This window comes from Vidua macroura, chromosome 3 (assembly GCF_024509145.1).
Source record: "Vidua macroura isolate BioBank_ID:100142 chromosome 3, ASM2450914v1, whole genome shotgun sequence".
In the NCBI taxonomy this organism is placed as follows: domain Eukaryota; kingdom Metazoa; phylum Chordata; class Aves; order Passeriformes; family Viduidae; genus Vidua; species Vidua macroura.
The window spans coordinates 9,458,930-9,603,108 of NC_071573.1; the positions used below are offsets into that span (position 1 = coordinate 9,458,930).

A 144,179-nucleotide genomic window follows, 5' to 3' on the forward strand; every position below is an offset into this window, starting at 1 on the left:
ACAGACCATGTTGTGAGCACAAGGTGAAAACTTTTCCATTTCAGAGGAAAAAAAAGCTGAAGTAGTTTCTTGCTATGAAAGTACATGTGATACTTTTACAGGGGAACACGGCATATGACCTGATTTTACTACCTTGTATCTATTGTGGTTTCCCCATTGCACAGAGTAATTGAAACAAAACACTTAAAACTGTTAAGAAACTGAAAAACAACTTCCAGAAACCTTATGCTTTGTTTTTAAAGTTAGATACAAGTTAAGCTGATAAGGATCAGCTGCAGTTATTCACACAGCACTATTCAATTATGCTCCAAGTCCATGTTTCCTAAAAGATTTCTTCGAGGACATAAATTTAAATCCTTACAGTAGAGTCAATGTTAAATTACTGTATTTGCAAACATTGGCCTTTTTGGCTATTCAGTTAAATTTCTTTTGGCTCTGCCTTACAAGGAAAACATCAAACCAAAGGGCCTGCCAAAAGACATGCATCTGGCACCACAAAGTTCTACCCATGGATTAACTTTTTCCTGAAGAGGAGGCTGGTCTTTGTTGATAGCATTTCATCAGTGAGAACTATACTTAAATGAAAATGAAGTAGTAAACTCCATCTTTACCAACATCACCTAATCAGGTGTTTCAGTTGTCTCAAGAGCTAGGTGTAGCATCTATATGTTGTCAAAACAGCCTAAAGCTGATAATGATTTTATTATAACTGGGGAAAGCATCACTTACAAGGAAATATTTTATGAGATGTACTGTGGTTTCCCACTTAAATTAAAAAGAGGTGGAATGCAGCAATTTCACTAAAAAAAAAAAAGACAGGTATCATTTTTATAATCCATCCTTATTACAGGAGCCATGTTAATGCTATGAAAATGTCAGCCATAGTCTAGTTTTTACTTCTGAAAAAGCACAGATTGTGTTAAAAAAATTAGAGAGAGCATTTAACAAAATAGAGTATTTCTAACCAGACCTAGTTGATACAGAACTGCACAGAGCAGTCATCAGTGACTGGTTGTCAATTCTAAAATCTGAGGTGGGGTACTCAACTACACTGATCCTTCTGGGAGAAGCCTATGTGAAATACTAAACAACATGGTTTGAAATATACAGTGAAACAAGCATTCAAAAGAGCTTAACTTGTCACTTATGTTTAAATACCTCTAACAATGGTAAATGAGACAAAATTTTGCCAGTCAAGACTGTTGGGTTTCTTTCCTTTGTTGAATCATAAACCATCTGACAACTTGGGCTGATACCACTAATGTAATTCTGTCAAGTCTTAATCAGATTCATTATCAAAAATTGCACGATCTATTGGGCTTAAAAGGATTCTCAGTTGCAGACTGGACTATAAAAAAAGCATTTTTCATAAAAAACCCTCAAATTCCATAGAGCTTCCTTATTTTATCTAAATGTTAAGATTTCTGGTTCAACAAGTCTCAAAACACGATTTAGCCAGCACAATAGCTTTATTTTACAATTTGAATTATTGTACACAATTCAGTAAAAGTTCACAGGAGGAACAGTATGAAGACACACCACTTTTTGGTATTTCCTTCAATTAGAGCCAAAGTGAAAGGTCTCCAATTAACTGCCAAGATAAGAGAACAATACTTGGCTGTTAACACAAGTCATGTTAACACTTAAAACATCAAATTAGTTAATGAAAAGGCCACATCTTCAAATGCAATTATAAGTATTTTAATAAACTTTTAGTTTCTTTTGGTAAGACAAATTGCCCCATATCCTACAGCTAACAGGTAATGGAACATCATGTTTTCCCAAGGCATGTAAGAAAGCCAACAACACCGCCTCTGCATTATTCCATACCTTAAAAATGAATGCCAAAAGCAACTGTTCATGTGAAATTTTATTTCCTTCAGACATGCTGATACTCTTAAGAAAAAAAGAAAGGAAAAAAGAAAGGAAAAAAGAAAGGAAAAAAAGTCCAATCCAAACTTTTCCATATACATTATCTTGAGGCACAGGTTCCCCTACCCTTAAATAAATTTTTTACACAGGCTATATTACAGCATTGTTCCTATCTGAAGTTATGGCACATTGACTTCCTGGGGTGAAAAAAATTCTCCTGTGTGTTCAGCTGCTACAATATGGCACAAAGTTAAAAGTTAACACCATGACTAAATACTCTGATGCTTTTTTGCTGGCTATTTTTGGGGTGCACATAAATAAAAGGCACACTTTTGCTGTCTCCTATCATTTATGTAATGTACAAGCCTAACTTCCCAGCACTGCTCCAGGCCTGCTGGCCCAGTGCAAAAGAACATTTAAGTCAGCTTCTAGTGCTAGTAGCAGCTTTATATACTTAACCAATGGCTTTAGTTTAGCATGCTACTTCCACTGTGGTGACTACTGATGACAGGCCAACAGTGTTCCTGAAAAAGAAAATTACAAATTCTCAAAAAAGAAAATGACATTAAAAATAAAATTATTTATATTCACTTACATGTCTATTTTCCAGATGTGTTCACAATGTTCAGAAAGTGCACATTTTGAAGTCTTGTTTCAGTATTACAAATGTCTATGACCTACACATTATAGCAGTGCCACTTGCAACAGTATCATTCAAGAAGTGTCAACCCTGCCACGACTGACCCTGTTCTGCAAGAGCATCATGAAAATACAAGAATTTGCTCTTAGCTAGAACTTAGTGTCCATAATGTCTTCAGTATGGTATTTTAAAATATTTGCATTGAACTTTGTACAGCAGTCAGAATCTGAAAAGTAGAAGTTTAGTAGTTTCACTTTTTGGCGCTCATTTTTACTTAAAATATTTTCAAGAATGAAAGTAATCTTACAGCACATGAAGAACCCTCAAAAATAAAAGCTCCACTAAATATTACACACTGTTAAAAACTTATCCCATAAGATTTAGTTACTGATTTGTGAATCCTTACAAAATTACTTTTTGTGATTTAACAACAGATAACATTGATGAAATTAGCATATATAAAAACAGCTTAAGTCTTAACATCAATGGTCTGACAAACATATTTAAACAAGAATATTCTGGGTTAAGACTAGTGCTAAATTTAGCTCCTGAATATAGCTAAATTTAGGTTTAAGAGTTTAGATACTCTCAATTTAATATGCCTTTAAAAAAGGTAAAGTCCAACTTTCAGAGGAGTCTGTAAAGAAGCAGTTTCAAGTAAGTCTGGAATAATTAGGTATTGTGGCTAGAGTTACCATAAATATTGACTACATGCTGACTTGACAAGGTTGTGTTAAAAGAAGTGTAAATTGAACCACTACCTTTGAAGGTTCTTGCTTTGGTTATCTTTAAAAAAAATTTGACTGTTAAAATAACAGTGCAAGTTCACTATAAAGCCACATGCCTCTTTCTCGATGTTCTCTTACCAATTGGTTTTTATTATGTCCACTGCCAGCAGTGGACATTCTGCTTGGAAAATCCACGTCCTTCTGTGAAAAGTTTGGCTGAATCAAATGAAGAAAGTAATTCTGATATCAGAGTCAAGTGGGAACACACTATTTCATTGAGTTCTTGTTCAGAGTATTTAAAAACCTTCTTCACCTACAGTATTTTTGAAACACAAGGCACAAATAGGGAGTGGACATTCCAGCAAAAGGTGATTGTCTGAAATTAATAGTCCACAGCAGTCTTCTAATCCAGCACAACGAAACATTTTTGCTGTCCAATTCTATGCCACATCTTCTAGATAATCTGCAACGTCGCTTAACTGAGAAATGGTAAGGTCTTGAGTGATGCTTTCGAGCTAGAAAATAAAAAAAATTGCAAACTCAGAAACCACAAAACCAGTAAGAATTATGTCATGTATTCCTTCATATGCTTTCATATACCTTTTGGCCTCAAGCTCTTTCAGTGAGATTACACAATCCTTTAGGAGGTACTCAGACAGATCTGGAGATACTGGGGTAAACCTTTGTATGTTGGGCACTGAACCAGCTTCCAATACATTTTACTCACCTAGAAAGGCACAGTGAGTTGTGCTAGTGAACAACTGTTGCAGGATTTTTGTTTTGTTGGGATTTTGTTAATCAGTATAGCATCTAACTTAGCAAGGATACTAGGTGTCAAAACCAAAATGTAATGAATAATGGACCTTAACATACAACCTAGGAACTAAAGATAACAGCATGTTACTTCACAGAAGGTTGGAAACAAAGTCAAGACAAGATCAGAAGAATATAAAAAACAACAATTCAAAAATAATCATACTTTATCACTGGCATTTGACTCTTCTGTTCCCACAGAACTTTCGTCTATTTCTTCGCCAATACTGATATCACTTTTTTCTGAACGATGACTCGTACTAAAAAGAAAGCAAACCATAAGCACAGAAATAGTATTTCCTTATCAAACATCCAGGTATGACATTTATTTTATACCTGGCATTTGATTGGAATTGCACCTCCTAGCAAGTCAGATGTGAAGTTCATAACAACTAAAGGTTTTCTACCTAAACAAATCCATAATAAATACTGAGAAATACTTAGGCCTCAATCATGCAATTTACAACACCAATACCTTCACATCATAAGCATGAGGTTATTAAATATTTGTTACCAACTTTATTTACAATTGTATATCTCAGCATACAACATAATTATTGACTAATTGCATTAATTGCTAAAACATTATTAAGTGCATGGTTCAGGAAAAACACCAAACCCTTTCCACAACGAACCCAACACAGAATCATGCTGAAGTTAGCAGTACGTTTTTAAGGAACTCATTATCCCTATATAAAAAGAGATATGTTTTGGTTGGTTTTCTAACTGGTAACTAAATCTATTAAAATAGCAAACTGAAGTTTAAAGGAGTTCAGAAATACTCAGTGATAGTGACTGTCTGTCATATTATGAAGTAATTAAAATATGCTAGTGGATATGCTTATACTGCATAAAGTACTACCCTACTGAGGTACGATCCTTCTCTTACCTGTTGAAGTCATCAGCATATTCATCATCATCTCCATTTCCTAAATAAGATTTAAAAGCTATTAATCAAACAAGTTCTCTTCAGGAAATACAACCCCCCCCCAATCTATTCCTGCACCAAAATACATGGTCTGATGACCAGCAAAAGTGGGAGTAGATTAAATTAGTTACACTGATTAGGAAGATTAGTTATGTTTGCCATTATTTAATCTCAGTATTATTAACATAAACTGTTTCAAAACTGAACATACATTTTCAGGACATTAGCTGCATTGCTGAATACAAAAGTTAAATACTTGACAGTTCTATTTTGAGAGAATTCTTCCATCACACCTTCTTCATATTGCACCAAAAGAAAAGCAACTTTCAAAGGTGTGGAGGGCCTCTAAATATGCACCTGAAAAGCAGTAATATTTACCAGGCTATCTTTTAACAAAAATATAAACCTGCTCCTTTCGTAGAAACCTCAACAACAAAATTCATCACTTGGTATTAGTAAATGCATGCACAGAATGAATCAAATTTTTGCTCCATGTGTAAAATATTAACCCACAAGAGACCAGTTTGCATTTTTTTGGATTTCTTTAGATCACATGTCGCTTTTAACCATATTAAGCTTCACAATCTATGTTAAATAGAATAACATAAGTAGAAACGGGAAGATTTTAGCTCAGTATGTGTATTTGAGTTTCTCAGATTCCTCTAGGAAACTGGGCCAGAATTTATCAGTTATGGCCAACCAAAAATATCAGAGCTTCCTCATGTTTAGCAGTTACTTGCCTAATTCTAGTGATCCCAGCTTTGCATTCACCAACCGCAGGTCTTTTAAAACAGAGTTTCTATCCAAATCTGCAAACAAAAGCATTTATATCAGAAACTGGACTTGTCACTCATTAGTAAGATCCCACTTACACATACAAACTAAGCATTTATAACACCTGTTCTTTTATTTCAACCTTATGCACTTTTATAGTATAGTACAGCAATATCATATATTTTCACAGCTGAACTCTGATAATAGTTAAAAACTCGAGGAGTAAATAGGAATAATTTCCTACTACTCAGGGATTCACAACATGAAAGCAAACACTTCTAAAGAATTGGTACAAATAATTTAAGATAATACAAGGGAATAAGCCAATTTCATTTAAAACTGAGCAGTAGAATTATATAGTCCTTTCTATACAGACAAAAAAAAGGGATGTAGATAAGTATTTCATGCTCCAAAGCATAAAATGCCCCAGTGGTAGCACAATATATCCAAACCAGTATGCCACCACCCTAAAATAGCACTACTGTAAAGCACATTACAACCAGAAGGGGGCCACATAATCATTCTTCCATCTGAACTTGTAGCTCATTCACTGCATTACAGAAATAACCTCTACAATCATCAAAACACAAAAAATTATGAAAACTTACTATCAGACTCCTTTAGTAAAGGTGCACCAGTCAGGGAGCTTAACCCACTTTTTAGAGCCGGTGCATCAGAAAGGGATGCTAGACCTCCTGCTTTATTAGCCTCAGTTTTCCTGTAAAAACCAAATAAATAAATACTCCACTCCCAATAAGAGCTGTAAAATATGCATCATTACCTTCTTTTCTGTTATTACAATGTCATAAAACTAAAACAGCAATACTACAGCAAAAAAGAACAAGGAAAAAGCCCTATTCACTGCAACCTTAAAAGCAGTAGGCAGTTCCCTGGCACAAGTGTCAACCACAACACTGACTGAGAAAGCCACTTTCTCACCCATGCAAAGACTTCCGCCTGTCTTCTCCCACAGACAGAGCACCTTCATCAGCATCACTATTTATGTCTAGGGGCCTTTCATCATCCCCACATGTAAATGCAGCCAAAAGAAAAAAGATTCAGACATAAATCAGTACTTCAGTTTGTTTTATGTCTTAAAGAAATTACTTCTGATGAAGCTATTAATTCTAAGAGCAGTCAGTTTAGAGAACAAAAACCTCTTGGTTATAGGAAGATAGATCTTACCGTATGTTGAAGTTCATTTGGCTACTACCTAGTTCAAATCTTACTTGCAAATAAAGGATAAATAAACACAAATAAAAAGAGACCAAGATTTTCATATTTAGTATTTCCAGAACTTTTTACTCTTTTGATTCCATTCCTATTAATAATGGGCATAATTTGAATAATTCATAATATCTAGATCACCAAAGTATCATGTGTAACATCATATGTTAAAGTGCTTCAAAATTTTGAACAATGGGTCAGAGACATAGAGATAATGATTGCCTGGATCATCCCTCACACTGTCATTAGCAACTGCTTGCTCTGAACCCATCTTAAATGAAAGCCAAGATTTCCATAAGGAAAATACCTTTTTTGCAAAGAAAGCAATGCTGGCAGCTGTCCTACTTATTTACCCCTTGGGACCCCAGCACACCAGCACAAAGTACCATAAAGGGGATTCTACCTCAAGAATATGGGAGGGGTTTTGCCCTCTAGAACAGTTGTCAGGAAGGTAAAAATGAGCAATTCAGCACACACAGCTCAGCTACAAATAGCTTCTAGCTCATTTGTTGGTAAAACATTCAGCACACCTCATTGTGGGATGTTACTAGAATAGCTGCATCACAGTAACATGCTACAAAATACTACTTGTGGACTGTGACTACTACAGACAGACAATCTGGAAACAATTTTTTCTGTATGGAGTTTCTCTACTAGGAAAAAAAGTCCTTACTTTACTAAATAATTAGCCTGTTTTTCGGATTGTCTTTTAGAAGAAATCTAGTTTACCCAGTTTCAAAGAAAATTTCCCTTGCTGTCATATGAAAATGCTCAAAAAATAAGAAATTAGTAAATATTATTATGCAAAAGTTTTTACAGTCTTTTCTAATTTACCCAACTTACCATTTAGACTATCTGCTACAATGGTTACTTTGGTTAAAGGCTAGCTAAACAAGTTCTCGAGTAAGGAGGAGTAAATGCACTCAGATGCAGTTTTAATCTTGATATTAACAATGAGAAAAGAAATACTATAGTAGGGTTGTAACACACAGTATTTTCCAGAGTACAATCACTGCCCTTTGAGGAAAAAAAGTCTACTCCAACAAAAAACATCCAACAAAGGCTGTATTATAAATAATCTTTTACAAAGAGTCCGTTAATTTACTAGAGACAGACTTCATTTACCTGGTATGATGACTTTGTGCTCTACCAAGCACCAAGCACCAAGGATCCTACTCTAAGACTAAGCATCAACTGTAGCACTAATACAAAAAAGCTTGTGCTGCTCTGCCCACTATCAGCATAGTGGGGGAAAAGTCAACTGCCAAACCGACTTACAAATGATCCTGCAACCTCTTCTTAATGTCTGCTAAGCTGAAGCAGTTCTCTGATTACTTGAGCACAGCAAAAGAACACCATGAAATGATCCTGCAGCATTGCTCAATACAGTGGTATCTAAGTTAAGCTTCAAGATAACATAACACAAATGTTTCGGTTTTATAACAAAGCTGCTGCATAGTTCAGTAACTAGTTCTTGTTTCAAATGGCATTTTTCAGTCATCAGACTCTACAGATGAACAATGAAAAAAGTGCTTTGCATGCATCTGCAAAATTGGCACATGCAGCAGTAACAACACTTCACTGAAAACACAAAAAGTGTTGCAATGTGAAGAGAAAATCCTCAGCTGTAAGGAAACTTTCCTTATTATTACAGTCTGTGGAGCCATTTAGAGGAAGACAAAAACCACTGTTTAGAGTGTTTTTTGTATTCCTTACAAAGCTGTACCAATATTTAATGCACTGTCCCTGTCACTGTCCACTTCCTTTAGTACAGATGATCACTGCAGCTCTGTTGCAAGAAGAAACACTCAAGTCTGTGCCTCATACATGTTCATTCCACCAAAGAAACAGGCTGGGAATATTAAATACCCTAACTGATGCATCTTAAAGTGATACAGGTTTTTCCACTCATAGTACATCCAAGAGATCCCAGAGAACACTGTGCATAGAATAGAATACAACAAAATCAGAGACATTAATATTCTGGAAATAAAATGTTCCAGATCTGAACACTTACAAAAGCAAATAATCAAATAACTAATAGCTCTCAAAGGTCTGCAAGCATTCAGAGGACAAAATAAACCATGTATTAAGAACATCCATGTTACCTACCAGCTATAAGTTCTTTCTGGTTTGGGTACAGGATCATCAAAGAAAGAATCTCCCTCTACATCATCTTCATCCACAACTGGATCACTTTTTTCTTTGGTATTCAAGTCTTTGTTTTCTAGTTGAGGATCTAGTTTTGTTTCATTAGGCAGAAAATGAATACTTCTTTTGCTTGCTTCCCCTGATGAGACACTTGTATCACTCTGAGTGTTTTCAGCAGCCTTGAAAGACAAAGACAGGAGTAAGTATTCATGTCATGTAATACTCTAAGTGTATATATAAATGCACAACACATAACATACACCTAGCATCACTTCTTAAAATATTACCTCAAATTCCTGAAAAGGAAGCAAGTTCATTAGTATCGTCAAGAGTCACACCATAAAACGTTGTTTTATCACTTTACAAAGTGTTCTTTATTGCTGCTGCCATTAAAATCTTTTGTTCCAGCCTGTGCATTGCTATGCTATCTACATCATTTCTATTATAAAAGCAAGCAATTTTAAAACATCTTAGTTATCAAATAAAGAAATCTACAAACAGACTGATTCTTACATTTTATTCATGTCTTTTGCAACATCTCTACAAACAAAGGTTCTTAGTTATAGCCACTGTCTTCAAAAGAAATCAATTTAAACCCATGAAAATTACTCTAAATTCCCTACTAAATTGTAATCTCTGCAATATAGTATTAGGTTTTAAAGTAATAAGCATAAGAAAACTAGAGTTAATGACACATTCTCTCAAATACTAAAACCAAAAATGACAAAAGTGAGACTTTTGTACATAATTTTCAATCTTCTTCTCATGCTTATGGCTCAGTCCTAAAGTCTGGAACGTAAGGACAATTCCATATGCAACCTTTCACATCAAGTCACACAACTCAAACTGCAACTTAGCATGGCTGTGTGGCCCAAAAAACAATATTCTAATTTACCTAGATAATCAAGGTGCTGAGAAAGAAAAATGTTTTTATATTATTACCTAGCAAGGAGTACTGCTATTTTTACTTTCTCCTAGACTTATTAACATTAAGCCAGTAAAAGATTTATGACACTAGCTTCCTTTCTACAAACTAATAGCAGCACAATTTGAAACAAAACAAAAAGTATTATTTAATCCAGATAGCCAATATGTATGCAGGTTGTACTGTCTGAAGTATTTTTTATCAGTCATTAACTTTCATTCAGAAGGCTGAAGCCAAATTTTCAAACTAAAGGCCATGAAAGTTAAAATTACCTTAGTAGGTCTTTTTCATAGCAAGGCTATTTTAGCTCAGTCACAGAATCACATTCAATTGCTGGCAGTAGCTCAGTTTTTCTAGGGCAGGAAAAAGTACTTAAACCCACAAGTGGTAGTAATAAAAATATTTTGATTTCCTATCTAGAGTAACAGAATTGTTTTTGAAAATTAAGAGCTTGATGATAGCCTGGCTACAATAAAAGGGAAGCGACAGCTACTTTTCTGTTCTGGGGCCTGTACTATGTCATGCCAGAAAAGTATAAGCACAACAGTTCATCTTTGCTTGGAATCATAGATGAATGTTTTGCTGAGTGGAATAAATATTTTCAAACTGCAGATCATTTAAGTGAATGCTGTCATATCTGCAGTTTCACAAGAGCTCCCTCTTTTACTCATCTCATGTATGTTACAAAGCTTTTCATTATATATAATCTTACCTTATTTGGTATAGAGTGTGCACTTGACCGTCCATCAGATGATTTTGATGTGGGGCACTGGCTGTCACTTAGAACTGGAGCCATCTAAGAAGTTTCAAATAAGCACTTACTAAAACTTATATTTGATTTTGTAATAACTGGCACTGGTGAGGTTGCATCTCGACTACTGCATTCAGTTTTGGGCCCCTCTCATTAGAAAAGATATTGAACATGTCCAGAGAAGTGCAACGAGACTCATGATGGATCTAGAAAACATGTCCTAAGAGGAACAGTTGAGGCAGCTGGTCTAAACAAGAGGAGGCTCAGGGGAGATGTAGTGAGGTGGGGAGCAGACTCTTCTACCGTGCCCACAGTGAGAGGTCCAGAGGAAATGGCTTTAACATGAGACAGGGGGGAATTCAGATTACATAACAGAAAAAAATGTTTCACTGTTACAGTGGTCGGGCATTGGAATAGGTTACCCAGAGGGGTGGTGGAGTCACCATGCTTGGAGGTGTTCAAGAGGCATCTGGATCTGGTGCTGGGTGCTGTGGGTTAGGGGTTACAGTGATGGTGCTACGCTGATGCTTGAACTGGATAATATTTCAATGGTCTCTTTCAATCTCAGTGATTCTCTGATCCTATGATAATTGCATCCAACAAGAAACAAAGCTACCACCCTCACTTGGACAGTATGCAAACCTTGACACTGGGAAGACAACTAACAGTAGAACTAGAGAAAACTGGGAAGTTATAGTCACACACAGTTTGGAAATCACAGAGTGAGGAGATCCAGCAGGGGCTCTCCCTTCTAAATTGCACTATGGGATTTGACTCCAATACACTGCTGGCACGTGTCCCTCAGCAAGTCAGTTAAACACCCTCCAATACAGTGGACTGCTCAGTGGAGTCCCCGTAACAGGACACAGACAGACTGGCAAGCACAAGAGTCTTGGCTTTCCTGGGGCATTCCCAGACAAATACAAGGAAATACAAGGGCTCAAGGAAATCCCGCTTTCATGTGACAGAAAATTATTATGTTAAGAAGTCTATGACAACTACTCCTGAATTTAAGCTTTCTTTGGGACACTGAATACCTCCTGGGTGTAGAGAACTTTCTTTCAAGTCACAATCAAATGCTATTGGTTGGGTTTAATTCACTTAATCAACGTATTTATTATCTATTCCATTCAAAAACTACTGTCACTGTCTTCAAATAGTTAAATACTTTGATATATTTAATTTTAAGTACATATGTTTTCAGTAGAGCTTTAAAGTTTTTGACAAAACTCATTTGAGGCTTTTCAGGTCATATTAAAATTAGAAGTATGCTAAGGAAAACAGGTATAGATAAAAGTGTTACCAAACAACAACAAAAAAGAGAAAATAAGTGACAGTGTTTTGTGTCATTTATCTAGATTCACTCTGTGCTACTATGCTGTAGTAGAATATTAATAAAGAGCCCTAGGGTGGTATTAATAGTCATAAAGTTTATCTCTTATCTCTCTGATTAAGTTGAAGGCATAATATAATAAAGACCTGTAACAGTATAATAGTACAACAATAGCCAAGTGTTCATAATTTCAGTTTATTTTTCATCATTAAAAGAAAGAATAAATAATTATAAAGAAAGAAATTTCAATTTAATATTACTTACTTCTCCACCACCTGAAGTCTTTTTCTGCTGACACTTCCTAACAACCTCCAACAACAGGGGGCCACCCACAGTACCTTCTGCTTCTGTAATTCCCAAATCTCGAGCTAAATTTTCTCGACCATCAAGGCCATTTAGCTGGGGGGATAGAAGAAAAAAGAACAACATCAAAATAACTGTCAGAAAACAAAAGATAAATTTTGTAATACAAAAAAGTCTTATTTAACACAGCTTTACCTGAACTAAACAGTGATTATTTATGTTTTCTTGTTGCTGGTGGACTAAAGTAATAAAATCATAGAATCACTCAGGTTGGAAAAGACCCTTAAGATCATCAAGTCCACCACTACACCATGCCCCTAAGTGCCTCATCTACACCTCTTTTGGATATCGTCTATTGCATAATTTACTTCTGATCTGTCACAGATCATGCAAAGTTATTTTAAATATGCAAGAAGCCATCATTAGCATGCTTTGGAATTTAAGAATTTATATGGCCAAATTACTTTAGCCTATCACATTTAAAAGTGGATCCAAGGACACCTGGCCAGTGGTCCCAGCAAATTCATGGATGATGGGGAGTCACCATTCCTATGCATACAGAGCTATGCTTGCACAGATTAACACTTACTTTCAGTCTCTGTTCCACATTAAAAAATACATAGGTTTGGACAGAAAAAGGGATGAAAGCTACTTGGTATCATCCAAAAAACCCCAAAAAAAACCCCAAAAACACTTTTTCAAACTGAACTTCATACTACAGGAGAAGCAGAATGCTAAAGCAAACCCAGGCTGGTTAGCACAGCCCCAGATAGAAACACTGCAAAGGGCACCAGTTCATCTTGATCTCTTATGACCATATTGTGACACTTCCTATCAGAACACAGGTCTAGCAAATACTGAAGTGAGCTACTACTAGCCAAGCACACTGGATAAAGAGACAGCACAAGAAACTGCTCAGAGGCAGAGGCTAGTAGAGAAAGACAAAATCAAATCTCTCAGCACCCTACCCAGCAGTCTTGGCCAGCTCAATTAACTTTGGCCAAATTTCCTTTATGCTCCTCAATACGTGAAATGGACACATTTATTGGAAAACAGAAGGGAGTGTTTCAAAGAGCATAAGATGCCTTTACAATGCAAATGAAGCACTGCTCCCAAGAGTGAGTGGCAACACAATACAAAGCGTGGCTGTTTTTACTTGTTTCTATTTGGTAGCATGAACATGAATCTTTGTACAGATGTGTTCTAGTAATAACTTAGCAACTAATTTGGCTAAGAATATTTGGCAAAGAACAAAGTTGTATGGGATTGTCTTTGAATAAACCCCTAAAATGAAACATGAATTTCTGAGAAATAGAAGTCAACTAACTGATTGATTTGAAAAAATTGGATTTTAAATACATTAACTATTTAAACCAATGTCAAGAAAAAAAAAGTACTTGGGATATAATGAGAAATTCTGCAGTGAAATGAAACTGCTTCAAACTCAAAATTATTATTAAAACCTTTATATCATAAAAAGAGACAAAGATGATGAAAACCCTCTAATTCAATACCTAAAGCCTTAAAGCAATCAGTTGGGCCACATATTCACTGTAGGTCCCTCCCAACTGAACTATTCTATTCAAACACTTCTTGTCAAGTATATCTGCACAAAATCCTTTTTTGTCACTGAAATTTCTTTCAGAGCAGATGACTGACATTATTTTAGTTTTCATGTAACAACACTAACTTAATATTATGACATAGTAAAGTTAGTGGCAAAAAATGTTGCAGGGGTATGCAGGATTCATATACCATTACATGTTTCCACAAAAATTATCAGCTTGTTAATTCAAAATTAAATTACTATCTAGCATTGATTTTGATAAAGAGAAATATTCATATTAGCCCACTTTCCTGAAAAATGTATCTGCCATAGCTTCTGCATTCATTGCCATGCACTTCAAACAGTGAGCACTGTATACAAATAAAACCAGTCTATCTTACTGTGCTTGATTCAGGCTGAAAAACAGCTAAAGTAAAATCAAGATTGAAAAACCGTAGAAATTCTGCAACAAGACCTGCTACCAAGCGACCTAAAAAGAAAATAGGAAGAGTTAGAATACACCAGACAGAAACAAATCTTATTTCAAAGATTTAACAGTAACACCAGCACACATAGCTTCAGTACAGACATAGTTTAGACATCCAGCAAACTACCACCTCATAGCAAGTTTGTATACTAACTCCCTAATTTTGAACTTGGCCATCAATATCAAAATCAGTTAAGCCAGTAATACTGCAAGAGCATTACAGACTGCTTACAAAATTCACATGCAGCGGTTTCTTTAACTATTCAGCTGTTTTAAAACATCATTTTGACATTTGTCATATATGTGCATTCACTCCTGTACCTCTACTCTTAATTTTCACTGGTTGCTGTTTCTATTGGTCTAGAATGTCTCTGAGTTAGCACAACCATAAGGCATCATGAAATACTAACTTCAATGCCTTAATCACCTTAATTAAAAATATAACTTCAGCAATATTAACTTTAAAAATTATAGATTTCATTCTATTCTGAATGAGTAGTAATTAGGACATTTGAAAGGAACAAAAGCATACTTAATGTGAATGGAGACTGCACTATTAATAAGATTTGAAGACTTAATCCTTTGTCTCCTATTTTTATTATCAGGAGAAGTATATACTAAACAAAGAACTTACCATCCTTTGTACCTAAAAAACTTTTCAAGCTTTCATTTACCAGAGGTGCTTTGTTCTGTCAAAAAGCAAAAAGCAGACAGCAATTAATGTAATCTACATGCTAGCAAGAAACTGCAAACCACAGAAAGCTAGTGTTTTGGTATACTCTGCTGCACAATGATGCCCTGCCCGTGCAATGCACTTCTTTAAAATCTACCTTTGTATGAATTCCATAACTACAAGTAAAAGCTATGTAGCAATAAATTTATTTAGGCAACTTGAATTTGTCTCGTAGCTAAAGTAATTTCACCAAAATTCTTAATAGCATACTGATTTTTATTTATCTAATGACTGAAGAGGTAAGTTAAGCAGGTAACTTCCCATGTTGCTCCTCTAATATAGTGCAAAATTTAAGGCAATTCAGTCCAACCTTTTAAAAATTGGAAATTTACAAATCTTCCAAACGAATTGTGGACGATTATAGTTATTAGAACACAAATCAGTATCTTCTATTAATTAAAACATCTTCAAAGATATTATGAAAAATGCTTTTTTCTCCCTTGTTAGATGTGCCCTCTTCAATTTTTAAACAGTAATAAATCAATATGCTGTGTCTGGGTTTGTCAAAATTGTTCTGGGATTTTTCAAAATAAATTTTAAATGCCATTCCTAAGATAGAATGGGTATACTGGGTAAGAAAAGGATCAGTTAATAGGTATTTATCACTAGAGTTGCAAATGCTAACACACAAGAAAGTGCTACCTGAAAAAAGGAAATCTTGCTTAATATTTTAGAATTCAGAGTCATGGTAAGTATTAACATGTCACCAGTGTCAGTAGTGCAAATTTTAAATATCATGATACGTGTAAGCTTTTTGAGAAATGGTGAGCTGAAATGTACTGTAGCAAATCTCTCTTCTTGTTACTTGAACTATTGCTGTTACTCTCCAGGTAGTGTGGGAGGTTGTTCTCTGGGTGCTCTATAATATCCTGATGCTTCCCATAAAGAGATGGCACTGTATTACTCTATATTACTCTTCCACCACATCTTCTTCAGCCATCTTATGTTAAATTTCTGGAATATGGAATCTCAAATCATAGAATAACTACTTCCCATCCTTACTAACATCCCAATATTGTCTGTTTCGGTTAACCAGTAGAGGAATAGATCAGTTTTCCATTCCTCTCCTTTTGAAGCAGAGAGGCTGGACATACAGCACTCTCTACACCCCAATTGTAGAAAATGGAAAGACAGAGGAAATGAAGTAAAGTCAGCAGCAGAAGAGGTCACAAAACTGGTATCTGTATACCACAGCAGTACTCTTATTCCACCATGTGTCAGTATCTCATTCCCTAAATATTAATATATTGCGGAGGTGTCAGTACACAGTCCATCTCTTTATTAAGAATTCATCCTTAAGTGTTAAAGCAAATGATCCTGAAGCAAACCTACAACATCCTTAAGGGAAATACCATAAGCATTAGCATACTTGGCATTTTACTGGACTAAACTGCTTTTGAAATATACTTGTCAAGACACCCCAGTAAAGCATTTTCAATTTCAAAAGAAATTATTCTGATTTGATAAAATCTTGATCAGTCAAGTAGATATCTTTTTTAAAAGATGTATTTGATGGAGAAAACATTTAGCCATTCTGGTCAACTGGACAGAAGCCATATAAACCCAGCAGAGACAGACACTTAAAATTGTAACTTCAAAAGGCTATTTAACAATTCCTATTTTTAAACATCAGGAAACACCCTGATAGTCCTGTTTTGTGTTCTTTATACATCTTATGCAGAAATACATATTTCTATCTTGTTACATTTCACAAATAGAAAGTATTAAAGCTACTATATTTAATTCTACAGAAAGGATGTTTTTTCTTTCTGATTTGTTTTTTACAGTTCTCTTACCTCTACTTTCTCTTGTTCTTCTAATGCCAAAAACACAGCTGCTCGTAACTCTGCCTGCCAAACAAAAAACAAAACAAACAGCATTTCTACAAGCACTTTTTTTCCTAAGCAAATAGGATGCAAAGAGCTAGCAAGTAGCTTTACAGCTATTTGTTTCTCCTCAAGCAACTTGGCATGGACTGTAATCTATATCAGTGCAATTAAAACACTTAAGATTACAGGCAATGTTACTTGAGGCAGAGAAATAATAGTTTCCACTCTGAGAACAAGGCAGGGGGCAGCATAATTTGATACAAGACTTCCTAAATTATTTCTTTGTACATAAAAAGATTCCAAAGTACCTAAATTATCTCCTATTAGTTTATTCTGACAGTTAAACATCCATCTCTTTCAGGCAGCTCCAAAACACCTACCCTTCATTTACAATTCACTCAGGAAATATGAACAAATAGGCCATAATAAGCCATTAAAAACTAAACATTAAGATATACAAATTGCTATGATTTCTTGTCAGATTACACTCAAACCCCAGAATTTCTCAAGGAAAAGAACATGATCACAGTCATTCAAATACTCCCGGTAGTAATAGTTTACCTACCTGATTCTAAATATATTATTATAAAGAATCAGAATTCTTCTAAGAACTACTTTGAATATTGAAGCTTATGCTTTGCCTACTTTTTAAAAAATTTTGTAAGCATCTCAGTTCTTCTACTTTCACTGAACACGTCAAATGGATAACATACATTTGATGAATTAGTCTGCCACTTTAATCAACCCTTAATCTGACATTTTGAAGTCAGTAGATAACACTGTAGTAATAAACTAGAAAAGACAGCATATTAAAGTTTTCTCAACAGCAAAAAAAATCAGAATTTAAAAGATTTATTTCCATAATTAAGAATAAGCCCAATATAAAGAATGTCTGGACTTTCTCATATATATTACAAGAGGTAACTAAACATGAAGTAACTGGTCCCTCCCACCAAAAAAATAAAACCAAAAGGAAATGCCCACCCATAAAAAACCCAACAAAGCAAAAACCCCAAACCCTACCAAAAAAACCCCAACCCACTCAGAAAACAACCAAACAAAAAAACCCAAACTCAAAAAAACCTTTCATGGGAAAAACAAACACTTCTTTTTTAAGGAAACTTCTCTTTGGACACCTTATTGAAAGACAAAAAATAATGCAAAAAAGCTAAAAGGATTTCCCACCAAAAGAAGAGTAAAATGCTTACAACAATTATACGCAATGGTCATACTAACACTGCAATCACATTTTTTCAGTTGCTGGGATACAGTATTCAATCAGAAAATCTTCTTATAAGCAAATAATTTATTTATTATTCTTACCTTTTTTTTTTTCTGGTGTTGGGGTGCAGTTGTCAATCAGTGAGACTGTTTACACATCCCATTAATGTAAATATTATTCTTACAAAATCAGTTTCCATTTAACTTTGCAACCAGCAGCGAATAACTTATTTATTTAGTCTTACCTCACTAAAATAAACCTGAAAGCAAGGCTTTCTTTTCACTTAGGCCACAGAAACCAAATATATTTACATAATAGGATAATAAAACTAACAAAGCATTTCTGACTGGCTGCTACAACTGTTCAAAATAAAACACACCAGTCAATGCATGTGGGTAGGGTAGGGGTAAACCCGCCTAAGGGTCTGGATCATGGGACCAGTGAATAAAGTTGTCTGAAAGTAGTTGCCAGTACATCAGCTAATCCAGAGTCTGACCTGTTTTGAGATTCTGGAACAATATCAAACACTCATTTTTTTTCACTTAACTGGGATTGTTTACCTGCTCCACTCCTCTAGGTCCAATCCACTGGCTTTTAATTCCTAATGGAGGTGCTTTTCTTCCTCTTATCTATTTAATGACACATGGTCAATTTCTCTCAGATGTTGCCATTCTCCATGAATAGCTGGTTCACCTTTATTTACTTTAGTGCCTAATTAATAAACTTAAGGTAAGGAGTTGACCACCAGAAGATAATGCCACTGGTATTTACATGTCCCTTTAGCTCACCTGCATCATCTAGAATACCACCCTAAAGTCTTTCCAAAGATACACAGCCCTGAATCGACCCTCTAACCCTGTAAGCATCGCAGTGTTTGAAGTAACATGTTCCAGTACTATCCCCACAAGGAAAGTTTACAGTACTACAACAACACACTGACCTTCATCCTTTGTGGTGGGTACTGCTGAGATCATAGCACAATATTCTCAAAATATCATCTCAATAAATTTAGACAAAGAACCACACACTAGAATTTGAGTGAGGTTAAAGCAGTAATTCTCATCTTCATGCAGAAAGTAAAAAGCAACAACAACAAAGCTGAGGCCAAAGGAATAATCACCCTACTACAAGATGAATCATACTACACCAGTAGGATGGACAATGTCATATAGGCTTTTCAGGACCTGAGGCTAGTCACAGAGAATTTAAACACCAGAGACTGAGATCACCATCATCAGGTACGGCCACAGTAATTTGCTCCCACCAGCAGATATGAAGGTTATAACTACACAGATTAATCCACTTACAGTGTTCTTCTCACACTTCTTTTGTTTTTAATGGGTATGAACAGACTACATTTCTCTTTGGCCTAGTACCCTTTGGCACCAGCCCAGTACGTGTTTCATACATTGTTACAATCTATGCTTGTCATTTCAACATTTCGCTATTCCACACTGCCTCATTCTGCTAGCAGTGCTCAACACAATCCAAATACACCGTGTAGAATTTTATTCACCGTCTAGTAAAAAGGCAGACCAAAGCTTGATATTCTAATTCCCCAGCCATATTCTTTCTAAGTCTTCAATAAAACAGGATTATGTCAAGAGACAGATGTTGATGAGTAAGTGTCTATCATTTTTACATTCATCAAACCGACAGACTTCTTTCTCATACTGTGAAAGACACCCATTCTCTTCTATCCCTAAGAAGTTTTATCAGGCAAGAACTCATGTCAATGAAACAGCAATTTGGTTTCACTGAACTTGGCTAAAACAAGGAAGGCTATCATTATATATGACAAATATTGCCTGTGTTAGAGAAATGTATGGGTAAGTGTTTTGAAACAAAATTAAATTTCCCCTTTTCCTCCCAGGCATTTACAGCTCATCAGACAACACTGGTTTTTACTGATTGTTAATGTACTGTAAATCAGAAATTGAAATCCATGAAAAAATGTGTGTTTTCTGCACTGAACTACAGCATCCCTCTTTAGAACCTGGGTAAGTTTACCCTATTGGAAATAGAGACCCTTTTGCATGTACCCTAAGGACTGTCCATGAAAACAGCTCCCTCCGTCTGCAGCTCCCTGAAAAAGAGGATAACAGTTCTTACTATCTCAAGAGCTCCCCAAACACACTTTTTAGGTGGCATCTCAAAAAATGCTTATCTAATTTGGAAATTTGATTTTAATAGGAAGACAACCAGCACCTACATTAGCAAGGTTATTGGTCTGATTTAGCAGTATGCTTGTAAAGCCATAAAGCCATCCACAGCATCTTACATAGCAGATACTGGATGAAAAGTGAAAGGATAAGACAGAGACCATTCAGGACTGAATGATTACCTGTAACCTGTAACTACCTCCCACTTGTAGACTCCAAAATGTATAATATTTAGCAAGTCCATGGAATTTCTGGGTTGTTTTTTGTTTGTTTGTTTGTTTTTGGTAGTATTTGTCTTTGACTGTGCTAGAATAGATTTGTCCAGGACTTAAACAAGAGATCTGATTTTCCTAAGAAAAAAATTGAGACAGTATTTTCCGACAGGAAAATACTTGCAAACTTCAAACACATTTCTACACCTCAAAGCACATAGGCACATCAGTGGCCAAGATGATTTCTCATAACAAGCACAAACTCTGGATATGGCTTGCTCTTTGCATTCTGTCTCCTTTGTACAGCTACACAATTCACCTTCAATCCCCATATCCCAACACCCTCCAAAGAGATCTCATCAAAATATTTTTTTCCTATCAAACTTTATTCATATTTTCTATTGCTGGGGCAATATTTCATATGAATGAGCAATGGTTTCCCAACACTGTGGAATACTAAGTAAAAAAGTGGGAACTTGAGCTTCATAAACTACTTTGTACCTGTAGCACAGCTGAGTATGACGTTGTCTGCTAGCTAACAGAGCCTTGCTGTCTGCTTTGTGCATCTCTCAACATTTCTACGAACCCTTAAGAGTTCTGCAGCTTTTGCAGAGGAAGTCCTGGGCTTCTTTTTTCATCCAAGACTCACTAGCAGAAACCATAATATAAATTTCAGCCTGTCAAACGCATATGCTACCACTCTTCTCAACCCACTTCAGCAAGCTGAACACAGTTTTTGAAGCCATACAGGCAGCATTTTGTATTCCCTAAGAAACAAGGGGTAGGCAAGCTCACCAAGTGCCAATATGGGATACACTTCAGAGATCTGCAATGAGCCAGCTGGAGGTGCAAAATCTCCTGCAAACTTGCACTCACAAGATGTGCATCAGAGGATGCTGTGGTTAAATATGTGGTTTAGGGAAGTGAAATGATTAAAGTAATGCATAAGATTTTTCAGGGACCTGCCAGCTAAATCACAGGCATGTGTAACCACCGTCTGCTCCAGCATTGTGGAACAGGCCCATGCATGCCCAAGCATAAACAATCTCTTGCATTTGTAAAATTTAGTGGCACATGGGCACCCTTCTGCACGACTTTCAGTATCTCCACTTCCTAACTCCAAAACAACTCTCATACCCCTTGGTAGATAGAGAGCAGATGCATTGTGCTGGAAAGAGACATGGCTGAATACTGAGCTGTTTCACTGCTGGTGATCAACCCAGGCTAAACCTCTGTGTGCACCAGGATAAACACCTCTCCCAGTCTACATGCAAATCCAAGGATGGTGTCAAACCATAACCGGGAACATCTCTACCAACATTACTCAGCAATATCCTTCCTGTAATCTCCATCTGCAAAATCTGTAAAGGTTCTCATCCTTGAGCACGTGGTGGGTATGCTCTCCCCCACTGCCTGCTATACTTAGGAATCTTGGCTAAGGGACATAAAGCAGTGATTGTGCACACATAATCTCCTAGACATAAACAAACAAAGTCCTGGACTAGGAGTGGAACCAGTTAGACTCCTCCCTGAGAATATGATGAGGACCATATTAACATTTAAATGTTGAATTTCAGTTAGTTTATTTGAAAAAAATTAAAAATGGTTATATTTTACTTGACTTATAAAACTAAAAAAAAAAAAAAAATAAATATTAAGTTGACTTTCTGGTATGAACTTCTTCAAAACAAACAACATCACAACAGGCAGAAAACAGGAGGTTACACTGCAGCGCACAGCATGCTTATCACGACAGTTAATAATTTTAAGACATTTAAAAGCACTGTTCATTACCATACATGGATCGAAGATGCAAAAGCAAGCAGAACAATTTTAAATGACCTGTGTACATGCTCTCTTTTATCCTCTCTAACATCACACCACTTGCACTGAGCTTGTACCTCAGCCATCCAGGTTTTGAAGCAAATTAGTAAGAAATTAGCAGTACCACCTGGCCAAAAGCTCTCCTAGGCATATGACATTAGTGATGCTAACCCCCCTCACATAACTGCAGCATCAGCAAGTTCCAGAGAAGATGCAAAATTCAGGTAATATAAACTTAAAAGTATTCCGAAGCAAGAGATTAAAAGATATAAACCAAAACAAAGTAAGATAACAAAGAAACACACAAGAAGCATAATGGCTCCTCTTGCTCAGATGACGACAGCTTCCCTAGGAGAAAGATCACATTCTCTTCAAGACAGAACACTCCTATTTGTACACTATCACACAGAAACTGATAATTTTCACTGAAATACAAATATCTACAGTTATATTGTGTGTTTACAGAATTCATTAGAAAGCTGTTTCATTCATCAGACTAATTCCAATGGTCAACAAACTACATATAGTAGAAATCTGTACTATATACATACATTTAAGTGTGTATATATACATATACACACATATTGCATTTTAGAGAATACAGGAAATTCTCAACTGCAAGCAGTAAATACATTTATACAACTTCCAATTTTAACAATATTACTTTATTAATTACCTCAGTGCGCAAACTTTAAGACAAATACAAAAATTATGAACAGATTTTTAAAATGTCATCTAAGTAACATTTTTGAGATAAATAATTTACATCAACAACAATGCAGCCAAGAAATTAATATCAAAATAAGAATAAACTGCAAGCCATTATAAAAATCGTGTCTTAGTAGAGAACTAAATTATGACAGTAAGTTTCTTTCTAAAAATTACTCTCATTATGTTACAAAATGTGACACCCTGATACATTCCATCCACTGAAATAATTCCCCTTGAATTCTAATCCTTCCAGTGCTTCATACCAATGCAGCTATACATTGACCATATATTTTTTCCTTTATTGTAGCTTTCTAGCCTCATCCATCTTGAAAAATGATCAGTTCTCATTCTACAGTGTGAAACTAGCATCAGTTTTGATAACATGTAAATGTTCAGTTCTACCACATAATAAAAAAATATTGACACATAATAGATAAGCACTATTGAACAAAATCAAGTTTAACTAATTTTAATAAAAGAATGACTGCAACTTTTTTTAATGGATGGTGTAATCTAATTTCAATTAAAAGATGACAGCTTAAAAAGCCTTGCTCAATCTTAATTCTTCCAGCAACAGGGTTTTGTCAAGTAATAGCAGAACAAAATCTCTAAGTCATTAACACTGCCAAACAACACTCAACAAACTCACATGCCAATTAAGGTTTACAGCTAAGAAAAAAACCACCATGAGTTCTTCCAGTCAAAAGCCTTAGCCATAAGCATACCAGTTATTAAACAGTAGCACCTTGTATTAAGGAGAGACATCATCTGGCAAGGAGGCTGCATTTTGTACTTTTCTAAGTCATTTGTTAATTTGCCATAACAGCACCTTACACAGTATTGGACACTGCACACTCTAAGCATTATAGAATAGTGAACTACAATAAATTTATTCACATAAAACTCAACAGACTGGCAACCATAGTATGAAATTTTACATACTACACAAAGGTAGGAATTAAGAAATTATGGTTCACGAGCTCCATGTGACCCAACTGCCTTGCCATGCTTTTTCAAATTACAATTTTACTATCACCATACTTTCATTGTTTAATAGGAGGTGAGTGGTTAACAGGTGGCCCAAAAGGCCTATCTGACATGTATTAGAAAAGCCTCACTGCTCAGAACACAGTTACTTCAGCTAGAATGTTCATTCTCTTACAGAACTTAACTAAGGAACATCCAATTTGAAAGTGATGAACAATGTGGTTTTGAATATTATTTTGCTGAAAAGTATGACTAGTTCAAAATACAGTAAACTTGAAAGTACATACACAAAGATGCTCTCACTTCCATAAACCACTTCAGTTGTTGAACTGTTCTTGAAATATCAGCAACAACCATCTACCTCTGGAGACTTAACACTGGAAAAACACCACCATCCCTTATCTGAAAACTACATTTCTCCTCCAACTTTGAAGGAAACTTGGTCTCTATTATACACAATAATTATTCCTACAAGCTTTTAATTTGAACAAGAATCCATGGAACCAATTTTCCTACCCTTTCTGACACAAGCTCATGCTGCACCACAGACTCAGTAGTAGCGTGCACTCCACTATCTTCTGTAAATTTTCTTAACATAGCGCTCGCTATTTGTTCCCTGTAAGCAGGCAGCATCCCCCGAGAGTTTCCAGACTTAGCAAGCCTTCAAGGCACAACTGAAGTAACCCACACTCAAGAAGAACAAGTGCTTAAATAGCGACCCACAACAACTCCCGCTTGAAATTTTCAGTAAGGGCTTTCCGTATCGAAGCAGGGATTAACTTCACCCGCCCCGTCCCGCACCACGCTGCAGCCCACTGCTTCCAGCCAGTCTGGCGGCAGCAAGGGAGCTCTTGCGGCCACACGCTACCCGAGAGCGAACGCGCACAGCCGGGGCCGGGCTCCCCGCGGCGGCCCCGCGCTCCCCTCGCTCTGCCCGCCCGGAGGATCCCGAATGCCCGCGGCCGCGGGGCAGCGCCGTGCGATGGTCAGGCCCCGGGCCCTCGCACCAGCTCCACCACGAGCAGCCGGGGAACACCACGGGGAAAGCAGGCGCCACCACCAGGCCGCGACGCCGAGGGAACGCTCCAGCCGGGAACACCGGCTGCAAGCGGGAGTGAGAGGGGACGAAGCACGGGAAGCCTCGGTCCTCCCACACTCCGCAGGGCCGCGAAGCTCCGCCAGACCCAGCCACCGCTCCCCGCCGGCGGGAGGCCCCTCTTCGCCCACCTTAATCTTATTGAGCACCCCGCTGCTCTCCAGCGTCTGCACCAGCAGGTCCCGCAGCTCCGTGTCCTCCTCCGCCGCCGCGGCCGCCATCTTGCTTCTCCCTGACAACCGCCCAAACCGCGCTAGCGGCGGGACCAGCCCGGCAGATTCGCCGCCGCCGGAGGCGCCAGCCTAGGGCGGACCCAAGGGAACGGAGCGGACCGCGCCGCTGGCCGCCCTCAGCACCGCCCCGAGAGGGGACGCAGAGAGGCCGCGGCCGCCCGGCGCTTTTGCCGCCCGCTGAGCCTGGAAACTGCGGCGGCGAACGGGCAGCGCGGGCGGCGGGCGGGAAGTTCAAAGCGGGGGCGGCGGTAACGGCTGAACTGCGCGGCCGCCCGCGCCCGCAAGCGGCCCCTCAGGCGCGCCCTGCGTCCCTCCCTTTCTCCCGCCACGCTCGAACCCAAGCAACCGTACGAGGAGCGGCTGAGCTCATTTGGTCTGTTCAGCCTGGAGGAGACTGAGGGGAGATCTCAACACAGTCTACATCTTCCTCGCGAGGGGAAGCAGAGGGGCACGCAGCCATCTCTTTGTGGTGATCGGTGACAGGACCTGAAGGAATGGCATGAAGCTGAGTCGGTTTAGGTTAGATACTAGGAAAACGTTTTCCTCCGGAGAGTGGTTGGGCACTGGAGCAGGTCCCCCAGGCCTCCCCAGGGAAGTGGTCACAGCACCGAGCCGGTCAAAGTTCAAGAAGCGCTTGGACAGCTCCGACACCTGGCAGCTGCTCTGTGTTCGGGCTGAGGGTGAACAGCCCCGTTCCAGGGCCACGCTCGCTCCAGCAGCTTCTGACGGCAGCAGTGGGCTCCGGGCAAGGTCTCACCAGCCTGCTCTGCTGCCCACAAGGGCGCCTGGCACTGAACAACACCTAGAGGGGCTTCTAGAGCCCTCGTTTCGTAACAAGCATGTTCCTTGTTGCTCCTTGAAACAAAAAGTATAAAGCTTTGTAAATTGTAATGCTTTCTCTGCAGAACTACATGTGGCATTTTTTCCATGCTGAACTGCTTATAATTTTTTTATTGAAGAGAAGTCCAGTGTACGACAAATAATTTTGTAAGTTAGGAATGCTCCAAGGGAGCAGGTACGGCCCTCGGGCGAAGCAGGGCACTGCGGGAGGCTGGTTTTAAAACACATACACCGACTGTTCAGAGATACTCGAAAGACTTGGCCAAGCCTGTGAGGACAGGTGTCCATCACTCCACCCCATTTCTGCTGGACACATGGGAGGTACTGCTGGAATCCTATGCCCATTCCCACAGCTGCCCAAAGAATATAGTGTTGTATTTTGAAATTGTGAAGTTCAGAAACATTAGCAGTCTTTCACTTCAGTACAAAATTGTGTTAAAGTAAACCCACAACACTGTACTTAAGCACTTAACAATTCTTTCCATTTAATTTTTCAAAACCATGTCAGAAACAAATAGTAGAGGGAGAAAGATAATGTCTGGTGCTACAGTTATTATTTGTTCACTAGATCTCTAAACTTAATGGAAAGAAAAAACCCACTTGATAAAATAATTCATGAAGAAAAGAGAGCAGAGGAAGACAAATCAGTAGATGCAGAAGATAGTTTATAATTTGTAAGATTCATTTAGCATTTCATAAACAGTGCCTTCCAGCTTTCAAATACATGTAGAATATTTTCAATCCATTCTACAGATAATGTTTTTTGAGCTATGCAAACAGCAGACTATTATATAGCTAAATATCCATCAGCTTGAGGGCAGCAAAGCACAGTCCAGTGTCCTATTGCAATGTGCTGCCTCAAATTGTCTCACGTGTGAAGGAAATGTTTCCATTTTGAATTTATGTAATTCCCAAGTCAACTCTGTGGAAATCATAGAAACACATAGCTACAGGCTATTAACACAATTTAAATAAAATTTAAGCTTTCAAAATAATCCATGGACTAAGTCAACTGATTTAAAATTAGGACATGAGAATATACATATATTCCAAAATGTGTACATCTGCTCAGAGTATTGTAAATGTTTCTTTACCACACTTTTAGGAATAAAGTCTAGCTGGATTTGTTTGTTCTATTTGTGCAATGGGAATAATCAAAGCAAAACAACACATTGTGTTATGGAGAAAAAAATTTGAAAGTCTATCTTGATTCTTAAATCCTAATGTAAACAGCTGAAAGCTGGAAAAATGTATTCTTTTGAAGCGTTTCAACTCATTTTGGGTTGAGTTTTTTTCAGGCCATGCATTTCAGCATATAAACATATAGAAATCTAGGGTACTACCACATTTGTTCAGAATTTTTTGAGGAGAACATAATTTTCATGAAATTTAAAAGAAACTTTTCAAATATTCTGACATTTCCTCATTTTTTTCATAGCATCATGAGTGCTAATAGGCAGCAATCAGGAGATAAAAGACAACAGAGAAACAAAAGGTCATAGTAGACAGACAAATATGAAAGTCTCGAGGAGATGGTTATCCAGTGTAGCTGTCCGTTGTCTATCTTTGCATACTTCACAAAAACATACTTTTTAATAAGTGTCCATTAACATGCACTATTTTATGATATTGTAACATAAAATTGTGGCTTCTTTGTCCTATTATATTAAAGGCCTACACTATTTCTGAGTAGCTTTGGATCTCTCTTCGTAGTCACCCTAATGGGAAACTTGTCATTGAGCTTAGTTTTCACAAAGTGCAAAGCGGTAATTTGGCACTCTCAGAGAGCAAATCCCTGTTGCACCTCAAACAAGATTAGCACTGGAGCACAGGACCCTGCGGGCTGGAGAGGATGTGCAGTGCAGCCCAGTGTTTTCACCCCTACTGTGCAAAGATAGAATCAGTCTAAGAGAACAACTCGGTGTGCTTATCTTCTGATTTAATGGGCAGTGACAAACACTTCAGTGCCACATGGAGCCCTGGTGTCCTCAGCGGCAGGAAGAGCCTGCAGGAAGAGGACACTGCTTACAAGGATCTGGAGAGCTTCACTATTTTTCAGTCTTTGAGAAAATTTCTGAAACTTTTGATACCTCTTAGACAACAATAGATGGATCACTCATTCCATCTAGCACATTTTCACGTTTCCACAAAAAGGTAGGCAAAGAGATTAGTTTTGCTTCATCCTTCTTCCTACCACGTAAATATGAAAACATAATTTTTTTTACTAGTTAATAAAACTGAGACGTTGAACAAAGACATTATTACAAAGACTGTAATTAAATCTGTTTAAAACAAATGTTGTTTTGCTTGTGGAAGCAGATCTGCCCACATATTTCTTAAGTGCATTGATGTAGGATGGTTGTAACATACCCCCTGTAGTTCAAAACTTCATAATAATAATTAATAATCACACAATGTATTTATGACTCATGCATCGGCAGAGAAAGAAGGGTCAGAATATGTTTCATAGTTTAACATACCGCTGAGAAAATATTGAACCAAGTTCTGACTCATCCCTTGGGGCTCCTTCCTCGGGAACTTCCTACTGCTTCCAAACACGAGTTGTTACCATTTCAAACTTCTCTATTTGGAGAAGCAAGCCACAGACGCCTGTGTCAGCTCCTGGGCTCGCATTAGTCAGTAGTCGCCTATTTAGAGCCCCCATCGCACTCTCGAAGACCTCTGTGCCGCGCAAATGCTCAGTATGAAACCAACATAAGTGAATCCTTGAATATCCTAAAGAAGAAACAACCAAAACAGCAGGACGAGCCAAACATCCATATAAATTACTTCCTCCGCATCTCGCCACTCCTGTCTTGCCCGCGCTCACAATGCCCTGCTCCCGCGGTACCCGGCTGGCCGCGGGGAGGCTCCGGGACACCGCGGGGCCGCCACCCCGAGCGCGCTCCTCTCCAGCAGCCGCCAGCGGCCGGGAGGCCGCGCAGAGCCGCTGAGGGGAGCGGCGGTGCCGGCCCCCGCCGCCCGCCCTCCGGGGCGGGGCCGAGCGCAGGCCTGGGGAGAGGGGCGGGCGCAGGGCAGCTCCTGCGGGCAGCGCCGGGAGGAAGGTAACGCGGGTCGGGGGGTGCGCGCCGCATGCCGAGCTGCGGTGAGGTCTGAACCCGAGGCAGCTGAGGTCGGATTTGAGAGTGTCCCTGCTCTGGCCTGCCTTGGCTCCCTCTTCCCGCCCCCTGCCCGCCGTGGGGCTGCGCTCCCGCGGTGGCAGCCGGGCAGGAGGGAGCTGCGGCTCGGCCCGCCCGAGGTGTTCTGAGTATGGCACCTGCCATACCCAGGCTTTTCTGCCTGGGAGTGTGGCTCTCTGCCACTGGGGTCCTCAGTTGCGCGAACTGCAAAGGTGGGACTTGCAGGCCTGGGACGGGCTCAGATTGTGTTTGCTTTCACTTCTTATGCTTTAAATTCCATGCGTAGCAAATCGTAAGTCAGTCAAATAAGTGGCAGTATTTCCCAGAGGCGGGAAGACTCCTAATAGTTTTGTTTGTTTGTTTGTTTTTTGTTTTTGTTTTTTTTTTTTCACTTTACATCAGCTTTGGCATCCTCCTGTCGCCTGGAGGCCTCCCGCTTCCGGTGCTGGGGAGATTTGCATTCTTTACGGTTTGTGCAGACGCCTCTGTAGCGAGTGTTTATGTGAGCAAAGGCTTTCCGCTGCCGGAGTGACATCGGTGCTAGAGCAGAGCCGTGTGCTGCTTGCCGTGTGCTGGTTGCCGTGCTCGGCGGGCGCGGTGCCGCCGTGCTCGGCGCTTCCCCAGGAAGCCGGCGGGGCTGAGCGCTGCCCCTGCTCCCTCCGGGCTCAGCCATCGCACTGACCGCTGTGAGAGGGGCACTGCTGAAATCCTGCCGTGGCGGTGCGCGTGAGTATTGCCTCTGAAAAGGCTTCGAAGAGCCTTTTGCAGTTACTCGGACCAGCACTTGGGCTTGGGATGCGTGGTTAGCTGGGAGTGGACAGTGGAGGTAAAAGTTGCCGGAGCTAAGAGCGTTGTTATAAATTAAATTAATGCTCCTGTCATACAGTGTTGTGACATGGCTTGTCTAACTCGTTGTGGCAGATGCCACATGTGGCATGCTGACTTGTTAAGGTTGCTACCAAAGCCTTGGGTGTTCATTTTTGTGGCTTTAGATGCCAGGCTAACTGTCCTAAATCTTATCTCTGAGAGGACATTGTTGCCAGTATTTAGCTGCGTGCATCCTTTGTCATAACCATGGGCATCTCCTGCTAATGCTTGAGTGCTCTTCTGCAGCGTCTTCTCTTCTGATTTTACATGCTGAACTTAACTGTAGAGCAGGAGATTCTATATTAATGAGAGGTTTGCTAGTCAAGCTTATTGTTAAAAGCAAAACAGAAAGAAAATAAGGAAGTAAAATAAGAGGTGACCAATTGCTAGAGTCCAAAAGAAGCATGTGCTATATCAGCACTCCCCTCCAGATGGTATATTAGAATTCAAACTATAGTGAATATGTTAAAGGAGGATTTCCTCAGTGTTTATTACAAGTTCTCTCTAGTGTTTGATAAGCCTGGGCAGATAATTTTGAAAACAGCATGGAACAATGCTAACATAACTGAAAGTGACCTTGCCCTAACTGGGTTACTAAAACACACACAGAAACAGGTGTTTTGCATTCCTTTTCTAGATACAGTAAATCAAGAGTAATCCCAGAGCTATTATTGCACTTTGGAATTTTATCCATAATGAAAATATGGTGATAGCCTAGTGGCAAGTAATAATTTTATGTATGTGTGCAGCTTTTATTTTGAAGTTTTAAGTTTTCTGTTAAGAAATCTTTTGGAACTTTTTGACTTTTTTTGTAACTTTCACAATACGAAATCCCTGTTTCTTATTAGAGAAGAGTTGGTGTAAGATTTGTTAAATCTGTTCTTTCTTGTATTAATGAAATTAGTAATCTAGTGTGTTTTTTAGTAAACAGAAGCAATTTTTATTAAAAATGTATGTGCTCTATCTTAGTTGTTAATACAGTTTTCATATGGATGCGTGTATTTCCTCAAATGTGCATCATACAGATGCCTTTAAGGTGAGATTGATGCACTTTTCACCTGCCACCATCAATGTCACAGACAAATAAAAGGTCAGCTTGAATAAATCAGTCTGTCATGATAGTGTTGTGGTAGCTGCAAGGTTGTCTTCTGAGCTAAATCCTTAGAGAGAGTTTATGTATTGTTTATCAGTGGGAAAAAAAGTGAGAGTTACAGACTGGGGGCTTTCAAACCTGCTTTGTTGCTCTATGTCCAGGTTTCATGGTTTCAGGGTTCAGAACAATATATAGAATAAATCAGCACCTTCTGCTGCCCTGATAGCAGCATTTTTTGAAGCCTCCTCTGTTCCTGGTCGTCACTTGATCAAGCATAAGAGTCCAGTGAGAAAGGAGACAATTGCCTTTATGGTTTTTTTTTTGCAATTTAGTCACTGGAAAAAAAGCTTCTTTCTGCCTACCAATTTACATCAAAAGAAATGCTATAATGCTTGCTGGGTTATTTTTCTTCATAATTGACTTCCTTAAGGTGTTTCTTCCACACCTTTGTAGAGTACAGCTTTTTTTTTGGTGATGTGTGACATTACTGTCTTTTAAGTGGTGCTTCCTGCTTTTTGTAGGTAGGGCAGATATTTACATGAATCTTACACTCCTTACATCTCTCAGTGTTTTGTCTTGATAGTTTTTAATGCAGAAAAGTAGTCTTGCTTGGTTGGTTTTCAGTTCAAAATAATAGAAGACGAAACCATTAAGCAGGTCTGTAAGGCAGAATCTCATATCATCATTAATTCCTGCTGTTCAAATGATGAGACTGGAGATCACTTCAGGTGCAGAACTCTTGGGGAAATTGGCTATCCAGCAGTTAATTACTTATTTGTGACTTTTTTAATACTTTATAAAGTCACAAATTACTTATTTGTGGCTTTATAGTATGACTATATCAATTTCTTTAATACAGCATATATATCTTGCTTTGGCTAGCTTTTGCTAAAGATTTGTTCTACATTATTGTTTGCTTTTCTATACAAGTAGCACTCTCCAAATGATTTTTAAAATTTTTTTTTTTTTCTTATTACCTGGTGAGTGAAATTCCTTCAGGTGTTTTTGAGAAACTAGTTTGGGAAGTTAACAGTTGGCAACTAATATTTATCTTCTTATATCTTCTGTTAGGCCAAGTACCCTGATAATGTGTCCATTACAAGTTAGAGAGGCATTAATGTATGAAACGGGAGAATGTGTTAAAGGTGTTAGCTTCCTCACAATTTAGCAAGACCTTGTGATAAATTTAGCTGGTTAATGGTTACTGTTGTTGCCCAAGCCCCTCACGAGTTTTGAAATCCCCACACATTTTGCAAGCAGGGGGGCTCCCTCCTTTGTACTTCAGCTCTGGCACAGAGTTTGCAGAACTGTGGGGTTCTGCAAGCTGGGTCCAGAGCCACATAACAACTGTGGAAAAATGGGCTCTTCTTTATAATGAGCTGTGAATATGAATTACACTGAGTTTTCTCAGTGGTATGGCAGAATCAGCCATGTCTTCACTGGTGTCAAAATAGGCTTTACTTGACTGTGGTGAGCATGAATTAAAAAAAACCTGCATAGAAAAAAGAATACAGCTTGTGTAGAGAGAGATCTTTGAAAGCTCACCTAGGTTACACGTGGTGTCTTGTGGTGTAGGGTTGTCATTTTGAGAAAGTTGGGAAGTAGGTTTGGTGAGGCTTTCATAACTTGCATGTAAATATGTGCATGTACATCCCTTTCTAGAAGGTAGCATTTGAAATGCTGTGAAATGACTGGTGGATTTGGGAGACAGTTGGGATTTTTGACCCGTGCCAAGTGAAAGTCCTTCTGTTTGTGAAGGTTGATTTGGTTTTTTTTATCCCATGACTTCTAAGGTCCGTGAAGTATTAGGCAAATTGCTCTTGGTTTCATAGAGGCTATCTCAGGTTTATAACAAGAACAGAAATTCATGTGGTTTTAGCAGCATTTAAAAAAAAATATTAGTTTAGTAGTCAACTGGCATTTAGACAGAATTTAATCTTTGGACATCATACTTGGTGAGTTTCTAATATCGGCCTTGGCTAATCCAACACTAATATTCAATATTAAATTCAAAGCTTCTGTAATTAATCACTTTGGGCATTTGAGCTGACTACAAGTAGAGTCTTCAATTCCATAAAGTATAGCTGTGTAGAAGATTTATGTATTTCTCCTGATTGGAAGGCGGCTCTGTTGCAACCGTGTGCAAGTAAAGAAAAAAAGAAACGGTGATCTCATCCTTGATGGCGTTAGTTTATGAAAATTACCATACAAGCTGGGGAATCATTGTATGGCACAGCCCTGAAAGACATCCCCATTTTACCCATGGTTATAAATCTAATCTAGAGTTACCATTACTTGCTATTTCTGACGTAGTAGGGTTTTTTTTTTTTGCATTTTAACATTTAAGTGTGCTGGATTGATAACAGATTTCTTCTTTCAACACCTTTTTACAGCTCTTTGGATAGCAAAATGAAACCTGCAAAGCAGCACTATTGGATTCTGGGTTGGTTTTCCATGGCACTATGTTGTTGGTGTACTTCAGATACTTTTACTCAAAGGTACGTTGTGCTTTAAAATGAAACTGTGACAACTCATTCTTAAGTGCAGATCAGAATAGTTTAATTTCTAATGTAAATCTGTTATTATGTACTATTCTACCCTTATGTGATTTATAGTAAGGCATCTACATTAACTGGAGAAGGATCATGCCTGAGGAAACCTTTACATGTGTCAGTATGAAGAAAGAGGGGAAACTTGAATTCCATTTGATGCACTTAAAACTTCTAATCTTGCTGTAGATTAATCATTTAGAGTTGTGATGTAGTAATGACAAAAACTGAAAATTATTTTGACACTTATAGCAAAAAATCTGGAGTCATCACTGTGGCGTGAATTGCACTGTTACATTATTTAGTTTTTTTATTTATCTTTTTTTTCCTTACTATTTTCTCTGTTCTGACAATATAAAATTATTTTTAATATGACATCCCAGCTGAGGTTGTATCAGATTGCTGCACTACCTTTTAGTGGTTGTTGCCCCTTGGAAAAATCTGAGCTTCAATAGCAATGGGCCATGGGAGAAACCACACCCAAGTCACACACTTCTGTGGTCAAAGCTGAAATTCCTATTGCATTATATGAGGAAATAAACTTTTCTGCTTCCTTTTAGTGCTTTGGCAAGAGGATGGTTAGGGGTGCTCAGTTCAGAGCTGAACTACTTTCAGTGCCTACATTGCAGTTAGTGGGTAGCTTAGACACTGTACTGATGTTTTCTTCAATCCCCAGGATTTAAGCTCTGGCTTGGCCATTTTGGCAAAGAATCAGCTCTAGAGCCACGTTCCTGTGCTGCACAGAGCAGGATAACTCAGGTCCAGAGAAGGGGGGGATATCTCTGAAGCTGCATAGGTATTGAAAGTGGCTTTCCTTGAATGCCAGTTCTGAGCTTAACTTGCTCTGTTTAATAAGTACTATTTTCTGACCTATCCTTAGCCAAAAAGTGTGTTCTAGGACAACTCTTTTTGGCATGACTGTCATTGCAGAAGTTCAGCTGTTATTTCAAATACAGATAAAGGTCTAATGAAAAGTCTAATGAAAGATTGTTTCTAAGCAAGGGCTTTTTAAAACCAAGTAAATTAACTGCTCTGCAATATAGGGCAATTTATCTATTCAGGTTTCTACAGCAACAGTAAAGACCCCTATAAAAGTATTAATAGTTTTCATTGTGGCTATGCCTGGTAAGTTCCAGAGCTATTCTCCTAAATTATACAGAAAACCACAAATATATGTGAATGCTTAAGAGAAAATGTGGCCATTGCAAAGTAGAAAGGAAGAGGAAGAAACTGAGGTGTGATATAACATGGAAGCATCCCTCAGGCTGCCCTCAGGTCGAGAAGAATTAGCTTGGTCTTTTATTCCTTTTTTTTTTTTTCCTTTTTCTTTTAGTAATATATCCTCTAGCAAGAACTAATGACTGACAAGTGGCTGTTAGCTTCCAGAGAATAACAATTTATTTTGACAGTTCTGCACGTAATGTTGTCAGTTTAAATAATTTACAATTCTGTTGATTTTTTCCCATTTGCTGTTATCTTTAATTACTTTGTCTGGTTTCTTAATAACTAAATATATCTGCTGTAGTGTCTGATACAACAGGTTTTTTCTTTACATTTACTTAACCAGAATAGGTCTGCTCCAAACTATTGGAAAAGGCCTCTGTAGAAATGATACAACACTTCTTGAACAAATTTTTGAGGGTTTTTTTTTCCCCTCTGCATACTTAAGAAATGCATACATATGGAAAGCATATGGAGATAGGATGCCAGAAGGAGAATTTGTTTAACAATGGAGATATTAGCATGTTTCCTTATATGTTGTTTCTCTTTGAATCATTAGTTTGGAGTGTGCCTGAAGGTGTTCCTCTTTTTAAAATACTTGAAGAAAAATAAATTTATCTGTCTCTCTCCAGTGGCATCCACCCTCATGCCTGGAAAAAGCTGTATTTTGCTCATCATTGGCCAGTGACTGTATGTAAGGTGAGGTTTTTGTGTTTCTATTTTATCCTAAAAAAGGTAGCATTGGATCATAATGAACAGATTGAATAAAGCCCATTAAGTATTTAATCTTGGTTATGCCTTTATAATGGCTTTTCCTGATCTTGATGCAACTTCTGCTACTTCCCCTGAAATGCAGAGCAGCCATAACTGGAAAGATTGTGGTGTGTTACAGATAGAGTTGTCATTGTAGGGTACACTGTACACTAAGCTTGTTACAGAATTTGTGACATGTTATTTGTTATAAACTTAATCCTAGACTTTCATCAGACTATATAGGAAGACTTGCCTGCCTTGTTTGACTGATGACAGTTCAATATTTTAGCTATCTGCTGCGCAATTAGTTTTCTTAGCTTTGTAATATTGGCTCCAATATTTCTGTGATGTCATCAAATAGTGATTCAGTCAGGAAAGAGAGCTGTAAAGGTGTTGTGGCAGGTGTCTCTGAGTATTTCTGCATTTTTTGCTGTATTTGAGGGGTGTGAACCCAAAATGAACCCAACCTTCCAACATACATCTGTCAAAGCACAGCTAAGAGGTATACTGTTGCTATGAAGTATCTACTACAATCTGATAAGTAGAATACTTTTCCTATACTGGAAGTATTCAAAGGTCTCTTCCCATACAGTTTAGTTAAAAATGTTACCAGATTTACTGACACAAGGTTGAAGAACCTTGTGGGTAATACATTAGCTTCAGGTTCAGACAAATGAATGTGGAAGGTAATATCAATAACAAAGTCAGATGCGTGTGACTGAGACCAAAGACCAAGACCACTGTTCTGTTTTTTGTTTGTTTGCCTGTTTTTGAGTGGAAATAAGGAAAGATTTGATGCAATTTTGTTTGATTTTCTGTTGATTAAGCATCACTGTTAATGACTTGTAGAAGAGATGTTGGTGTTGAAGAGTTTGTAGTGCCTACCACAAGTCAGTGTTCAGAGTCAGTAGCAGTGCAAACCCTTGCTTGTATGGATGAGATGAGAAGAATTGGGAAAAAATTAAAAAAAAAAAATGAAACAACCCAAAATTAAAAAAGCAAACCCCTACCAACCAGTTTCCCCACTGTGTATTTATGCTGGTTACTCCTCTGAATTCCAGGGTAATTGATAAATTGACAAATAATTTTCATAACCTTCTACTGAAGTTGTAGTGAAGTTGTAGATCTTGAACGTCAGAAAATGTAGGCATCCTTGCACTTTGTTGATTTTTTATGATACCTGTAGTAAGAGGTGGACAGATGCATTCAAAGAAGTTCAGAAAAAGTGATATTAAAATCATATTAAGTGACTTTTTTTCCTAGTTTCCCATCATTGAGTCATATGAAGAAACAAGATCTCAGCTATACTCCTATAACAGCTTTCTTGTTTTACAGAAGAGGAGTTCCTAAATTCAGGAATTAATTTAAGTATTTTTAAGTAGGTAGATTCTTCTGTGTGTTTGGTGTATTTATCTATGAGAACTGGTATTTTTCAGGGTGTAAATATTTTTAATGTTATTATTCAGTTTAAACTCCTGACATGATGTTGAAAGGAAAAAGCTGTGAAAGAAGCAGCAGAAGTCATTATATAATTTATGGCAAAAGCTGTGAGATACTTTTTTTCTGAAAGTACCTCTTTGTTTATGCCTCCTGTGTAAAGGAATCTGATTGTAGACTCTTTCATACACAGTGTGTTCTCGAGGTGTGTGGATGAGCTGCATCTTAATTCCTACCTGTTTTGCAAATCTGTGCTTGAAAAGTTTTTTTAGGCTTTTGAAGGCCCAAAAGACCTTCTTTAAAATTTAGAGGGCACAGATCAGCATGCCAGAAATTTGAGAATACATCTCTCCCAGCTCTTCCTGGGCTTTAAAAAGTAAGTATTCAGCTGATGCTTTTTAATACTGAGTGTGATCGGCACAATTAAATTGGGAAGTGTTTTGTAATCATATCTTCCAAACTAACCCATTAAAATAAAGTGATATCATGGAAGCAATGAGAACCCCAGGACCTAATTACTGACTACTACAGTGAAAAGGGTGAAGGAAGAAAAGAGATTTTCTTCCTTGTAAAGTGATTAGAAATTCCAGTACCATATAATTGACCTAAGGTGACTATGTCTTATGCAAAGATAGCTAAACTAGATTCACAGACCTCAAGTGATTGTGAATTTCATGTTCCCTTAAAAATTTGTGCCTGTGGCTAATTCATGCCACAGTTTTCAGTAACAAATGAGTGTGACTTAAGATCAACTCAAGGGCAAGAAGAGGGACTTTCCTACTGCCTTTTTATGGAGTTGTGAAAACCTTTTATTCCAGAACTTAAAACGAGAACTATTATTTCAGCTTTTGCATCCTGGAGATTGCAAAAAGATAAAATTTTCTGTGTTGTTGGGGTTTTTGTGTTTGTGTGAAATGTGGAAAATCCACTACAAGTTTGTAAGTTATTGAGTTCTTTTTCTGTTACTAATGGGAAGGACAATAAAGAAATGGTACCTGCTGTCATCTGCCTTTTACTTCACATATGTGCTCATTAAAGGAAAGAGTCAAAAAAAGGACAATAGAATAGAGTAATGAACAGAACAGCCTGAATTCAAGTTTGAATGTTGTGTTAAGTAACAGATGATTTTTTTTTTCTAATTTGTATTTTTCAGTATGAGATAAAAAATTTCCTAAGTTCAGGCTTTGGCAATAATTTTATAGCAGAGGCTCAAATGAAGAATAGAAATACTTGTTTTCCTTCTTTTTTTCATAAAAATAGAAGTAGTCACGTAATACAGAAAGAATTAAAGTGACTAAAGGAGGAAGGGGAGTAATTGCACAATGTTTGAGGGGAAGAAGTTGAAGAGGTGAACTCTCTGCACAGTTTGAAAAGCAAGAATTTTTCTTTCCAGTTGCCATGTCTCATTACAAAATAACTTGTAATTTATCTTAATTAAAGAGATGGCGTACTGAAGCAAGGTGGTTGGAAGGGAGAACAGGATTAAATATTTCACTTCCCAGAAGCTGATTTTTATTTTGATTTGGTGTATCTGTATGGGATCCAGTAGCACTACTCTTGCCTTTTCCAGCTGCAGTACCAAGGGATTTGTAACTTAGCCAGCTCAACAGGTGACACTTCTGGGACACATCAATGGTATTTCACTTTTTGGTGTTTCAGAGATTATAAAAGCTTCCATGCTTCTGGCAAGTGCTGTTTGTGCAATGACTTGCTGTTGCAAATAGACTAATCCCTCTGCTGTAGCGTTCCCTCTGTGTGGTGGGTGCTCTACAGCCTCACCAGAACTTTGCTCAGTTTTATAGGTCATGTATGGTTCATTTGGATTGGTTTGATTATCAGTTTGCTTTAAAAAAGGATAAAACAGTGCTTCTTTTTTCAAATGAATCTAGGTATATAGGGCTTTCTGGGTACAAATAAGTATTTGTACCTCTGTTTCAAGTCAGTGGTTGCCTGAGATTGAATTAATACTCCAGCAATCAGTCTGTGATAAACAGGAAGGCTGACAAGGAGTGGTTTTGCACCAGCACGCAGGGACACCCCGCTTTGCAGACCATCATTTGCATTTTTTATGATACTGATTTAAAATGAACATTGGAAAGACACTAAGGCTAGAATGAACAAGGAGATTGAATGAAGCTGGCCAAAGCATGCAGAGTGTGAACTCATGTGTTGTAGGTTGCATTGACCTCCCAGTTCCGCCAGCACACAGGGTAACACCAAGAGTCTGACCAAACAGATAGAAGAAACTGCTAGGAAGGTTAGTGCCATGATTTCAAATCTGAAATGCTCTGGCTGTTCCATTAGCATGTCTGAGAACTGCAGTTAAAGACTGAATAAGGAGCACAATTGCACTGTTTTTGTTGCCACCTCAGTTGAGCAAGCTGTTGACTATTAATTCGCTGTACTTTGGGCTAGATAGCCAAACCCCTCCAGATCCACAGAGCTTGTGTCATGACAGAGCAATATTGTTTAGGCATTTGCAGTGTGTGTTTGTTCAAAATACTCCTTTCAGGAAAAAAAGCTGGTGCTGGGTGTAATTGCTTGTATTGTTGGTGGCAAGAGAGGAGAGGAAGGAAATGGACACAGAACAAGAAAGTCTTGCACAATTTACAGATCTGCTGCCACTGGCCTGTGGCATGTGGAAGGCAATTAGTGAGATTACAGGCCTGTCTCTGCTCCTCTCTACACTCTGCTCTTGCTCTGGCATCACATAAAAGGCATTTTGGCATAATTATGACAGACTACAGAGCCAAAAAGGAAAGCTATTATTATGGGAAAAGAATGTCTGGGGAGGTTGTTAGTTAATAGCAAAAATGTTTACTTGAAAGAGCTGTAATTCCTAAGAAGAATAATCAGGGAAAATACAGTAATGGTATTCTGTGATGTGTGACACAGATTTTTTTTTTAGTTTGTTCATCTCAGGCATATGTCTCTGCTCTAAACAGTAATTAAAGTGTAGACTATTTCTCCTGTATTATCAACAGTTTTTATTGGAGGCTCTATTTTTCTGGTTTTTGTAGGAAGGTATTTAGACTTCCTTTTTTTCTCCATTCCCTTGTCCCTCAAATCAAAATCTTTAAAGCATAAATCTGTTTTACTTGGAATAAGCAATATATTTAATATCTTCTTTGTATTTTTCACTTTTAATACAATGATTAAACTAGTCCTGAATGCTTAAAGAGGGTTTTGTGCTTGTCCAATGTTATAGTTTATTTTGCATGTTTTTATTTTAATGGCTCTGCATTCCTTGAAAAGATGTGGTAATGGGAAAAATACAGAGAGCTGCCACCTGGAATACTATAAATGCAGATAAAGCTCTGTTCATTTAGCATGGATCAGGCTACTTTCTGTTACCTCAGCACCTATCCTTTTGTCTTCTCTTTACGCTGTCTGTTCAGATTTCACTGATCTGCTTCAAAACTCTAATGCCAGTGGGTCCCTAAGTGGCATAATCCATGACAGCTTTAAGTAACTGGAGTTCACCAGTTCCTGATTTGGCAAGGAAAAGTTGGCATGCCACAGTAGAACCTTGGGCCATCACTGAATGAGGTTTTACTTTTGCCTTTAAACCTTTACTGCATACATGCAGCAAATACTCTGTGGTTTTGTTTCCTACAGATGAATGCTAATGATTGTCATGACCCACCAAAGTACTGGACAATCCATGGATTGTGGTATGATCATAGAGTGATTTTATTTTAGCCTGGAAAGCAAAAATTAAATTTTGTACTGGGATGTTTAGTGATTTGGTTTTGTTGGGTAGGATTTTGTTTGGTTGGATTTTTTTTTTTTTTTGGCGTGTGTTTTGTTTCTTTTTTGTGGGTAATTTTTTGGGGTGTTTTTTGGTTTTTTTTTGTTTGTTTGTTTGTTTTGTTTTGTTTTTTGGTTGGTTGGTTTCTGTGGGGTTTTTTTTTGAAGATCTTAATCTGTCCTTATGATTGAAACAAAATTAAAACCCTATGGCTTGACATAAAACTGAAATACACTTCTGTATCTCATGACTTGCTGAAATTCTCTGGCCACATAAGCATTTTATTTACAAACCTCCTCATAAGATCAGAAATAGTCTCAACCACAAAGGGAACTATTGTTTCCCTTCTTTTTTTTTTTTTTGGTCTCTCTAAGTAAAAAGAATTTGTTAATATCTCATGACTGCTTGTGGCTTTAAGTATCTTATATATACACAAATATTGCAAAAGTATAGGAAAAAGTAATTTGCTTCAAAGGATTCAACTCACTGGAATTGATGCCAATGGCAGCAATTCAAAAATTTTCTGGCCAAATACAGGTTAGAATCAATACAGGAGTTTAAGCTATGCCTCCTGGAAAAGTGAACAGCATTATGTATTGATTCCCTGAGATGTCTTGGTGATACTTGCAGAAACATCAGATGGGGCAGCAATTTAGGAGATCATTGCCATTAGTGACACCAGTGACATCACGTGCAAGACCCTTCCAAGTCATTGGCACACCCAAATGACTTTTACATAGAATGAAAGGAACCAAAAGGCCAAACAAAGAAATCATGACAAAATCTTTTGGCCATCTTCTGAATCTTTATGAGAAATCTTTTGGTCATAATTAGTGTCTTGAAGGTTTTACTTCTAAACCACTGTAGGTTCTGATGGTTTACTTGCATTTTTAAGTAAAATCTCCAGCTGTAATCATGCATATTCAAAATTCAGGCCAATGATACATTAGTTACCAGTAGTGGGTTAGGAGACCTCTTTCTTCAATTTTATTTTGCTTCCCTAGGCCTGACAGAGCTGAAGACTGTAATAGGACATGGCATTTCAATGTCACCGAGATCAAGGTATTTAAAACAAAAACAGACATACCAGGCAGAGCTTTTGCACATCCTATATGCAAAATCTGCAGTTTGTAATATCACTCTTAATGTTTACTGAAGGGTTTTTCAAGGACTCCAGAAATTCTTTTAGTGCTTCTGGTACTATTTGAAGTTGCCATCCTTGTGATCATTAGCAGCTTTACCTACTTGATTTTGTGAACATGCAGCTTGCCTCATTTAGCCACATCCTCCTTAATAAAATCTAGAGGTCCACCACTACATAGGTGATGGATCTGCAGTGACAAAAAGCACCTGTGAAAAGAAAAAGATTCAGTCAGTCGGTGTTCTCCCTTCACACTTTCTACTGCAAAATCCAAACAAAGAAAGCAAAAGTTCAGAAAACTGTTTTCTGTGTGTTTTCTCCTAGGCCATTAGTCCTTTTTTGTTCTTTTTCTACTTAAAAAAAAAAAAAAACAAAACTACCCAGTGTATTTAATTCAACAAAATTCATTGATGTATTATAGACAGGGATAAGAGACTGGAGCTGACAAGTGTGAAACACTGCATGATTGAACAAATTCTGCAGGGACAATTGAAGGAAAGTCTTGCTTTGAGGCAGTGTTTCAGTATTAGTATGTTCAAATATTTAGGTAGGTGTATTTTCAAAACATGGGGGAAAAAGACCTTTTATTTTTCTTCAACTAAATGTTTCAGTCATGGACACTGAAAGATGAGGCTTTAGTTGTAAAAAATTTATCAATATATGTAGATTGTATAAGAAGCAGCTTTTCAATGCTGTAGTTGCATTTAGTAATTATGGTATTTTTAGGATCTTATGTCAGACATGAGACACTACTGGCCTGATGTGCTTCATTCATCTCTGAATCGTACCCAGTTCTGGTGAGTACAAAAAAGCCATTAAAAGCATTTTGGATATTATTTTATAAAAATTTGTCTGAGTAGTTCTTCAGGTGCATGAGAGGTTGTGTTCAGGAGGCCACTGAAGCAGTGTGTCTTGCTAGTCTCATTTACAGTATAGATCTGTTCTTTTATAAAATGCAGCTGTTGAAGAGAGGGCTATAGCAGAAGTTTTAGAGAAATGAAACTTAGCAAGATAATGTTTTCTTCCTTTGTTCCCAGGGAGGAGAAACAGCTGCTGTTTACACATTAAATCTGATTAGCAGTAGCACTCCTGGGATATCACAGCTAGCTGCAAGAGCAGCTTCCCAGCTCTCTTTCCATAGCTAGTTTCACTGTGTTGCTGGTCTTGAGAGAGCTTTCCTTTGAGGCTTCCTCGTAGAAGAGAAAATAGAAAAACAGAATGTGCTGTGTTATGGTAGCCACTTCTCTGTTCAGTGAGGTTACTGACAGCAGCTCTGTGCTACCACCAAGCTCAGGGGTGCAAGAGGTGCAGAAGGATGGAACACCTGCAGCTGTTTCAGTATTTTTTTTTTTTTCTTTTAACATGGCTGCGCTGCAAAATAAAGTGACACTGTATTATCTTAAAGTCTTGGTAAATATTTTGTGGAGACTAAAGTCTCTGTCCATTCTGGAAGCTCACAGGACTGATTAAAACACTTGGGCCTGGTGCATTCTTGGCTTGCTGCAGATGATGGTGCACAGGCACTGTCAGTGCAGACTGCACCAAACCACTCCAACAGCAGTTCCATGGTAGCAATGATAGGCTTCTTGAATGCCAGCAGATCTTTGGCCCTCTATTTCTGCCTTCTTTTTAGAAAGAGCTTAAATATAAGTACTACTGAAAGCCTTCAAAAGACAGGTACATCACCATTAGTTTTACAGACATGCATGTTTGCATTCTCTGGACTAAAATTGTCATCTTACATGCCAAGCCTTGCTTCCAGCTTGCTGCTGGTTTTTTTAGTAGCCCTTTGGATATGACTATTACCTGCTTCTGATGCAACCTAACTATATCTCTTGCTAAGTTTACCCCCAAAAGACCTTCTGTTTACTTAAAAACACTGGTGTCTTTTTTCAGTAGTAATTTAAAATCCCTTGTGGAGAAATTTGCCCATGGAAACCAGACTCTTCCAGGCAATAAACAATTTATTTGACATGCAGTTGTGTTAAATGTTACAGCCAGGATGAGAACTCTCTACAAGGCTAAATTTGGGAAGATACAGTGAAAATCTTACAGTAAAGCATCTTCTCCCCTGCCTCAAATCTCCTGACACCACAGTTGCTTTATTTATTTTCTCTTCAGAAGTGGTGCACTATTTCTCCAAATCCAAACATAATTTCTTTTAAGGTGTTTAAATTCCTTAAGAAATCTCTGAAGCTTTAATATCAATGGACAATTCTAAGGTAGGCTTTCAAGTGAATAATAGTTGTCCTTCTCTGCTTTTTTATTATGTACTTAAGGCATCGTAAGGTCACAGGACGCTGTGATGATGGCAGGAGTTTGTGATTAGATAATATTTGAGTACATCTGCTGAACTGATACCTATATAGTACAAGTGGATTGTAAAAATTTGAAAAGAATTTTAAAAAAAGACATCCACAGGCCATGTCACAAAAGATTATACTGCTTAGTCTTTCTATGGACTTTAGAACTGATAGAAACATTTTTGTCTTTTCCCCAGTTTTTGTCCTGTTTGAGTTTGTCTGCTGTACACTGCAAGAATTTCTTTTGCTCTCTGTTTCTTGCTCTTAGGAGAATGGATAGTGGACTAGAAGCAAGACTTGAGAGGAGGCCTATGAAAATTCCGCAACAGGCCAGCATAAAAGCTGATGCTAAAATCTTAGCAGCTTGTGCAATTACACTGTTTCACCCAAAATAAGGCTTAATCCTTTGAGTTCAGAAAAAAAAATAGTGCTTTAAAAGTGCATTTAACACAAAAGGTTGTAATAAAACTTACAAGAAGTGTAGAGATAGTAATTTTCTAGGCAATTTTTTTTGCATTCTGACCTCCAAACATCTTTGTGTAAATATACTAAGAGGGCATTGTATTATAAGAGCATGATATATATTTATATATATAATTTACAGATGTTGCTGTAATTGAAATGGTTGGAGTGATCTTGCTTGGGTTTACCTTTTACATGTGTGATAAATTTGAATGCAGTGTCCTACTCCACAATTGTAGCCTTTCAGGTACTTGATTTAAGTACAGTGGCTAGCTTGTACAGCACATGTATCTGCCAGTAATGTGTTCTAAAATTTGCATTTTGCTTTTCTCCTGTAGGAAACATGAGTGGGAAAAACATGGCACTTGTGCAGCCACACTTGAGGTCCTTAATTCTCAGAAAAAATACTTTGGTAAAGCCATAGAACTCTACCAGCATGTTGATCTCAATGGGTACGTAAATGAACTCAATGATCTGGCTTTTATTTCAAACAGTTCCTAAAGGTTTCAGATCTAGCCTCAAATGAAAGTCCAAAAATCTCATGGTAGAGAGGAAATGAAAATTAGCATAAATTATTTTTAGTACTGAAGTTCAGAGGAAGAGTTGTTACCCTGAGAAGCAGTGTCTGGTCACTTCAGTCAGATAAGCCAGCATCATTCTTAGCAGCATCCTTCTAGACAGCGTGAGCCAGTAAATTTTTGAGCAGCTTTACAGGCTGTATCTTGGTACCAAAAGCTATGGTGCCTGTAAAGTTCTAAATCAAGTGACAAAACTCCCCAAACTTCTGAATCATGCTGAGCCCAAACACTTGTTTTTAAGACAGTGCTGTGCTCAGGGGAAAGGACAAGCTGCAGGCAAAATCATGCAGGACATCCTGGGAAAAGGCTGAGAGGCAACAGCAAGAGAGGAGGTTATGAAGGGTTCAGTCGCTGCAGGCAGTCCTCTGCTGTCCTTTGTGACAACCCCAGTGTGACTGGGATTGCTTTGTCCTAGGGGCTGATTTCTCCTTATTGTTCCAAAGCACTGGCCATTCCACATTCAAAGTCTTGAGGAGACTGTTGTGGCTTGTCCAAGTGCTGTATGCATCTGTTCTGGCTGCAGTTGAATGCCAGAAGGTTAGAGTCCTTTCCTGATCAGTGCTTGGTATGGGTGAGAGGATGTTTGACTTAGATTCGTTGACCATGAGAGGACAGTATCCGAGAGAGGAAATAGTTTTGTACAAAGAAACATACCTTTAGAAAATTCAATAAAACAACTCCAGAGAAACCCCAAACCAGCTCATGTTGTTTATGCTCTGCCAGTATCCCGTCCAAGCAGTCTCCTACTTGAAGTCTCATTTATTTTGCATATGCACAAAGAAAATAAGTCTTTCTTCCCTCCCACCTCGATTTTGAAAATGTCTTTTAAAACTGTAGCAGATTTTTCTGAGAGGGTTTTCAGTGTTTGAGCATGTCATATGTAATGGTAAAATTAACGATGTCTAAGTCAATTGCCTAAGTAGCTGTGATGGTGTGACTAAAACATTTACAGATGGCACAGTGATCGAGGATGTGACTCTGTATCAGCATGTGCAACACTGCAAAAGAATAGAGACTGAAGCATGTTGAAATTAATTGCTCAAAGCTTATTATCTATTGTGAAAATTAGTACAATTAATTTTATCTTTACTGAAGAGAAAAAAGACTGAAAATGTTCTCATTGTATATAATTTCTACTTGAAAGACAAAAAATGCCAGTGATTAAAAAAATTATTTCCACAAATCAAATTATTAAAAAGCGGACATCATGCAGCCTTCTGTAAGAATTAACAGAACATCATCTATTTTATCGGCCTCCTTATATCCAGTGTAAAATGACAGTGAAAAACAGCTTGTCATTTAGTCAGCTGGGTAAAATCTTCCTTGTGCCAAAACTGACATTGGAAGGGAAGGGTTGAGCATTATCAGCATTTGTGGATTAAATCCTGCAAGATACTCACCATTCCCACTTCTTACAGAAGAAGCTGGAACTCACAGACTCATCACATGTTAGGTCCTGAATCTTGCCAGCTTGGAAATGTGAACCCTCTCAGGACTGAGCCTAAAGGAAGGGTACACAGGCTACAGGTTCTTGGGCACTACCTCATTTCTCTCATGTGACCAGCTTTTCCTCTTCAAAAACATATTTATTAGGAACAGTTTCTGCTCTGACAGTAACATTGATTCTGACTGACATGCTGTATCCCTCTCCCAGTGTGCTGTGTGTCTCCCACCACAGGAAGCCCATTCTGTGTTTGGATATGAGGGTGCTTGGAATGCCCTCACAAGTCTGCCCCCATGCCCTCCGCAGTGGCAGGAGCACGGTGGAATGACTCAAGGCAGGGGGGAGGGAGCAGTTACACTCTGGCACTGAACAGAGCACTCTGAAACTCCCTTTCCCCTAACTGTATCTGAAGACTGAACTATCCTAGTTCCTCAGATTAAGGTGTGGGAAAGGGTTCTTCCTGACCCTGTCAAGTTAGATGGGAAGTGTCCTTTCAGAAAATGTCCTTTCAGCCTTTCCTTGGCTGGCAAACAATGAAAGACAAGTTGCCCTTGCTCCCGTCACTGTAATGCTTGACAGGTTCTTAAGATCTGTTTTACCTTATGATTATAAAGGTATATTTGCATACATGAAAAATGGCGAAATGTTTTATCTTTGTTTCAGGTGTCTCTTGAAAGCTGGGATAAAGCCGAGCAGTTCATATTACAAGGTAAGAGGCAATCTTTAATAAAACAAAATCATGTGTGTGGACTTTTTTTTCAGTAGGATTCAACTAATTTCTGTAGAACAAATAATATTTTTAAAATTTTATAGTTCTTTAAGGTTGTGCTTTTTATAAAAGTTTTTGAGAGTTTAACCAGTGTGGGAGCTGTTGGAAGATGTCCTTGTGACCTATTAATCTCTATAAGCATTTTAATTTTTCAGATGACTGCTATAAAGGAAGCTCTTACAAGATTTTATGGTGTAACACCAAAGATCCAATGCCTTCCTCCAGAAGAGGTAAAAACTCCCCTAACTTCCCAAAATGAAAAAAAAAAACCAAAACAAACAAACAAACAAAAAACTTACTTTTTTTAAGGAGCACTGTCTATCAAAAATATAGCAAAAACAGAGTGAAAAATGTTCGATATGGAGATACTTAGGTCTAGGTGTTCTTTGTGTATACAGCTGTTTGCATATAGGTATTGTTTGATTCTTGGACTTGGGTTTTAAAGGTCTCTTTGTCTTAAAAGATGTAAACTTGCATCTCTTGCATGAATGCTGTAACCACCCTGCCAGAGGTATTGCTGTAGCTGAGCACTTCCCTCCATGCCTGCTGAAGTTTAATTGCTGCATGGCAGATTACTAAACCAAGAGTGAGCTGAATGGAGGCAGTGAATGTCAGCCTTGGTGAGGGTGCTGCTGTCAGAATCCTTCTGAAATAAAGCACCTCAGAAGCTTGTCTCTGAGATTGTTCCAGAGAGCCCATACCTAAAGAGGTCACTGTAGTCTTTCCTTTTGAACCAGTCATGTCTCAAATTTCCATGTCTTTTTACTTTTCCTGCCAGTAATTGTGCTGTGCATCATGATGCAGTAGAGAAGGTGGTACACAGAGACAGTGTTCTGTAAAGTATAGGTCACCATATCTGAACCAAAAGTGCCTTTGAAAGAACAAATTAGTGTTCTGAACAATTACATGTGTAGGTTGTAGAGCTCTCTCTTTCCTTTTTTTCAGCTAGGTTACCCTGCTCTTATAGAAAAAATAAAGCAAAAAACAAAACCCACAAGGTTAGCTTTCACTCTTATGAGTGGTTCCTTCTTAGCTCAGCTTGTTCAAGGTGATTTACTGTAGAACTCTTGGCAGAGTTACTGCCAAGTTACTGTTACAGGCAACAATTTATGAAAACCTGCTAAGATACCGTTGCTATTGGAGTGTGTTGTCAACTCTTGCTTTAGTAATGCTCTGAGGTTTTTGTACTCATGGTTTTTAACATGAAAAAAAATCTATAGGTTACAATATTTTTAACATGTATTTATAAGTTACTTTAAGGAACAAAGGAATTTTAGTTGAATGTGGGTTGTATACTCACACACCTTTTGACATTGAAGAAATACAGAGCTACCTCAAACCCCAGTTCCTAGCTCTGTTCACTGTCGTTCTGCCATTGCTTTTAGTACACTTGGCATTCTGCTCCAATAGCATGAAAATAATGTACAGCTTGGGTCTCCTGTACTTAACAGCTGAAGGTGTTGGGCAATAGAAATGAAAAATTACATCTCAGTTATTTGAAGATAGGCCTTTTTCAGAGTTCTAGACCTGTCCATGCCTGAAGTGCATGATGGAGGCACTTTGTTTGAAATGGATTAGACACATTCTCTGTTCTTAAATCTCTTTAAAAAAACACAAAATAAACAAACTCCCCTACAACACAAATTCCAAACAAACAAAAAAACCCTCATCTCAGTTGCTTTTATCTTGTACATATCTTTTTGTCCTGCTTAATTGTTTCAAAACCATTTTTTTCCACATTTTGTTAGACCTGAGCACTGGGGGGGATTTTCCTGTAATCTTTTTGCCATATGAAAGGTCCCCATGCCTGCCTGCTTTATTCATGGTCAGTATTCTTCTTCCTAGCCCGTCCTGTAGTTGAAAAATGACACTTCTGCTCCTTCTGTCAGCTTGCTTCTGTATTCTTTTTTGTAAAAGCCATTATAAAATTTAGTTTCTCTTCTCATGTATGGAGAATTTTGTTTGCCTCAATTCCTGTCCTGTTATGAAGAGTTGGTGAAAAGTGTCTTTCTGGTCACATGTGCCCTTCAATATTCACAGAGTTCAGCCAGAGCTCATCATTTTGCAGATGAGTAAAGGCCAGGATAATGTGTCACAGCATTTCATAACGAGGCTTACCAGTTAGACAAGTCCCAGATTGGTACTGAGTAACAGTCTGTGCTATAAGCTGTTCAGAGTGGATGCCTTTTATACTTTTCTTTGCATTTGTGATCTGGTAAGTACACAAATAATCACTACTGTATTCTATAGATAGGGCAATGTAGCTGAAGAATTGATTTATTTTCTCCTTCCCATGAGGCTGATCTTACCCTTCATGTTTCTAGGGTGAAAAAGCACAAACAATTGGCCAGATTGAGTTCTGCTTCACCAAAGAGCTGCAGCTGGTAAACTGCACGGTGCCGGAGGGTGGATCCAACCCAGTGCAGGCTCACTTGAAGCTTGGAACTTCGGAGCTGTCGGTGTGCAATGATACTCTCCCAACCTATTATCCTTCAGAGGTCCAAGATCACAAATTAAGCCATAAGAGTTTGAAAAACTTTTTAAACATCAACAAAGCCTGAACTCGTGTAGTATTACAAGCACCTGTCCATATCACAGGCCTACAGTGAAGATTTCTGCTGGAAAACACAGTTCTTTTGCTATTAAAGGAGAGTGGTCCACATGATAGGATCAGCATCTGATTTACAGTGTGGTCTGGATTTTTTGGCTTGCTTATGGTTTGAATCAATGTTCAAAAGAGAACTGTGACTTCTCAGTTTGACATGCAGTTGTCTGCTACTTTAGCTGCTTTTTGGTTTTTACCAGTGAGTCAGGGAACTTAATTCTTTGTATTGAAAGGATGATTGTCTCTCTGAGATGAGGTGACAAGTTCTTGAGAGGGAAATACTGTAAACAGAAGGAACTCTTGAGATCTGTCTGGAGGTCCATTTCCAGATGTAATAGCCACTGCCTTGCATAATTGTTCTCCAGAAGTGCAGAACAGAGACCATATCCTCTGAGATGTTAAACCTTTCCTCACTGAGGGAGCACAGTGGACCAAAGACAACTTTTGCATAACTTCTTAGTGAAGTAATAACATTCTCCAAGTTTGGGCTTTTCTACCTTAAAGATCTCAGGGAAACTCTATTTGTAGCCTTACCTGTCCTTTGATTATTTTCATGGCAGTAACTCTATACAGTCTTGAGGAACAACCAATGCTAGAACTTAAATGTTAGTACAGGAGAATATTAGGCCCTAGAAATATGTTGTTACTAATTTTTGGTTGTGTTTGATCATTCAGCATTACCACTTGTGAGTGCCTGCACTTGTATATAAAAACAAGATTATCACATAATCACTTCGTTCCAAGAAACATATTATAGATGAAACAATAAATACTACAGGATTTTCTGTAAAAAGTACAGATGTTGGCAATAGTGCATCTCTATCCCATAATGATGAGTAACATGCCACAAAGGTGGATGTTTCTAAAGGGAACCAAATTTTGGTATCTTCCCCAAAGTGCTGTATTGATCTATGTGTCTCAAATTGTGTTTCAAAGAAAGACAATTATGGCTCAAGGAACCATCTGTTTGTTAGAATAATGTTACTGTGAAAACATGAAATGCAGTATTAGAAACAAATTTCTTATTTTGAGGTGGTTAGAAACCATTTACTCTCATTTTTGACTGTCTCTGTTTCTCTACAACCTTTCATTTAATGCTCTGTTATCTTTCCATTCCAAAATGCTGTCAGTTTCTTTGGCCTCTCTTGAAACTCAGATATTTATTTTAACAGCAAAGAAATTATTATGGTCTGTCAAACAAGTGATTGTTGGGTTTGTGTGTTTTTTCTGCAGTTGCTTTAATCCCTCAGTCCCGTTTCTCAGTTAAAGGTAAAGCTGACTCTTGCCAAAAGGAGTCAGCAGATACAGGCATGAGTCACAAATGACCAAACTCTGCAGCAGAGTAGATAGTATGGATTCCATGCATTTTTCAGCCTTATTTTCAAATGCAAGAAATGTGAAGGAGCTGATAAATCTTAAAACTTTGAGGAGAAAATTACATTATTCAAAATGAGTGAGGGAGACAACATGCCAGTAACTGAGTAAAAATTGACTGAGAAAAAGCTTGGCTAAAACAACCTCACATACTCTGAAGTCCCATACCTGAACTACAGTGCTTGCCTTAAAGAACCAACACCCACATACTTTTTATTACAGATTAAATAATTAAATTTTCTCCAGTGAACTTCTGAGTAGTAGCAATAAAACACTATGTATATGATTACTCGTGCTTGGGTTTTGCCAAACCCATCTGCTTAACTTCTGGGAATATACAAATGTCTTTTTAAAGCTACTTACTGATTTTTATACAGAGATGTGCCAAGACATTATGAAGTTTTAAGTGATATATTTAAGGGATGCTCTAAGGTCTGTATCTGGGCAGCCAGAAGAGCAGATGAATCAATGCTATTACCACTTCAGACCAAAGACCATGTCCAGCCCTTCGTGTTCTTTCTAGCAATGGCTCACAGCCAGTTGTGAGCCTTGTCAGTTGCTTTCTGTCAGAATGTGTGTAATTTCAATAGTTGGATTAAGGCAGTTTAAATAAAATAAGTAAACAAAGGTATATTGGGAGCCATAAAATTCACTTCAGTTCTGAAAAGCATCACTCAATTCCTCGTGCAATATAAATTCTGTCAACCTTGAAAATTCAGCACAGCCTGGGGATGATGGGTCCTTTTCTTTTCTGCATCATTGAATAAATTAACTAAATTCCAGCAGAGATGTTGTGTATGCAGTCTCAGTGGTTTAAAATCCTACTCAACTCCACAAAGGGACTTAGCTTGTTTATAACCTCAGTTCCTGTGCTCTCTCATGCAAAATGCTTAAGCATCCCTTGGCATGTAGGTTAGAGCGTGGGTGTGTGTCCCTTTTCCAAGGACAGCTCTTCTTCCTGGGCCATGGGCAGGTTCTTTTCTCTCTGTTGTTTTTTTCTCTCTCTTCATGGCCTGTGCTGAGCTTTTCTCAGCTGCACAGGAGCCCAGCTCGAGCCAAGTTTATGGAGGGGTGGAATAGGAGATTGGGAAATGTAGCTTCTGCTCAGTTCCCTGAGGTATGTATGTGCTTAAGGGCATATCTGTCTCTTTCTACCAGCAGACAGCCGATCTGCCACTACCAACCTGAACAGGAGATGGGAGAAGCAGAGGGGCCTGTCCCCATCACTCTTGTTCTTAGTGGGGTCAGCAGCTGGTTGCAGTTGTCTGAGGGATGGGGAAAGCTACCTCTGCAGGCTGGAATGGAGGTGGCATAAGCCTCTGGCTGAGTCCCTACTCTGCCTCCTCAGTGGCTGGAGAGTGCTGGGCTGTGCTACTGCCCCAGCTGCTGCTGACTGGAGGGAGGAGTGGGGGCAGGACTGCAGTGTCCATGCAGCATGTAAATACACTGCAAATTAAGTCCCACCAAGGGGGACAGGCTAGGTATCTACAGCTGCAAAGCACCAGGTTGGGAGGAGGGATTTTGACCAGAATGGGTCCTTGAATTTGGGCACCTCAGTTCTGGTGTGGTTCTGCTTCTGTCAGCTGGGCTCTGGATCTGGCACTGAGGACTGTTACGCCAAGGCCACAGAAGGTTAATGGTGCTGCTAACAGTGTTATTGATGCCTGACGATGCAAAGAGAAATTGTCAGGACTTTGCAAGTTGCTTTCCCAGGAATGGAGCAATCAATGATGAGGAATGTTGTACTCATTGTAAATTCAGACTCATGCTGATATGGCAGCTTCCTTCACAAGGGTCACTGCATGCCTCCTGTTCCTGTAAATATTCTCTGTTCCACGAAGTTGCCATAGATCACCCAGAGTTGATACAAACAATGAATTTTAGAAAAGATTTAAATTTGTGCTTTGAAGAATAAGAGGTTTTGTATACAGACTAAGTGAGACTTGATGTGGGAGATAGGCAGATTATTTTGTGTTTTGCTGTGATTTTCATTATTCCTTACCCCAAAGCACACTGGAACATCAAAGACTCTTGGAGGAGGATTAAATAGACCTCAGGGGCAGCCAAACCCAACCATGCCCACAGATTGGTGGTGTAAATCAATACATCAATTCATTCAGCATGAAAATCAGAGTGCTGACATTCATTTGCAATGCTTTCTCTAAAGGACTGCTATGTCAGTAATCTTTTATAAAACAAAAGAAGTAAAAATGGCCATATTTGATAAGAACTTTTAAGGTGTTATTAAATTCTTAGGCAAGCTGGAGAATACCATAGTGCTATTTTGCAAGAAATACTTTTCTGAGTACAGCTCATTTACCAGACAAGAGGCTGTTTGCTTAGGTTTTTTTCCATAACTCACACAGTTGTTCGTGTTAGAGACCTGTGCTCTGCATGCAGATCAGGAGAGACGAGCCAAAAGAAAATTAGCAAGAATTAAAAGCACAGCAGCTACCTGGCAACAATTACAATCTCTGTAAGCAAGCATTATGCATCCCAGCAGGTACCTGCTGTTACACCACTTACTTCTGCTTAGTATTGAATAAAACTTGCTGCTGTCAGCCTTGGAGGGACTTCTCTCTATCCAAAGTGCTCAGCTGAGGGTGGAGAAGTTGTGTGTACTTCTGGCAGAGGTTGGAAGAGCTGTCCTGTCACCTGACTGCTGTGATTTTAACCCATCAGCCTTCCACAGATCCATCTCCCTTCCCAAGATTTCATAGGTTAGGTTATGAAGGCTGCACATACCCAGATGGCTTCTGCTAACAATTCCCAGTGCCAGCTGTTGTGGGCTTGTGTTCCAAAGAACATTGTGAAGGGACTGCCCCTCCTCGTAAACCCTAATTTGCAGATATTTGCTAAATGCCTGGGGTTTGCATTTGTCAAGGATTTATTAGCCAGGAGGCTGCCTGACTGATGTGTGAAGTGGGAGCTATTTTCTCCCAGACTCCCAGATGTTTGAGGCTTAGAATACTCATATCCTACTGAGGGAGTTGTTTTATACATAACAGCTGGCCCTGACTTACTTTTTATCCTTCAGCCCCTGGATACCTTGAGAGATTTCAGTCTCACAGTTTCTGTGGGATTTAGTGAGCAGCTTGTCATTTCTGAAGCCTACTGTAGGATAATCACTGTAATAAAATATCTCTGGGACAGAAACTACCCTCTCATTTCCAATGCCTTGTGTTGTTTTCTCTTTGATTTCCTTCATTATCTTCAGTGACTTGAAGGATGAATGGACCATGCTTTTGATCTTGCAGAGTAACTGACAGCACAGATATTGTAAGAGAGAAAAATCTCTTGAATCTCATGGACAAAATATTCTTAAAATAAACACCTATTTTCTCTCTCCATTTCTCCCCCTCTATGACTTTAAAGGATTCTAAATGCAAGGAACCCTGCAGGTCTGAAAGAAGGTAGGTGTATTGATGGATAGCTTTTAATCCTTTATTTGTTGTGTGTTTGGCACCTAATTTTTGGCCAGCCTGGCTGATTAACAGACTTGCTCTCACACAACTGACCAAGAACAATGTCTCGAAAACTGAATTAAAAAAGGTGGGGAAAATGGATATTTATTAAAGTAGTTAACAGTCTGGGGCCTCCACAATCACTTAAACAGAAACATGGCATGCCTGGTCTGTCTGGGCAGATGGGAGAACAGGGAAATTGGGGTATGTTTTCTTACTTAGCTCTGCCACCATCCCCCGTGCAAGTGAAATTCAGCTTGAAATTGGATGACAATTTTAAGTCTCACAAATTAAATAAGACTTCCATGTACTTGCTGTCTGCAGAGGATCATTTCATCCTCCCTAGCTCTGGAGTCTAAATGCTTATCATGGCTCTTAGAGGTAATAGAACGTGTGGTCCCTACAGTGGTCAAAACCCTGCTTTAAGCAGCTGAGTTCCTTTTGCTTACACGGTGTGAAATAAGCAGCACTGCAGAGAGATGCCTCATGCAATAGCTGGACTGAGTCTTAAATCCAGCTTCTTCCCAGGGTGGCAAGGAGGAATGTCCTGCTGCTCTGCTGCAGCCCTTCCTAAGCCTTTTGAGATAAAACGGGTATGGCATTCCTGGCAGGAGTGCAGACAGCACTGGTCAGTGTAAATGAGTACTGCTTAGTCACGTGGCACAGTCACACTCTTCCAGTCACCCCAAAGAGGTTTCTGCTGCTACAAAAGGCCTCTCCAAAAGGAGAAATTGCTGAAGCAGGTTTTGTAGCAGAGATGAGAACCAAGGGCTTCTCCCCACTTCAGGCAATCCAGCCAGTTTTCTTCACAGCTTCACAAGGAGAGACTTGTAGGAGGCCTGTGCAGAAAAAAGCCCTCAGTCTGGTGGTTTGGATGCTCAGAGGGGAGGAAGAAGTCCTTGTCCCCATTTGACCCTGCCAAGGGGAGAGTGCAAGGGACCTCCTCTCCTGTGGCTGAGACCACTGCTTCACTTGCTGACTCCTGCAAACAGCTCCAGCGCTTTCAGCTGTATGTTAAACACAGTGGGTGTTGTCTTTTGCGATGGATTTTATCCTGTTGGGATAAGTGACATGGACTCTTAGAAAGCTGCCCCAAAAACTGATAGGTGAAGGAATAACCTAGCTGGCGAGGAAGGAGTGCATTGGGTGCTGAAACTCCTCCTCCTCACCCAGATGGATGAGCCTCAGCAGTACATATCCAAGTGTCTGGGGAATGTCAGAATAAAAGGAGAGGTAGGACCTTGCAGAACAAGGTGCCAGGTGAAGCAGAGTTTCATAAAATGAGATTTTATGCTTTTCATGCCTGAATCCCCCCAAATGTCACAAGAAGCACACATGCTTTTTCTCATCCATCTCTTAAAATTTGCTCAGCAGTGTTCTGTGCATTTCCCCTTCTCCAGCTGAATTCTGGTGGAAGCCGCTAGTGGTCAGTGGTGGAAATTTTAATTACTGGCAGCTTATTTTATAAGCCACAGGGAGCCAGACAGAGATAATTCCATAACTCTAAATTATAAATAATGTATTATGTAATAGAGATGCTGAAGTCCCTTTAGGCTTGCAAATCAGCCAGTTAATAACTTTTTGGCTTAGACATACTGAACACTGTAATAACCTGATGTCATTTTGAACACAGCAATTAAGTATTCAGTTTACAAGACAAATTGAGACTCATTAGAGTCAATCAGGGAGAATTACACAAACTTAAATTGCAGATATTTCTCACAGTTTCTCAGAAGAAAATTTTATTAGCTATTTTGAAAGAAAAAGCTGCTGCTTTGTTATTCTGTAAAAGTACTGTCTTCTTTATAAAGAGCTTCTAATCACCTCCTGTTCCAATCCTAATGTTTTTTGGTGATCTGACTGCACCATGTCATTACAGGTCATTGTGAAGTTAGAAAGTGAGTGTGACAAGTAGATCACACTGGCAATTTCTTAGAAATTTATTTTAAGATTTTGCAATTGTGATGGCTAGAAGGAGGCAAAACTTTATTTTAGATAATGCACTAGGAATTGATTCAGAAGCCAGCGACTTTGAGTACACTGGACAGAACAAAACCAAATAACCAAATAAACAAAGAAAACAACAACTCAGAAAAAGAAATAGTGAGATTTTATATGCTTAGTTCATCATGTTTGCTTAACTTAGAAAATGTTGGGAATTTTCCAGTACTTTAGAGCTCAGTAACATAAGTAATTCAAAGATCACTTAGTTAAATATACAACACAGATATTCAATTATTTATGATTGCAATTTTTAATGATTTTAATACCACCCATCTTTGTAAGCTTTTTACTATATTTATCTTTTTTACAAGATTGACTAAGCTGTAATGAAGCTGCCAAAAGCCAATTACCAATTAGGGTAATACTAATACTTTGTAGCAGAGGAATTGGAATAAAACTATTTCCATTTAGCCAAGGATTTCACATGAAATATTAAGTAGCATCATGGCTAGATTTACAGAAAGAAACCAGGCTGAGGCTGCTTTTCAGAAACTTGCTTAACATATTTTTCCCCCTCAATTTCTTTACAACACAGGAGCCCAATGCTCTTGGCTCCAGCTAAAGCACTTGAGGGTCCTATTGCAGAAAGGCAAACTTTTATTTGTTGAATAAATCACAGAAAGACTCTGTTAATCTCTAACCTTTGCATCATTACGAATGACTGACAATAAAGCTCCTGTTTCAACTCCCTGCTTTCAGTAACAGCACGTTTCTCTTCCAGCTTATTTGGCATCATTCAAGTTTAGGCTGAGAGGTTGTGTTTTGTAGTCACTCTTTGTGAAGACGTAATTTACATGAGCATTTCTTGAAATATCACAGTCAACTTCAGTTTCAATAAAGGGTATTGGTATTACAAGACAACTGGGATTTGCATTCAAGTAACAGAGCAGAAAGGCTTGCAGAGAAAACAAAAACGAAGTAGTTTTGCCTTAGAAAAGCAGTTACTTTCCATAGGAAGTTTTGTCTTCATCTTCTTTATTCCATACAGAGAATTAGATGTAAAGACTCTGAGATAGAGAACATGCTGTGATGCAGCCTGTCAGTTTATTACCAAATTTTATTCCAGACTTTATATATCTTCTGGAATTGGCTGCCATGTGTCCTGCTCTCAGGGTAGTTTATAAAATAGAAAAAAATTGTACTGTTGGTGTTATTTATATGAGACAATAAGCAATTCCAGATTCTGCTAGTTGTGACTTTTTGGGAAACATTTTACTTTTGAGAAATCTTTTCCAGTTTGTCAGGTGAAAAGTGGAATTTGGTTAGAAGAGAAGACTCTCAATCCAGCTAACACAAGGGATCTGTCCAGGTTGGCCAAATAGCTGATTTGTTCCAGGAGCCATCCAGAATATTTCAGAATCTCAGTTGTCCACACTGTGCTCATTGGCTGCATTTCTGTCCTGGGAGAACAACTTTTCAAGCCAACCACTTTCTACAGGTGTGAATTTTATTTCTCAGTTAGCCTTTTCTAGACTTCAGCAACCACCAGAAAATATCCCTAGTGCAGCCAAGATACTTGCAGTTCCAAGAACATCACAGTGCAGAGCTGTGCATCGTTCTGTTGTAACTGGATCAAAAGATTAGCACTTCAGACAATTCAGTTCCAAAATTCTGAGACTACTTGTACTTCTAATCTGAACTTCTGCCTTGTTTACATTAGCCTTCCTGTTCTGGATTTTACAGAAGAGGGAAAGAAACCAAAGGACCAAGTGACTTGCTGCAGATTACAGAGAAGTAAAATCAGCTATAACCAGAACCTCATTTAGTGCTGCCTGTATTAGCTTAAATTAGATTTGCACCATTATTTGCTCTGTTTCGTTACACAGTATTGTTAGGGATTTGGCAGATGTGACAGAGAGCAGAATTATAAATAGCAATGTTTTGTTCCTACAGGTGCTGTTTCACAAATAAAATGACTGCAGGAGAAACAGAGTCTGAAAATAATGTGCCACGTAACTGCTTTCAAAATGTATTAATTTATAACAACAAGGCAAATCAGCATGCATTTTCAAACACTTCTTATAAGTCTTCCAATTCCCCCAGACAACTTGCATTGCCCATGTGGAGATGAATCATTGCTGTCCTTGAAAACCTTGTACCCTGGAGCTGGTGGAAAGCTGTGCTGCTTTCTTTCTGTGAAGTACCCACCAGCTAAGAACACCAGCCCCTTAGAAAGCTTTCCTATTTCACAAGTTTTCCTACTGAGCAAGCAAAATAAGCTCTTTTATCAAGTTCTCCCAAAGACTGGGATGCTCCCTGCAGCCTCTGTCTGCAAAGCCTGATGCACATGTGGGCCTTTATTCCTAAAGCTTTGTTAGAGGTGTGAGATTTTCTTTGAAAGAAATTCTGCAATTTGAGAGCTACTGTGAGGCTGTCTTGTTTACATTAAAATTTACATTGTTTACATGAAATGACATTTCAATTGCAGAATTGAAATAAATTCTGCAGTTTGAGAGCTACTGTGAGGCTCTCAAAATGACAGGGAGAAACTTGGAGGGACTGGTCTTCTTGATGGATGTTTTGCTCCTGATTCTAGGTCTCTGAGTATTAGAGACTTGAAAACAGGTGGCAGACTCACAGGGATTTATCTAGTCAATTACATCTGGAGAGAAAGAAGTAGAAAGAAGAACTGTAGAAATTTTTAATTGCTATTTGCTTATTTTGTGAAACAGGCATGACTGCAATGAAGAGGCTGAGCCAAATGTAAGGTAGTTAATTGACTCCACTGGTGATCTGTAGTGGCATTTGTACCTATTGATCAAGAACAGAACCAAACAGAACGGGAGACAAAAGAAGAAAATTGTCTCTGTTAAAACTGTTTGGAGAGTGCAGAGAGGTCTAGTAATTAGATATACATCTAAGTGGGGGCAGCTGTTTGCCTGGGATTGTTTTTAGCCTTGTGACTTAGCTACTTGGTCATGTTATATGGCAAAATAATGCACTCACAGAAATGCTTTAAATTGCATTATGTAGGAAACTTCTAGTCAACCATGTCACAGTAATGTCTCAAGGCAAATTGCAGCAAAGCTTTAAATAATGTTTTGCAAATTACTTAGGATGACATAAACAACATTTTTCTGGTTTTAATGAACTGAGAAATCATAATTATTCAAGTAAGCCTTTGCCTCTCCAGTGGTAACAGACAGGTGATTGAGACACTGTTTAAAAATAATACTGTCTCACATACTACTTGACATGGATTTTTTTTTTTCTTTCAGCAGTATATTGAGGAGCTGTATTATTGCTCATAATGGAGTTTGTGATATTAGAGTGGAAATTGTACCAGTAATTACTCAGGTCAGAATATCCTGACATGAGAAAATAACATTTCTCAAACCTCAATTAACTGAACTGAATGATGATTCATAGCTGTGTACAGTATATTATTGGTGACCTATAGAAATGATAAATGTATAATGATTTCTAGAACATTTAATCCATCAAATACTTAAGCAGTAGAAACATATTTATAATTATTTCCAATAGGAGCAGTAAAAGGACGTATTCAAAACAACAGGTTTTAAATATGAGCTAGAACTTAGGGATTTTGAAAACAGCAAAATTCTAAGATAAAACTACTTTTTTGAAATACATTAAAAACTGAGATAATGTAAATTCACTATCAAGGTAGCTACAGCAAATATAATTTTTCCACATTACACACCACACAGATCAGCAATCATTATGACATTAAAATCAAAGAATAAATTAGAGATACTTAATAACTCCACGTGTATCTACTTCATTGAACAAGGTGCCTAAGAACATGTATCCTAATACTAATCATTGTAGAATTTTTGTGGAAACCATTGCAAAATGACATGCACATATAGCTAACTGTTATAAAAAAACCCAAGCAAAAACCCTCAACAAAAGCATTAAGTGGAATACTTTTAAATAAGTTCTGGGGCAATGACATGAACTCAATTTCTGAAAAACTGTTTATGCCCTTATTTGAAAAAGGGCTGGATTTCATTTTTCAGTGTATCAAAGCAATTAACTAAACTAGGCAGAACAAAATGTGTCCAGGAATTTTATAATTGGGTCTATGCCATCTGCAAAGTAGTTGTGGTCCCTGTGAAACTGTCTTCTCCTACAAGTTTATGGGCTAGAAATGGAATGTGTAGCACATATTGGTTGCTAGCATGAAGATTTTATCAATGTAATTCCAGATTTGGTTTCATAGAAATACACAAACTGCTGAAATATTTGAAGGTTGTTTGACCAGTCCTGTTCAGCTGCAAATCTACAAATCTTTATATATAGGACTGGTTTACAAGTGAGCTTTGACTTCTATTTTTCCACTCCTAAATGTGAGGAGTGAAACCAGCTCAGGTTGTAGAGACGACTCCTTAGGTCACTTCATGAGTCCATTATATGCAGGAGGTTACCACAAGGGCTAGTGATTATCTCAGCATAATTCTTGAAGCATCTCACCAGGAACAAAGGTTTCCTGTTTTTAAAATGGTTGGCACAGGATATCAGATACAATAGGAAGGGAGTAGAACATGAGCTTCTCATTGCATTAGTAGAACTTCTTTTTCAAGAAAGATCATTAAGACATTATGAACCTGTACAGAAATGGATTTCTAGAAGCAGTGATTCATACATCAGAACAGTCCCTCCAGCACATTCATGAGTCTCTATTCCTAATTTGAAAACTTCTCTGAAGTGTAAAAAGATTTTTTAACAAATCTGATTTATGCTAATATATTGCAGCATTTGAGGAAATCTGTGCAAGATGTAGACTCATCTACTTAGGAAAAAAAATGTTTCTGATTGCAGCATGTTAGGGTCTGTATGAAGTGAAGCAAATCATTAAAACATAATGCATTTTCCTTGCTGTATTTCTGTCTGACACTGAAAATGTAGGTCATGTGACAAAGGTACTTCTGACCTGCATTTTCAAGTCCTATTTGTAGAATCCTCAGGTAATAATTAAATTTAAAAACTTTTGAGGATTCCTAAATATAATTTTCCTTTGTTTTATCTTTACGATATGAAGAAAGGTCTAGGAAAGTTTGAGCATGTGTAAAACCAGTCCCAATCCTAACTGGACACTGATTTCAGACTTGATTGGAAATGAACAGTGGATTGAAGAGTCCTTCTTTACTTGACAGAAATTTCTGCTTACTTCTGGTGGTTAACCTCATTTTACAACCTTCTAGTTGTAATATACTCTGATCCTAATGGTCTTACTTGGACTTAAAGCTCATTTTCAAAGCCAAGACAGATGGAACCTAAACTGGCTTTTACTGTTATATAATACTGTGTGACACTGTTCTGTGAGATTACTTAGGGATGTTAAAATTACATTTAAATTGTGACAACTTTGGTAAGAAGTCTGAATATGTGAGACAGAGTAACACCTTTGATGCAGACAAGTGGAAAAATACTCCAGCTAATGTTGAGTGAAAGCATAGGACCCCAAGGGCTTCAAAAAGTACAAATACCCTTAGAAATTTGGATATAAGGAAATTGTGCAAAAAAGCAACACAAATACTAAAACAATCCCCTAAGAGGTGACACTTTGTGTTTTAATTAAGGGGTTAAACTCTCCTGGAATGTAGGGATCCTTTATTTAGCTCCATTTTTTGCCTAAGAGGATTCAAATTTTCCACCACTCATGAAAGTCCCTCACCTGACAGAACAGTCTGGTTTGGATTGCATCAACTGTTTGTATTGCTCTTTCCCTTTGCACAAACCAGCACTCTGCTGATAGGACTGGGTCTCGAGACTCCTATCCATCTGCTGAACTTTTGAGACACTACACACAGTCATGAATTGCCCCTTCTTTTCATCTTGGTGAAATTTCAGATGTTTTATGAAAAGCTAGGCAGCTTTTCAGCTGATTCTCCATCCAGAAAATAACAATTAAGGACACGTGGTGTGGAGAGTGGGAAATATGGGTTAAAGTGTCTCCAGGGCTAAAAGGTGGCAGCGAATCTTCATCACTGAAAAGGAAATGCAAATTCTGCAATGCACTTCTGTCTGTTTGCTTCCTAGAAAACATTTTAATATAAAGAATGCAGTATGGGGTAGAAAAGTACTGGGGGTAAGCTCTGTAGATACAGTAAGAAGTACATGCCAATTAATCTGGATGCCCGTTATTTTGTAAGTATTTTGTTATAAGTGAACAATATTTTTCTGCCTTTCTGTGTGCTTGTTGGTTTGTTTGTTTGTTTGTTTGAATCTTACAAGGGATGTCGTTCTGCAATGCAAATAATTTAGAATCCAGTTCCTCTTCACTGACCTTGATAACTGCCTCCAGAAAAAAAAATTAAATGCTTTCTAGTTGAGAGGTTGGAAAGAAATTCAATGCATTTACTGAAAATTTCCACAGCAATGGGCTGCATGGCCTGGGCACTGTGCACTTGTCACACCAGGTATCAGACAGCCCACACCTGGCAGCCACCTGGGATGCACGAGGGTGACAGCAGGTTGGTGTGGTGTCCTTTGAGGTGCCAGTTCCATGTGCACAGCCCACAGAGGTGGAAAGTTGGAGCTCACTCCAGTCAAAGGCTGTATCCCAAAGAGATCAGCTCAGCCTGCTGTAGGAGAAGGCAAGGGGATATGCCCTGTGGGGAAGAGTTGGTTGAATATGGAGTTCCAGCAAGGAGGTGCACAGGACTTTTGTCAGCATTATAAGGCCCTAAAAGTCCTTACCAGTGGCACTCATGGGATGGTCCAGGTTAGCTGAAGAGATGAACATGCAGGGTTAATTCCCAACTTCAGCCTCCAAAAATCAGCTGAAGGCTGATTATCTGTGTAGGAGTTAATTGAACCCTGAAGACCCAGATAGGCATTACTAAGCTAGAGACTGGGGAAATACTAGACCTCTGAGAGAATGAACATGAGTATGGATATGTTAAGTGAAGCTGGGAAATGAGGGAGGAATTATCCCTTCCATTTTGTTTTATTGCTTATTGAGTATAGATGAAAATGCTGTGAGGGACTTTTACCACCCTGTTCCAGATTTGAATTGACGTGAGAGACTGCAATCCAGCTAAACTCGAACATGTTGCTATTATTCTTTCTGCTGCTACCTCAGTCTTATACAAATCTGCTAAAGTTTGAAAAGCAAATTGCAGGTCTAGTGGGTAACAGCAGCCAAGAGCCCCATGTGTCTGTTTGAAAGGCTCTTATGAGGCCAAGGGAACTTTGTTTTGAAATCTAGCAGCACGACTGCTCTTGCAGAGTTCTCTTTCCAAGGAGAAATGTGCCTCATTTGCAGAGTCCAAGACCAGTTTGCCTCTGGTTACCATTGCTCTGCACTCTCTGGTTGAGTACTGCTGTGGAACTACTGCAACACTGGCTTGATTTTTGTCTCTTTAAGTCTTTGGCCAGCTGGTGGTCAGGCTCATTTGGCCACCTGTGTGTGAGGCCTTGAAAATTCTTTGGAAGCTGCTTTACAAGTAACTCATGATAATAAATTCTGCTCTTCTTGCAGAACAACTGCAATTCTTTTTCTAATACCAATAAGCTTTTATTGATTAGTACTCATACACCAAGTTTGGCAAGCTTTTGCTTTTCATGCCTTGCTTCATAAATTGGGCATTAAATATTTTTGAGAAACACAAAATTAAGTTAGGGACATATAATGGTTCTTGAAGCAGAAGACAGGTATCATAATATATAAGGGAACATCAAATATAAGTGAAATGTAAAATTCTACTGCAGGCTTAATTTTATTTACAGACGAGAAAAACATTAATTTTGGAACAAATAATATAATCTACTTGATCCAGAACTTTTTGAACTCTCTTGATGGAAAGATAGCAAATGGATGATAAAAGAAGACCCAGGAATTCCATATCTTAAAACATCAGGATTTTTTACCAACTGAGATTTATTCTGTTGTGCCCTCTTTCTCTCAATCATTCTTGCTAGCAACAAAAACCCCACTACAATTTCATATGCATCTGAATCAAAATATCAGTCAGCCAGAGCTGATCTGACTGACAGCCCCGTGGGGCAGATGTGAGACCACAGGGCTCTCTGCATTTCCTCCACTGCCTCTGCTCAGGGCAGGATGTGTATCTGACCTTCAACTAGAGGTCAAGAGCAGCAACTGTTTCCTTCTTGCCAGAAAGCTGTTCCTGGAAGGTCCTCCCAGCACTAACAGGAGTGCTGTTCTTTCCCTCTGGAGCCTAGCAGCAGGTGGCTCTCCTCCAGGTGGCCCTCACCCAGGTGATCCTTGTTACATGAAGGAGAGGCTTTAAATTAGGGCAGGCTGGGTATGCAGAAGCCCTCTCTGCTTTTGTGGCTGTGGGGTTTTCTGCAGTTGGTGCTGGTATTGGTGTATTTTGGGAAAGCAGCGTGATCTGGATGGTGAATATGGAAGTGCACCATCACCATGGGCTCCTGGGGCTACGGTACTGCTGCACCTTGACCTGTGAAGGAAGGAAAATGGCTTTGGGTAGCACCATTTCCTTACTGCTTCTCAGGAGGGGGAAGAAGGGCACCCAGAGATGGGCTGCTAGCACATACCTTCCTGACTTACTGGCCTTGAAAACTGGTAAAAGGTATGGAAAGTGTATATTGAGTGGTGGGGGCCTGGCTGTGTGGCAGAACAGGCTCACCTCTGGACACCCCATCCCAGCCTTGTGTGTTTCTGCCTCACCACTAGGTAGGAATTCTGGTTTGTGTGTGTAACTCATCTCCGTGATATTGCTGTGGAAAGCCCTTGCTTGACCTCTAATGTCTATTTTGGAAAGACTTGCTATGTTACAGCTGGTGTCTCTCTGTTAGTGCGCACTGGAAGTGTTAAATGGTTTGGTCCCTTGTGCAGCTTGATTTTAGCTTGCCCATCAAACTGCTTTTTTTTGGCCTTTTAAAAATCTTCCTGGAAGGGATATGAAATGTGAGTTATGTGGGGGTGGTATACAGCTGTGCTGTGTAGCCTGGCTCGCTGTTCAGCCTCACAGCATTAGAGGATTTTGGCTCTGCTCTATCACTTGCTGTCCCCAGTTCTCCCCTCTGCCCTTGCCTTTGCTAATGGCAGCTGCCACGATGAGGGGGAATTCTTTCTGGAATTGCACAGTTTATAGATGCTGGCTGGGCTACAACCAAAAAACCTTTAATCATCACCCATAATATACTTCATTTCTTGAGCTCAGATATTCAAATCTGAATCTCAGTTATCTCATACTTTTCTATAAAAATAAGCAGCTATTTGGTATTCATTTGGAAAAAGTAATGAAAATACAGCATGTCATATGCTTAAAATAGCAAACTAAAAAACTGTTACTTCTGTCTGCTTAAAATTCAAAACACTGGAGAAATTAACTCAGTTTGGAATATAATTTGTTTTTTACCAGAATTGGATATAAAGCACCTGCAGAGTCCATCTCACATTCAAGCTAAAGTCATCTTTGAAAAGACAAATGTGAACTGATTGAAGGGGAAGACATCACAGTGACTACTTGGTTTTGGATTAGAAATTCTTGATTTCTGATTTAATTTGTGTTTATGCTTTCTGAGGTCTTTATTGATGTGAATGTTCTGTTTGAAAGGTAATAATTCCTTTTGATACTAAAGACACTTGATGTTGCAAAACTCCTGTAATAATGGAAGATTTGTGCTGGTTATGTTGAATAGCTTTATTCATTTCCAGACTGTATGTTAGATCCCTTAAAGGAGAATTTATGAAGCTGAACTACATCAACTTCAGTTGGGGCTGCATTCACTCCTGTTCTTAGTGTGTGAGATCATGGTTTACTGAGTGAAAACCTAGCAGCATGCACAAGATTTCAAAATTAATTGTCAATATTCTGATCCTTTTCTTTGGTCAAGGTTGTGGCTTCCTTAGGCTCTGTGTGAATCTTATTAATGAATATGTTTTGTTTCTCCATTGAATACGCTTTGTTTCTCTATTGTTTCTGCAAATATCTTTGCAGTTGCTGAAAATCTCACGTCTATGTACATGTTTGATGAGAGTCTTGTCTGAGTAGACATACTGAAATAATAAAGTCCATTTTCTTGACACAGCTTTTTTTCCCTGACATTGAATGAAAAATGGGTCTTCTTTTAGGAAGGCTATAATTCAGTTATTCCATGTGTTTTAGCAGGATCTAAACTGAAAGTCTGCCCACAAATGAACTAGTAGCTTTGTTTTCAATCACCTGAAGTGTCTGTGGCACAGCTATTGGGTAGCTTACTGTGAGATTTCCTATGACATGTAATCTTGCATCACACTAATGTTACTTTTACTGAATTATGCTTGAAATATTGCTTAGAGTCCTCTCTCTGTATTTTTAGGCTATCTTAAGGTCTCTCCTATCACAAGGTTTCCTCATCTGTTACAGGAAGAAAATGATTGAAGTAAGCTTTTTAGTTCTAAATTTTTTTTAATTTAGAAAGTTCTGCACAAAAAAAAAATAGTTCCTGAGTATTCTGTCACCAGAATGCTTTTCTAGATCTAAAATAATAACTTCATTATGTACTTAAGTTTGCTTGGACTTCTAAATATAACTATTGACAGAAACGGTGACCTGTACGAAAGTAGTCTGTCTGGTCAATGGAAGATAAGACCTAAGTTTATTTCTTGAGGACAATTCCTCTGTGTAGGCTGGAGTAGGACAGGTGCCCTGACCCTGTTCAGTGCAGTCCCATCCACCCTAGTAAGATTCTAGTAGCAGTGCAGCCCTGTTACCTCTTCCTGTTGTTTCTGCTGCTTCTGCATGGTCCAATTGAGGTACCAAAGCTGTTCTTGCTTCTTTTAGTGAGGAAGTGTTTAAGCAGTTGGAGAGACTGGGTTGCAGCTACCATCTCTTTGCTGTGTGTCCCACTCCTATAGCACTGAGGTGACAGGGAAGAGTTTTTCCTTGGTTTTTTGGGGATGGCAGAAGGGTACGTTGGTGTGGGGATTGAGAGACACGGACCATGCTATGCAAGTAAAGCCAGTTATTACACTAGTCACCAGTATTTATAGTTCTCTAACTTCCACACAATTTTTTCCACTGAGACCCCTTTGCCCTGTTCCCTTAGTAACACAATCTTTTTGGTTATAAAGTCCCTGTTACATTCTTTTGTGCCAGCAATGTCCTTGTTCCATCTTGTCTCGTCAGAGTGACCAGACATGATTTCTTCACTTCTGTTTTTGGCTTGAGTTTCTCTCTCCCATGGCTTCCACTGTACCAGGGCCGAGAGGTGGGTGGTGCTACCCAGCTCAGCTTCTGTAGCTGTCTGATCTTCCACATGTTGGGGTGGTATTATCTCTGGATGCAGTGAGTACGGTAGGTAGAGCAAGTGAAGTGTCAAACATTGTCCCCCATCATCCTGAATTGCTGCATTGCCTCCAAATCAGTTTTCCTGGCCCTGAGTTGACGGCAATGTGACTGTCCTTTTCCCTTCCCATCCCCTCATTTTGGCTGTGGTGAGTGTTCAAGCTGTGTTGCAGCTGCTGAGAAGCCTTGATCCAGCCTGACTGGAGCTGTTTGTGTTCAGCTCTCCAACCTCTGACAGAAGTGGCTGTGTACAGCAGGCAAGTGGAAGCCTCTTTGTTCAGTCAAGGTACTGCTGCTGAAAAGGGAATGTGTCCTTGGAACTGGCAGAAAAGGGAATGTGTCCTTGGAAATATCTGCTCTAGGGCATGTGAGCTTCTCCTTGAAGAGCTATATACAGTGCATTTTGGGGAAAACAGTCTCTTCTGTGCTTGTAAGATGAAAATACGAAGTCACAAAACTCAGTGTAATCTTGTGTAGCAGGAAAGCTTTTGCTGTAGCTTATCTTTGTTGAACATCTTTAACTGGTGTTTGCCAGTGTGTTATAGGGAATTACAGCTTTAATGAAGAATATCCCAGAAGTTTGCACGGGGAATTGCTGTGTAGAACATTACTTGAGTAAATATTTGAGGCTCAGCATCTTTGCCACAGAAATCCTTTCGATTTTCTTTTTTTTTTTTTAATTAGGTACAGGATGTAGCAGGTAAGGCTACCCTGTGTTTGGTGGCTCAGCTCTGAGAGTAGTTAATACCTTGCACAGTAAGGAGATTAACAGGCTTTGGATTTTGGGCAAACTGTCAGCAAATCAGAGCAGGCTTTCTAGCTGTGTAGGCTTGCAGTGCAAACACGATGCAGGTACCCAAATGGCTGGTGGAAAAACCAGTCATCACCTGGTTTAGTGTAGGTGGCACTCAAGTGGATTGTGGAGCTTGGCTGATGCCATGTGATGCCACTTGGCGCTGGTTCCAGTATTCTGCACTGGCTCACCAGCCCCAAGGTATTCAGGTTATTGAAGCCAGACCCAATATTATACCTCAGCTAAACTAATGGGTCAGTGCAGGAACAGAGTGGGGTCTCTGCTGTTCTAGCCAATTATCCTTACTGGGGACATCAGCTAAGCCACGTCTGCACTGAAGGAGGCTGCTCTGCTGCAGATATCTGAAGTTAATTCTTCCAGTATTTAACTATTTGATAATATTAAGAACTGATTAATGTAGGATGTGCTAAGTAGCTGCAGCCTTAATGCAGATAAGTAACAAATGTGAAAAGTGTTTTTCTACAGCTCCTAATAGCCCTCATCCCTGTTTGGCAGAGGCACCAGGCTGGCTTGTAATAGCTGTCTGTTGCCCCCTTTAAGCTGAAGGAGTCTTAATTACTCTTGCTGCTCTCTAAGCATATTGATTTTCATGTTCAGTCTAGACCTTCTCATTAAATACAAATGGTGAAGCCAGACCATTGCAAAGGTTAGGAATTAAGCTTTCTCTCCAGTTTTGAGCATTTCTTATTTCAGGGGACTCAACAGACATGCTTTTAATTGGAAAATGTTAAGTTATGAGCTTTGCAGGGGGCAGATGCACACTGCTTTGATACTGAGTGCCTTATCTGCCACTGTTTCCTCTTGTGCTTCTCAGGCATGTACTTCACAACCAAACAGTAAATTGTTTTAGCAGCACTAGGGATGCCTCTTCTATTGTAGTAAACACTATTTTCCCTGTGTGTGGCACAATTAGCAGTGTGTAGATACTGTTTTGTGTTTCTCTCAGGTTCTGCACAAATGATGGTAGGTTATCCAAATGCTAAACTTCAAGTACTTAATGCTGAGACACTGAACAAATAAGCTGAGGAGGAATGTATTCATCTTGTTTAGGAATGAGCTTAAATCATTTCAACACCTGCTCTCACAGAGAAAAAGTAGTGTGAAGGATTTTATTTGCTTTCAACCAGAAAGAGTAACTTTTGGTAACTTTAGTATAAAACCAAAAATATATAGGCAAGTTAGACTTCCCTCCATCAAAGAATGATGTATATCCTGTTTAAAACCTGCCCTACCTTTACTAGTTCCTTCTAGTATTTGACACCCATTTGCCACAGATTTCATCAGTCTAACACAAGCTTAACTATACAGATTACAGGAAACTAGTCATGCCCAACATGTTTCTTTCACATTTGGGATGGTGCAGTGGAAGTCCCATAGGAGCCTCAAAGACCATGCTTTCTACTTCCTGCCATAAGGCTGCATGTTATGGTAAACTAGAGCAGCAGCTGATGGATATATCATCCATTGTGATGGATACACATGATGACAGTGGTCTGTGTGGATCTAATGCCATCACTGGGATGTGCTCAGGCCTCTCCTCTTGTGCATGGTCTGTGTATGTCACCTTCTGACACTGTGTGTGGCCAGCAGTGTTTTCTTCATCGTGGGATGCCAAATCCTTTAGCTGAAGGGTGTCTCTCAGCAGGACTTCTAGAGAGATTTCCTCCAGTTTATGCCAACCATTTACTGTCAAGTGAGGTATTTTGAAGTATTCTTTCAATGTGCCTTTCTGTTTAGGACATAAGGAGGAATTTTTTCCCAGACAGGGCAATTAAGCATCCTTCCCCATGTGCTTATTCCATAGGTACAAATATGCAACAGAATAAAGAGGCTACAAAATGACTACTTGCTTGAAATGTGTTTATGTGCTGCATGACAGAGTTCTTTCTGCCCCAGGTCCATCGTTTTTTGGCTGCAGTACGTAGCAGCAGCCATTGGAAAGGACCAAAGAAATTCCTTTTTTGTGCCTTGGAAACTGGATTAATCTGCAGGAAATGTTGCTAGTGCTCTACTCTGATTTTGTTCTTAAGTGACCTTTGGGGGGTCTTCAGCACACATTGTACAGTCTGATTTCTTTGGAGGTTAGGGGATGATTAGTGGCTGGGTCTCTTGCTATTGAGCATTCAAGGCTTTCCAGGAGTCCTTTAGCAGCCAAAAATGGCATCAGGCAAGTAATGCACTCTATGTATGCTCTCTAGTGCAGCATGTGAAAGGGACAGTGGACTGTTACTACTTTGCTCTTGGTAATTTTTTCCTCCCACTTTTACTCTGACACTTCAGAGACCAGATCTCTTTTCAGCACTGACATTTGGGGAATTCCATCCTTTAAGAAAATGTTCCATGTAGCTCTTACTGAAAATTAAGCTTAAATTTTGCTTGTGTAATGCTGCAGATGAGCAGACAGGCAAGTGGTCAGTCTTGCCCCAAAAAGTTATGTGCAGGAAAGGAGTTTTCAATTGAGTGAAAACTTGGTTGGAATTTAGAGGGGGGAAAAAACTCAAAAAGTTGGGCAGGTGATGCTGGTTTGGCAGTGCAGCCAGCCTAATGTTTGTACTGTGGCAACCAGGAAGAGGCTTTAAATGCAGAAGGGGATGGTGGGAATGCCTTTGAAGGAGAGGGGATTTTTTGCTGACTTCTACATCGGGTGGTATCTTTTGGTTGTTGCACAGGCAGAAAGATATCCAGCTCAAGCTTTGAGTGAGCTTTGGGCTCAAGCTACATGCAGATGAATGCATGTGTTTTGGCATGAGGTGATTCCATTCAACTGAACACTGAAGTCATGAGTGACTTCCATGACGTGACGTCCATGAACTTGGATGGGTGTTGAGCTAGTGGCAGAGAATAATATTTCTCTGTGCTTCTTCCCTTTTGTGCATCAAATGGAGAAATAGTCCTTTCCTTTTCCACAAAGCAGATGACATGTAAGTTATTAAAGTATGTTAATGTGATTTGTACACAATGCTCTTAAGAAACTTTCTTCTGTACTAGTGTATCTTCTGGTAGTATAGGAATTACTGTAACCCAGCAGGATATTGATGTGTCTAATCTCCTGCTCTGTATCTGGCAGCAATCATTAGCTACTAACTCAGGAGACAGGTAAAAATAGATGAAAAATCACCATGCAAGTAATCCAATGCTTCCTTACGTAGGAAATAAAAATGCTTTTATTCTCTTGATGCAAGTTGAACTAATCTCCTTGCAATTATCAGCCTAGCTAGCATATCCACAAATATTACTTCTGCTAAATTTTCAGTGTGCTTAATTAGCATTTTTTCTTAGGAAAAAAATCTGTAACCACTTCTTGCTCTGACCAGACTTCGTGTGTGTCCTTGGACACCAATTGCTTTGAATTTGTCTGCTTTTTTTTGTGGTTTTTTTTTTTTTGGTGGTTTTTGTTTTTTGTTTTTTTTGGTTTTTTTTTTTTTTTGGTGTTTTTTTTTTTGTGGTTTTATTTTTTTTTTTTTATTTTTTTTTTGGAAGTGGACTACTCCTGGAAACTTACTACTGCTGCAAAATAAAGGGCAGGGGAAAATTACGCAAACCCACATTTTCATTGAGGCTGAAGTTAAAAACTTCTGCACTTTGTTAGGTAGGGATAAGAAATGGAGTATGGAATGCATGCTTTGGCTGGTCCAATTATTTTTGAATATATAATTTGGGTCCAAGTCACCTTGGTGCTGGAAGAGTGTAGGCAGTCTACTGCACAGTACATGTATCGTGTTTATAACAGAAATATGTATGTCAAAGCAATAACAAGTTCTTATCACTTGTTTTTCCCTGCTATTATCTTAGGCATGTTTAGACTGACCAAACTGGTCTGGAAATAAACTTGTGAGTTTTGATGTCCCAACTTGATAACAGATTAATACTTAAGGAAGAATTTAACTGTATGTCTCAAGAATTAAGTGAAGTTCATGGAAAAGTTGTAAAACCATTAGCTCTGCATGCACATGTTTTTTACTTGATTACAGTGCAATGACCCCAAACCTCAGATTTGCCTCCCTTGGGATAATCTGGACCTCCCCAGTTCCCTGTTGTTACAGACACTTTGCTCTTGCTCTCAGCCCATAGCATCCAAGATTTCTATCTCAAAAGTTAAAATACAGTCCTGTAAATTGGAGTTAAACATTTTTTAAATATCAAGATGGAATGTGATATAATTATGTACAATCTTCTTGGGGTTGATATGTCTGTTTGATAAAGGTCCTTGGGTTTTGTAAAACAAGTGGGATTTGTGCTCTGAATTTATGTGCCTGGTCCTGACCTCACAGTCGTTGGTGCCACGAGGCTGTTTGGGAGTGCCTGTATGTCAAGTTAAAGGTAGGAACTCCTTCTCTCATGCGCTGCTGGGGAAGAAACAGGGACAGGGCACAAGAGCCAGGGAGTGTGTTACAGCCAGGTACAGCAGCTCCTGACCTGTGTCTGTTATGTGATTAACATCACTCCCACTACACTTTTTTGGTGAGCAGTAAGCAAAGGCAGTAATCTAGATATTTAATTGCTCAAACTGTAAAGCAGATGAAACTGCATAATTGGTGTTACAAGTTGTTACTGAAGTGTTGTCACGGATGTCAAGAAAAGTGTTCGTATTCTAACACAATTAAAAAAGACTGAGTTCTCACAGCAGTATCTGAATGCATGGCTCTGTTTGTAGCTCTGGTTGAGGACTAATTTTTTTTTTTTTTTTTGCTTTATTGTGGTTGGTGAATTTGATTTTCCTAACCATGCTTAGCATTTGGACTCATGGAAAGCTTATTCATGTTAAATAGAGTTTGGGGAAGTTGAGATGGGACTGGAGGAGGAGTACTTCTCAAATGTTCCTTTGTAGACTGGTAGAAGAATTTTTGTTGTTAATGAAAGCTTGTGTTGAATTTGTACAGCACTGCTTATATGGAAGCAAACTATGGCATTTTGAGCATGGAACAGAAGAAAAATGTATTCAGCATATTGATCCTTCATTCCAAAATGGTTCTTTGAAGAGCAATGATTTATTTAGCACTAAAACCTTTTGGTTCTTGATTAAGTTGCCCAAACAAATTAAAATCCGTGTTTTGTCCTAATTTTTTAGGAGAATTGAAGTCAATATCTGCATAAACCACGGTCTCTGGCAGGTGGGCATGTGGTGTGTTGTCATGCTTAGTAAGGTTGTAATAGCTTATGAGATTTGAAGGAAAAGGAAAGGGCACGTGAATAAACAGACTTTACTACAGGCTTTGTAGTACAGAGGTAAAATAGTAAAGGAAGTGATAGTCAGTTCTTTTTAAGACTGGACTAATACTGGGCTTTGTAAACCTTAGCTATCCTTCTGTTAGCTGCACACTCTTTCACGATTCCAGCATTCCACATAGTGGTTATAAACTAATTTTCCTGTTGCCTCTCCAGCCCCAGTTCGGTTCCTCGGGCGGGGCCGGGCCGGCGGGGGGGCCGCGCTGCCGTTGCCATGGCAGCGCCCGCCGCCGCCGCAGCATCCTCCGCAGCAACTTTCCCCCCAGCTTAAAAGCGAGCCAAGGCGGTCGCGGCGGCCGAGAGGGACGGGACGGGGCGGCGAGGGTCCGTCGGCGGCTGCGGAGCGGCGGCCGCTGCCTTGTCCTGCCTCCCGCGCCTGCGGAGCGCCCGCGCCCCGCCTGCGGCTCCCCTGGGGCAGCGCGGAGCCATTTTGCCGAGCGGGTGGGTGGAGGGTCCCGGTCCCCTTCGGCGCCGTGTCCCGACCCCGCCGACTCCTTCCCTTCTCCGCTCCCGCCGGCGGCCGACGCGCGCTCCTTGTGCTTGATCCCGTCCTCAGGCAGGAATCGCCCAGCATGCCGATCGCCCACTTGCTGGAGCTATGGAAAGGGATAGAGGTGGAGCCCATGGAGACGGAGGTGAGCGGCAGCGGGGGCGTGCGGCAGCGGCCGTGCTGCCGGTCCCCCTTTCCCGCCGGGGGAAGCGCCTCGGTGCCCAAACCTCACGAAATGGGGTGTGATGAGCATCCCTCGCCCGCTCTGCTCGCTGCCGAGGGCGGGGAGCCAGGCGAGGCTCGGGAACCTGTTGCCTCACAGGCGGAGCGGTTTGGAGCGGCAGCCGCGGAGCCCGGGCAGTGCGGGATGTTCCGTCCTGTCCTGCCCGCCCGGCACCGGGCTCGGGTCGGAACAGTGCCCCGGAGGACTGGGGTAGCTGGAAAGGAAAGAGCGTACACAACAGATGGACAAAAAAGTGGGCTCAGTCGTACTCGGGCTCACATTTAAGCATGAAGTATGTGATCTGTAATTTGAGGCTCGAATAGGTCCATAGACCTCACTTGGGTTCTGATTACCCATTTGCCCACTACCTCTTAGCCTAAGACTGCTTTCCGTGTCATACTGGAAACCTGATGCTGTGATAATTAGCTGGCTGCTGTGTTACGTGTGCTCACAATTTGTCTTGCAGTGTTTTCATTACCTGCAATCTGGGGTTATCTTGTGTCAAGAAAGGCAACATTCAAGTTCAAGAAGTGTTTGGACAGTGCTCTCAGTCACATGGTGTGATTCGTGGGGATGTCCTGTGCAGGAGCTGAGCTCTGTAATCCTTGTGGGTTTCCAACCTTCCAGCTTGGGTTATTCTATGACTTTATGGTTTTTGTACTGTAACAGGGCAAGGTAGGTTCCTGAGTATTTCTGGGGCTGTTGAGCAGTGCAAAAACCCCAGAGTATTTCAGGTCAATTGTTTGTAGCACAGGATGCACATTTGTAACAGACAGGTGGTAGAAATAGATGAATTAAACTTGTGAGGTGGGGGATGTTGGTGTTTATCTTTTAACCGCCCATCCCCTTGTTTGATTGAAATACTGTAGAAGGGTTGTGGTAAGAGGGAAAGATGGGAGTGTAACTGAGACAGACAGGTTATGAAGAACACAAAACACTTGACTCAAAAGGAGCTGCTGAACTGCAGGAAAGGTTTCATGCTAGGTGTTAGTTTGCGCATGTAAATAATACAGCAGAATAATAATTATGCCAGCATAGATAATTCTGGAGTCCCTAGGTTAAAAACAAGTTGTGGGGCACTTGCAAAGATTTTAATAATGTAATTCACTTCTGAATACTGTCACTTATTCCACTTTGTGGGATGCAAGGAATCTGAGGGTTAATAAACAGGTTATAGCTGGGACACTGTATCATTCCTGTTTTTGCTTTAGAAGTCAGCTGACACCTTGTTAAATCACTTTCACAATGAGAAGACTTGTATAGCTGTATTTATGATGAACAGATTTCTGCTGATCATCATAGAAATGGTGCTCCCCTCCCAAGTCTACCTTTCTGTTGACTGGTATTCAAAGTGCATATGCATGCCTGTGTTGGTTTTTTTTTTTTCCTTCTTCCTTCCCTCCTTTCTAAAATCAGTTCGTTTTTTGTGTGCCCAATGTTTTTTTCTTTCCTGCCCAGACAGAAAGCACTTCAGTCATTGCTTTTTCTGTTGTCAGTTTCTGGGGAAAACTCCCTTAGAGCGCAGGGTAAATCCTGCACTAAAGCCCAATGTACATTGCCTGGGGCAATATCTTTGTATTGTTATCTCTTTTGCTGGTAGAGAACTACTTAGACCTTTCTTTCAGACGAAACTGTGTGGATTTCCTTAGGAGGGATAATTGACCCATTGCAATGATAGTTAATCATTGCACTTCTAGGTTTAGGTGGTGTTTGTGGGTTTTTTTTTTTTTTTGTTTTTTTTTTTTTTCCTTTCCCGCTTGAAAGAACAGCATAGCTGAGCTACACTGTTCCATCACTTCCTGAGATTTCACTTACAAAAAGTTGAGGATTAAAGAATTGCAGGTGTAAACTCCTGCAGTTTAGATAGGAACAACATATAAAACACCATTTATTGGCTCTATTTATTGCTTTCTCTAAACACGACAAAGATATGCTATAACTTCAGACCATTTTAGATCATGCTGTAGATAGGATTGCTGAAGCACTGTTTACTCGAATCTAGTAAAAGCACATAGAAATTAATTTCATCTCTTGTGGGCTCTTGTCCATGAAGACATTTTCAAACAGCAGAAACATTTATTCTTTAATGAACTGAATGCAGCTTAAACACTAGTGGTTGTACTGATTCAAGAGAACTGTCATGGTCTCTCAATCTGTGTGGGATAAAATGTTTTCATGATTGTCTGCAAGTTGTTCTTTTTCATGGAAGCTTTTCACAGTTGGTAGACAAGGAGGGAGACAGTTTAATTCTTTGATGCATATGGACCTCTTTCTCCTTCCCTTCCTTAATGCCAAAAACCCTTTTAAAACAGAGACATTTATGAGTGCCTGTGCATGACTCAGGTGAATGACTTGCAGATATTAAAGACAGCTTTTATAGTAAATCAATCACTTGCTAAGGAAGAGTGCATCAAGGGCATGTTCTATATTATGTTTGTGTAAAGGAAGATTAGAGTGGAATACTGCTGTTTTCACCTGTTGACTCAGGAGGTCATTAATTGTGTTTGACAAGTAAGCAAGAAAATTGGGATATTTGCTGTTCTAAATTTCTTTGAGAGTAGGCAAAGCTATTGATCCCACTCAAGCTGCATGGCTAGGATACTAAATTACAGCCTTGGGAATATTTTTCCTGAGAAAGCATTGTGTGATCAAACTCTATGTAACCTTTCTACCTGTTTTCCAAAGCGTTCATCACTTAATGATTTTAAGTAAGCACAGCATTTAAATGGAAGTTGTTTAGAAAATTTGCTCCTATATATACACACATAGTCTCTTTTCCCAGTAGGAAATTATGTTCCATTTCTCTAGTTTTTTTTTTTTTGTTCTTTATTGATTCTATGACAAATTTGGCTTCAACTATTCATCAGCAGTTTTAATAATTCTTTTATTGTGCTTTCTTCTCTTAACATTTTATAGATCTTGGAGAAAACAGGTCTTTATGGATTCAAAGGTTAATTTACCTGTGCAAAGTGTGAAGAATTGAACAAGCTTACTATAGTAGGATAAATTGAAAGCAACTTAACTGCCTCAAACTAAATTGACTAGATCTTGGCTTAAAATTGTCTTTCTTGGTAGCATATATTTACAGGATTTTTCTTCTCTTTTCTCCTCTCTGTTTACTAGACTGTAGTGGAAGATGCTGCCCTGGATGAAGAACCTGTAAAAGAGGTAAATCAGCTGATTCATGGATTACAAAAATGTTAACAAATTATTGTAATATCACCTTCTGTCTTCATGAAACAAAATGTCTCTGGTACATGTTCTCCACATGCTTGTAGCTGTCAAGATACAAAGCCAACCCATTTTTGGTCTCTTATTACAAGGTCAAGTGAGGAATAAAAAGATGCGTTCAACTAGAGGTTAGGGAACTTTATTTACAGATATTGGCTGTGCATTTTTACCGAGAAAGAGCACACAACTTCTTGAGGTATATAGTTTTACTGCAGAGACCATTTTGTAATGACCTTAAAAAGAGTAGCTGTCATATTAACAAGGTTTGTGTATTGTAAATTGTGCATAAGTTAATTCCATGGACTCTTAAATTGAAGTCATTACTGCTTGTTCCCTTGGCTGGATCTTCACCACAATAAGACTGAGCTAACCTTTTGCTTTAAGTTAATCTGTTGTTTATATTATTGTGGCACTGTACTGTTGTGCTAATTAAGACAGACAAACAAATCCAAACCTACGGGGAAAGGTAAGTCTTGCCTCGGAGTGTTTAAATGCCATATAAGTCATATGAAGATATAAAGCAGGCAAGGTCAAATCATCATTCAGTATTATGATGAGCTGAGGGCAAAGCTTGATACTGGTCCTATATGTCAGTGCAAGGTGCTGCTGGTTTCTGTAGAGTGACCCAAGGGTTGCTTGATGGATCATCAGCCATTTGCTGATGTCCAAAAGCAAAGCAGACTGAATCCCTTGAGGACTGAAGGGAGGCTGCAGAGATGCATGTCTAAGTAACCACCTTTTGAAGATCAACTTCCTGGTATCTCTTACTCCTTGAAATATAAAACTTACCTTTGATGTCTGGGTTTCTGTGCAAGGATGTGGTTTTGGTAATTTTTACTATGTTAAAGGCATAGTTTAACCCCCTACTGATAGGAAGAAGGAAGAAATCTTAGCTTTGATCTCTGAAATGAGTGCAACTTCCAAATGGATTTTTTCCCCCTTCCATTACCATTTCTTAAAAAGAGCAGTAAATTACCCTTTAAAAAGCTTGGGGAAGAAATTAAGTGCAGATAGCTTGGTTCATCACTTTCTTTGAGGCTATGGCTGAAGATAAAATTTCTGATTGGTGGGTTTTAGGAGGACTCTTTTGTTAATATAGCCTTCATTTCCCAAATTAATTTAAATCTAGTTAATTTCCATTAGGGATGCTTCTTATAATTTTTAAGTCTGAAATTTGGCAGAAAAAAAGGCATGTAAAGCAATGTAATAACTGCTTTAAAGAAACCTTAATCCTGTGTTCTCATTTTCTGATGTAAACATTGCAGTGTGCAACTTAATATCTGTAATGGTGTTTCTTTCTGATTTTTTTTTCTCCCTTTCTCTGCTGCTGCCATGCTATTTCAGCCCTTTGCTGGCTCAGTCTGTAAGCCTCTTCCATTTTCATGGAACTTGTGTCCTGCTGTAGTGGTATTGTAAGAAAGAGCAGTCTACTCCTCAGGTGACTGATAGCTGTACTGTGCCCAACCCCAAAGAACATTTTTTTTGTTGAGAGATGGAAGAGTGACTTAAGGAGTGAATTTAAATCATGTAATACAGTTGTTCGTGCCTGCTTAAAGGATGTTTTTGTAAATTTCCTGCCTTAGGCTATGTTGGCCTCCTGCTGTTTATCCCATGCTGCGTGTAGTGTGGACAAATGAGATGGTGGTAAAATGCATTGTAAAAACTGCACTTCTCATTGTTTTTTCTGAGGTCTGATTTTCCTGTTGATGGATAATTTCTTTAAATGTCTTGGGGGCATAAATTAATGGGGTTGTTGGATAGAGCAAGTGTTCCTGAGACACATCTTGGCCCTAGAGCATTGTGTCAGCTCTGCTCTAGAATTGTCACCCAGATTACTGAGGGTTTCAATCAGGGCTTGTTCCTAGGGTGAGGAACATCCCACAGACCCTGTTTGTCCTGTTACAAAAGCAAGCAGATTAGTGGATGGAAATCCTTAAGAGGATTTTATACTCCTGCAGCATTTTATACTCCTCCCATCTTGTGGGATGCAGTTTTTCCTTAGGAGGTTCTTTTTGACAAAATGGTCTTTTCTTGATAGAGGAGGAGAAGTCTGACCATCTGTGTTGGTTAGAGGCCCCAGCATACTTAAGGGTGATGTGTCCTGTACTCTAGTCTAGGTCAAAGTGTTGGCATTCTAGCTAAACTTCCTTGAAGGTGCAGCTGGCACCAAAATTCTTTGTCACATTTTTCTAAAATAATGAGAATGTTTACAAAACAGCTCGCAGTCCTTTGAAATTACAACATTCAGAAGCTATCTTGTAACACTTCTTTGAGCTGTTTTACCCTTTCAAGAGGATTTGTATCCTCTAGTTTAAATGTTGCATGGGGCTGTTGGGGAAAGTAGAGCAGGTATGCAGTGGAAATGCTGATACACAAACAGAACTGCCCAGCAAAACTGAAAGTGTCAGTACCTAGGCTTACTTTTAACTCCTGTGTAGTTTCCAAAGACATGTAACTTCTGCTGATAGTGTGTGCACTGGTGAAAATGTGAGTAATAAAATTGGAGGGAGCAAAGGTGGATGCTCTGTGTGTAGCTTATGAAGCTATAGTTGCAGGCTCTGCCACTGTCTATAGTGAGGATATCAATTTATTGGATTGTCATTGAAAGATGGAGTTTCTATAACTAATGGCAGTAACAGCCTGTGTGATACTTTTTAGGAACTGAAGGAAAACTGCACTGAATGATCACAATGAGGAAAACGTGAAACCTGCACATCAGTGGAAATAGTATATTTGTTGCTCTAGTGCTACTGTTATCAAGGCAAAAAATGTTCATAGCAACATAAAAAAATGGATGTTTTCTAGGAAAAACATAGAAAAATAGATGTTGGAAGGTGCTTCTGGAGGTCATCTAGCCCAACCTTCCCTGCCTTGATGAAAGTAGTGTCAGTGGTGCAAAAGTGCTTGGCACTGCACCACTGCATCCAGTTGTGCCTTGAGTGGACTCTAGATCTCTGGGACCCATTTCTAGCATTTGATCACCTTAAGAGGAGAAAAAAAAAACACATTAATGTCTAAAGTTTTCTGTGTTTTGGTTGTGTTCACTGCCTCCTGTCACTTCACTGGAGATACCATTGCAAAGAGTCTTGTTCTGTCATTTTTTTCTCTCTTTGGGTATTTATATATGCAAATAAGACACGTTCTCCATTCTTTCCTTGTCTCCTGCATTGTCTTCTTCAGGGGTTACAATTCCAGCTTTCTCAGAATCTTTTCTGTAGGTCAGAACTGCTCTTCCATTGTTTATTTTTTTTGGTGATTCACCTTCACTTGTTCCAGTATGTTCATGTCTTTTTTTTTTTTTTTTTTGAACAGTGTAAACCCAGAACAGGGCATCACTCCAGATGTCTTAGCAGTGCTGAATGGAAGAGAGGGATCATTGCACTAGACCTGCTGGCATCACCTTCTCTAATACAGCCCAGAGTGCTGTCAACTCTTTGCCAGCTGGCTCAATTGAACTTCTCCACCAGGATGCCCAGGTCCTGCTCTGAAAAGATGAATTCTGGCTGTGTAGCCCCTAGCCTGTAGCATAGGGTTATTTTTCTTGATATACAGAACCTTGCATGTTCCTTTGCCAGACTTCAGGATAATACTGTTGGCCAGTTTCTTCAGTCAGCAGAAGTCCCTCTGGACACAGCTCAACTGTCTGGTGTTACTAGCTGTTACTGCATTTTGTAACATCTGCAAACTTGTGTGTACTCTGCCCACTCATCCAAATCATTAATGAAGATGTTAAATAATCCAGGGCCCAGTGTTGATCCCTGGGGTACACCAGTGACTGACTCCAACAGAACTTTGTGCTGATCACAACCCTCTGGGTATTGTAGTTCAGTTTTTCATCCATCTCACTGTTCGCTTATCTGATTCAATCAATCCTTCTACTGTTTGAGAAGATGTAGGAGACAGTGGCAAAAGTCTTACTTGAAGCCTGCACCTTCATTCTTCAAAATAGTGAAGGCTGTCAGGATGTTTAAGCACAATTTTCCTCTTCACAAATCTATGGTGACTACAGCAAATAATTTTCTTGCCATTCATGTGCTTGTGAATTCTTTCTAGAGCAGTTTGATTCATCACCCTTTCAGGTACTGAGGTGAAGCTGACTGGCTTGCAATTTGCTGGATCTTCCTTCTTGAAGAGAAGAACTACATCCTTTCTCACACCTCTCAAGAAGCTTTTCAAATTTCCATGTGTCTTTGGAGTACTAAGAGTGGCCACACAATTATATTGGTCAGTTCCCTCAGCATTAATGGATGTATCTCATCAAGTACCACATTCTTTTTGCAGGGCATGTTGTGTTTGCTTAAATGCCCCCTAAGCTGACCCTCCTCCACTAAAGCCAAATCCTTCTTTCCCACCTTTTTTCAGGTGCTTGGGAGTCCTAAAGGCTCAGAATTACCAGTAAAGACCATAGCAAAGAAAGTACTGGGTAGCTTGGCTTTCTTGTATCTTTTGTCACCATATCTCCTTTCCTGCTCAGTAGCAGGACCAAAGATATTCCTTTTGTTGCTGCTGGAACTACAGTAGTCCTTGTTACTCTCTACCTCTGTTGCCAGATGGAATTGCACATGGGCTTTGGCTTTCCTGACACCACAACTACGTGCCTAATAGTCTTCATGCTGCTCCTGGACACATCTTTCCTCCATTGAGATATACTTCTCTTGCATGTCTGAGGTTTTTCAAATGCCCCTTGTTCATTCATGCAGGCCTTTGACTGCCTTTGCATGATTTTTTTGTTGGTCAGGGTGGCCAAACCTGAACTAGGAGGAGAGGTGATCCTTGAAAATTATCCAGCTGTCCTGTACCCCTCGTCTGCCATGGGATTCAGCCAAGCAGGTGCTTGAAGGGAACAAAATCTGTTCTGATGAAGTCTGCAATTATGACCTTGACTTTTGCTTTGCTCTTTTGTCTTGGGATCTTGAGTTTCCTCTCATGATAACTGCAAGGAAAACTGCTCTGGAACTTCAGTCTTGACCAGTTCTTTCTTGTTTGTAGGGATCAGGTCCAGCAGAGCAACTTCCCTCATTGGCTTGTTAATGACCTGTATCAAGAATTTGTCAATGCAGCAGTCTCTTGGATTGCTCTTGATTTTCAAAAGATACGAGAGTGGATAAAGTGGATTCTTTGAGGATTAGGATCTGTGCATATGAGGCTTCTTCCTGTTTTCTGAAGAAGACCTCTGCTTCTTCCTGGACAGGTTGTTTGCAGCAGGTACCTGCCATAGTGCTGAGGCACATCTGTGCCAGTGTAATGTTGAGCCACCAGCAGCAGCCTCTGTTTCAAAGAGACTGGAATAATTTTCAGCTACAGAGACAATAGGGAGTGCTTCTAGGCTGTTTGTTGTGATTTTCACTGGGATTATGTCAAAACAGCTTAACCAGTGCACACCAGTACTAGAGTTGCTGGTGTATCTGTCTCATGAAAAAAACATCAGTGAAGTTAAAGCAGGTCAGAACATTCTGGTTTGCCATTAAAAGAGTTGCTTTTCTTGAAGAGCTGGAGAGGTGGTTGTTGTTTGGTGTTTTTTTTTTTTTTTTCCAGTAATATCTGGTGAACTTTCACTTGTCTCCCACCTCAATTAATTAAAGGTCTCAATATACCTCATATGCAGTGTTCAATCCATTATAAAACATACATCTGTATGTTGATGATTTTTAACAGTAATTATAGATGACTGCAGAGCAAAGGAAAAAATCTACATCTCCATGGTTGAGCTTGTAGGTCACAGATTAGCATGTGTATTGAGGTTTTTCAAACAGGATGACTTTATTTTTCTGCTGGTTTGTGAGTTGTGTTTTAGTTGTCAGGAATGATCACAGAACACGAGACATTTCTTGGTATATATGTTTATACATACACTCACAAGAAGTCTGTACCTTATTAAAAAACTTGGCTTGCAAGAAGAGCTTTTCATTTCAGGGAAAAACAAATAGGAAGCTTATTGTCAAATGAGTGGTATGGCAAAAAGTGTAGAGAAGTACAATTTTGTAATATGGTGAAAAAAACTTTTGAGGAGAGAAGCCTGGTTTGGGTTGCTAGATGACAGCAACATGTTTACTGAACATACTGGGCTTTTTGTTTCCTCCAAAAAACCAAGCAACCAAATCCAACAACAACCAAACACTCAGAATTAAGGAACCTTGTTTAAGAAAAAGTTGAAAGTAATGTGGTGGGGTTTTTTTGGTGGTGGTTTTTTTTTTTTTTTTGTTTTGTTTTTTTTCGTTTTTTTTTTTTCGTTTTTTTTTTTGTTTTTTTTTTTTTTGTTTTTTTTTTTTGGTATCAAATAATGCTTTATAATCACAGTATGTAATTGTAAGCTCAGATATCATGCTACACACCTTTCTAAAAGAAATATCCAGGATGACTTTTTTCTCTCGATACAAATAGATGTTCAGTGAACTCAAATATAAGCCCTGACTGGAAAATTATGACCTTGCATAGATTCTTACAAAATTGCACTGATGATGTATTTAAGAAACAAATTATTTCTCCTTTCTATGTTCTTTGAGCATGTGGTGTTGGCAGTGTAAGCTGTTTTACTTAAAATTTTTCATTTAAAAAAAATTATCCCTAGTATTTAGCTCTTACGGAGGCTTTGGTAGGTAATAACTTGTCAATTGATTTTTAGAAACTGTTTTCATTACCAAAATGTATTAATCTACAGTGCCTATCATCTAACACTTTTAAAAAGAGTAAATAACTGCAATTTGTTTTGGAATGAAGCTGATCAGGCAACCAACAGAATATTGGTTTCTATTTAACTCCATGAAAAATAGTGTATAAAAACATGTATCCTTGATAAAGATTAAAGGTTTTGTCATTGACTTTGTGTGGCTAAAATGTGAGAGGGGACACATGAGCTGGGGTCATGGAATGAATGAAATGTCTCCTCCTTCTCTTGCACCCAGAGCCTGTGTTCAGAATCCCAGCAACGAAAGGGAAGCTGACAGGGCAACAGCTGAGCTACTCGTATTGAAATAGAATTTTGTTACTTCTGTTTCCTTGTAAATTGGTTTCTTGTTGTCACTGTCTCAACTGAATTAAGGCAGATATAGGGGAGATATCAATATAAAAGGAAAGCTTATTATTTTTCCACTTTTTTCTTTCTCTGTCCCCTTGTATGTTTCATAAAGCAACTAGAGACACAGAAAACTTTCAATTTTGGCAGTAACCAGTGTGTAGAAAAACTTATTACATTATCTGAAAGACTTGTGACATTTGAACTTAAACATAAGTTTAGCAACATATTTATATATGATATCCTATTCATATTACTCTTTTTGGTTCTAGCTGTTATTGCACCATCACTGTTGCTGGTTTGAATTACTGCTTTCAGACAGTGTGCTGTTGTGGCTCTGATGCACTAGAGAGAAGTTAACAGCGCTTTAAAAGAACTTCTTCAAAACCCTTTTCAGGAGTTTTCAACCCCTCTGGCTCTCTGCAGCCTTTGCTAAATGCTGCTGTCTGTGGTGAATGGCAACCTTCATTGAAACTATTCTCTCTGTGGCCAAAGGGTGACAGATTCTGTTTCTCACAAACCTTCGTCTTTCAGAAGCAAAAATGAACTCTGTCTCTGTATCTATTGAGACCCTGAAGGGTGGGTTTTTAGCTGGTAGAGAAAGTCACTGATACTTATAGTTGGCAGCAGAGATTCCCTTGAGATAACAGCTGATGCACCCTCCTATTGAAGTGTAACTTCTACATGTGTTTGCCTTGATCTTCTTGAACCTTTATTGAATCAGGACCTTGATGTGATGGTGATTTCATCTCTGTTCCTGATACTCCAGGAAGTGCTGATGCATTGGGGTGGTGCAACCTGCAGAGTTCAGGGACAATGTGTGGGGGGTGTGGGTTTTGTTGGTGTGTTTTGTTGTGTGTTGGATTTTTAAGCTTGCAGTGTTTAGCGATGGAACAAACAGCTAAGCAAGCAAATATTTTTTGCTAAGTGGACACTAGAATGACCAATTCTGATTTAATCAATTAGGCATGCACATGGATGCACAGCAAATATACTGTATTTGGAAGCTTTTAACATAAATGTTGCAGACTGCAGTGCAGTGGTCACAACTGAGCAAATGTCCTGCTGAATGGGGAAAAGAGGTTCTGACAGTATTTGCAAGATGTAAAACGCTTCATGGAATTAGGCTGCTTGCTTTTGAACAAGGGTTATTACTTAAGACAAATGGAAGTTCATCTGGGGAAAACCATTCCCTCATGAAATAATCTTATTCCGTAATGGCTGTTGGTGCCCAAGAGCATGCTGGCTGTGAGTGAATTGTGTCATCAGGAGAGATGAGTCACTTGGCAGTCCCTAGAGTCAAGGATAAATTGTTTCTCCGATGAGTATGGTGCCTCCTAGAGAGATGTGTTATTTAAAATAGAAACAAACTATGATTTACATGCAGATGGTTACAACTTTAGGGTGAAAAAAAATCAATTTTTCTTCATTGCAATGAATTTGTAATTAATTTTACGATTGTTTTGCTTTTTTTTTTTTTCCCCTACTAGCTTGCTCTAATTTTCTTGCTCACTCTGTGTTTTGTTCTCTCCTTAGAACATAGTGTTTTGTATTGAAATGACACTTATTTCTTTGAATCTTCTACTCTTCTTTCCTGCTACTTCCAAGGTTAATAAATAACTTTTACCATAAGGAAAAGTAATGTGACAAAGAAGCAAGATGGGCACTGTTATTTTGGAAGAAAGTCTTCCTCTGGATGCTTTCTTCCAAAGATTTGATAGGAAAAATCAGAAGGTAGCTCTAAATCGGAAAAAAAAAAAAAAATTAAAAATATATTGTTAAATGGGCATGGTTAGACACAGAAGAATTATGTTGTTATTGGAGATGTCAAGTATTAAGCTTCTGTTTCTAGGCAGTTACGTGCTTCATGGTGCAGTTCATTTTTTTCAAGACTTGACTACTTTTCCCTGCTGACTAGAAATGGAGCTTTTGGTAATAGTCTGGCTGCATTTTGAATGACAAGTGAATTATGCTTGCACTGTTTTGTGTTTCTAGAATGTGTGATCAGTACTCAGGCATGCTTATTGCACTCAGGGTTTCACAAAGATTATATTGACATTTACAAGTGGCATGTGAAGTATTCAGAGAAGCAACAAAACCAACACTGCATTAGTTTTGGAAGTCAAGAAGGGAAGGCAAATTACCTCTTCTCAAGCACTTGGATGCTTAAAACTACCTGATGCTTTGTCTCATTCAGCCAGTTATCTCTGAGAGGTGGCCACAAAAATCATGTTGTGTATCACCTCTGTGGAAGAGGGTTGCTTCCACACCAGGAAAGTGTGGGGCTGAATGTAAAGACCTGATGTCTAGGGTTGCAGGTGGGTGTTCTCACAATATTGTCTCTGAAGCTAACTGCAAGTTCCCAGCTGTTCAAAACTTTGATCCAGCATCTATGTAGAATTCCTGGTACATCTAAGTTTCTTGAAGTGTAGGTATCATGATCAAATGACCTCTTTATAATTACATGAGGTAGAAACCTGAATCATCAAAAGTGGATGTGGATTTCTTGATTGCCATTTTCTTTTCAGTCCAATTCTCAATTTAACTGAGGTGAAAAGGTAATATGAATATTTAACAATACCTCTTATGGAAGCAAACATTGCAAACAGAACAGTGAGCAGTATGGTACTGTTAAAGAAGATATACTCTTGTACATGAGACCTGTTATTTGAGTGGATTGCTTCCTGGTTTGTGCTATTAATCATGCATGTTTAGTTGGTATAATCTCCTGCATTTTCCTATAAAAAGTCTTCTATTATGATGAACAGTCTTGAGAGACTTTTTGCACAGTATATATTACAGCAGCTTTTAATGTGTTTTGCTTTATTTCTTTTTTAAGAAAGCTAAGGATTGTGAGTCACCCTTCCTATAAAGGAAGAGGTTACAACAGAATTAAACTGCATAAGTAATGTTTTGGTTATATCAGAGAGCCACCTCTGAGTGTCTGTCATCTGAAAACTGTTTCTGAAATCCTGCTTGAAATGCTGCAGCAGTGGTCTTGAAGGCTACTCTGAGCACTCTGCACAGCTGAATAGGGAGGGCATGGTGAGGGAGGTGTTATTTATTTATGATTTCAGTTGAAGTGTTTGAAATGCTTGGTCTCTTCATCTCTTTCAACTCAGTTTGGGAAGCTCCTTAGAAAGGGCAGTGTAGCAGTAGAAGGAGGGCTGACTTCTTTTCCCAAAATGAAAGCTAGAGCAAGGGGATGCTTATTGAATCCCAGCTTCCTAACTGCAGTATTCCTGACTGCACTTGACACAACAGGGCTCTGAGGTGAGGTCTGCTTGGAGCCTGTCCTGCAGCAGCACTGCAGAAAAGCTGTTTACAGAGGTGGAGATGATGGGTTTTTCCAGAGGAAGTTTTCCTAGGGCAGCATCTTTTGGGCTGTCCTGCTTGTCAGAAGGAGCCTTGGTCCCTTGGCTCTGTGGTTGCCAAGCAAGGGCAGGGCCCTATCCCAGCAGGGCTGCATGCTAGGTAGCTTGATACACACAGGTGTTCTTGGGAGCTCCTTCTCAAACAACCGAGTTCTCCACAGATGCCTAAAGTGGTCTCTTGTACTGTTAGTAGCCAAATACTTGAAGTGACAAACCTGAATGCCTAAGCCAGGTATGTATAATGCTGTTAACTTTTAGGAGAGAACTGAAGAATCCTTCATTCTCACTTCAAACTCATTTCTTTGAAATTTGTTTGGCTGTAGATTAGATGCATAGGGCACATTAGATGCATGCACCTGACCCAAAGAATAGTCAGAAGATCTGTCAAGGTAGGAGTTTTGTGGTGTGTGTCTGCATTTATTTCTATATTTGATTGGTTTATTCTCTTGAATTTCCTGCTGTTGGTTTTTCCTAGCCTGGCATAAGGTTTTATCACACTTCAGGAAGAGGAAGGTAGCCCTGAAGCTGCAGAGTATGCATCTGGTTTCACAGAGATATTTCCTTTGGAAATGGTGTATGAGAAGCAATCTTACTGCAGATATTAATATGTTTCTGTGGGTGACAGTCTTGTTGAGTGAAAGGAAGAGTAACGTAGCTCAGAGATCTGAATGGTATTTGTCAGTTTGCAGTCTGTAGTTTTGGATGGTATTTGTCAGTTTGCAGTCTGTAGTTTGTTTACTTCTGTAGACAGATGACATAAGTGATCAAATCCTACAAACATCTGATTCCAGTATCCAACAAATATACAAGCAGTGAAGCACAATACTAAATCATTATGACTTGATATCCAGGCTTGATGCATGTCTTGTACAACATTGTTGTGGAGGTAAAGGTGAATGAAAAGGTATAAGAAGGTTCCCCACTTACTTACTGGTTTGAATCAGGCTTGATTTAGGGTGCATGAAGAGTTTTGCTATCTGATAGTTCAGTGTTGGTAGCCATGGTGAGGAGTTCAGCAATATTCAGATTAATAGTGTGGGAATGGTTGAAGAATTAATCTTTCCTTCTACAGGGTAGGCATTGCCACCTGAAGCCTCAAGTGCATTAGTGGGACAGGTCTTGAAAGTCAGTATAACCTCTGCCACAAGTATCTCTCCTCTGAGCTACATGTTTAACACCAGTGCCCTTTGACTAGGGGAGGGCAGTAACTGCATCTGGCAGGATGTTTCTTAATGGAAGCAAATCTGTGAAAGACCTAATCTACTGCTGTACTGGGGAACTCTGATCTTCTTGCACCTCTGTTCTGCAGAATGTATGCCCTCAGCTGTACAGCTTTCTGCTGCCTGAAATAACAACAGTGAGATTTTGTCTGTGTGAAGAGTGTTTGTGTCCCCTTGTCTAACTTGGTGAGCTAGTCATTCTGCAGGTCAGGATGCTGAGGATGGAGAGGCATGCACTAATAGCACTGCAGGTGTGTGAGAATTTAATTATAAACTGCTGTACATACTTCATATTGTAAGAGTGCAAAGGACAATGACTGTGTTTTACTTGGGTTTCCTTGCAGCCAACTAGTGGTGTGTATGGTTTTTTCCCATGTGCTACTGCTCTACTTTTTTATAAGGACATGTTGGAGGCTGATTTATAGCACATCCAACGGATGTTCTGTGGATCCTTCCAAACTAAATGTCTATTGTACATTTTTCTGTGGTCTTGTGGGACTTCAGAGCTCTCATCTGTGTTCTTATTTACTTTAGCTCATTGCTGTCAGCAGTGGGAGTAGGCAACCTGTGGACAACAGGGTAACACATATATGTGCATAATGGTTTTTATTTTAGCATCAGGACTATTTTGTGCAAGTTTGATCTCTTTTACTAGTAGTCTATCTCAATAAAGGAGCTCAAGATACTGCAGTGAATAATGGGTAACAGCATGGTAACCGCTGAGTACATGCAGTGATGTGCACAAAAGTTGTGCTAATGACACCATTACCACTGCCTCTTTGCCTTCTTCCAACAAAGGATGGAACGTCGAGGACATCTTTCTTTGTGGAAGACACAGAAGTGGGGAGCAGTAGATCAGTGTTGCAGGGTCAGCTGGCAGCACAGAGAGGATTAGCAGAGGGCTTGATGTCAGTGCCTCAGCAGTGACTGGCTGGTGCAGCCTCTGGGCTTCGAGTCAAGGCAGTTCTCTTCTGCCTCCCCCTGGCTTCCTATCTGTGCTATGCTGGCCTATGAAGTGAGGAGTATCCTCCTGGATCTCTGCTTCAGCAAGTCATTGTTCAGCTCCAGAAGTAAGCAGTTAAGTTCTTGTGTTGCCTTGAGTTTGCTCCTGGGATCCAGCTTCCATGATTCATACTCCTGCTTGCCAACTGGAGTTAGCGTAAGGCTTAATTAAATGTGTAAAACATTTTGAACTTAGTGAGTCATTTTCCTGAAATATGCTGCATGTGGTTGGCAGACTTGCCCACCTTTTTGGCTCTCAGAGCCAGCTTTGAATAAAGAATTGACTTTGAGCAGGTGAAGTGTTTGGTGTTCATACTGTCAGCCTTGAAGCATCTGTGTAAAAAGAATAGTAATTTAAAAATGCTCAAGATGACCAGATGTATACTTAGTGTGCAAATGAAGAACATGGATTTTTCTGTTTGCTTTATGTTATAAAATTTGAAAACCCCAGAGGCTTTGATGTCTGGGTAAGGCTTATACAATCCTTTTGATGAAGAAGCTAGGCTGAATCCAGTTCTTGTCCCTGGAGTCCTCCAGGTTTCTGGAATTGAAACAGGAATTGAAAAACTGATCTTCCTTCCAGACAGGTAAGCAGGAGTTCTCATGCACATTAGAAGATCAGCCAGGAGTCTCTGGCATTGTTATACCTGGATCCTCATTTTGACTTCTCTCTTTGGCTTTACAGTAAGCTCATTTGTAAATGTAGCTTTGTGAATATTTTCAGATGTAACTGGCAAGTAATAAAAAACCTTCTGGAATGTCTGAATTGGGAGAAAAGAGATTTTAAGTTCAGCTTCTTCATGGAATAACTGTTTATCTCTTTACATGATGAGTCACTGTTGTGACTGATAAGATCAGTACAAAATTATCCTTCTTTAGTCTTATTCTTACAGATTTTGCCCAGTTCTACTTTTTTTTTTTTTTTTTTTTTTTTTTTTTTTAAACTATTCTCCTAAGTTGCTCTATCAGCTTTGGGGGGAAAATTTAACCAAGCTTCTTTGAAAAGCCTGTAATATGCATTAGTTCCAAATCCTATAGACTGGAACATACTGGGGGAACCCGAGTTTTTCATATTTAACTTTTCTAATAGACTGCAGGTACAGAGTGGTTGGTATGGCAACTCATTGCTTCTCTTGCCCATGAAATGCCTTATCTTTAAACCAGGGTTCACTTCCTGGAATATCCAGAGCTATGGGAAGTTCTTGCTGCAGGTTTGAAGCGATGACTCCATCAGTTTGCCAGGTTTGGTTCTGTGACTGTGGTGATTCTGGGCAGGTGGTGTAAGGGCATCAGCACAGCACAGTTTGACTTTTTAACTGACTCTTGTCAGTTTAAAATGTGCTGATGCCCTTACATCACCTTCCCAGAACCACCACAGTCACAGCACCCACTGTGCCTGGAGTTGAAGATCTCCTGGCTATTGCAGAGTGGGTTGAAGCAGGGTTAAAAACCAGAAATGCCTTCCATGTTGCTTTTATGCTGTTTTGTGTGGGTTTTATGATTGTGTGGGGTTTTTGTTATTTTTGGGGCATATGTAGTTTTGTTTTTTTGGAGGGGGATGGGTTTGGTGTTTTGTGGGTTTTTTTTTAAGCAGTCTGTATCTGGTACCTGTTCTCTAAATGCTACTACCAATCTTTGCCTTCAAGGCATTACAACTCTTTCATTGTATTTCTAAGTATCTTAGTGGCCTTTAAAAGCACATTGCAAGCATAGTTACAGGCAGCAAGTGGCAAAACAACTGTTACCATCTGGTTGGTGGCTTAAACAACTGTAACTATCAGGGAACACTTTGTTAGCCTTCTTTTCCACTGGCTTTTCTTATGACTCAGTTATAAATGTTGGGTACAGGTGCTTTTGGAAACTTCTTCTTTGCTGTAGATATTAAAGGAGAAAGCTTATCAATCTACAGGGCCTCCTCTTAAATTTGATACTTTGTGCCTGGCATAGCATTCCTTACACTTGCTGAAAGTCTTGGATTTCAGTTAGACTGCTAAAAAGCCAGCTATACACTTATGTGTCACTGACCAGCAAGAAAAGCATGTGTGTAGATCAAATGCTTCTAATGTACTTGTGAGGCTGATTTTAGCAGAGAATTTTCCCCTTGAGAAGACATCCGGATTCTCAGCTGTACAGCTTGAATGAGGTGAGGCCCTGGGAGATAAATAGATCATTAAAATACTCTTTTGCCTAGCTTGTTCCTTCTGCCTGTTTTTTATTCTTTAACTAATGTGGATGGACCCTGCATGAAGAGTTGGAAGAGCTGCTTTTTATGAGATGAAACAGCTCTGGGTTCCTGGCTGACAGCTGGGGGAAGCATTTAATGGCACAATAAGTGCTGTATGAGGCAGATGCTGACAGCATGAGAAGCAGAATAAGTCTCTAGCTGTCTGGAAATAATGGCTTGTGCAATTCTGAGCAGGAAATCTACTTGGATTAGGGTGTTTCTTTCATAATAATAAAAAACCCTGGAGGATGGGGGAGCACCTGAAAATCCTCTTCAGCAAAGAATACAAGTGCTGAATGCCTTCCCTGTGGTATCTGCAGGGTGATTACAGTCTGAACCTCTATCTGCAGCTGACAGGGAAATTGGGTTTTTATCACAGGGAATGGAGAAACCCTCTGAGATTTGTGATTTTGACTTATTTTTTGCCAGAGTATCTGGAGATGTGTTGGAAAAAAATGGGGGAACTCTTCCTGCACTGTTTCTTTTAGCTGTAATTTCTTTGGTAGTTATACTTAGGCATCATGCAATGTCCAGATATACTGTTGATCACTTGAATTTAGGGTCACTAACTTGTATTGTTAAAACTGTCTTTCACCTCTCTGTAAAAATAAAAGTAATTTAATATTATCTAGTAGAACTGATACTTTTTTCTGTTAGGCTTTCTAGAGATGGGCAAGATAAATGATTTCAGAAAATATAATGGAAACTGGAGTTTGACCCATCTTGTGACTGTGTAGTTTAAAGATAAGAAATAATGCAAGATTAGCTTATTGGGGTTGGGATTGCATAGTGTTTTGTTCACAAATCTCCTTGCTTATGTTGTCATCAACACCAAACTCCCCTTTAGCCCTGTATCTGGCATAGGGTCTGTTTCTGGGCCTGAATAGCAGATTTTTCTGGTGAAATTCCTATCTGAAGACTGCATGCTGCAGCTTTTTAAGGGAGAGATAGTTGTCCTCTCTGTGAGGAAAGGAGACTTGCCTTGGGGCCCAATGTTTGACATGGAAACTTCAAGAATAGTTTTTTCCCCCTCTTGCTATTGTCCTTATGAATTAGGAAAAAGTCCAGAGTTTGGCATGCTGTTTATGGAGGTTCAGGTGACTGCTGATCTGGGCACCCAAATCTGCCTGCACTTGTGTATGGCAAGTTATTGTGATCAAATGATCTATTCAAGACTGAAATGGGTGACCTAATGGTTTCTGTCTGAAACATTTTTGCTTCATATATAGCAGTACAAATACTAGACTAAATCTGAGAAATAGAAGCGAAAGATCTTGCTGTGTGACTGTTCCAGTTCTTACAACAAAGCCAATGTGTGAGACCAGAATCAACTATCCTCATGGCTTGAAGACATGGAATGAGCATAGCTCCTTCCCCAGGTGAGTGTCTTGAGGAGACTGACTGCCCTTTTCTGCTTCAGTCTGTGGGAATTAGCAGAAATATCCAGTGACTGAAGATGGTACCAGCTCTATACAAGGGATTAAATAATTTTCATTGTGTTGCTGTGGCACAACGTAAAATTTCACAGGCTTGCCAGAACTTAGTGTTCTGACAGGTAGATGTGAATTTTGCTTAAGGAAAGCAAAGATTTTGGTTTGAGTATCACCCTGATGACATGAATTCAGACATACCCAGGTCAATGACCTTTTTAGCATAATGTGGTAGTTGGAAACATTCATAGGCAAAAGGGCCAAATGAAGCCAAGTGCCTGCTGGGCCCCTCTGTCTGTGGTATAGGAACTGTTGCCTCTCCTGTCCTGCGTCTATATTAGTCACCAACATCTTAAGTAACTGGGTTGTGGGTTTGGGGTTTGTTGGTTTTTTTGGTTTTTTTTTTTGTGGGGGTGAGGTGGAAATGACTCAGGTACACTGTGTGCACTTTGTGTCTTTTATCTGAATACATGAGTCTTGTAAAGTGTACACTGAAATAATTTCAAATAACATGATGTGCATTTCTTACCAGGTGCTGCTCTGCAGTTTTTGATACTTCTGCAGCTGTGGGACAGAAAGATTCAGTGTCAGGAGTAGATATGTGATGACAGCACTGAGCTTTAGCTAATGAGTGTGTACTCTTTGTGGAGACCCTAACCCATACTACTTAGGATATATTGCAACATTTTCTTGAACTAGCTAGACTGAAGCTGGCAAATAAACTGCAATCCCATCTCCTGAGTGGGGTGGGGACATGACTACATGACATGACAAAACAGTCCCAGCTTTACAAGAACACATTTTAAAGACAAAGCATGTTGTTAATATTTGTCCATGAGAACAGAAAGCTGTTTTTATTATTGTTCTCTGACCACTATGCAAGCTTGACCCTTAGTAATCGAGAAGGAAAATGCGGTGCTTGGGAATACCTGTTCCCTGTAACCCTACATGCCTGCACCCAGCCATACTGGGGCAGGACTGACACCTAGTGTGGGCTGGGTGGAACTGAACATTCAGCTCATGAAGCTACTGCAAAGCTCAATGAAATTTACTTTAAGCATTGGATGTCACAAAGCTTTTGATAAGTAATTTGGACATCTGACAGCTCATCTTTCCAGCTGCTTGCAGAGATGATGCAGTAGTGAGGAACCTTGGCAGCTGGAAGGTGTGGTCCTGTTTTACCTGACCTCCTTTCTCAGCTGGCTGATTTTAGGCCATCAGACACCTTTCTGCATTATGTAAGACAATCATTCACTGTATTTTCTACAAATAGAACTGCCTCAGTCATGTTACTATCATGCTTTAGGCATTGAAAATTGTGCTTATGTGCAATTAATTAATTGCACATAAATAAATAAATTGTGCACATAAATGCACAATGCAATTAATGCATTCTGGCATTAATGCGATACCGTGCCTTTTAATAAGTGGTAGCTCTTGAGTGTCTTACCCTCTTGAAGAAAAGAGAACAGGTCTTGGAAGGCTGAAACAAATCCAAAAAGCAGGGTGAAACTTAACCATGGCAGTTATGTATTTCTAATATTGAACCTAAGCTGCTCCAAAGCTTCCAGATCATTTTTTTCATATCTATGTTTTGAACTGCTGTGATGTCTTGTATTGCCATACCATAATAAACTGGATGTAGTGTAACACTGTTGCAGATGGCAATGCAGTTTTGTCACAGAGAGCAACTATCATAGGTGTAATTATTTACTTTTTTCTAGCAAGACTTTAATTCTCTTGGTAGATACACCCCAACCAAGTATTCAAAGAAACAGATATCCCTTGCTCCAGATCCTACCTCTGAAACGTGCCCCAGCTTATAATTATCTAATTTCTGCCACAGAGTCTGAGTGAAATCTGACTTTAGACTGACTTCTTTGAGCATGTAGTTCATCTGTGTTGCCTTGTTAGTGCTTGCTTCCACCCCAAGTGATTTTATCAATGTGGATTTTAGCCTTTTTCCCTCTTGCTCTTGCTTTGAACAGTGAGGAAGGATAATTCTGTTTCTTAAAATCATAGTCTGCTATGTCAGTGGAAGGCTCAAGGGGAGATGCTGGTTGTTTCTTAACCAAATAAGAAAGCACACTTTCAACTCTGGTATTAGGAACACCATCACAGCAACGTTGCAGTCCACAGTAACTGTGGTGCAGCACAGGGATCTGGCAGGGAGACTGGCCCCTGGGTAGCCTGAGTACAGCCACAGTTTAACTTTGACAGGGTTGGCATGCAATTTGGGATGCTGTGACTGGCAGACATGTTAGTCACAGTGTCATAGACCTCAGTTCAGGTCAATGGAAAGCCGACCTGAAAGCAGGCATTTTGATATTTGTGGAATATGCATTCATTTGAAATCTTTAAATTTCTTAGTCTTGGCAATTACATCTTTTAATTCTGCTTGTGAGCTGTATAGCACTTTATTTTAAGGAGCAGCAGCAGTGCCACGAAGGGTAGCTTTTTATGACATTCCGAACATGTTTGTTTCCATGAGCTGGGCCCCTCAGGAAGAAATGCACTAGGAAGGGGGGACTGACCAGCTCATCTTGTACTTGGCTACCTCTGCCAACAAGCCATCTCAAATGCCACTATGGTGCAGCAAGAGCCTTTCTTTGTGCTGCAAGCTATAACCTGTAACCAGCTCAAGGGAATTATTCCAGGGTAATGAGGAAATTTTGTGAAGCTTGCAGTAACTTCATCCAACAGCAGAGGTCTGTCTTGTTTGGGAAAAGGGTTTTTATCAGTTAAGAATGAATCATTGTATGAGAATTTGGGTAGTTTTTCAGTCATTTTTAGGGTGGAGTTTTCTTTGTGTTTCTTTGAATACTAATTTAAAAATTTTTCAATGATAAGAACTGACCCAAAAATGCAGCCTGCACTTAAGTGAATTGCATGTGCAGTAGCTGGGGAACTCTGGCAATCACTGAGCTGGTGTGAGAAACGCTGTAACTGGAATCTGAAGCCTGTGCCCCCTCCCCAGACCCAGATACAAACTGCTGGCGGATTTTTGGGAGTGTGGGAAGTGATACTTTAGAGGTTGGGAAGTGAGCTTGTCCTTCTCCTGTAATTTTCAAGTCAGAATTTAATTCCTTTCTAGAAAATTTGCTTTAGCCAAACCCCAGATATTTGGCTTCAGATAGGCACAAGTGGATGAAAGTTCATGGCTAATGTTAGACAGGAATTGTTAGAGCAGATGAATTATTTTTTTTATTCTAATGTTAGCTCATGAAACTACAAAGCTTCTGCCAGAATTTGTCTTTCAACATGAATCACCTCCAAGTGTTCTCCATATCCAGTTATCTTTTATACTGTGAATGGAGGGATTCTGTACAGTCTAGATACAGCTTCAAAAGATCCCAAAAGCACAGGTCTCTAGTGTGGGTTTTCTGTTACTTAACTCAAACCATCTCTAGTTCATCGTTGTCTCTGAAGGCATGCAGTATTTTCTTTAGCCATTTGCTGTTCTGGAATGATATTTTCCTTTACATTGTACTGCTGTTTTCATTGAGCTATTGGAAGCTTATGTTTGATTTTGATAAAGTTGTATGACTTCAGCCCAAACACATAATTTGCCATTTATGAGTCAGAACTATGATAATTTCTGCAAATCATCCTGTAAAGCATCCTACAGCTTGGCTAACTACACAACCTACAGATGGTCCTCTTGTTCCCTCTGTCCAAACTAAATGCAAGTTTGCTGTTAATATAAATTTCAAAATCCTGTTTCCTTTTTCCTTTGTAATTTTGTAGATAAGAATTTGAGAGGCAATTGAACAGCTCTCTTGCATTATAGACCAAATTTGTAATGGTAGTTCTTTGGGTACTTGTTCATATAGAAATTTTGAAAGGTAAACACAGTGTAAAATGCTGCATAAATTCAGTTAGAAAATGCATCACATTTAGTGAGAGGTTATTCAGTGAAAATACAGTCCTGCATTTGCTAATCCTTAATTTAGGCAGCTGCAAGATCTATTTAATTAAGCTGCAGCTTTTGTTGCTCTTTCCCTGGCTTTTTTGGTTTAACTGAATGTTGTAAATATAACTTTAGAATTATCCCTGTGTTGACAGTGTTTTTGCTGCCTTATTGCTCTTAAAATTCTGGATCCTCTGCCTCACCTGAAAGATAAAACTCCTGTGAGAAGCACTATATTTTCCAACCATTAATCCCCTAGCACATTGTTTTGAGGGACATTATTTAGCAGAGTTTGTTTTACAGTAAACCTACTGTAAAACTGTAGAAGTTACTGGAATTAGGGCAAAGAGTATTATTGTGCTACTGCACATGAGATAAGATAATAAAGTCAGTGGGAAGATTGATTTTCTTAAATCCATGAGCAAGGAACTTTTATGTTGTCATTGTGATATTATATTCTACACTTACATTTCTGGTACATTCATATAATGTCTTAATAGAAGAATAATAGCATCTTTAATCAGATGAAAAAGCTCTGAAGGTGAAGAGAAAATGGCTTTTTTTTTTTTTTTCTAAAGTCACTAGAGTAGCTATTTCTAGAAATCTCTTTCAAAATGCTAGCAGTATGCAGGGATGGCATTGTTGTGCCAAGTACTGTGCCACTGTGGGAGATGCAGAGCACAGGCTTTGGAGCATCAATTCTCTTTCTGTTTGTGAGGCACTGGGGGGCTACTGTAGGCAGGAGGAGGTGAATAGGCAATACCAGCAGAGCTGTGCTACTGTGCTGATTCTTCTCAGTTGGAACCCTCTTTTCAGTTCCAGTTATTTCACCTTTGAAAAAGTATAGAGAAACACAGTTATTGAGACTAAAGGGTTGGTGGAAAATTATTAGAGCAGTTGAGAAAAATGTATATGAAGAGATGGGAAGAATATGAAATCACTTTTAATAGTGATTAGATAGGAGATGGTTCTTTTGGTTTGTGTGTTTTTGCTTTTGTGTGGGGAAGTGAAGATCAACTAATGTAAGAAATTACAACTTTTTTTCTTCCTTATATGTGTGTCTAAAATGTGCAAGAATCACAGATGAAATTAAACTTCAGGTAGATTCAATTGAATACTAATAAACAAAGAAAATAGGGTTAAGCTTGTATTTTATCCTAAGGGAAAAATGTGACGTATTTCCAGTTGTGGGTTTTTCTGCTTTTCTCCAAGGTCTCTGGTTTAAGTCATGTATTACTTCTATTTTTATATCCTTTATAGCTATGAACAAGGCATAAGAGTCACCAATACAATAAATATTTTTGTAACTCTGGAAGTGTATGCTTTTAGGTAATCTATAAACTTAGAATATTTAAAATGTCAAAAAAAAAACCTATCCAAGAGACATACTTGTTAGAGCACTCTAATCATAGGCTGAGATATTAGTCTGAATCTGAGGCAGTCACTTTGGGCAATAGCCTTTCCTGGTTCACTGTGCCAAGGAATTGCCCTCAATGTCAGTTCATCTTTACAGTGATTATTGTAATAAGAACAATTTATGGTATGAAAGCTTTTCTGTTTTGACATCAACTTAACTACATAGGTTATTCACTTGAATTTACACTGTCTATTGAAAAGGTCAGGTGAAGATATGAAACTGTTGTTTGTTTCTGGTATAAAGGTGATGCAGTAATTTTTTCATTGAGAGCATCTCAAAGGGTAACTCAAGGATTCTTAGGGCAGCAAGGAGACAAAGCGGGTCCTGTGGAGAAACAAATTCCTTGCTTTTATTGCAGTAATCCTTGGTATGGGCCCCCCAGGGAACTGACTTTGTGTTGGGTGCTGGGGAAGGTGTGAGGAGAGAGGGGTTTCTGTAAGAGTTGTTCTAAAGGCTTGAGCAGGATCTGCCAGGCAGTGATGTTTGCTAATTGGAACAAGAGGGGGAAATCAGATGCTCTTGCTGCTGCCTGAAGTGAGCACTTCCAGACCTAAACTCCTGTGGATTTTGGCACCAGTTATTTTCAAAAGGGAGTGGAGCTCTGTTTTCCAAGGTCAGTGCACTCAGTGCTACCACAGGCACTGTGCTCTGTGGTCTGCTCCCTTGTTTGTCCCTCAGGGTGGCTCTTGAGGAGATGGGGTTGGTGTATCAGGACCAAAGAGAACATGATACAATTGTACCTTTAGGCTTTTGAGGAGTGGGAGGGGAAAGAAAAAAAATTTTTTTCTGTAATCCAAACTTCTGATCAAATATGCTTTATCATTTTTAAGTAAGTTTGGGGGAAACAAGTGTTAAAACAGGTAATCATATTGGAATCTTTCTTGATCTAAGTTACCAATGATCTTTAAGAGAGCTGGCTCAGTCACTTGCTGTGCAGCCCCAGGAACGTTAAACAAATTTGTATTAGCTAGTTGTCTGGAGAAATCCTTTCAGCATCAAAAAGGGAGAAAAAATTACTTCTCTATGTAATGACTCCAAATAATTGATGGGGAAAAGCTGACAAAAATGGCAGTATTGATTTTTTTGAGTATGCAGAAACTAACTAGTATTAAACAATTCTCCTAGTGTTTTGTAAGTCTGTGATTTTGTAAATCAAAACAGGAGGTCAAAAGGAAACCTGTCAGCTATAGGACTAACATTTGGTTAGAATTGCTGATAAAATAACTTATTTTTTCAAATTCTGCTTCTTATTCTTTTTTATCCATGTGAGTTAAAGCAGTGAGGTATTTTATCTTTTCAGATTTGAGTTACTAAGGAAAGGTAACTTCAGTGGGCGTAGAAAGGAGTATCTAATACCACCTACATTTGTATGGAACTCTTTAATATTGGTCCAGTCAAGAGTAACCCTGCATTAAAAAAAAAAAATCTGAGCTATATTTTTCTTTCATAGAAAATACGGTATATATGCTCTCTATGAAGATCTAAATGTAGCCACAGGATGCTTTATTCCCTCAGTCTTGCAGAATTTGCTTATGGCTAGCTTCTCTTGGGATGCTAATGGCATCTTTCTAATATTAATGAGAATTGGTATTAGATGGGAGCAGGCCGGCTAAGAACAACAACAACAAAAAAATAAACAGCAACAACAATTTGACAAATGGTGTTCCTTTTCTTGGTTAGGTCAGAAAGATGAGGTAAACATTCATCAATTAATGAAGAACATTTCATTTAAATTGCCCAAGCAAAGCCTGTATAACCTATAACAGCACACTGACTTGAAAAGGGCAGATAGCTGTGTCTGGAAGGAAAGGTGTTTGTGCATGTGGAATTTGGAGGACCTGTTTATATGTGAAATGGTGCTTTCAGCTGAGAGGATTGTGAATAAGCAGGGACTGTATGTGTTACATCTGTTCACTGTCAGATTTAACAAAAAGCAATTACCTACCATAGTAACCGTGACAGAATTCAGAATGTATTCTGACATACAGACATAGATAAATACCTAAAAATAATGCTAAAGGTGTGTCTTCAGTCCTCCGTGTTCTTCTTGATTTTAAAGAAACACTAGCCAATGCAAACAACAAAACCACAGCAATTTGTAATTACAGCTGAAAGTCTAACTTTGACCTTTTGCTGTAATACAGCTTTTTTTCCAAAACCTGGTTATGTATTAGAAGGCATGGAAGTGTCTTTATGGTATTTTCAGCTTAAATCTAAATGTTTAGCTTGAGCTCAACTTTAAATAACTAAATGAGTATAGAGTTTGGGATGATTATGTACTATCTCAAAGGAAGGAAGTCTCAAATTCAAGATCCCTTCAAAGTATCTTTATTTGCTCTTGTAGAGGAAAACCTTGCAACTTCTGTGGATGTGAGTGCAGAAATGAAAATGCAGCCAAATAATTCCAATAGGAAATATGAAATTTTAAGTCAATGCTGTTTGGCTCTGGGGAATCTCCTAGACAGAAGTTCAAATCCTGAGAAATTATGATGACCCTAGTGATCTGGAGTAAGAATTGTTACTTTAAAAAGTAATATGCTTCTTGGTAATACATACCCCAAAATCACAGGGTTTTTTTAAACTTGTAAGGCTTCAGGTTTCAAAATGAAATTTGCCCATTTGTAGCAGAAACTGTTGAGAAAGATGCTATAGCTATATAGTATATTAGATATACTATAATATTGCTGCTACATGCATCCAGGTGGGTTTTATGGTGTGTTAACCATCTCTTTTTTAGTGGTGTCTTGGATTCTTTTACACCTTACACAGTATACAGTGAGAATTTCCTAAGAAATGTTTTTTCTAACTTTTATTAAAATTGACCCCAAAGGCTTCAAACATATAACACACCAAAGAATTACCTCTTGTCTTGCTTCTTCTGTTCCCCAGTTGTCAGTTTTGGAACAATTTCTTAAAATTGGACTTGGAATTATCTTCTCCATGTTGTTTTGATATCTATCCTCATGGTGCAGATGCTTCTCAGGAAACAAGTCTGGAATTCTCCATCAGTTTGAATGCCTGATGGTCAGAATAATCTAAATACTTGGTCTACTGCTTATCTTCAGCTGTTGGTTTATCACAATAATTATCCTGGGTCTCTAGCTTTCTCCTGACTGATACTTTGACATATGTTGCACTTCTGTTCTGTGGCATTTTCAGTGTTCTGTCTCTCCAGCTGGACTTGGGGTGCATAGTGGCACTAGTTCTCAGAGGTTGGTTCTTCATTTTACTGTAGTTATTTGCTTGTCACCTTTGGCCTTCCCCTAAACACAAACTTCTGGAGCTAAGTGTGTGCTGAACTCCCTTAACCTCCTTTTTCCTTGGCGTGCCTGAGACCTTGCTACTTGCTGGGGGTTAAGCACATGTGCCTTTCTTTGTAGGAGTGGAAATTTGCAGTGACATTTGGTAGGGCTTGTGGTACTTAAGCTCCTGAAGGATCAGCAGCAAGAGGGCCAAGGAACAAACATAGTCCTTGTGACAAGAAAATTACTCAAATAGCAGAAAAATTATACAGGTAGAGATGGATTGTTAGAGATTTGCAGCTTGTGTGAAATAATATTTATAGTATAAAAACAGGAGATGGAGATTGGGGAGCAGCTGGTAATGTTTGGACGAAATTCCTCTTATTATACATTTCTGTGTATTTTTACACAGACTGACTCTTCAAACACTAATCAGGGAGTAGCTTGATCATGGAATGATTTTTTAAACTGATTAAACTAGCTGCTTCAGCATGTGCTTAATTCTTAAACATTAGGGATTATCCCATTGGCATAACTGGGAGTGACCACAGTATTTGAGATCAGATCACCCTACAGCACTTGTTGTTCTAGGACAGCAGTGGCCCAGGAGTTATGCAGCATTATTAGTGTGCTGCTGAGCCCTGTCCTTCCAAATCTGAAGCTGAGGTTTAGTTGCAAATTCCCAAAGGGAAGGCAGCAATGCCCATGATTGCTGATTCCCACGGCATTGAATCAAACGCAGCATTGGTGTGCTCTATAAATACCTGCATATGTATCTGTATGTAACATCTTTGCGTGCAATCTCTCTGTGTAGAGTTTTTTTCTAAAAACTCTTCAGAGGAAATAAGTCTTCCAATGATTTGAAGAGAACACAAATGACAGGCTCTTTCCTGTGCTTGGCTGAATCACATACAGTGTGCTTAATTAACAGGTGCACAGTGACAAGCTGCACTCAGCAGGCAGTGCTAGGTTGTGTTCAGACACTGAGTTTCAGAAACTGGACACTGAGTTTCTTCTATAGCATGGGATTTGAAAAGATCAGTGGGATACTGAGCATCTCTGTCTCTTTCATCTTGCAAATTCTTGCCCCTGTGTAAGCACCTTCTTTAACTTTGCAGCGGTTTTTTTTAGGGGGCAATGCAGACCTCATACCTGTTCTCTTCCTCCTTGTGCTGTCAACACAGCTGAAGTATTCAGATGGACCTGGAGTGTTTGTATTAGAGCTTTCTTCAAAAATGAGATCCAGCCCCGCTCTTGCCTTTTAATCTTGTGGGGCAGGGCTGGTGTTTGGTGACGCATTGGGCTAAGCTGACTGCAGCGAGTTAATAGAGAAGGCAAAAGGTGTCAAGCCCCTGCAGAATGGCTCAAGGACTTGCAATGCCTGACCTGTATCCCAGATGGTGAAAAAAAGATGATAAAGCTGCCTCACAGGAAATTGCAGAAATTTTTCCTTAAAAAGGTAAAGTGCATCTTTTTTGTTTGCTTGCTTGCTTTAGTCAGGTTGGTGACAAAGTTTGATAATTGCATTGTTTTTGTGCTGTCAGCTTTGTGATTTCTTTGTACTGAGATGCCTTGAACTGTTCTCTCAATGTAATGTTATTCTTGGCTTCAGGTCTGGGACACAATTAGTATCCATCAAAAGCAGGCTTCAGCAGCACACTGCAGGGGTTAGTTTGATTACAGATACAGTTTACAGGTTTTGTCACCCTGTTGTATTATGCTGGCTTTTAGCAGTGCTCCTTGACTCAGTGGCACTGTATATTCTGAATCTGCCAAGCAATTTAGTGCTAAGTTTTTGCAGTGCACAAGACAGAATGCTGCTCATTGACTGGTTTTCATTCAAAAAAGAGTTGCTATTAGAAGATATATGTATATATTATGTGTAGGCTGTATATTGCATTATTTTCAAATGTATTCACAGAATATATTTGAAAATAAATCACTAGAGATATGGATACATCTAACAGAAAACCGTATACTTTCAGGTAGAACTCTATATAAAACTGAGTTTAAACTGGGTTTAAAACTATCCCTAGAACGTATGTTTCTATAAAGCACTTTATCTAGCTCAGTATTGAATGCTGTGGTAATTAGCTGTCTGAAATACCATTCTTTAATTTTAATGTCTGCATTATCTAGATCTTGTGTTGGCAACATACAAGGATTTATCCATAGGTTTTGAAAACATGCTAGGTTTTTTCCCCTCCCCCTCCTTCTCATCTTGGCTACTTATGCCCAGGGTTTATTAGTGGTTGATTAGAAGTGCAGTCTCTTTATTCTGTAGAGCATCTCAATTTTCATGCAGGGCATTTGCAGTTGTAGTCAATTAGAATTTGGTGTTTTCACCATGCTGTATAATTTAACTTCTATGATATTTCATATTAATATCTGCAATATGGTTCTTCAAAATTAAATACTCAACTTGGTTGTATACTAATTAAAACAGTTTTAAAAGGCCACAAGAGAAGACAGTTGGATTTCAATGCAAGTTAGATCTGGCACATGGCTCACTGATTTTTGGCACATTGACAGATGCAGATGGTTGGTTGTACCTTTTTCTCTGGAATAAATTTTCAGTACTTATGTGTTGATTCACCGTTGTGCTGTTGAACTATCCTTTTAGGGTTTCTTACTCTGATTAAGAATTTTCCCATTTGCTAGTTTATAGATGCCTTAATGATGGCATATCTGATCAAATGGCTGTAGTTTCACTGGTATATATTAACAATGGTGCATTTTTTTGTTATACTCTTGAATATAGGACTGAAAGCACACAGTCAATTAAAGTGGATTTAAGTGCAAGAGAGAAGACTTATGCTGGATTTTATTTTAAAGTAGTTATTAGAAATTTAACTGAGCTACTAGTCTGAAGTGACAAAGTGGAGGTGGGTACAAACAAGTTGGTGATGAGTGTAAGTTAACGTGATATTAACAGTAGGTTATTGATAGTCTCAGGAATCCTGTAGCAACTTGCTCTCTCAAAAGGATGTCTGTATGGTGCCACACAGCAGAAATCATGTATCATTCATGTGCTCATTATTGTTGATGTTTCCTGGTATTTCTCTGGAGGTGGGTGGAGTATTTTAAACAACCTGGTTTTGTTTGTGATAGTGTGCAAAAGAAAATTGTGGAAAACATCTGTAACCCTTCCAAGAGTTATGTACAGGTTCAGTTTGGAGAGGCCTTTTTCTAGATGCTAAAAAAGGGAGGCACTGCAGAACAAGTGGCCAGATCTGCCCTAAATTATGTGTGCATACTTTGTGCTCAAGTGAGTGCATGAACTTATTATGACTGCATCAAGTTTCTGTCTTATGCTGTCATTTGAATCACAGGCATCAATAAGCTATGTCACCCTAGAGTGCCTGAATATACCATAGCTAGTTAGTATAGAGAATTTTGTTTCCCTTATTCTTTAATGAGGTTGTAGAGTTGTGGTTAGAAAAAGTAATGTCCAATACTAGAAAGTGAATTAAGTCAACTAAGTCTTTGTGTGGTGACTGGGAAAAACTTACACATGTTTTTTGAGGGGGAGTTGCTGTGATAAATACAGACTTCAGTTAATGATATCTCTACTTAATGTGGCCATTCTCACTGCAATATTTTTTTTTAAACAAGTTTTGAGAAGAACCCATAGCTCCCTTCTTGTTTTTTGAATATAACATCTACCCGATGGCTAGCCTACATGAATGTTTAGATGTTAGTGCAATTAAGTAGCTAAAATAACATGCTTTTAATTTTACATATGAAAGATTGCCCCAAATTGACAAGTTTCTTAATATAAGTAGATCAGACCTAAGCACTGTCATGTATTTTCTGGGAAAAAAGTATCTACTGAATAATGACATTGAATTTGATTATTGCAGTAAACCTCTTCAGAGCTTACTATACTGAAGCAGCAATCAAACATCTTGGCAGAAATTACTCAGCTTGCTGTTTGTGTAGGCACCAGCAGCTCTTGGACAAGTGAATGAGTCTTCTTGAATACACAAGGGGTGGTTTCAGAGTTGCATCTTCAATAGCTGTGTTAAAAATATGACTTTGCCCTGGAGAGTGAATGAAAAAGGACATGTTTCAAAGCTCCCAAAATCCCACAGTGGTTCCTAAAAGAATTTTTTTCAGGATCTGAAAAGAATTTTCAGTTGTTAAGAAAACATTTAACAACTTTGTTGCCTACTGAACCTTGAAAGAGCAGTTGTCCTTCCAAAGAAAGGGCAGCTGCTTGACATGTGAGAGTAAATTGTAAATTACACTTCCATGTAAACATACCTGTGCTGCTCAGTTTCTTCTGAAAGTTTTGTCTGAAACAATCATGTAAAGACAGAAAGGTGTTCCTCCTGTAGTACTTTAACATTGAATTAGTATGCTTTACAAAATTGTTATGCATAGAAAATACAGTATCACCTAAACTGTTTGATTTAAGGAGTTGATCTGAAAACAGTTTCTTGTAATAAACTATAATTCAGTAACTGAGCCAGCATGAAAATAAAAAGCTAGTGAAAAGCATTTTGAACAGCGTTCTGACAGAAAAAAAGTTTTTATTAAAAATGGGTAATTTAGAGTTTTGCTGTTTAAGAACAAGATGTAATGTCACCTAATAAGAGAGAAGCACTCAAGGAAAACAAATTAAGACTTCAGCTGATGCATTCTTTTACAGGGATCTGGTGCTGTAAATACTGATTGCATGATTTATGGAAATGCATATGTTCTTTGTAGCATTAAAAAGGAGGATCTTTAATTTTTTTTCAGCATTGTGAAAAACAATTTGGTAATGACTGCAGTATTGGCAGAATATTGCTCTGTTGTAGCTCATGATAAATGCTTCTGCCTTTTCCCCATTGCCACCAATAGAAGTTTCTGTCCTTAAGGAATATATGACTGAGTCACTGATGCAAAGGACAGCAGAATGAAAAGATACCGAGCACCAAAAGAATCTGACAGCACGGACCTGTTAAATGTCTCTCTGTACATTCTCACATGGAAGAATCATACACATGGGCAAGGTATTTTGTGAGTTTTGTTTCTGGTACTTGTTTGTGTTTTATGTAAAACAATATATTTCATACATGTCTATAAAATCAGCTGTTATGTGCATGCTTATCTGTTGTGTTCTCAAGGACCCAGTCAGTTCAAAGGAACTGCTGTATCTTGGTGATGATGGCCGTCCAGCTTGGGTGGGGGGCTTGAACCCTTCTTAATGGAAGGATTTTCCAGGATTCTCCCCCATCCTGCATGGATGCCACCTGTAATATTCAGTGTCACAGTTCCTGTCCTCAGTGATGACACTGCTCAGTACAGGGTAAACTCTTGGCAATGTGGGGAAGTTCTAGTGGTGTTTAACTGACTCATCTATTATTGTGTGACTGTTGCAGGACCCAAGTGTTGAGGTAGTGAAATGTGCCTGATCTGGCAAATAGTCTGCTTCTGTCATGCCTGGGACAATGTTCAAGAAAAAGGAGGAAGATAGTCCTTCCCAAGTATGTTGGGGAGCTGTTTCAAATGAGTGTGTGGGGTTTCTCTTATGCTTTGTTTTGTAAATAACTCACTAACAGGGGTGTGTGTGTGTAGGGGGCTTCTGGTATCTGGTCCAGTGAAGGTACAGAGGGGGGGCAGCCTCCTTGGCTCGGGTTGCAAGGACCTAGGTGTTTGATTCATGAGGGCTTTGATTTGTGCATGAGGTTGGCACATCATGACCTCTGTTGATATTGCTTTGTCTTATGAGTACATGCAAATGAACCTTCATTTTACTGCTGTTAGGACTCAGACAGCCAGGCAAAATTACTTCTGGCAGTTGTAGGGATGCTTTTGAAGCCAGGTATGGGAAAGGACTCTTTTTGTCACACTCAGCTTACAATGCCTCAGACTGTTAAGCTGCCAAGAGCTGTTGTAGTCTGGGGCCAGCAAGGCTGCTGGGTGGTTTTTGGGGATGGCTGTTGTTCCTGAGTATGAAATTCTGAGGCTAGTCAAGCCAGGCATCTTCCCCCACGTGGTAAAGGGAGGAGAACAGTTTGGAGCTGGGACACCAGGTCAGGGGCAGAGTTGTAGAGAAGCAGCCTTGGGTTGTTGCTGGAGGACTTGAGGGATGGGACATGTTAGAGTGCTCCATTTGTCACTTGTGCAAATATGAAGCAAACTGCTGCCTTCTGATCCCTATCCTGCATTTTGTAGGAACATGTGTCTAGCTGTGTCTGGGAACGTGCTATAGGCAGGACTGGGCAGGAGGGAAGATTGTTTTGCCCCATACACTGGCCTGTTCTCTAGGCAGCTGCATGCCTTGACTACACCTAGAGCTGACACCAATGCTGTATTGTCTTCCAGATATAAAATGGTGTTAAGGAATAACTGTAATCTTTTGAACATGCAATATTAGCTGTAAGCTCATAGATGTTTTTATGAGGAACCTTGCTGAAAGTTGTGCTCTAGAAAATATGTAATTATTTAAAATTATCTAGGTCCTCGATTCCCAGAACTGGTAATGGATAGGCATGATCACTTTGAGTAAGAAATCACAGTATACAGAGAAACCACCGTCAAACTAACTCTTGAAGCATCTGTTTTAAGAGGAGAGGAAAGAAGGAACAACTGCATGTTATTTTTGGTTAGGCTTTAAAAAGAAAAGTTGCAAGCAGGAGCAGTTTGGATCTCTTAGTCTTGGCATGAGACATTAATGGTCAATTAAAAAGACTTGCCTACTTCACCATCATAATACAAGTCTTGGACTTGTCTGTGTGGCACTGGTGGGAATTAAGGCTCTGTGAGTTTTTTGGTTCATGTGTTTTTGTAGCACTGAGTGGCAGAAAATGCAACTGTGTTTTGTTGGTGGCTTATTTTGAAAAGTTGCAGTAGAAGTTTTCTGAAGTGTACAAGTCTCCTAAACTTCACAAGACCCTAACAAGACAAGTATGCTTTTGAATGTGTAATTCTTATAGCTGAAGTACTTGTTCAGTTCTTGGTGTCAACAAAGAATGAAGCAGGCTGTTCACAAAAGAAGAGGGAATTTCTATTCAAGCCAAGGTAAAGAGTTTTATAAGGAAAGCAACAACTTTCTGCATTTAGCCTGGCTACATTGTGTATTATAATGCATATAGCATACCTACATGGAACTAATATAAAGACAAATGATGTGTTAATATGGCCTTCAATCGTGTATAAGCACTACACCTGCTTTTGCATGTTTCAGCCAAAATGCTGTATCTTTATAGAAAAGGAATATTAAGGTTGAATATAAAAGACTCCTGAATTTAAATAGTTTGATCACTTTTGAAATGACAATGGGAGCTCATCTTTATCCTTCTATTCTGTCTTTTCCTCATGGAACAGGACCTGTACATATTTCTGCCCTTTGTACTTGTCTCAGTGATCCAAAGGAGTGTTTTATTTGAGGGAAGTGAGGAATGGTTTGTTTTTGTCCTAAGCAACACCTTAGTCTCAGAAATAGCTGAACTAGTTAAGCTTGAAAGTTTGCAAAAGAATTGAGCCTGAGGCAATCTTCTGGCATCAAAAACTTCAGTCTAAATAGACTTGAGTTGGTAGAAATAGAAGCAGTTAAAGCATAATTCTTTGATAGAGATGCATCAGTAAATTCAAGAGGAGGTGGTGCTTGTGGAGGTGTTCTGGGAGCCACAACAGTGAGGGAGAATGCAATCCAGCTCTTGAGCACTGTCTTCACTCTTTCCTCCTCCCCCAAGCTGCATGTCTTGAGCAATGCCATGCCCAAGTCTTTGAGCACAGCTTAGAAACATCTACTTACACATACCACTAATATGCCAGTGAGACAGCTCCTGCTGACCATGGCTTATGTAACTGAATTGAAAGAGAATTGAGAATTCATTTGAGTTGAGAATTCATTCAGTTGAGAATTCATTTGTGGTGAATGTGCATCTGTGCAACCTGGGTGGAGTTGTGTTGGTATGTCATTTGCTACACGTGATACAGCAATTATTTCAGGGCCTAGAAACAATAGGGGACACAGAAAAGAATAGCATGTGGACAAGAAACTTTTTATTCTTGGACTTTTGGTTGCTTTTTAAACTGGCACACTGGCCCTAAAGAGGGCTTTGGATGGAATAGCAGTAGGTATGTTCAACAGATTGATAAATATGAAAAACTCTCTAGATTTCTGATATGAATCAAGGAAGTAAAATATTAGCTGTACTTTCCAAGTCCAAAGGCTGGATGGGGCTGATCCATGGTTCTTTAATGATCATTCCCTGCAGGCTTTAGTCTTCCTCCTCTTAAAAAACAAACAAAAAAACCAAACAGAGAAACAAGTGAAACAAAAAAAGAAAAAAACACAAAACCAATCCTAAAATATAACAGCGATACAGGAGGACCTGTGGAAATGCCAGCAAATTTCCATCTCCTAGATGTACCTGTTGATGTATAAAATTGCTTATGTGGAACTTAACACTCTCTTAATGCTTCAATAAGCTTGTGATCTAGTGAGACAGACCTTGGCAGTGCTTTGAGAAATGTATTCTTTTGGTCAGGGGAAAAGCCTAGAGATGCTAAACACTACCAGGTGATCTCTGCATTCAACCTGCCACAGCTGCTTCGTGTTCCTTGCTTGCAGCGTGGCTTGGGCTTGGGTGTGTTGCCAGCCTGGTTCTTGCCTTGCTGTGTTCCACTGGGCACCTCTCCTGGCTGTGACACACCACTGCCTCCCCTGGGAGTGCTGGGAGAGATTCTGGGGAGGGCAGGACCTCGATGCATGCGGGTGTGGGAGTGCTTCTCCCTCCCTGGCTGAGGATGAAGGGCTGCTTCATCTGTCTCCTGAAGTTTACATTTCACCAACAGATTCTCATTTTGGTAGGACTGGGAAGGCTGTGGAGAAGGGTCTGACTGGGGCTTCAAGGTGGGAGGAAGCACTGATGGGCTGAAGAACAGAATGAGAGTTGTGACATTGACCTTTGTAAAATTGATGTGAATTTTCTGGCTATTGCTAGCCTAATAGGTCTTTTATGTCTCATAATTTAACTTGTTTAAAGAATTGGTAGGTAAAGAGACACTACTTGAAACACCACTGTAAGATTAAATGCAAGAAAATCAACAAAAACAATTATGTGTAGTGTCACATACTTACATACACTAAACTTAGCCTCACATAGATGTGTATCAGAATAATATGATACGTTTCCTTCCTGCACAACAGTGACATTCTTCCCTGGAGCACAGAATTGTAGTAATATCCTTGAAGACTATTGTCTAGAATTACTGCCTGAGGGCTTGCTGCTGAGTGTGCAGAAAATGTACAACTTCTCTTAGATGAAGCTTTCTGGTATTGTACAGATTTTTCCTCTGTACAGCAATTTCTTGAGATCTGCAGTCAAAAGTTAAAGTTTGGGTGGAAGTGTACAGTATATCACAGCTTCCTCTCCCCTTGTTTTCTTACCCATTTCGCTCTCCTTTATCAATATACTTCTCTTTGTGCAGCATCTCTTAAAGAGATTGTGTGACCAATTCACTGTTAGTTCAGGAAAGTTTTCTCTGAAATACCTTTTCCTTTTGGCTGGAGGCAAGCACAGGTGCTTTAAGCTCCAGGTTTTCCCACTGGGATTTGGGAAATACCTCAGTGCTTCAAATATGTCCCTGTACCCTGTGTGTTGGGGCAAATGCTAGAGCAGTGTAATCCCTTTAAATAACATTTCTTCTGAGTTTCAGAAAGAAGCTCCCTGTGTGATGACTCCTGGTTTCACTCTGCTGTCTGCTGCCCACCCCCAGGGGCACTGACTAGTTAAGTTTTACTGCAAAGATCTACACAAAGATAGACGTGTATTCGTTTTTTAAAGTGAAATCAATACTGTTTTTACTGCTATGAATATGCTTTGCATCTCAAGTAAGAGAAATGTGCAAGAGATGAGGAATTGGCAGTCTGAAAAGTGCTACTGCCTTTGTCTGCTCAGCCACCCAGTAGGATGAAATACCTCGGAGTCTGTCGTGGGCTGTAATTGCCTTCTGGAAGGCTTTTCCACATACCTGTGTGTGATATCAGATGAAAGCACAGATTTTAGGAAAGTATTGCATAAGAACTGTTCTTCTCCCCAGTATACTTGATTTTGGTGTGTTCGAAAAATGGGAAAAGTTGATTTCTTGGTGCACATGCTGTGGTGCCATTGTTAAGTGCACCAGTACTGTAGTCACTGGGTGTGTCTCTGGAAAAGAGCTGACATACTTTTATATTAAGCTGAATTTCTCCATAACTTTCATTATTTTTCGAAGGTTTTTATGAGTAGATATATATGGCTTTCTGTGAAGAGCAGCCTTCTTTGGTTTGTTCCTGTTAATGACTCTTGATTGTGGTTACACTCAGGTCAGTTACTGTAGCTTGTTGCAGAAGATTGAGACCCAGTTCATAGCAGGAATGCTGAACAGAATTCAGCATAGCTGGTGTCTTTTGCCTGCAGTGTGTTGGGCCTCTCATAGCACTTTTAAAATAGCCCTATGCCATAAAGGGCTGTTCCCCTCTGTAGCTTCCATGGATACCAAGGCCAGAGCATTCCTTATGCTTTTAAGCCCTGCTCTTCTGTAGCTTGACTGAGTGCTGTATATGCCCTAACTTCTGATGTACCCCTAAATTCTGCCATTGCTGAGTAGTCCTATGCTGCCCACTTCCAAAACATTTCCCTGAGAATTCATGAGAACTTGTGATGAAGAGGCATTTGAAAGGGAACACAGCAGAACTTGACATCAGGACATGCACAGGTCTGGTGTTCAAGAACCTGACTCTGGAGTAATCTGTGTTTGCTATGAAAATATGGCATAGGAGTGGAACTTGTCTGCAAAGAATAGCTCAGCAGCTTTTCTGGGGACAGAAAGTCAGTGTGAAGTAATTGATGTACTTTTCTCCCTCTTATTTTGCACCTTTTTTTCTGTAGCCTGTTATCTGAGCTTAATGTGTATGCTGCATTTTTATCGCCTTTCAGAACAGCAAAATATATTATGGCTTGGAAACTCTCAGTAGAGAAGTCATGTTCAAATGACTGAGAAATCTAGAGCCCTGGAGGAGAAGTCTGAGGCAGAAAGTAATGTTTGTGTGAAAGATACTTGAAATAGAGAAACTCTTCTCCAAAGCTGTAACTTTTAAGGAATTAGAGATTTTTTGATTCAGGGGGAGAGCACATTTCTGCATAAATTCTGGCAGCACTGTTCAGTGTTGGCATTAGTCAGTTCTTATTTTCTGCACAGGTTGCATGCTAGATTCTTTGTTTTAACTAGGCCTAGTGATGATAAATATCAGTTTCTTGTTCTGAAAATCAGAGCATTCCCCCAAATGACTTTATGATCAATGGTTCCAAACAGGTACTTTTCCCTGCATGGAAATTAGTCTGTCAGGGAATGTACCTGTAAGCCCTTTGTGCTCTGTTGTCATTCAAGTTATTTACCCTTTGTTAACCTGCAAAGTCCATAGTGTGTTTTAAAGAAGAGAAGGAATTAGCAGCTTCAGAAACAATTAATGATTACCTTGTGTGAGCAAATTGTTTTCTTTGCAGAACTGCAGTTTCCTTTGCAGGTATCTTCAGAAGCAGTAATGTGGTTTTTATTGTTTTTTTTTTAATCCTCTTTAATTTATTGCTCTATTTCTTGTCTGACTTTTTAACATATTTTTTTCAAAGCTTTGGTCTATTATATTTCACATGTTTCTTTATCTTGATCTTTTTTAGCGAATATTCTTCAGCTTTAGAAAGCAATGAACTTCTAATAGCATAGTTCAGTGAAGTGAATCTACATTAATGCCGGGTCAGTATAAATGTTCTCAGTTGTCTTTGAGCCCTTTTATTTGCTCTTCCTTCTCTGATAACTTTATTTTTCACTTCATGATTACAGTATCTGTGCTAATCCAATGGTGGTTGTAAATTATGAATTTTATCACATGATATCTTCAGAGCCACAATATTCCACTTGTCACTGGCTATGATTTAACAACCCAGATCCTTTTCTGTTCCTTTTGTTGGCAAGCCAGGAAGTCCTTCAGGAGTTTGTTGGTACTTGATGCAGCATATGTGACCACTCCAATACTGTACCCTTCGTATGTTGCACCTGAGTAGACTTTTCAAGCTACAAAACTATGCTAATGGAGGCTTCAACTTTTTCTTTCTATTCTTCATGATAGCACTTCTTTAGTTATCTTCTTGATTATACTTGGTCCTATACATCCATTAGAAAGGAACCAGAATTTGTACCTTGATCTATGCTGATATTTACTGGACTTGTTGAATAAAATGGGGCAGAATGGGGAGGGGAGAAAAGTAACCTCAACTGCTGCATGATGTTCAAGCATGATCATTTTGCACACCTGCACTTAAAATTTAAGCATTCATAGAACTAGATGTAAACTAAATAGTGTATGGAGGAAAACAATGTCAACATACAGAAATTCAAAAATTGATCCTGAAGGCATTTTTTTATCTATTATATGCAAAACCATTTAAACACTACTTGTAGTTGTGGTGCAGCTGGATGGCTACTTGCACAAAATTGCTCATTTAGTACAACTCCTGTTGAAATTTTTAATAGCAAATATATCTGGCCATGACAGTTTGCAGCGTTCCTGAAGGCTCAGGGCCTTAAATACCATTGGTGCCTTTGGACTCACTCAGAAACTTTGAAATGTGCAAACAGTAGAGTAATTGCTGGTCTTCTAATAAAGCAATATTAAGTTGACCTTTTTTTTTTGTATGCTTTTAAAAATATTATTTGTAAAAACCTAAAAGAGAGGAAAGAATCACAAGCTGCAAGTGAGTCATTGCTAGCTTTGTTCTGTTATATTTTGGTTTAATGTTTTTGCATCCTGGGGCACAATCTCCTTAACTTTTAGCTAGTGGTGGTTGTGCTTTTATGAAATGATACTTATGGACAAAACTGTTAAAGAATAGTTCTTTTTGTTTTGGAGCATTCCCCTTCTCAAGTTACTTTTTCAGGTATCTTCCCTGGCTAAAATTTGGGATTTCAATGCCAGCAGCATCCTCCAACGTGTTCAGTGTCAGGTTCTCTGAATGGTTTAGATTCAGTTTGCATGTGTTGTGGTTGCTGAAGAGTTACTCTTCTGATGTGCAGCAAACACAGATTTTGTAGGATTCTTGTTTTGCCAAAATTTTCCTATCTATCTAAGTCCAAGCAATTTTCTTCTGCAATCATTCAGTACTGAAGCCTTCCTACAAAGACAGGTAAATCTTGACTCCTTTTTGCTTGAGACATGGACTCTTTTGGAAAACTTGTTTCTCTGACTTTAAGAAAAAACATAACTCCCAGAATGAATCTAAAGCACCTCAAGCTACCAATGTTTTCATTTGTTTCTTAAGGAAAGCTAGTGGCTGAGCATGGAGATTTTTGTGTCAGCTCTGTTGTACCTTCTCCTTGGATTACACCCAAGGGATGCTGTTCTGAAAGATGGAACTCCCCTTTCTGCACCTAAATGAGGCTTTAGCTTCTTCCTTTATGGAATATTCAAGTTGTTTCTTGTCCTCTGGCATAATCCCTGAATTCTTTGCATTGATTTCCCATTTGTTTTGTCTGTATCCAGGATTCAGTACTGTTGCTAACAGCAAAGCACACACGCTGTGCACCTTCTGCTGCAAGCACAAGTCATCCTTCCTGATATTAGCTCTTTCAATATTCTGAATGCCATTCAGGCCAAGTTAATTTTTCTTACTCTTTTGCCAGTGTGATCTGCCTTTGCCTTTTTGCTTTAATTATGGTGGTCTTCCAGTTAATTAATGCATCCCCTTGAACATGAGTATCAAGTGTCTGCAGCAAATATAATCCATATATATTTTTACACGGGCAGAGGCATTTTTTCCTTGCCATACTGGGACCAGCAGCACTGAAGTGTTTCACCTTCTTTGTAGTTTTCCAGAGTGATGCAGTGTCATCTTTCAGCAGTCATTGCTGACCTTCAGAAATTATGTTTAAAAGGGTGAAATATGCATGTGTTCAGTTTTCAAACTCTCAGGAAGTAAAAGCAGCGATCTTGGCAGAAATCTCTTCTCAATGACTTCTGGTGCTGCTATATAAAGGAAGGTATGAGTCATGCAATGAAGGTAGGTTCCTGTGCATTTCCATGCAGGCATAACTTTGTTTTTTTCTCACCTGTCTTAAGCTTGATGCAGGCTACTCAACTGGGTGAATCTTAGAGGGAATATGAGCATATATACAGTGTTTTCTAGAGAGTAGTAAATCTACACTGTGTTTGTGTAGGTATAGAGGTAACTTACCTATTTCTTACTAGCAGTTGTGTCAGCTCAGCACTGCCTAATTTAACCTAAAAAGTCTGAGCTGTATCTTCATTTACAGCTCCCTGATGGGTATTAGCTGCATTCAATCTCTAACTGGTCTCCTGCACCAAGCAGAGTAATATTCTATCAAAACCAGTAAAAATTATTGACATTGCATTTGGAACTTTGCATATAAACTAGGATTTAGTATTTTCTAACTTTTTCTATCTTTTTTTGGTACTGTATGCTGTATTTGCAAGACTGTACTAGTTTCCAAAAGACAGTGGTAGAAGTAAGGAATGATGTGAGATCAGCATTAGATCTCCAGTGACGCTCTGTACAGAAGTTGTGAGGTTGGTTTTTGGCACAAGCTCCTACAGTAGGTACCTTGGGAAGACCTGTCAGACAAACAGTCCCTAGAGGGCAAAGCTGGGGTGGATTGTGTGAAAGAAATGTAAGATTGTTATTTTACTAGCTCAAATCCAAGACTCACCATTTCTGAATTGAATCGTGAAGACAGTTAACTAAGATTTGAAGCACAGACCATATATTTAGTTTAATGTGAATTTCTCTCCCCCTTTTAATAAATTTGGGGGTTAATTACAATGCTTCAGCCTTTGACTAGAGTGAAGTCAGTGCACCATGACATGCCCTTAAATGAAAAATAGCTTTCTGGCCAAGTGGAAATGGAATTATTTTCCAAAGGAGATTATTTCCCATCAGTTCTGCCTACAGGCTCGTGAAAGTGGTGCCATTCCCAAAGCAAGTAGTGAAGCCTTTTTCAAAGTAGGAATCAGATCATGTTCAAAGTCTGTGGGCTGGGGAGCTCAATAAGATGAAGAGTTGGAAGTTTACAAGTGTGTTTTTTCCTTTTTTTTTTTTTATAATAATATTGAAATCAGGGATGTTTATTTAATCTTTAAAACATAAAGGGAAATAGGCAGAGTTGAAGGAAAAGCAAATCTTAGTATGTCTTTAATAGCCATCTAATAAGACAGCCTTAAAATGGATTGGCAATGCTTTACTGTATTACAATACTAGTATCCAACAGATGTATAAAGTTATCAATGAACTACAATACATGTCTTTAGCTTGAACTGTAGTTAGCTTTCTCTTCTTTTACCATAAAGTTTTATGTTGCAATTTCCTGCTTTTTCAGATCTTGGGATTCAGGTATTCCTCAGCTCTGCTTTCAGAGAAGTAAACTAGCAGGAGCCATACAATTATACAACATGATTTTTCCTCCCCCATTTTCTGACTGTTGTAGTTAAGTAACAAAGTAAATGTGGATGGCTTCACTGTAGCTTTTACTTACAATTCTTTTTTTTTTTTTTTAAGAATTTGGACTTGCCTTGTCTGTTTTTTCTGTGCTAGATTATTTATTTCCCTCTCCATTATGCTGCACGTGTGAAAAACTGCCACACAAAACCCTTACAGATGTCTTAGTGTCTTTCCTAAATAAAAGTTTCTCTATTGCTCTTAGTCCATTGCTTGATGTTGTTTGAAATGAAGTTCTGCAAGCCAGGTGATAGACTTGCATAAAAAAATCTTGCGTTTTAAAGTTTTCTCATCCCAAATTGGTTTAAAATTCTGTTTTATGTCCTCTGTATTATAGATATAGCAATATATTTTTATATCTATATAGGTAGATATAGATATACACAACCAAAATGGGAAATGAATCTAGATATTCAAAACAAAGCTTTTGCATGAGGTTATTCATTTGATGGAGCTCTTAGGCATCAGCTGCAAGGTTTGGTACTGTATTACCATGGAAGGCTGATGCAGCAAGCAAATAGTTCTGCTTCTTTGACTGGATGTTTATAGGGTCTTGTTCCTTTTTATTCTCCCTTCACTTTCTCCCTTCTTATTATTCATATTGTTTTTCTCCTTCCTCAAGGGTAAAATAAAGCCCTTTTGAAAAAAAAACTCAAAAAATAGTCTTCCTAGCTGCTTGTTCAAATATAAGCACTCTAAGTCTGGAAAATAAAGGTACATTTACATATGTCATGAAGTGACCAAGGCAACTGCTACAGATCCTGGCATTTCCTTAAGCATTTTATTCAAAAAGAAAATGAATGCATATTTAAATTTCATCTCAAGAGGATTATTTCTGGAGTCTTTAGCAAAATATGTTGTTGAATTCTGAAAATCAAGGCGATCTTGCAGCCATGTGTGCCCTTTTTCTTTTGTTGCCTTCTCCTCAAAGAGCCTTAACATGGGAAGGCATCCACTATATCTCATTTCAGACTCTGGTGGTAGACAAAGTCATCTTAATACAAGACTAAACTATTGTAAGCAGAAAGAAACCTGACTAAAAAGTCTAAAAATAATTTTTTGGCACGTCTTGCTTAGGGAATAGCAAGTTGCTTTTGTTTAACAGAAAACAATTGAAGGTACAGGGCTGTGTAGGGTAAAATGAGTTATTCATGAAGACATTAAAAAGTACAAGTGCATATCAGTTTGAAGAGCTGTGAAATGCCATGGCCTTGTGTACCTGTTGTACTTTGTATGTATTCATAATCTATACTGTGAGTATGTTTATTGTATGCTGAAGATTCAGCCTCTAGTATTGATTTGCCTGAATTATCTTGCAGGATGGATTTGTAAACATCTTCGTTTATCTGGGAAAGAACTAACAGCTCAGGTGCACTGCAGGGATCACAGGTAGTATGAAAACAACTTTCCTTCCGTAGATGAACATATGTAGCAGTGGTGGAGGGGGACAACAGAACAAACAACACACCCTCTTCTCCTTGCAAATATCCAATGAAACAAAAACAACAAAAAATTACAAACAAAAAAACCAAACACCCTCCCCCCCAAACCAAAACAATAAATTAAAAAAAAAACCACCAAAAACCAATAAAACCTCAAAGCCAAAAAAATCACATAGTGAACTTTGGAAGCCACTTTATTTTACCTGGAAGTCAAATGATTTTCTCGTGTCTCATATTGCATCAGAAGGTATCATTTCAATATTTCATCTTTTGGGGTAATAATAAGATTGCATTATTCATTGAATGACACAAAACATCTGTGAAATATCTGAAGATAGCTGTAAGAGACCTTATTGATTAAAAATAAATTACAGAAGAAACAGTGATAAACCTAACCAAGATGTTTTCTCTGTTTTGGTCTTGGCCTTTCTGTTTGATGTTGGAAGAGAAGGTTTAACTCACCTTCAATGCTTTCTGGTTTATCACATTTAGCTTTGTCAAAGAGTTTTTTAAAATAACATTTTCCTACTAAAAGCTGCAGCTGTGCTCTCACTCTTAGTGTCAGACTGTAGTGAGAAAGACAAATTGAAGTGCAGAAAACAATCTGCTTGGTTCAGAGAGTCCTTCAGATGGTTGTGCAGTTCCATTTGCCCACTTAAGTGAGTCCAGGCTAACAAAACCTATGATTTTCCCTAGCTCAGAAGCAGACTACTTACTGTCAATGTCCTACTATTAAATGCTTCTGAGGAGGCAAACAGTCAGCTGTTGCAGGTGATAAAGTTGGTTAGCCAAGCCTGGTGTGTGTGTCTCAATCCTCATGTATTAATGTTCCACTAAAAACCAGATGACAATTACTGGTCTGCAGCTGATGTTTGTCAAGTCTGTGTTGAAAATGTTGCAGTTTAATCTTGGCAAGTAACAGTATGGGCACAAACAAAAAATGGACATTCCATCAGAATATGTGGAAAAACTTAACTGTGGTGGTGACAGAACATTGGAACAGGCTTCCCAGAGAGGTTGTGGTCTCTTCTCTGGAAATAGTCAAAACCCAGCTGGATGCCATACTCTGTAACCTGCTCTGGGTGAACCTGCTTTAGCAGAGGGGTTGGAAGACATGGTCTCCAGAGATCCCTTCCAACCCCCAACCATTCTGTGATTTTGTAATATAGGACAGAGAGGTTAAGGCAAGGGAAACCAAACCTACATTATTAAGGCTATGTAGTTACTTAATGTAAAAGAAAGTAAAGAGGTTAGGACTCTTTTAGTACCTTTTTCTCCTCCTGCCTGAGAAGTTTATTCCTTAATCAACTAACACTGGTCTATATTGATAGACATAGGAAAAAAAGTCCAGCTATATTAGCTATTAAAACTCTATCATTTCCAGATTTTCAGTCTGCTACATACACAAATTTGTAAAGAATAATTATAAAGTGAAGTCTTATTATTTCATGCTCAGAATTCAAAATATGAAATTTTCTTTTAATATTGGTCAAAATTTTGCATGATCATGATGATAGGAAAATAAAATTTGAAAATATGTCAGGAAGCTGTTGAACATTGGTGTTTTCAGATAATTTTTCTTGCAGTAGAATATAGATTCAGTATTGTAATAAAATCTCAGCTTATAGCTAGCATGGAGAAAGTTAGGAAGTAAATATACAGTCATAGTCCCTGATGAAAACTTTACCCAGGCTCCCTTTATGACTTGGCAGCAGCAGCCTGTCACGAGCATTTTACCAGCTCTCTCCTGTTAGACTCCAGCATTCTGGTTTCACCTTCTGATCAAGGTAGATGGGGTTCTTGGGTCTGAAGCAGCATGCTGTTTCTGGTATGCTAGGGGAAGAGTAATCTCTTGTTAATTTTTATGTTAACATCTGATCCAACTGCCTATTCAGTATCAGCAGTAATGAGGAGTAGTTGCTTGTTATGCTGTGTGTGTGTGCGTGTATGGGAATATCAAAGCTGCTCTCTGGTTTGATGCTGATCTTTAGGAGTGAAGTTAAAAGAGCATAACAGATGTTCCCCTCAAATAGCTCCAAAGCTAACAGGGCTGCATCAGCAACCAGTCTCGTGGACAGAAAAGGTGTGAAATGCAAACAGCCTGCTGAATAAACAGTGCCCAACTCCTGGTTTTGTCCAGTGTTTCCATGGCAGCATGGCACCATGGCCTGATGCAGCTGAGCAAAATGGACTCCTCAAACCTGGCTAATGACTCTTTCATGCTTGCCAGGGAGTAGAAGGAGAGGCCTCCCCTTTTGGGCTTGTTGGCAGCAGTGCTTCTCACAGAAACAGCTTCAGCTTACAGAAATTAGTTTATGGGCTCTTAGGAGGAGGAAGAGAAGACAGTGAAAACAAGGCAGAAGAGCCATCAGAGACACAGGTGGCTTACACTAAATATCCATTCAAAAAGACGTAAAAGTGGGAAGAAAAGGTGCAAAGGAAAGATGTCAGCAACAGACTTCAGAGGACTGAGCTGGGAAAAGAAGGCATGGTGACTTGAGCAGGGATGGATGTCTGTTTTGGGGAAAATGAAAAGAAAGGTAGGAGGGAGTATCTGTAAGCTGTTGTGAGTGTTGGGCTGAGGTTGTGGCCATTTTTGTAACCTCCTGGGAGCTCTCCTTTGTCAGGGACATGGCAGGCAGGATGTGAATGGAGAAGGGGAGCCAATGCTTTTGCTTGCTATTGCTTTACAAGCTCCCAACCCATGTCACTGTACAAGGATCTATATAAGTATATGTTTAATTAAGAACTTGGGTTTGGAATCCTACAAGCCGATTTGAGAACCAGTATTTACAGATAAGCGACTTTAATTTTCCTCTTATGTTCTCAATGAACAGCATATGAAAGCAGAAAGAAAAAAACATGCTCTGTCCTGTAACTCCAAGTAATGTTATAGATGTGGGAAGAATGCTTGTAATGAAATTTCTAGGCTTCAAAGTGCTGTTAGACTGAGACTAACAAAATTAGAAATAGCTCATAATTTTGGTAAGAAGTATATTTGGTGTTATTTTTGTAACTTAATGTGTGATAAGGTAAAACAACCAAGTCTGCCTGTTTGAGAAGACTCTTCAAATAAAGCAGATTTTGACCTTTCATTACTAGTAAAAGTTTATTCACCTTTGCAAATAAGTAAATTAAATATAAACTGAAAGTGACCCATGGTGGTAGGCAGTTACTTGGAGGTCAGCAATAGGATAATGTTTCACATTAACTGAATTGAATGAAGGATGAGTACAAAAACATACAAAATTTGCTAATTCCTTTTAAGCTCCCACTAATCTATGTGATTGTGGATAATCCTTCAGGATGGCACCAAAATCAGTGTGTGGAGTGTAGTCGTAAGCATGATGTTCAGCCTTGCAGCATTGCTTGTAGCTCACTAAAGATTTTAGGACACTGCATTGCATATAACTTTCTTCTACTTGACTGAAATATGAGCGTCTTCAAATTTAGATGTGTCCCTAACATCCTCTTCTCCTCTGCTCTAGGTTTCTTCAAGATTAGATTGGATGATGCAAAGACGACATGTTTGGAAACATGTTTTTCCAAATCTAAAGACACAGCTTTGTTTAGGTCATGGAGACATTGAAAGCAGGAAAGTTCCTGACTTGGTGGGGAAAAAAGCAAATTAACACCTGCATATTCATCATATCTCTTTACAATTTATATTCTGGGGCTGTGTACTTCAGGGTTAATGTTCTTTACCAAAGCTACTAAAGATTAGGAATGCTCTCTCTAGTCAAAGGACCACTTGACCTAATATGGTTTCTTCTCATTCCTTCTGTTTTCCATTCCTACCACTTGGAAGTCTTTCTCAAGACAAGCAAGCTGAAAAATGAAAACCCTCAGATTAGCAAGCAATTAAAAGGTGCCTTAGTTATGCCTAGACAAGCTGCTCTTGTTACATGCATGTCATTTTTCTTTCAGTCTCTAGGTTTAATAGTGAGTATTGTTTTTAATAGAAAGATGGAAATGTACTTCAGAGTAGTCTTGAATGTGTGACACAGGAAATTGAAGGGGTGTAGATAGGGGGAATGTGTCCTTACAGTTAAAATATCCCATGCTTCATTAGGAGTATAATTTAATTGAAAGTCAGGGGTTTTTACAGTTTAACTTCAGAAGCTTTTATTTACTCTGTGCAGCACTGATTTCTGTGCAAACTGCTCCTTCTAAGCTTTAGCAGCACTGCTGCTGCAACTTGTTCAGACAGACAGATGGTGTGCTATTAAATCCACCTGACTGCCTCATCAACAGGGACAGTTGCATGGGATGTTTTATCTGCTTTTAGGGAGGGGGAAGAAAAATCCAGTATTGATACTAAAACAAATTGGTGCAGCATTGTTTATTACAACCCTGAAAGTGATAAGGGGAACTTCTAAAGGACTTGCCTAGATGATTTTTTTCTTTTATTTAATTTAGATGGTCTTTTATCTTTATGGTTGCTCTCTTATTTTCATTCTGGACCTTTGACTGTTTAACCTTGAATAGAACACTAGAACACTGGAACAATAGATGAAAATCATCCTTATGTTTAAATACAAAAGGTTTTATTCAAATGAAAGCAATTGCTATCTAAATATGATATCAAACTCAGATATCTTAAAGAAGTTAAAAGCAGCACTTACAAAAAAAAAAGGATTGGTCTTATATGTATGAATAATTTGTAATGACTCATACAGGTTACCAAATAACCTGATTAAAGGACTTTGTTTCTGGCAAAAACTGACCTGTGAAAAAAGGCCATGGCTATTAATCACTGCCCTTTCTAGACTTGTCAAGAGAGCTTAAGGCAAATGTACAAATGAAGAACAAAAAAAAAAAAACCCTCAAATTATTAGTCTATTTAGTCTTATCAAAAGTGTAATATTAACTTGGTGGATCTTGATTAGTTCTTGATTTTCCCCTTCTGTAAGTGGTGGGTTATATTTACCTGGCCAGCAACTAGCCCTGTTAGAAGTTTTGATTAGCAGGGATGAAGGGCTTTTGTTTTGGTTCCATTTTGTTTGCTGTACTGGAGTTCAATAGTATGGGGAAGAAAGTTTGCACTGCACACATTTCTTATGGTCTGGGAGCTTGGTCATGTTTTTAATGTGAAACTAGTGATGCAGGTTCCTCTTTCTAATAAATGACCACTGAGTTCTACAGCAGTGGAATGTAGAGCAAGAAATGACATTGCACATATTTATGGGATGGTTTCTCTTTCAAAACCTAAGAATGAATGTGGTTCTTACATCTACCCCTGTATCAGTTATTTCTGTCTGGTAGCTCTCAAAACTGCTTTTTCTTTTTATTTATGTTGGAGACTATGCATATTTTGTCATTCACAAAAGATTCAAGTTTCATGATTCATTCTAAGATAAGACATTTTTGAGACCTATTGATGCATGGTAATGTGTGAAAATAAAGATCAAAAGCAAGTGTCATGATATGGAAGAAAGACAGTGGGAAGAGCTTAGGTTTCCTTTATTAAATGACTAAACCTCAGTTTTAGTGTAAGAATTCCCACCACTTTCCCATGATGCTTTAATGGTGAGGTAGGGTGGAGGACTTTAAAAATTGGATGGTAAAATGCAGTGCATATGAGAAATCCACAACAGCCTACAGAGATATTGTTAAAGTATATGAGCCCCAGAAGCAGAAATATTATGGCCAGATATTCCTATGAATTTAGATATTCATGTTCAATGTAATAGCTGGTGGTAAAACAGAGGGCCAGAATATGACTCCAAACACGTAGGATTGCAGCATTTTCAATCTATGCCAAAGATCACCTCTCCACCCACTTTGTCATACCTCTAACTTGCCTATTTTGTTTTGCTATTGAGGTTCATATACATAAAAAACCTTATGGATCTCAGCAGTGATAGCTCTGACACTGTGCTGGTACAGGGCGGTGTCCTGGACTTGTGCTGAACACAGGGTTGGTAATATCGAGATGTTTTTTTATTGCTGAGCAAGGCTTGCACAGAGCCAAGGCTGTTTCTGCTGTTCGTATTGCCACATTGGTAAGGAAGCTGGGGCTGCATGAGAGGTTGGGAGGAGACACAGCCAGGACAGATGACCCAAACTGGCCAAAGTGATGCTTTTACTCTTCCACTGGTGGGGGAGTGAGTGATTGTCTGTGTGGGGCTTGGCTGCTGGTTGGGGTTAAACCACGACACACCCTTAAATGGTTTCTATGCCTCTGCCATAGTCTGCTTCACCCTTAATTTCACTTATTGGAACACTGTCTTGCTCTATTGCTCTCCATTACCCTAGTTCTCTCCCAGTTGTGTGGTTGAGAATGTGGATAATACATGTCATTAACTCCCTGACCCTGGGCTTGTGATGTATAGAGATGTTATTAAGGGTTTGAGGTATTAACAATCAGAGATGATGACAAGCTTTCCAAGTAAGTGCTGACCTGATGTACAAGGTTAATGTAAATGTTTGATCTGCGTAATGATGACTGATAACATTAAATATTTGCTGAGTAAACTTCCAGGAATCTAAATGGCTATTACAGATAGCAGGTAAAATGTGTGCAAGGAAGCCTAATTCATATTAGTTTAAGAGGATGGCCATGATAAATGGTCTCGTAGTTGTTGCACTATTTACCAACCCTTGGTTTTGGGCTTAATATCAGATATCATTGTAAAATACACTGTCTTCCTACCTGATTTGTTTCTAGACTCTTTCTCAGATAGTGTTAATAATAATTACAGCTAAATTTTTGAAAGAAACTGTGTTCAAATCTTGCAGTGGTGGCTCTTTTGGTTTCATATCCGTTTTTATGCAGTTTGAGACCAGTATTTAGAGAAATCAGTGGCTTCAGTATGGTCTAAATGGCTAGACACTTGCTCAAATACTTCTATTCCCCTTTAGGATCAAAACATGTTTTGTTTCCAGCTGGAGAAGAGGTTACAGTTCAGCTGCCTCTGGAGGAATATGCTATACATGCACCCAAATTGCTAGGTGATCTAAACCAGCGTGAGTGTTTGTGGATGATGGCAGGATTTGCTTCATGGCCCCATTACCGCTCTGAAGTAGCGATGGGAGCAGATGAACAGGTGTTTTTTAATCTCAGGGAATTAATACTATGTTGTCATTAGTGCATCCCTGCCTTTCAAAGCAATGAGATGATAGTTTGTTTTCTACATACTAATATGGGCAGAACTGCCCCATCATAACTTCCATGCCTTGTTCTCCTTTGCTTTGGAGCTAATTTGTATTGTGCAAAATGGAGCATGTGGATTGATGCCTAGCTTGTTCATGCATGTAATGATGTGAATTGACTTGTTTATTCCCTGAATTCTCTTTATGGAGACATTTTAAAATAAGTTTATCGGTTACTGATCTGAGTAGTTTGTGAGAAGGTTGAAATGCTATAATTTCAGAAATGGAATGGAAAGTGCAGCAGCTGGAGTGAAAATGTTCACGTATGTTCACAATCATCAGTTTGCATAAATCAAAAGCATGACACTGACGCTCTACATCTGGGGATCTAGGCTATTAGAGAGATAATGTACAGTGAATAAAATTTGATTGAAGTGTGCTATGAGATTCACTTGTGAAAAAGGTGTTATTTACATAATACTACAGTACTACAATCATGCAAAGCTGAAAGTACTGCTTAGGCAGACTGTTTCCTAAACAGATTTAGTAGCCAGCAAATATAAACTAAGTTGTAGTGTTTATTTTTAACAAAAGGAAATGTTCTTTCAAGAGCCTTTTTTTTTGTTATTGAATTTTGTAGTAATTCATAATTTATTTCCAAGCTTCATGGATGTGATCTCACTTCCCATAACAGTGATGAGATGTTCCAGAACTACTTTTTTTGACAGTTTTATAGGACTAAATACTACTTAAGAGCTTTGCATGGCTTTCTTTCCCCCTGACCCCCCCAATAATTTTCTTCAGTTGTGGAGGAAACTCTCATTTCTCTCACTGCTGTACTCTTCCTCTGCAAGGAAGAAGTGCTTTGGAGCCTGGTGTGTTGCTTTTGGGAAATTACAGCTTCCATGTCTGACTTTGATAATTGTTTTCCATGCTCTTCTTTCAATTTTTTTTTCAATCTCTGACATCAGGTTGCACCTAGAGTAAAGTAGTGCTGCTTTTGTTATTTCCATCTCATTGAAAAGCTTTATGCTATCAAAGTGCTGTGTAATTGGTGAGGAATATGATACTTGGCTAACACAGGTATTTCAGCTCTCAAGAGGAAAAGTAGATTTTAGGTGCCAACAGTAGAGAGCTTTTAGGAACAGGTAGACTTTTCTTGTATTTCTGATGTGTTATTGGAATGAGCATGCATAATAACAAATATCCATATACTTATTTAGATAACACAAGCAGACCCAAAGGTCTCTATGTAGAGACCTTTTCTGCATTTTCTCTTTTACCTTGTACATTTCAACCTAATTCTCTGTGCTAAGTAAACTTTTTGAGCGTGTATGATGAGATAATGCTGCTGAGGTGAGCTCAGAGCATGGTGCTAAGAACACCGAGGTTGTGGGTTTGATCCCTGTATGGACCATTCACTTAAGAGCTGGGCTTGAGGATCCTTGTGGATCCCTTCCAAGTCAGAATATTCTGTGACTGTGTTGATATAAACATTCTCTTCTATTTCATGCTTTTGAAATGTGCTTCACTGGCTCACTTAACTCGTCAGACACCAGAAGAAACAGCTTTTCCCTGATGAGTGGAAAAAGTTCTATACTAACAAGCGCCAAGATGATGTTGATTCATCCATGCACTGATTGCTTGATTTGAACTGTCTTCTATTCCTCTATTCTTCTACAGATGCTCAGAATATAGTAATTTTTTATTCATAATCACTAATTTTGAAGCTTTTCTTCTGCATTTTAAAATAATTTAACATAGCAAATAAGAATTGCCATGTTCTTATCCTAGAATTATATTTTGATACAAATGTGAAAATAGGGACTGCTTAAGGTCAGAGAATTACATGATATTTTAGGTTCATGAAAAAGCAAATGGTCATAAGGGGAATACAGAAAATTGCAGTCTGGTTGTGTTTGTATCCCCCACTTTTCTCCTTAGAAATTTGCCGCAGTTTGAAAAATCTCAATATCTTTGTAAGACTGCATCTTAGATAATTCTCTTAAATGATGGTCATAACTGTGTGAGTACTCTGATAGGGTTTTTAATATATATATATGCTTGGAAAAGTGTAATATTTGTTTTGGTATGAGTGTATTTTAAGCCTCTGTTAGAAGGCATACTGTATCAAGATTGTTGAGATACCAACAGTGTATCTAATGGACTTAACAGATTCTTTGCACTTCAGCAAAACAGTTTCACAGTTAATTTTCTTTATTCAATCACACTACATCAATTTTATTGCTTCTTCGTAAATAAACTGGAAATTTTCTGTTTAAATATATAACCATTTTTAAAAAAAATAATTTTGCCTACAGATTTTCTTGATCACAAACCTTCATCCAGTCTTTATTTTCTGTAAGCCCAAACAATTTTTCATAAGAGTTGCCTATATCATATGCCTTATAACTAGCACATATCTATTGAACACATCAGCAAATTTTAAGAGGGGAACTCAGTAGAGTATAGAGAACTGTAATATTAACTGGGTAGATGAATTGTGTGGCAATGCTTTTTTTGAATGATTTCATGTAATACTTAAACCATGCAAAAATTCTTCATAATAATGCAATAATTCTTCAAAAATACTTCAAAAATTTGAGTAAAATACTCTTGAGCAAAGCTAATGCCTTACTCTCTGGTGGCTGTTTGAACATTGCTATTTGAATTTGCATGGCAGGACATTAAAGTGTTCCTTTTGTATGCTTCACCTGTTGAAGTAATGGGTGTTTTCAGAATTTTATTATAATGACTTTTTGTCAGGAAAAAAAGGTATTTTAACAGTACAGTAATATGTATATTGTCAGAGGGATTTTCTTCAATATTATCCACAAACATGAGAATATCCTGGCAAACCTAAAAAGGACCTGTCAAGAAATCATAATACCCACTACAATAATTTTGTATCAGCTGATATACCTGATAAAGCTAAAGAGTTCTATGTTAAGTAGAGGATAATGAGGCCTCTTTACTTGTTCTTTAAAAGTTTTGGTATGTTTTTTTATTTTATTGCAATATGTATTTCCCACTTGCAGTTTTTATTTGAAGTTTATTAACTGCAAATCTGATATGTTGAACTCTTGGATCCATTTTCCTATTAGTGGTGATAGATATTTTTAAACTGAGTGCCAGTAATGATGCACACTTATGATGATAAATGGTCTTCTAGGAATGGGGGGATTTTTCCAAGGTAGGGATGCAGCAATCACCTCCTCAAGTCCATGCCATGACAGCTCTTGAACACTGCTGTATCTAGTCTCATTGCTGCTTTTTACACCTTCCCTCTTTACAGGACTCTTAATTTTGGCATCATCCACCATCACACACACCTGCTGTTGGAAGATTTCAGGTTTTCCTAACTTCCCCATCAGGAGAACTGCATCTACATTTTGTGACATGGGGCGTTCTGTCCCTAAAATCCATGTGTGCAGGTACTTCTTTAAGAATGCTTAGCAGTACTCAGTAAATCAGTGTATGCCGTAGCTCCTGCTGCTTTGGGCAGTCAATTGACCATTTGTTGCTAGAAGCTGGGAAGTTCTGGAGAGGCTGGGGGCAGAAAGGTGCAGTGTGAGAAATCTGCATATTTATTTCTCCTGTTATACTACTTCTCCCAACAGGTTCTATGATCATCTCTGAGGCAGATGTTGGCCTAATTGTTTTGACCCAAGATAGCCTCTTGCTTTTATGCCTGCGTCATATTTGCTAATCACATGTGGCTGCTTCACTGGGATAGTTTTAAACACAAGCCTGAGGGAGACATAACCAATACAGCCTTTTTGAGTAGCTTTTCATTAAGGTTGCTGCTGTTGCAATTTAAGCTCATTGCTGTTAGGAGTGGCTTCTGTTCAGTGTGTGCTGTAGTGATCTGTTGCTTCAGAGTCGATTCTACCCTTAAGGGCAGGGAAGTTCTTTCCCTGCCTACCCTGCCCCCAGCCCCCACATTTTCTTCAGGCTGATGTGGCTTTTTTCCTGATTCAAAATGGCATCAGACTTCTGTTTCTGTGGCAGAAATACACCCACACAAGAAGTCTGCATCCCCTAATTTCAGCGGTAACCATTACACAGACTTGTTGGTTTGCTGTAGCAGCTGTGTTTGAAACCTCAGCTATCTGTATACTACAGTCCTTAAGGAGGAATTATTAGTTGTAAAATCATATCCATTATTAATTTTGATTTAGTATTATCTACTGTAAGGTAACTAGAAACCAATCCCTTCTCACTACCAATGTAATCCTTCAATTTCCTCTGAAATAGATGCGTTTCAGACTAGTATTGCATGTAATTAGAATGGCACCATTTGTGAGTTTGAATCAGAAGTAATTGACGTTTATACCATATGTTGTTTGGTACTCTATTTTGGGCAAGCAATTTAAAAAAGCATTTCTGTCTGAGGATGCTATAGAAAGAAAGAAAGAAAAAAGGCAGCTTTCATGACTTGTTTTCCTTACCCATTGTAAATCTATGCTGTTGGTCAGCAGGCTATTGTGTACCAGAAATTTTTCAAATTATTTTTTGTGTCTCCCCATGTGAATTGCTTAGGCTAAGTTAAGCAATCTATCAACACACACAAGGAGTTTCCTTCAGAAATCAAACCATAAATCTTTCAGTCCTATTCCCACTGCAGTTTCACACAGTGTTTGTCAGTAGAAGTCACATTCCTATTTCTCTGTTCTGACTTAAAATCTGAGTTCAAGCTCCATGTTCAGCAGCAGCAGTAAGTTCTTGCTCTGGGAGGCCTCTTGGCTGTGTTCACACCGCACCCACTGAAGCACATGTGGGACAGGTGGCATATTCTAGAACATCACCTGTAAGCTCATGATCCAGGCAGGCAGTGTTCCCTCAGCCCATGCTGAGATCACCCACACATCCACCTGTCCTCACAGCACTGCCTTGGTCCTGCTGGGAAGCCTCCTACAGATGGCCTGCTTGGACCCCTGGGAAATCAAAATGTGTGCTGGTGTTTCCAACCTTCTGCAGGATGATGTGCAGCTGACTGGCATTGCAATTCCTGTATTGCCAGCTGCATGGTTGTGTGCAGCAGGAGCAGGTTCTCTGCTCTGAGAGCATGGGACAGTGTGAGGGGTGGGATGGGATGGCAAGTTTATAATATGTGACCAAACGGGCAGCTAGGCATCTATTGTTTATTAAGTATATTTTAGGTAGACATTCCCCAATTCTGACTGCTTGTGAAGTGGAAAGAGCACTCTATAAAAAACATAGAGATCTGAAGGGTGATCTGACAAGAATTTACCATTAAAATAAAATCAAACCAACCTGAAACCAGTAGTACCATATTGTAGATATTTAAATACAGTGATTGCAACTTCAAGTTGCAATTTTGCACTCAAAACAATTGAAACAAATGGAGAAGATTGGTTCATAAGTCCTAGGAACAACTGGAAACTACTGTCTGCCAGCCTACCTGGGCCTATAGACTGTATCTTTTTTGCCTAATGGATATACTGAAGCCAGTATGATTTCAGACAGGTGTATCAACAGTTTAAACCAAAACCAAACCACTTTGTTCCTGTTACCTGTCATGTCAATCCACATATTTTCTCCCCATATTTTTTCTTCCCTCTCTAGCCTTTTATCGGTGACTTTGGTATTACAAGCTAAGGAATGAGTTTGTACCCTTTATTTGATTGAAGCGGTGTTCCTGTCAGATATGTGTGTAACAGTAATGGTGTTAGTAAAGGGGTGATTTTAAGAGGAGTGATGTTTGCTGATAAGTGCTAGGAACCATTGTTCTGCATCTTACCATACCCAGGGTTACTTGGTAGACATTCAGAGCTCACAAACTAATTTTTACTGTTTGGCTTCCAAAGATGATGGAAGAAAAACATTTACAGTTCTGAGTCAGAAACAAAGAAATTTAGCTGTTTACCTCAGTACTTATTGCTAATTATTGAGTTTTATGGTGCTATCTTTAAAACTTTAGCAGCTAGAATTGTGGTAATGCATTAGAAATGTGACTTTATCTTTTTACAGTAAAATATTTATTTGCCCTTCTAGAAGAAGCTTAGAAAAGTGAAATTGGATGTGATATACCCTGAAAAGCTGGAAGACACATAAAAAGAGTGCAGTATTAATTTCAGAATACTTGGTTGTTTTTGAGCGAGTCATGTGATTTTTGGGAGACAAGTCTCCCATTTTGAATTTCTGTGTTGAGCAGCTGAGCAGGCTGAAGGTACAGGAAGGAGATGAGGGGGTGGGGTAGCTGGGCAGGGCTTTCCCACATCTCTTGGAGCTGCAAGGGGTCAATCACTTTTTCCCTCCAGCCCTGTTATACGTCCAAGCCCAGTGCTAGCAAGAAATAGTTATAGAACAGAGACTTCTTTTCCTGAGTGATTCAGTAATATGAAATGGCATTATTGCAAATAAAGTAGCTGTCATCATCAATGAAATTTTGGCACAATAGAACATTGGTCCAGGACTGGTGTTCACTGGTGTACACTGGCAGTGTATGTTGTTCCAAAGCAACTGATAAGCAATTCTTATTTTGCAGCAGTTCAACAAATGTGTATCTTTATTTGTGGGAAAGATAAAACTCTTTGCTAAATAACATCTCATGTTAGAAAAGGGATAATTTTTTTTTTTAATCCTGTATTCATCTTATGCTTCATAGCTTTCACTATGCTAGGAGGTATCTAACATGATTCTAGTCTCAGTTCTTTAAAGAACATTGAGTTGCAATATATTATTTGACCACTAAATGTCTCTGAAAACCATATAAAGTGCCAGGAGAAAGCAGTAAGTAGATCACAAGTAGGGAGAAGAAAACCTACATAATTCTATTGAATTCCACAATTGTGACTAGTGATGGGCCCACAGCAAATCTCACAAATGACACTTCCTGTAATGTAGCATATTCTGATAATTTCGGCAGCTATTCTGCTTCTTCCTGCTTCGCGTATTTGGGGAGCATAAGCCTGGAATCATCTACTGCACTGTATCTGGTTCTCCCTGGGTTATCCTGGATGTAGCTTGCAATTGTACTTCAAAGAAAATGTCCAGAATGCAGCCAGGCCTCACTGAAAGACTTCAGGGGACAGACACATTCTTTGAATCTCTTAGCAGTTTGTTCCTCTGTCTAGTAACTCTAGCTCAAAAGGGTTTTTGCCTTGCTGGAAGTATGAAAGTGGTGGGCTTTGGCTTCTGCTATTGTTTTTTGATGTATCTTCCTCATTTCAGGTATGAGTATATTGGAGGATCAAGCTGTCCTTACAGTTATGAAACCTTCTTTAAAGAGCTTGTTCTAAAGAATTTATCAAAAAGGGGGGAAGTGGTCCTTGGGGGTGTTATCCAGCTCTTCTTTCATACCTTCTGCAACTTTATGTTCTTTGAGACATGTGGAGACCAGACCTGGCCCAGACCCATTTGCAGAAGTAAAATTCTCACTGCAGAGTAGTGGCAGGAGCAAGAATATGGTGTCTTGAATTTGCTATTTAAATATCCTTCTGAGTCACATATTTTTTCTATGCAGCGGTGACTATTCTTTTTGTAATCTGTTGTCTATAGTACTACTCCATTTGCTTGATTTTTGTGCTTCCCATTGTCTAAATTTTTTCCTAAACTTCTCCATGGAAGATCTAAAGTTTGTTTCCTGAGATGTGTTTGTAGTAACCTGAGTCTGTTCTTTTTGATCTAGGAATTGTTAAGCACTTTGAAAAGCTTTTCAATAACATTTAGTCCTAAACTGACCACCCCCTCAGGTTTCCTTTAAATACCTAATCAGGTGTAAGCTCCTTGTTTCAAGTGTGAAAGTCTTCATCAAGACTTTGGTTTGGAGAGCAATACTGTTATGAGGTATGAACCTGGGCTGTCTCAAGTCTTCAGCTAACAAGCACATGCCTATCTCAGAAGGGTATTGAGATATTTTTTTACAAAAAAATGTTTTTATAGGTTTTAAAGGTCTTTGAAATCCTATGAGAATGGCTCTTGTATTTGTTTATTTCTGACAAAAACAGATTAGAAATTACTTTTCTCTTTATTTGAACTGTGGACATTATTGAGCTGTTTTGTGTGAATTACTTAATTGCTTAAAGAATGATCTATAAAGGAATGAATAAAGATGGAAAAAATATCCCCAATGACAAAAAAGAGCTAAGATCTAAAGAAAATTGTTAAACATTGATAAAAGGCATGACTCATTGTGCTTAAAAACATAGTTGACATTTATTATTGAATTTTAGAATAACACGTTTTAGTGGCGCTGAGTTTGTTACCAAATTTCCAACTTTTCATGTTTGTTGCGAGGGAAACGTGTCTATTTTGGTTGTTTTCCCTGAACAGTCTCCTTGGAACCAAAGATTTTCACACAAACATTTTGTGAAGAAAGCTTCCCTTGGGTCAAGGTAAAAAAGTGTTTCTGGGGTGTGTGGATGACAGAGCAGGTGCATGTGGTGAGATCCAAACCAGGAGCCCTGGCAGAGGGGCACAGGCTGGACTGGGCAAGCAGTGGTCACCTGGTCCCTGAAATCAGGGCTGAGTCAGATGGCATTTGGGGCAGGACAAATTGCTTGGCCAAGTGTTACAGGTGCTATGGTCTTTCAGTTGTCTGAAAAAATTTGGGGAAATATTTATGTGCCTAATAATATATAATTTCTGCCCAAGGACTGTTGAGTTGCCTCTGATGGATGTTGCTGAGAAGTGTATGTGTGTTTGTCAAGGCTTCTGGACACTGTGGTGTGCCTGACTGTATTTCACAAAAGACTGACTGAGGTTTATATCCTACGCTGTTTTTAATGAGTTCTTTGTATAAAATATCTGAATTGTTGGTTTCAGCAGTGACAGCAAGTCTAATGCTGCTGGAATAACATCCTTCAATGAAGTTTTTCTCCTATAAATAAACCACAACTGCATTTGACCCCAGTCCTTGGGTGGCAGTGGTAGAGATTCCATGGCCATGTAAGTGGAAAATATGTGGAAGTGATCCACATGTGTGTTCATAGGAGGGTATGTGGGCAGATACAGCTGGGTAGGATTTTCTGTCACTACAGTTTTAAAGGCTTTCATTTTTCTGATCTATGTATGTTATAAACACCAAAATACAGATTGAAGAGTAACTGCCGCAGCATTAATGATTTCCAGTGCTTGATATACAGAATTTGGCCTAGGATGGGAGTATTTATCATCAATAAAAGGATAATATTTCTCTAAAGGGTAACTATTTGTATTTGCATGTTACATTAACAAGATGACTACCTTCTTCCTCTCTGCCTCTGCAAGACCACTGGCAGTGGGTGTTTCCTGGGGCAAGAACATGCATCAGGGAGGCAAGCTCCACGTTGAAATCACTAATATTAAATAAATTAAGCTAGGAAAGCATTGTTTGTACTGTGGTGGTGTGGTTTATAAATGGTACTCCCCAACATAGTGCTCCCACTGAGACTCTTCATACCATGCCGCCACTTGCTTGCTGTCCCTTCTCACTGGGGTGGCATGGAGAGGAGAATTGGAGGCACAAAAAGGTGATGATGATGGATTGGGATAAGAACAATTTACTGGAAACAGCAATGACACCAAAAAAAAAAAAAAAAAAAAAAAAAAAAACCCAGCAAAAGTGTATAAAAGAGAGAGTGAGTCACATGCAAAAATGCTCACCACAGCACTCAACTTGTCCCCCACCACAGCCGTGTTACCCTGAGTCCTGAGTGCTTCCTCCAGCTCAGAATTGGTGCCACCTGACCTCTTCCTCCAGGCATAGGTGTCTGTGCAGGGGAAACTTCACTGCCTGTCTTGCTTCAGCAAAACTTAAATGAGGAGAGCTTGTGCAACCTGTTGCTGCTGAGCTGGCAGAAGTTTCAGCAGTTAGCAGTTTCTTTCTTTTGGATAATTTATACAACAGCTGCCATTTATCTATCCCACTCATTATGCAGGAGACTTTGGAAGGAATATGCTGTTTAAAACCACTGCCAAAATAAGAATTGTACAGAGTATTTAGTACTTGGTGTTGCATGAGTAATAGCACTGAACTAGAGTTGTGTAGAGCAATGCTCCCTGTAACTCTTTTGATACTTTAGAAATTGTTTACAGTTCTCTAATAAGATGTATTTGCATGTAATTTTAATTTGGTAATTTATAGAGCAAGCGGTAACTAACACAAGCTAAGACAATAATAAGCTTGATTTTTGATGCTGCCTCTTTCAGTCTTTGTGATAAGCAGCTCACTGGCAAAAGCTACAGACCTGTGCTTGCCAAGAGACACATTTTTGTGGTTTTGAGGAAGGTACTTCTAGATGTGATCTTGAGGTGGGAAAAAAAGATGCTTCGTTCACTATGAATTTTGTAGCTTTACATATTATATGTTTCAAATTTATCAAAAGAATAAATTAATGAAGGCTTTATGGGAAGAGCTTGAGCTAATATTAAATATTTTTTCTTTCTTGTTTAATCATATTTCCTCTTTCTCTCTGAACACCTCCAAAAATATTGTATATTTAGAAAATATAGAAAAATTACTTCATAAAATGACTTGTGGTAATTTTTGGAATTAGGCTAGGCACATTTGTATTATTTGAGATGCTTCAATCCCTGTTATTTAGGCAGGTATCCCATCCTTATCTCAACATGACCATATTTTTACACACCAGTATTTCACAGGGAAATGGTGATTTCTCAGTGCTGCACAAGGAGCTGGTGTCTGAGAGGGAATTGAATCCAGGCTTCTCAAAGTCTGAGCTTGATGCTCTTCCTCCTGCCATGGTAGGGACAGCAAATATAATACGTTCTGCCAAAACTAAAGAGATGGGGAAGAGTTGTTCTATTTATATAAAATTCAGAAAATAATATCAGGGTTCTGCCCTCCTCTAGTGTTGGGAAGTTTAAGAAGTCTTTCTGTCTGGTTTTGGCATTTCTCTTGCTGAGCAGAGCTGGGCCCTTTCCAGACGTATTGGGAGCAGTTGAGTGATACTGTGTAGCCTTTTTTTTCTTCATTCTTTCCTTAAGAATATCTGAAATAAATATAGTATCCCAGAACAAAGAGTGACAATTTGCAAGAATTTGGAGCCTGTCAATATGTGAAATTCCTGTCACTGCTACTTTTGCCATGGTTTTGCCTAAGCAGCACGAAAAGATTTGCAGATACTTGTTTTAAACATGTGAAAAAAATTCAGAAATCTGTGACTTGACACTAAGACAGAGATCCACGTTGGTTCAAAGATCATTGTCTTGATCTTAACAAATTGTTGGATTTTGCTTTCATTCACACTACTGCAAATCTTAACTCTGTGGAAAGCTGTTGAATTATTCCAGAATTATGCTAGTGTGACAGAGTAGAAGTTCCTTCATCAGCTTTGTCCAAAAGCAAAGGCTGAGTGCCCAGGTAACTGAGTTGTTATACTTGAAGAAGTAAATGATTCTCTATATTGTGTTCTTCTTCCAAGAAAACCTTTGGAAGAGGTTGTTTTGCTTGTTTAAGATTTGGGAGGATTTGCAGCCAGCCTTGCCTGCCTGCAGCCAGCCTCTCTGTGTGAGCTGTGTGCCTCTGCTAGTGGCTTATGCTGTGGGGCTGGTGGCCAGGGGGGTGATTTGGATGTCTGCACATTGGCCCAGCTCCCTCTTTGTTCTTGCTGTCACTTTTCCCCTCTGCTTATGCCAGAATTTTCCTCTGTGTTGTCTATTGGCTCTCGTGTCTCAGGGAAGGGTCACCCTGAGGCACCTCCTTGCAAGCTGGTACCGAGTGTGGTGTGTGGCAAATACTGGAACAAGCCACAGAGTGACTTGGGTGCAAGGAGTGAAGCAGGTCTGCAGCTCCTCTGCCCCTTTGCCCCTTCCTTTCTCTCTGATCATTTACAAGTTCAGAAGAGCAAAGCTTGACTTTTGCATTTGGATTTATCCAAGGGAAGTGGATTCTTGCAGTACATTCGCATTACCTTTTTGTAATATCTTATCCTAGCACTTTCTTTGCTCTTGTTACCCAGGAATTAGCTGTATAAATGTGTTTAAGCATTGTAGGCAGTGATTTTCCTCCTAATTGTATAATAATCTTTATTTGTTCAAGCATTCTTAGTCCTCAGTTAAAACCCTTTAAATTAACCACTTTAGCAATTGAAATAATGTCTATGTGACTTAGTGTAAAGCACCTATGAGGCTCCTTTCTAGCACAATGGGAAAGGAAGGAAGTGAACCTCAGCTTTTCCTTGGAAAGGTAAGAAAGGAAAATGCAAATGAAATTAAGTTAATAAAATTTGAAAGTAAGCATTGACAGCATTCCTGTAAGTGATGCCTGTAAACATAGGCAATTACCTCCCAAGTGCTACATTTCATGCTATTTGTTTCCTTTCAAAGCAAGCAACAGGGAAGACACATCTTCACTCTAGGAAATAAATTGCAGTTTAAATATGTGGCTTCTTACATTAATCATTTTCTTTTAAGTCCTGACAGTGTACCTGTACTGTTTATGATACAGCATTAGTTTGACAGCAGAAAGAGATGACAAGATTTAGAAAATATCATCTTTTCTCCAAGCTATGAAGTTTTTATTTCCTTCAGGAGGGTAACTTGTTTCCTTCGGTATAATTCAGTTTGTATCTTTGACGCATCTATTCCTCTTGGTGTTGAGGTGCTTTTACAAGATGAATTACATAGTAATTGCAGAGTGCCAGGGCTAAATGCTGCCACCAGCTGGGTGTGGATGGTGACAAGGACAAGCAATCTGTATGAATAGCTGCTGTCTTGCCTTTTAGCCTGGTGCACACATCCTGGGGAGTATGAATGGAAAACGAGGTCTCCCTGCTTGATAAATCCTTAACTGTAATTCTGTTGGGATGGAGGGATTGGTGTTGCATCTTTCACTTTACGTGATCAACCCAGTAAAATTGTGACTTAAACTAGATATCATTGAATGAACCTGTTTGGCTGGGGGAGCAGCTCTGCCTAACAATCCTAACTAGTTCCTATTTACCAGGATAGGTAGGGGAGCTTCATTTTCACTAAAAAGGAGTGCTCATGAAATAGTATTTCCATTTATGAGAATACAAGTTCTTTTTAATCTGTGTGCTCTTCTATGTCTGATAAAAAGCCTTTACCTGTAATGTCTGAGTAAATATATTTAAATTATCTTTTTGGCATGCAAAAGAGAATATGAGGGTAGCTACAGTGAGCAGAAAAATTGGTGTTGAGGAGTGTACAAATTAGTTGTGCTTGACATGAGTGAGAACTAGGTAGCTGACTGAGTACTTTTCAGGAAAAAATATTTGAAATACAAAGGGATTTTTTTTCCCTGTAAAGAAGAGAAGAAAAACAGCTCTTTAAAGATTTGTTAATCTTACAGCTCCTGCTTTATATTGGAGGAATTTAGATGTAGATTACCTTAGTATATGCACTTGTCACTGGAAAGATATCAGTAGGAAATTATCGGGATTTTTAATTAAAAATTGTTTTACTAATGATGACCATTTACCAATATGCTATACTGTAAGTGAATAATTGAGGAGTACAGAAATATATGTATCTTGTGGATTTAAGTGAGGAGCTTTACAACATTATGACCGTGTTTTAGTTCATGTGATTTTATAAGCTGAAGCGTAACTTAATACATCTTACATTGGGGAAAGATACTCAGCTGTTTCTAAACTTGGACAGCTGAAGGAAGTGAAGTTTTTCCAAAACCCTGAATAAGCATCTGTCCTGAGTATGCAAGTATTTGATGAAGCAAAGCCACATAAGATGTGAATAACAATGCTTCATTAGCTATCATTTGTTTCAGTTCAATTTTGTCACTGCAGTCTGTTTCAGTTCACAAATTAGCATGCTAGTGGCCTTTTACTGCATTCATTTCAATTTTTTCAGGGAGCAATAGCCAACTGATTGGGAGGTCTCAGACCAGATGGCAAGAAACTTGGAACCATATTCTGATTCTGCTTACATAAGGAGAAACAAGAAATAGTGTTTATACAAGTGAAACTTCATGTAGAATAAAATCATTTCACAGGCAGCAGTAGGAAAACCATAGTGTTTTCCCTACTCTCCAGAAAGTCTCACAAAGTCAGACTTCCAAATTTATTCAATTTGAATTACATTAGCATGTATTTTAAATTTCTAAGTGAGCTCAACCTTTCAATGCTTCAGTTAATGCTCTGAGACAAATCTTACCCTGCTGCAACTCCATTGAAATTGGTAGACTTAAACTCAGAATTAAATTGGCTCCTAAATTTTAATTTGTTTGTCTTTCTAGCTCAATGTAAAACAAGTTCCTACAGAACTCATATGTTACATGTATTTATATTTTCTTTTAAAATGAACTTGAGTTGAAATGTAATTTGGATTTTAAGTGTACTGGTTTTGTTTTCTCTTCTGCTTTTTATTCTATTCCTTTGTCTAGTGGTATTTGTCCTAATGATAGTTAGGCTTTATGTGATTTCTTGGAAGACAAAACATTTCAAAAGCCATAATTAAGCTGTGCAACATTCTTTCTTCATAATGATGGAAGTACTGTCAAAACCTTTGGGCGTGATCAGTGTATCTGCTCAAAACAAAGATGGATTTTTTTTTTCTGGATTTTAAGATCTGGGAAATTCAAGCATTATCTCAAAGTAGTAGCTGCTAATCCAGATATGAATTAAAAGGAGCTGCAATTCAATACATGCCTCAAAAATTGTTCTATGAAGTACTTTTGCAACATTGTAATTTTTATATTTTATTCCTTTTATGTGTGTTAACTGGTGAGAGATTAACCAGTTAATTGTGTTTCCAGCATCTTGATGCTGATTCCTGTGAAGTGTAGAGTAGCTGAGATGAGGGAAGCTCCTATAACATCTCAATATTGCTTGAGATGCCCAACCATAGAGACAGGCAAAACTTGTGTACCCCACCTGAGTTACAGCCAGTGCAGTGCATCTGGGTGATGTCAGTTTTTTGGGAATGCTCAGTAAATCCCTCTGTTTGTTGAGAAGAGTACCAAGAAAAAAAAAATGACATGAGATGTTTCATTCCACTGAGAGCTTTGCTATGAGCCCTTCTCTTGAAGGGTCCTGTTGGCCTGAACTTACTTACCCAATATGTGCTTTTGTCTTCCTTCTACTTTTAGTCTGTAAAATGAACTGCCTGGCCAATAATGCTGCTATTTAATGCTATTTAAGAGTGACTTGGAAGATCAGGGATATGTTGTGTTGACACTGAGTCAGCAGTTGTCTCGCTGTACATATGTCAGAATGACTGTGGCTTCGGCAGGCGGCCAAAAGCCATTTGTAGCATATTTCTTCACAGAACTCTGATGTGGTAGGAAAGAGTTGGTAGACTTTAATTGCCAGACTCCCAGTTTGTGAAATATGTCTTCAATGTCTTTTAACTCTGGCCTTTCGTAGTAATTTTTGTTCAGCTTTGTCTACACAATCCAATTATTGGTGATTTAATTAAATGATAAAGAGATAAGCCAACACTGAGTGACTTGGTGAGAATGAAATCTTGAGTAGGTTTGCCCTGAGCAGATGTTTAAAGAGAGCTTGTGCATGCCATAGCCACCTCTCCATGAGGGCACCTGGCTCTGGGAGCACAGGCAGACAGGTCTCACCAGGAAACAAGTATTCTGCTCATGCTGGCATGGATAGGTTTTAACAGCTTGTTTTGACCTGCAGTGGAAGGAGGCACAGACATACATACAGAAATGGTTATCAAAAGTACCTGGATGGAGAAGCACTTGATGCATCAAGTAAGAACCTGGCTCCTCCCATAGTCCAGGTAAGTAGGAGTCACAGCCATTCACCTATTCTGGAAGAATTCACTTTAAAAAAATAATAGTTGGTAAAATTGTCCCCAGTTTAAATGGAGCCAGAAAAACTGGAGATATTCTGGCCCTGATTTCAAACTGCAGTGGGATTAACTTTGAATGAACTCATAGATAAAAAAAGACAAATTAAAATGTTGTCAAATTCCATTTGAATTACAAAAAGGCACCAGAAGGAAGTAATTTTATTGTTCTAAGCCAAAACTTTCAAAAGGTTAGGGTTAAAAAGACAAACTTGTGATTTTTTGAATACTTGTGACTATGTGGTCTGATACTGCATTTAATTATACAGCCACTAAGCTCGTCTTTTGGAAGTGTGTCATTGATTGAATGGAATTTAGAGTGCTCAGTTAATTGGTGTATGTTGTTTTTTTCATCCTCTTCCAACATATTTGAGGGATTGAACATACTACATGTTACTGTTACCTGCTCTGAAGACCACGTTCATTTCTTACAGGTGCATTTGCATACTGTGAAGTTAGAATCTGGAATGCTTTAGCAAAAACACAGTTATGAGATCAATGGGGCTGTTTTGCAGCTTGAAGGAAGGGAGACTATGGCATAGATATGAAAATGCAAATATTCTGGAAAAAATAATAAATCAGCTGAAACGTTTCAATAAAAACTTATGTACAGAAGTCCTGTGGCAGGAAAATAACTCTTTGGAGGGAATCTTCACATGGCAGTGTTTGCTAGTTAAAATGGGCTGAAATAAGCTCATGTAGAAGCAGCATCATTCCTAATTCTAGAAAATGCTGTAGCCCTGCCTTATAACAGCAGCAGACCTGCTTGTTGATACTTTTAACATACATAGTTTTTCATTCAGCATTTCCTTCCCTATTTTGTTTGTATATTTTGTCTAAGAAAAAGTTGGAGTAAGATAGGAATTATATTTAAGGAAAAAAAGAAAACCCCAAGAACCTAAATATCTGTGGGGTTATGGCAGAGATGACTCCTGAATCATATGTCAGTTTATGTAGTACATACTGGAGACACTTTGAGGCCCTGTTGAGTAACAGATTTTTACAGTGGGATTCTAGTGAGTGACTGGTGTGGTAAACTGTGTTGTTCTAAACTTTTAGCATGGAGATGGGACACAAGT

The 144,179-nt window shown here is 38.9% G+C and overlaps 2 protein-coding genes and 1 long non-coding RNA gene across 8 annotated transcripts; 2 read left to right on the top strand and 1 right to left on the bottom strand.

Annotated features, from left to right (window-relative positions):
• Window positions 1-1,450: 1,450 nt before the first annotated feature.
• Window positions 1,451-27,855, bottom strand: CEP43 (centrosomal protein 43). 3 transcript variants are annotated; one of them, XR_008436196.1, is made up of 13 exons: window positions 25,386-27,855; window positions 17,008-17,061; window positions 15,113-15,167; window positions 14,393-14,481; window positions 12,407-12,541; window positions 10,771-10,854; window positions 9,095-9,312; window positions 6,364-6,473; window positions 5,722-5,790; window positions 4,943-4,982; window positions 4,220-4,313; window positions 3,379-3,755; window positions 1,451-2,396 (listed from the first exon to the last, which is right to left on the bottom strand). XR_008436196.1 is itself a non-coding variant. In XM_053972916.1 (12 exons), the coding sequence occupies exons 1-12, from the start codon at window positions 25,473-25,475 to the stop codon at window positions 3,681-3,683; spliced, it is 1,113 nt and encodes a 370-aa protein (XP_053828891.1). In that variant the 5' UTR covers window positions 25,476-27,855; the 3' UTR covers window positions 1,451-3,680. The 3 variants fall into 3 exon arrangements, 2 of the variants coding, with proteins under 2 accessions (XP_053828891.1, XP_053828892.1); XM_053972916.1 differs by having other exon boundaries at window positions 1,451-3,755; XM_053972917.1 differs by lacking the exon at window positions 4,220-4,313 and having other exon boundaries at window positions 1,451-3,755.
• Window positions 27,856-28,342: 487 nt separating this feature from the next.
• Window positions 28,343-50,516, top strand: RNASET2 (ribonuclease T2). Of its 4 annotated transcripts, none has more exons than XM_053972918.1 (10): window positions 28,343-28,481; window positions 33,821-33,925; window positions 35,830-35,896; window positions 41,006-41,061; window positions 42,143-42,200; window positions 43,006-43,076; window positions 45,383-45,496; window positions 47,730-47,775; window positions 47,991-48,065; window positions 50,160-50,516. In XM_053972918.1, exons 1-10 carry the CDS (start codon window positions 28,435-28,437, stop codon window positions 50,394-50,396), a joined length of 876 nt encoding a protein of 291 aa, XP_053828893.1. In that variant the 5' UTR covers window positions 28,343-28,434; the 3' UTR covers window positions 50,397-50,516. The 4 variants fall into 4 exon arrangements, with proteins under 4 accessions (XP_053828893.1, XP_053828894.1, XP_053828895.1 ...); XM_053972919.1 differs by lacking the exon at window positions 28,343-28,481 and adding an exon at window positions 29,304-29,392; XM_053972920.1 differs by lacking the exon at window positions 28,343-28,481 and adding an exon at window positions 29,660-29,679.
• A 24,330-nt stretch (window positions 50,517-74,846) lies between these two features.
• Window positions 74,847-120,341, top strand: LOC128805030 (uncharacterized). Its single transcript, XR_008436246.1, has 4 exons — window positions 74,847-74,991; window positions 75,107-75,185; window positions 78,387-78,431; window positions 120,130-120,341. It is a non-coding gene; the product is annotated as an uncharacterized LOC128805030 (long non-coding RNA).
• The last annotated feature ends 23,838 nt before the right edge of the window (window positions 120,342-144,179 follow it).

Excerpts from the sequence above, each read along its gene's own strand:
- RNASET2 (XM_053972918.1), top strand. The coding sequence starts at position 28,435 with ATGGATCACTCATTCCATCTAGCACATTTTCACGTTTCCACAAAAAG. Across the intron at positions 28,482-33,820 it reads TTTCACGTTTCCACAAAAAG|CTCTTTGGATAGCAAAATGA; the intron begins GTAGGCAAAGAG and ends ACCTTTTTACAG. Across the intron at positions 33,926-35,829 it reads TCAGATACTTTTACTCAAAG|TGGCATCCACCCTCATGCCT; the intron begins GTACGTTGTGCT and ends GTCTCTCTCCAG.
- CEP43 (XM_053972916.1), bottom strand. The coding sequence starts at position 25,475 with ATGGCGGCCGCGGCGGCGGAGGAGGACACGGAGCTGCGGGACCTGCTG. Across the intron at positions 17,062-25,385 it reads GGGTGCTCAATAAGATTAAG|GCAGAGTTACGAGCAGCTGT; the intron begins GTGGGCGAAGAG and ends TTTGTTTGGCAG. Across the intron at positions 15,168-17,007 it reads AAGAACAAGAGAAAGTAGAG|AACAAAGCACCTCTGGTAAA; the intron begins GTAAGAGAACTG and ends GCTTTTTGACAG.